Source organism: Musca autumnalis, unplaced genomic scaffold (assembly GCF_047663935.1).
Source record: "Musca autumnalis isolate F117 unplaced genomic scaffold, ASM4766393v1 scaffold_4, whole genome shotgun sequence".
NCBI lineage: Eukaryota > Metazoa > Arthropoda > Insecta > Diptera > Muscidae > Musca > Musca autumnalis.
In genome coordinates this window covers 151,510,551-151,634,431 of record NW_027411977.1, presented here as the reverse complement: position 1 = coordinate 151,634,431, position 123,881 = coordinate 151,510,551, and the positions used below count along the sequence as shown (strand labels likewise).

The 123,881-nt window shown below is 34.1% G+C and overlaps 1 protein-coding gene and 1 pseudogene across 9 annotated transcripts; one reads left to right on the top strand and one right to left on the bottom strand.

Moving 5' to 3' along the window:
• Nucleotides 1-10,610: 10,610 nt before the first annotated feature.
• LOC141402585 (peptidoglycan-recognition protein LC-like) lies at nt 10,611-89,147 on the top strand. Of its 9 annotated transcripts, none has more exons than XM_073984186.1 (5): nt 10,611-10,876; nt 57,765-59,084; nt 68,899-69,054; nt 76,679-76,860; nt 76,922-77,443. In XM_073984186.1, exons 2-5 carry the CDS (start codon nt 57,854-57,856, stop codon nt 77,306-77,308), a joined length of 1,956 nt encoding a protein of 651 aa, XP_073840287.1. In that variant the 5' UTR covers nt 10,611-10,876; nt 57,765-57,853; the 3' UTR covers nt 77,309-77,443. The 9 variants fall into 9 exon arrangements, with proteins under 9 accessions (XP_073840287.1, XP_073840284.1, XP_073840290.1 ...); XM_073984183.1 differs by lacking the exons at nt 76,679-76,860; nt 76,922-77,443 and adding exons at nt 88,100-88,251; nt 88,315-89,147 and having other exon boundaries at nt 10,626-10,876; nt 68,899-69,117; XM_073984189.1 differs by lacking the exons at nt 76,679-76,860; nt 76,922-77,443 and adding exons at nt 88,100-88,251; nt 88,315-89,147 and having other exon boundaries at nt 10,718-10,876.
• A 30,684-nt stretch (nt 89,148-119,831) lies between these two features.
• Nucleotides 119,832-120,492, bottom strand: LOC141403118 (uncharacterized; annotated as a pseudogene).
• Nucleotides 120,493-123,881: the final 3,389 nt, after the last annotated feature.

Below are 123,881 nucleotides of genomic sequence, written 5' to 3'. Positions count from 1 at the left end.
CGCGAGACGGTTGGTTAATACGCGAAGTTAACTATTCAACGCTTGATCGACTAGTGAACGCAGAGGTTCTTGCAATCGCAGAGGATTGCAGCGATCGCATAGGATCTTAGTCGATTATACTACTACAATTACATTTTCCAATGAGAGAAAACTGAACAATCACCGCTCGTTGGCATCTGCGCTCTACGGTGTCCGCAGAGGGAACGTGCAGAGGAGATGCCTGATGATGTCAATCAGCATCCGTGACCGACTGAGCTCGGGAAGTTGAGTTGGAACGTATCAAACCTAAACATTCCGCCTCCCATGCTAGACCAATTGTCTAGCATTTTATTACAAAATTGGAATATATTCGATTCAAATGTTAGGAAAGAACGTAAAGTCAGATTCCTAAGTGAGCTATGTATGTACAAAATACCGATATCAGTTTTCAAAACGGGGTGCGAGCGATGCAAGTTATAAGGTTTACCAATTTTTTTTTTTTACGTAAATGGTGATTTATAAAATGACCGATATCAATTTTCAATCTCAAGTGCTACAAGCTGGAGGAACTGAACCCGTAAGGAGATGTCCAAAAATAGATTTTTGAGCCAACAAAGAATCTAAAACAATTTTAGGCGGTTCAGCTTCAAGAATTTTAGGGTATAGATCAGCACCAAGTAGCAAGTCTATTGGGCTGTCATCGAAAGTATCTGCTAGTTCTAGAGTAGGGACCCGAGATTCCAAGTTGGACATGGGTGGAGGTGAGAACAGTTTCCCCTTGACATTAGGCAAGACTAATGCGTTAGTTTCCAAAAGTTTTGAAGTATTTTTTGGGGACGACAACTTCAAAGAACAAGCTTCTCTTGGTGTACGTGATTTAGTTTTATTCGAACACAACGAGTCCGATCTGGCAGGGTGAGTAGGAAGGCCAATCTTTTTCTTAAGCTTCATAGTTACAATAGAACATTGGGAAGATGGGTCTATGATAGCTCGAGTTGTATACGATTTGCCATTATGGACAATATTTACTCTCGCGGTTCCAAGTAGTGCTTTATTGCCTATAGTGGGTATAGGAACCGAGTTGAGTTTGCTTTTGTCAGAAGATTCTCGGCTTTTGACCTTTGTAAAAGCCGGAGTTGGACCTTGATGCGACAAAGACGAACTAAATACTCGACTTTTAACCTTCGTAAAAGCCGGAGAGGAGTTTGGGTGCGACAAAGTAGAATTAAGTTCTCGACTTTTGACATCAGTAAAAGCCGGAGAGGTCTTCGAATATGATGAAGCAACAACTTTTCTAATTGGTGGCCGGTGAAGAAGGCTGTGATGCCTTTGTTTGCAGGAATTGCAACTATGTTTGCTGCTACAGTTTTTAACAGCATGACCACGAGATAAGCAATTTATACAACAGTTATGCTTTTTTACGATCAAGAATTTGTCCTCAAATGATAGTTTAGTAAACTCAGGGCAGAGACGCAGAACATGTCTCTGATTAGGACAAATGGGGCAATTGTTTGTCAACAAATTTGTGGATCGAGGGTGTGATACATCGTAAGATTTATGTACCGACAACAATTTATTGGAGGATTTAGAGGAAATCACATTTTTAGGTGACACCAATTTTGTGGACTGACTTCCATAAATGCTTTGGACACACATCAGTGTTTGTATCCTCTCTGTGAGGAAAGCATCTAAGTCTTTCCAAGAAGGCAAAGACGACTTGTTTTTGATACTTTGCTCCCACAGAGTCAATGTCAATTTAGGTAACCGCTGCAAACAAATATAAACAACTATTGGATCCCAATGATCCGTGATGACTTCATAGACCGTCATTGCAGCAAGACAACTATTAATCCCACGCTGGATGGTTTTCAAACCCGAAACTGTTTCACGAGGTGAAGGGGGAATATCAAACAAGGTTTTGATATAGTTATTCACCACGATGCGCTTATTGTCATACGCATCCGACAAAGCTTTCCACGCTAAAGGGAAACTACAATCGGTGAGTGGAAATCTAGAAACGATTTCGCGTGCCTCACCTGTGGTTTTCTGCACTAAGTAGTACAGACGTTCAATATTCGAGAGCTGCGAATTATGGACAAATATGGTGGTGAATAAATCCCTAAAGGTGCGCCAAGATATAAAGTCACCAGCAAAAACATCAATGTCGATTGGTGGCAATGGTATGCGGTGGGTATCGACAGGTGATGTGGAGTTAGCAACAGGGTCACTATAGCTAGTTGGGATGGGGAAAGTTTCTGGTGGAGCAAAAACGCTGGGAAGCAAACCTGAAGAGGTTGTTTTTGCAGAAACGTTCAACAATTCATTATTTAGAGGTGGTGAGATTGGTGGAACTATACAAGGTGGAGATTTGAGTCGATCATTTTCAAAAGAGTCACTACGACAAGTTGTGGAGGAGGAAGTTTCTGGCAGAGCAAGAACGATGGGAGAATCAGACTGCACAGGAACCGATAAGACAGATTCGTCCAATGATAAATTGGAAGGAGTTCCTACTTCAGGAACCATCAACAAAGCACTAGGTGGAGAACTCTTGTGCGAACTAGAAGTGAGAGGAGGTAGTAAGACTGGTGGAACTATAGCAGGTGTAGGAATTTCAGTGCCTGAAGACTTTAGGCGTTTAAGATGTTTGTCAATTTTAGACAAACAGCGGATATAGGCCATGTAGGATGTACCATATTTTTCCTCAACGACATCAAAACCATCAGCCTGTGCAGTCTCGGATGTCGTGAGGTAGTTTTTGCACTCATCATAAGCGCATTTGACTTTGTGCCACAATTTTTGAAATTCTGAATTGCGAATTTCGAGAGTGAAGACATTATATGTGGACTCATCAATCCGTTCAAAGGATGCTACACATTTCAAAAATATCTCCGAAGCTCTAACAAAACGAGTGTGTGGGGTGACTGACATTTCGAAGTTTAAATGCACAAATCAGCGAAAATCTACAATTTAATTTGCAACAAACTACGAGGAATGGTAAAAAGAGGAAATTCAGTTGACACAAATTACTATAGCACAAAGGAAATAAGAAATTTCCACAAAAACTTCCAAAATTGTACAATTGTACCGTCGAGATATCGCAGGGCGATAACAATTTTAAATTAAAGTAGGGTGAAATGGGAGATAAGTTCAAGAACCTTTCTCAGGACGAACAAAAACTACTTTAATTAAGCCAAAAAATGCTAAAAAATCTCAATTATACAAAAGTGTATATGGTGCTACCCAGTGTAGGGTGTATGAAAAGTGCGATTTTCCAATGCTGGGGTGTACTTGTCCAAATTCCAACGAATAATAAACTTTTTGTCTGAAAAAGAAATGTTTGCCCAAGAAAATCAACGCAGATAAAATAATTTGCAAGAAATATATCTTATTTGGTTGATACGTTGGTGCAAGATATGCCAAAAGTAGGGTGTATTTTTCCAAAAATACCAAATTCCCTACGGAGAGTCAAACAATTTTCCAAAATTTGTAAGTAAAAACTCCAAAAACAATACAAAAATGTCAAAAAATAAATATTTTTCACGTATGTTCTCTGCTAGAAATATGAGGAAAAAATGTCGAGTGTAGGGTGAATTTGTCAAAAAATTCCAAAAACCCTACTGCCAATTAATTAAATTTCAAAAAATAATCGAAAAATAATTTTCAAAATTAATTATTAAAAAAAAAACAATTTGTACTATTTTACCCCACTGTGCTAACCACACAAGCGACGCTAGCAGAGAAATGGCTGTGTGTGAACAGCGAAACTCCCACTGAACAACAGACGTTGCAAACGACCAAGCAAGTGAGTGCAGAGGATCAGCAGAGTTTTTTAAGGGACGCTTAAAAAGGCGGGAAAGTTGTTGGTAGAATTACCATGTAATTTCTCAAATTAATAGAATTACCTATTAGACAAAGGTAGGAGAATAGAACAAACGAGTGTGTTTGGTTGGCGATGGACGATCTGTACAACAAATAAACCAAAGGAATGAGAATTTGGATGGAGTGTTGTTATTGCAAATTTGCCAATGCAAATTTTCAAAGGGTTTTAAAATAAAACGAGAAGGAATAACAACGCCAAATATTTTTTTGGTGGGAGATGATCGTAATAACAAAGTAAACCAAACGACAATATGTGACTGTAGGCAATGTGTGTTGTTATTGTAAATTTGCCAATGCAAATTCTCAACAAAAGGGCTTCGATAGAAAAGGCCTTGGGGAATAACAACAACAATAACAAACTTTCAAATGATCAACAAATAAGAAGGATCAATGTGTGTAATAATTTAACAACTCGAGAGCATGAGTTATTGGAAGTTAACGATGTTGTTATTGCAAATATTATAAAATATATTTGCAAGTTCTCAGTTAAAATGAGAATAGCCACAATTAATATTTTACGAAGCAACAACACCGAATGCTCCGTACGATCAACGCGACATTGGGTGATCAGTACAAGGACAAAGTATTTGCAAATTTAGCAACAACTAAGATGTTTTGTAGTGGGAAAAGCAAGTATTAACACAAGAAGTGCTAATATGAGTCGACCAATATGAACTTTTTAATTTTTTAACAACAATAAAGGACGATTGGAAGTATTGAGAGTTCGTTGTTATGATGAGACCAAATTGTAAGGAGCAAATCAAACAAAAATAACAACGCCAAATGATTTGTACGATCAACGCGACGTCGGATGATCAGTACAACAACGATTTAGACAAAATTTGTGTGGACTGTATGAAGGGGGAATGAAGGCAACGAATTTAATGCACTGGCGTAGGGCGATTGAAATTCGACCAATGATTTGAGTTTACGTACCTGGTGTTAGTATGGTGATTTGTAGATGTAATAATATCAATTATATGTGACGTGAGATGATCCAATGATTTCTCCGTGCAAAGCAACAACAAAAGCTTCAATTCTCTTTCAAGAGAGGGGGAACAACAACAATACTGGCTTCTATCTGGCTCGATGCGACCAATGTTTAGGTGAGGGAGGGGAAATCCATAGGCTTCGATAACTCAGTAAAGTAATGATGAGCAGTGGGGGTAAAAAGAACAAGAAAATAAAACACAAGCAGTATCAGTTTAAATATTAAATAATATGCTGGTTTATTGATGTATTTCTTTTCTATTCAACAACAAAGATTACCTTGTAATCTGGGGTGGCGACAGAGGCCGGTTAGTATTAACGCGAGACGGTTGGTTAATACGCGAAGTTAACTATTCAACGGTTGATCGACTAGTGAACGCAGAGGTTCTTGCAATCCAATGTCCGGCAAAAAGGGGCACACGTGCCCTTGATGAGAATAACAACAGAACAACCACCTCTCAGTCTTCGTTCAGAAGTCAAAGAAGAAGGTTCTGTTGTCGGTTGTTTCAATGATTTTTAATTTTAGCAATGCATTAACGCACACGCTGTTTGTGGAGAGAGCGAGAGAGAGTCGTATGCGTGAGGCCGCAAACAATGCATTTGTATTGGTGCCGATACCTGTTGCAATCGCAGAGGATTGCAGCGATCGCAGAGGATCTTAGTCGATTATACTACTACAATTACATTTTCCAATGAGAGAAAACTGAACAATCACCGCTCGTTGGCATCTGCGCTCTACGGTGTCCGCAGAGGGAACGTGCAGAGGAGATGCCTGATGATGTCAATCAGCATCCGTGACCGACTGAGCTCGGGAAGTTGAGTTGGAACGTATCAAACCTAAACAATCCCAAATCATTTAATTTGTATATAACCACATTTGTATACAACCACAATTCGCAAGTTATGAAAGGGTGAACTCTGGCTTCAGCTATATTAAATTTTCAAAAATATTGCCCATATACACTTTGATACGACACGCAATGCATCTCATATATTGATGAAATTCGGAAAATGGAAAGAAATTAATATATATTAAAATGAATATATATTAACTACATTGTTACAATTATATTTACGGTTATTTCGGATTTTTATGCATAAATATATGAGAGATAAAGTCGTCGTCTTCCTCCTGTTCAGTATTTCTGGTGTAGCGTAGGTACGGTGGTCTACCCTTAAGGAAGTAAGTAGATCACATTTTTCCTGCCGCAGAGCCAACTTTGCCCTATAAGTAGAAAATAATTTAACTTGAGGATAATTATAAATTACTTGCTTCGTTTTGATCATATGGGAGTAGTGTTTTCCAAGTGATTATTACGTCAAGCTATTCTGATACTGAAAACCATCACATGTATTGATTAAGATATGCCATATGAAAAGATTGGCCTTATAAGGTTACTGCTCCCTTTGTGCCCACACCTCTTATTTCTTTCATTGCATCGTGTTAGGGTTACTTCTAGTTTTGGTTAATTCCATTACCACTATAAGCAGACGCGTACCAATAATAAATGAAAAATCCAATTCTCTCTTATGTCTACCCATGTTATATTTTCCTAATTCTGTAACTCTTGAAAGGACAACCTCTTCCGACTTTGAATATATCCCCGGAATTAGTGATTAACAAACAGGATATTAAGCACTATTTATGTCACCTCGCGGTACCTTCCTCTTACGCTTTCCTTATTTCGACAGGGTGAATTACAATGATAACGATTTGTAAGAAACATAAATGCAGTTTTGACTCAAAAATACTCAGTTTGATATTTTGGTCCTATGATTCCTCTTCCTTTCCCATTGATTAACCGCCTTTTTTCGTGTCATATTAGATTATTTTCAGCATAATGTTTAATAAGTTTAAGGGCCCTCAAACTAATATTGATTCAAATAGAAATTATTCGATATTTTCATATCAATGGGATAACTGCTCCCCCAGACCCCACCTCGCTTGTTTTGTAAGAGAGGACGTGCACTAACTTCGCACTTATTTTGGCAAAAATTGGAGAGTGTATCTATTACCATTCTAAAGATATTCGCACAGAAAATCGAAATTTTTAAGAGGTACCTTAGCCTATCATGCTACATCTCAGCTTCGCTGCGGAATTTCAATAATTATTACAGCCTGTGTTACTTTCAGGCGATGCTGTAATATACTCTCAAAATTGCAGGAAAATCCATTTTTCATTCCATTTTTTTTTTGAGTTATTAAACCAACCAAACAAACGTACAAACCTTTTTCTTTCATATATATACTAGCTTAACCCGGTTTGTTCGCTACCCCGAATAAGATAAAAAATAAAGGAATAACTACGAGTATAATTATCTTAACTTTAAATGCAACCATTTTTAATACTTTAATGAACAAATAAAGGAGATAAGAAAGCGTTCTCTACTCTTTCAGTGCTGTGTATGGTGCATGAAATCGGCATTTGGCATACTTATTTCTAGACCAAATTCCGTCACACATTCCAAATTTCATGGAAATTGGACATACATTGTGTGTTTGGTGCATAAAATACACGAAATCGGCCGAAAATATATATGGGAGCTATATCCAAATCTGATTCGATTTCAATATTGTTTGGCAAATTTATTGATATAGGTTGAGATTTTTTTTTAATTTCAATTTTAAAGAGAAAACCGCTTATTATATATGATTATCACGCACTTTCATTTTGCGTAATATTTAAATCAATGTGGTTTTGATGCACATTACATATTTCCTGAGTATTTCTGCCATGTAAAACTTCTCTACAAGTGGTGTCTTAAGACACGCCGTTCGGACTCAATCAATCAAAAACCAAGGGATTGACATTTAAGTATATACATTAGGGTCATGACTTTTTTACAACCTCATATCCCTGTATCATAGCGTGATGAGTTTTGCCATAAGATTACATAAAATCTTAATAATAAGGTGATTCGGTGAAAAAACCTCACGCACAAAATGATTTTAAAATTTGAATTTATCAAAATTATGGACAATTTTTTGAAGTCACTGAAAACAGATATATAATTGAAAATAAACTTTAGAGCCACATGAGATAATTAAAATGACATAAAATGTATTTCTCACTATTTTTCATCAATTTTGAGAATCGTAAAAATGTCGTAAACGCTTTTATTCAAAAATATAAATTTTTAACAAAAAACAAAAAATTTAAAATTTTTTTAAAGTGACTTTTTCGCGACTTTTTTAATATTTGAATGAAATAAACGTTATTATAGTTATTAGTAGGCTTATACTTATTCATTCGTGCAACAAAAAATAATTTTTTGAAAAAAAAAATTTTTTTTCATTTCATATATTTTTTCAAAAAATTATTTTTTTAAAATCGATTTGTGCGTGAACTTTTTTTATATTTCAATGGAATAAACGATAGCATAGTGATTAATAGGCAAAAGTTCATTCATCCCTGCTACAGGAAATCATTTTTAAGCAAAAATGTCAAAAAGTCATAACCCTAATATACATATATATATAAATATAAATAAGGCCCAATTCCAGGAAAACTGTACGTTTTAGAGAAAAAAAGTTATTAGGAGGGTTGGCGTTTTTTTACAAGGGGTAAGGCCTTGGTAAACATCGCCAATTTTTTCCCACTAATAAATTAAAGTTGTTTTAATAAAATATTAAAACAACGACTATGGGATTGAAAAACAAAATAGAAGTCGTTATCCCAAATAAAAAACGCCAACCCTCCTAATTGTGACACCGGGCATCGTCGAAATGTTGTTTATTGCTGTAGTATGCAATACCAACAAATTAGTTATGTGTTTTTTCGTTGAGAATCGACGAACGAATAGCAGTGGGAAAGATTTGGTTTTATTTGGAAGTGAAGTTGCTCGAGTTTAGGTAGTGCCAAAGAAATTGTCGATCAGAGTGTTTCTTTGCGCACGTATCTATTTGAGCGAGCAATTGACACTTGGGTATAAAAAGTTTCTTGTGGAAAAACAAGAGAACTAATGAAGATCTGTGGCGAGATCTGAAACTATAGTCTTCCCTGCCTTACCCCTTGGTAAACATCGCCAATTTTTCCCACTAATAAATTAAAGTTGTTTTAATAAAATATTAAAACAACGTCTATGGGATTAAGCCTGACTATTTTGAAAAACAAAACAAGAAAAACAGTTATTTTATAAAAAATGCTTAGAAAGACTCAAAAATATCAATTTCAAATGAAAAATTAAGTTATCTAATTTGATTAAATAAAACCGAACTCGAGGGCATCAATTGATGATCAATTTAGAAATGTCGAACTAAATAACCAAAAATTAAAAATTTAAGTTTTCAAATTGACCATTCATTAAAATATTAATATATCTCAGAAGGTTGCAGAGATTGGCAGAAAGTTGTTACACATTTCATGTTGATGTTAACTTATTGTACTAAGTTGTATTTATATTTATAACCCACTTATCAAATCCCCATCCAAAACTTTTAATATGCTTGTTTTTTCGTATTTTTTACATACAAATGAACTGTTTTGTACGATATAGGGGGGGGGGAGCTGCCCCTCCCTAGCTATTCCTGGCTACGCCCATGGCCTTAGTTAATTCCTTTGACACTATAACTAAATACATACAATATTTAAGATTGGAGTCGCTTCCCCCATATGTCTACAGATGTTATATTTCCCTAAAAATGTCTAATAGGGCAACCTGTGACAACTTTGAATGATTTCACTGAAGTAGTGATCAACAAAGACGATATGAAGTATTTGTGTCACCTCGCGGGTTATTAGTGAGGGTTATTACTACCCCTAAACATGTTCTGTCTTGTTTGAAGATTTGCAAACCAATAATAAAGTGCTATTATTAGATTTTTTGTTGGATTGTATTGGGGTTACTTCTCTTCGTTTGTCTACCCGATTTTTACTGGTGACTCATTAGATTACTATTTGCATTACTTCTAAATTAGAATTTGAAGTTCTAATTATTGCTCTAATGTACTTGCATGCGTATGAATGCGGTAATTTTCATAAGCGTAGTGTGTTTAGCTACAATCAGAAAGTGTGTTTAGCTACAATCAGAAAGAAATTCGCAGCATGTTCAAATGACATTTGTTGAATTTCAAATTTCATAAAATGAGTGCTTATTTCGGGTGACATGCCTTTGGTTAAATATTGAGTTGGTAATGAGTTGATTTGTAAGTAGTTACGGCTACCTAAAAGTATTATATAAATCTGTTTTTGGGTAATTGGAGTTTTTTCTGGGTATATTTGAATTTGCAAGTGTTAGTTATACGCCCTGTCGGCAGACATATTGCGATAATTAATTATACCTCCTAACGTAAAAAGCGCTGACACAATGTTGTATCTAAGTTCGATACAATTAATATAATATTTTATCCCGATTGCATATTTATGTATTTCTCAATTAACAAATTATCCAAAATATGGATCAATAAAACGGATTATTTGATTGTTGAATTATAATAACATGTTATGTCGAATATCTAATGAATTAATAATTCGTACAACTCTGTATTTTTCTCTACAGTACCATTTCGGTATCTCTTTTTCACTAAGTTGGATTCTCTTAAATTTTAATCGTTAATATTCATAAAATTTTAATATACATCCATATGTTATACATATATAGCTTGCTTGTTGTGGTATGAGTATTAAAAAAAACGTGTAAGAGAGGTGCTATTCATGTGTGTTAAATAAACCGCAAGGTAGAGAGAAAACGACAAGTGCATTTCAAAAGCTCGGATTTTCCAAACATCTGCTTAAAAACGAGTTTACGGCTTTATATTTATCATCGTTTTTGTTTTTGTTTCTTTTTTGCTGTGGCGTTGTAAACTGTCCAATAAGTGCTGATCGCCGTAGCATTTGAGGTTATAAAAATGAGAGTTGAATTCTAGTTTTTCTATTCGTTTCTTAATGATGGGTGGTGATAAAGCAAACAATGGAAGATGTGACTTGAGTTAAACGCTACTGCAGACCGGTTCACTTTGACGAAATTAACACTTTGAATTTGGAATTCGAAATCTTATTTAAATGATTTCTGGCCGGAGTAAATGTAGGCAAGTGAAAGAAGTCAATGGCATAGACAAAATAAAAATTATGACATAAAAGATAAAGCAACTGTTATTAATGAGCCATCGCAAAACATGATCACGTGTGCAAGAAAATTATTTCCTTGGGTGAACTAAAATCGTAGTCAAAAAATTATTAAGACAAAATTTAAACCATCGATATTCACAACTTCGCTATAGTTATACATATTTTCCATTTCATTTAAAGCCAAATGAAACATACCATAAATATAGCAAAAATACTAAAACTAGCCAATGATGTATGCGGGAGCCATAATGAAACAATTTTATCTATTTGTAAATCATTTATTTATCTTTCGAATTGAGATACAATTTTTTCACCTTTTTATTTTAGCTAAGCAGATCATGTTGTTGTTATCTAGACGAAAATCAATTTTTGAAAACTTCAGTTTTTACATACGTCATTGGACACATGCATTTGTGCGAATAAGTGTGAAAACTTTTTAATTCCAAGTCGATCATTAGTTTGACTACAAAAATGTTATCTGCAATAGTTGTCATTTCCTACATTATTTGCATGGCACAACAATCAAGGTAGATGAATAGACGAATTGCTACCACAAAATTCCTTTTGTTGTAACCAGGGTTTCGGAGTCGAGGTATTTTTGGCTCGACTCCGACTCCAGACGAGTTTTTTTCACGACTCCGGCTCCGACTCCGGCTCGACTCCGAGAGTGAATTCCTATACCACTAAAAATTAATAAAATGTGCACAAATTTTTTAACTTTTTCATATATGTTGGCCTATACGAGGGCGGTTCGGAAACTTCATAGCCTATCAATGAAAGAGAATAGTTAGTTTTTCAAAAATATTTTTATTTTTCAATATAATCTCCTGAAACTTCAATACACTTAGTCCAACGCTTTTCTAGCAATTCTATCCCTTGATTAAAATAGTTTTCCTCAAGGTCTTCAAAATAGTGGTTTACAACTGTAATTGCATCTTCATTTGAGGTAAAACGCTTGCCAGCAAGGAATTTTTTTAGATTTGGGAACAAGTAAAAGTCACTAGGAGCTAAATCAGGAGAATAAGGTGGGTGGTCAAGCAACTCGTACTTTAATTCGTTGTTAAAACACCCTTGTGCGCTGGTGCGTTGTCTTGATGAAAAATTATTTTTTTGTGTTGTAAGCCGAATTTGTACATTTAATTGATCCAAAAGGTTGCAATAGTACTCTGAATTTATTGTTTTACCCTTTTGCAGATAGTCAACCAATAAAATACCTTTGAAGTCCCAAAAAACCGTTGCCATAACCTTACCAGCCGATTGAATTGTTTTTGTCTTCTTTGGGGCACTTCCTCCAGCTTCAGTCCATTGTTTGGATTGTTCTTTTGTCTCTGGAGTATAGTCCATGTCTCATCAACAGTTATGAAACGACGCTTAAAATCCATTTTATTTCGCTCAAAACGATCCAAACAAGCTTAAGAAATGTTCATTCTTATGCGTTTTTGATCGACTGTTAACAAATGCGGCACCCATCTTGCAGAAAGCTTTTTCATCTGTAGTTCTTCATGCAAAATTAAGTGGACTCGATCATTTGAGATGCCCATGATATTAGCAATTTCACGCACTTTTATTCGTCGATCATTTAATACCATATCATGCACTTTGGCTACAATTTCTGTTGTTGTTGCTGTTTTTGGACGTCCACTACGTGGTTCATCTTCAATGCTTGTACGACCACGTTTAAATTAAGCAACCCAATTTTTTACTGTTGCATATGAAGGAGCACTTTCACCTAACACATTCTCCATATCATTATGAATTTCTTGTCCCGATAAACCTTTTTTATGTAAATATTTAATGGCAGCACGCATTTCTAATTTTTCCATTGTAAAAAAATTGCGGATGCGTCTTTTTTGAACACCTGTTTCTATATGAAGGAGTTGCCAGATCGAAACAAAATTTAACATGTGTTCATAACAGAGATGGAAGTTTCCAAAACACTTAACTTTTTCTGTTTATACAGCGCTTTTTGTGCTAGGCTAAGAAGTTTCCGAACTGCCCTCGTATATGCTAATGTGTTAGTTTTTCCTTACATATTCATTAGAAGGGGCATTCGTTCGAATACATTCGAACATATCAATACTGTTTCTCCGTATCTTACATTGAAAAATAGCAAAGTTAGAAAGTTTGTCGGTTTTCCTTTTTTTGCACGAGTATATTCTGGACGGAATTCTTCCGCGTGAGAAAATCTTCAAGCCTTCAAAATATGTGAAATGATGGGACAATACAAATCGTAAGGACTGCATGCAATAAAAACTATAAGCAATTCACGACCAAGTTTCAAAATTTTAGTGTGTTTAGCCTTAAAAGGAGACCCCCAGTTGTAAAGCTTAATAAAAGCCATTTTTCATGACTTTTTTTCGAGAAAACTACATAACTTTTTGGCAGATTTTTTTCTTCATCTGAATGAGAAAAATATTACGAAGTTTTGAGGTCGTCTACGAAACCTGGTTTTTATTAAAGGATTTTGCGATGCCAACTCTATCTCGAAAACTAATAAACCAATTAACATATATGTTTGTGGCCGATTTCGAGAAAAGTTTATATGCTGCATACAAAATAAAATAAATTGTTACCATCCAACGCTCATACTGAGGCTATATTGTTCCGATCGACTTAAAAATTTGACCACATATTCTATGCTACTTATACTTTCTACTTTTTTATGAAAATTATAACTAGGGATCACCCCTTAAACTAAAATTCAGCGCTCACATTTTGAACTTTGGTGTGGAGTGGATAATTTTATTGAAATATTTGAGATATATTCATGACTCAGAAATTTCAGCTATGGGATCCTTTGGGGTTCTCAATTGGGGCTTTCATTCCCAAAAGGAATATTCCTCCCCCAGATCTTAACTTCCATTTTGTGTCACAGGGTATTCAGTAAGATTTCCCATAGAGACCACACTGTCTTTAATAGAAGGCGATGATGACTTATCATAAAAAACAAGATGAGAATACCAATAGACCTTTGTAAGAAGACCAGTAAGACTTCTGACGAAAGAAGTTAAAGGTCCAATCTTAATTCGATTGTCATAGAACTTTACTTTTGTTTGCAAAAATGTAACAAATCAATTGGATCAACAAAATAGGGATGAATTGACTACACTTCAGAGGATAGTAAATATCCTGTGAATTGTCCTTTAACTTAGTATAATATATAATTTGCATATATATTTTGTTATACCTTTCTTTTAAAATAAATAATGATTTTTAAAAATATGTTCTTGTTCCAAAATTAATGTTATATTTCTAAAGCGTTGAAAAATTTTGCCCGGAGTCGGAGTCGAGTTATTTTTTTCGACTCAGACTCCGACTCCGACTCCAGCAAAATTGCTCGACTCCGACTCGTAGACTCCGACTCCAAAACCCTGGTTGTAACATAAAATATCAAAATTTGGTGTGTAAATATACATATTTCATTAACCTCAGTTGTGTTGTTTTAAATTTCAAAACAATAAGTCAAAAAGTATCAGTTGGCTCTGCCGACAGATATACATATACCCTCAGCCTGTGGCATAATTAAAAGAAGAAAATCCTGTATGGGTTGTTTTTACAGAATTACTGTTGTAATGAATGATGCGAATACTCAACCTCTTCTTAAACCTAAATGTTTTAACTTTTGTGGAAATAGCTGCCAAATCGGGGAATCCTTTAAAGAGTCATTTTAGTTGGTGGCCGAAGAGTTTTTACATCTCTAGGGTAATTATCTCAGGAAGTATGGCCTTAGGCCCGAAAAAATGTACTGCACATTTTTTAAAAATTGTATATTTTGTGTGGAAAGCATTGACTTGCCCACCAAAAATTTGTGCAGTTGTTAACAGGTACTCCCTGTAAAAAATTGCAAACCATCTTCGAGCAGCTTAAACTACTTAAACTACTCTTTTGCGAAAAATTTTGAACCTTTGTCAGGGAAGTACACGAAGATGTTTTCCAATAAAACCTTTCTTTGAACTTGATGTTTGAAAGAAATTTTACGATGTGAAAAGTTTCAGCCAAATCGGATACTCAATTCATTAGTTGTTTTAGTGTTCATTAGTCATTTGAGTTGAGCCGGCATGTTATTTAGAGTATTTGAGCCATTCTCTCGGGAAATATGTAATTGCCCAATAAAAAGGGGCCACGAGCCGATCCGACAAGAGTCCCAAAACTGCACTTGTGCCAAAAATTTTGAATATTTGTGTGGGAGGTATTCAGAAGAGTTGTCGCATCTAGTCCATAGTCAAAGCTGATATATGCTGGGGAAAATATTACGGCGTGCAACGTTTGGACACAATCGGTTACTCCCTTCGAGAGTTATCGTGCGCACCATTTTATTTTAATATTTAATTTTGAAAATTTGAAAGGATGTACCCGAAAACGTGGACCGATATGGCCATCTTCGAACTAGACCAAAGTTTGGACAACAAAATTCAACAAACAAATTTTGGACCAAATCAGTTGATCCTTTCGAGAGTTATCGTGCGCTTGAGCCATCCGGACAGACAAACAAAGGGACAGACGTGGATAAATCGACTCCAAATTTTCTGAAACGGATTTCGTCCAAACATACTTGAAGTCTAAAGCCATTATTTGGATGAGACACATTTTCATCGTATCAAAGTTTATATACCCTCTAAAAGCTGAGAGTATAAAAAGGTGAGTAAAGTGTGGGAATTAAAATTTAAGTGCTTTCGGGAAAGGAAATGAAAACTATAGTTTTGGATCTTGTAAAATATTATCATCAGTTCTCATATTTTTTCTATTTAAACGCGTTTTGAAAGTTACGTCGGAGGTGATCTAAATGGCGGGCCAATATTCCCCCTTTTGATATTTTTTGTGAAATGGTTTGCGTAAGAATCCTTGTAATCTATCCTTCTTAAACATATATCGTCTTCGGCAAATCTATTGGCAATATTCTGAGGGACTTTTTTGTGGAGAATGTTAACCCCCCGTAAAGCAATTGCTTTCCTCCATGTTACTGAGTACTACGCGCTTTAATCAAACAAATTTGCTTGTTTTCTACTCCGGCGATGAATTGTCCCGCAATAAATAATTTTTCGGTATAAAAACATCAAATATTCTCCCTTAAATTTTCTTACAAGTGCTGAACACTTTTTAATCCTTTATTTATTCCGCTGGGGAACATAGGACTTTTACACGAAAAATATTTTTTGTTAATTTTCAAAATTTGTGTTTTGCTTTTCTATTTCTTGCCGGACCGTTCTTCGCCACGTGCATCTTGCTCACACAGAGCCATTCTAGCTAAACTGTAATGTGGCCTATTTCCATTATCTTCTTGTTACTTGCGGATTATGGGTTCCTCGCTTGTCATTATTCACAGATCAGAATTTGTGATTCGGTTTGGCCAAAATATACGACATATTATACGGAGGTATCTGCTCACGAATGCCTGTAGTCTATGGATCACATTTGTCGTAGTTTTCCAAGTTTCGTTACCATAAAGTAGGGTGGATGAAGATTCGTAATTTCGTCTTCAGTGAAATTTGTGTTCATCTCCATTATTTATTTAGTCAACCGAAAGCTGCGCATGCTTTACTGAGTCGGTTATTTACATCATCATCGATTTCTCCATCTTCTGACATTACGCTACCAAGGTAGCAAAAGGCCGATACGTATTCTATCTCTTAGTTTTCTATATGTATGTATATGGTAAATAACAAAAATGTTTTGCAATCGATGAATCCGAGTTTCACCAATTCAGAATTCGCGAACTGTTAACATATTCTATAAAGTATGACTACAATTCTTTAAAATGAAGTGTTTTAGGAGGGATCCCATAATGTCGACCATTAAAATTAATTTTCGTGGAAGCTGTGTTGGCATCAATGTAGAAAAATGGGTAAAAATGGGTTGAAGCCAACAAGTTTTTTTATGTTCCCATGCGATTTGTGGCTTAACCTTACATTTTATAGACCTATTTCCAAAGAATGAATCACAGAATACCCCATGGGCAATAAGATTGCAGTGTATGATTTTTCGATATATCCACTGCATCCACCTAAAATTGATGCTGACATTTTGAAGCCGGAATTTCGAGGTTTTTTGAATTTTTTAATAATCCGGACGCGCAAGAAGATAATATTCCAAACTCATAACACGATTATAGAACTCGTGATTTTACGTCGTTTGGTGCATATCTCATGAGTGTGCTCCTTACAGCATCCTAGTAATTGGAGTCGAAAGGCCAAAATTTCATGCGTGAATTTTCATACAAAACCTATTTTTTGCGTGTAAAATTTACAACTGTCATTCAATTTCCTTTGAAACCCGCGTGAATTTAGTTTTTTTACGCGACGGTTCTAATGAAGCCTTCCGCGATCGAATTCATCTACTAAAACCGCGGATAAAGATACCTTGAAAATCGGAAAATCAGCAAAAATATATTTTGACAAATCCGCGTACTAAACCGCGATTTTCTTTAAAAATTTTTTACATAAATGGAATCCTTTACTCGAGATTATAATATTTGCGAAAACACCTGTCATAAAAAAATAGAGATACGCGGGTAATATGGGTATTTCGCCAAAAATTGAATGTGGAGGCACATCCGCGGTTTTTGAAGAATCTATTTGAAATAGGTGTATATTGACGTATTTTTGATCGGCGCTGATAAAACCGGATGCGCATCAATATCGTATGCACATTGCGCGACTTTTACCAACTTTAAGATTTTTTTGCAGTGCATGATGCAACTGGCGGCACACAATGGCCGCTGAGTGAAACATCGAAATATGCATAAATATTGAAAGAGATTGATTCGCTTTATCCAAAATCGGATGCGCATCAACCGTCGTTAACTAATTCGCGAATTACAGGCTTTTTAATTTTCATATCTTTTAAATGACAGTAATTTCAATATTACTCTTAATTTCCTATCCATATAAGTTATCACAGTAAGCAGTTAAGCTTTCACGATGGTAAACCATATATTTTGATAAAATTTTAGCAGAATACTTTAATTTATGTATTAGATTTTAGCGAAATAGTTGGATAACTCTCAAATATTTTTTCTAATTTTTCGAAACAAACCAAAAAATATATTTGTAACAATATTTTCCAACAATGAGTTGTTTCTCTTTTGTTGTTGTTATAATATGCAATTTATAAAGCCAATGTTTATAATTTTGATTTCACATTTTTTTACGCGTTGTCTAGTTTCTGTACGTATTTTTAATTTAGTTTTTAGAGGTTTATACGGACTCTGAGTTAGTATAATTTAAATTTATTGCCAGATTTTTTTTAATTTTTTTGATTTTCCGCGAAAATAAAAACACATTTTGGAAATTTTGGTGCATCTACGGATGGATATCAAATGCTGTTACTGATATATGCTTACATTTTCTCAATACAAAAAATAAGAAATTTTAAAATATTTTTTCTTTATAAGAGGATAAAAACCGCTATAACTTTTGCGCGCATCGGCCAATTTCGTGAACGCGAGCAGATTTGAAACCAGATTTTTTTCCTTTAACTCTATACCAAAAAAAACGTAGATGTGCTCGCGAAATCGGCCAATTTCGTGAACGCGAGCAGATTTGAAACCAGATTTTTTTCCTTTAACTCTATACCAAAAAAAACGTAGATGTGCTCGCGAAATTTTTTTAAAAATTTTTTAAAATGGAATTGCAAAGGAATTTTGTTATTTGCCATATGCATATTTGTGGTGTTGTTTAACCGCATTGCTTTTTTATGTTTATTTCTAAACCCCTTTTTGGCCAATTTGACAAGCTCGGGATAGTAAGCAGATGTCATCTGCGAAGTCAAGGTCCTCTAGTTGCCTATGAAAATTCCAAACAATTCATCTTTTCCTGGTTTCGAGTTGTAGCATAATTTGATTCAACGTGATGGCGAATAGGAGCGGGGATAGCGGACACCCCTGTTTAATTCCTGTATTTGTTTCAAATAAATCACTGGTTGTGCCGTTGTGGCGCACATGTAGTTTAGTGTTTCTTTTCTTCAATGCCGACCAAACTGCACTTCGCTGTTGAACATAACAACAACAACATTGTTCCACAACATCCCATACGGGACAAGGGAGACTTCTCTGATATCAATGAGTGCACCCCGATTCATAGTTAGCTCAATGATATGGGACCTACTGTTTATCGCCGAGTTCGAAGGGCGTGTCTTAGACACCACTTGTTGAGAAGTTTTTCAAGGCTGGAATACTCAGGAAATGTCGCCAACATTACTGAGGGGTATTTTGCCACCGTTGAAAAATGTTTCGATGTCGCCTGGCCGGGGAATCGAACCCCCGACCTTCTGCGTGCAAGGCGGGTGTGCATACCATTGCACCACGCTGTTGAACATACTAACTCCATATTTTTAATGAATGTCAAGTAAACTTGAACTTGAACTTAAAAAAAAATTTGATAGAATTTATGTTGTACCTTTTTTGTAAGTTGGTGGTGGGGGAAGGTAAAGTATTCTAAAAATTACAAAACGTATCAAAACGTGGACCACTACCGATCATTTCCTCAGGAATGTTTTAATTTTAATTTAATAGCTGTGCGAATGCATACTGTATAAAAATCTATCGAATACGTATACGTACAGGGTCCCTCAAAAGAAAGTAAGCACGTAATATTTATTCCAAAAAATATTTACATGGCTTTTCCAAATATGGTGGTGCTTTGAGGAGTCAGGATTTTTTATATAATCAATTTTGCTTTAAATAACTTACACATGGATTTCTTACAGATTTTAAATACATCCAGCAAAATGTTCGATGCCAAAGATGACATTCAATCATGGGTGCAAGTGATCTAGCATGTCATCTTTTTAGCATCTTCGTCGATGAATTTTATATGAGCGTGGACCCTAAAAGATGACGTTCTTTTCTGGATCCTAAGCATGTCATTTTAACCAATGCGTTGACATGTCATTTCCACCAATGCTTTGGCATGTCATTTCCACCAATGATTTGACATGTCATTTTCACCAATGCTTTCACACGTCATTTTCACCCATGCTTTGACATGTCATTTTAACCAATGCTTTTGCATGTCATTTTCAACAACCCCTTGGCATGAAATTTTCATGTCTTGTTTGGAAAATGGAAATGCTGTATTGAAATATGGTTTTCATGAAAAACAAAACTCTTTATTAATTCAAACGAATTCATGAAATAACTACAATTAATTTATCAGTTTAGTTTTTCAAAAGTTTACATCCAAAATTGCAATGTAATCACCACCGCTGCAACGCAAAAGATTACTTCCTCCGTTCTCCGCAACTGATATTCTTTCATCTTACAAAAGGTTTTTTCAATTATCTTCCCATCACCAGTTCAGATTTCGACATGGACTCCAAATGCACTCCTTTAAGTATTTTTTTCGTAAATTACTTTTATTTTATAATTTTGTTATTTTATAACAACATTTTGGTAATTTATACTCTTCTGTTTAGTGACGGAAATATGTAGGGATCTACAACCCGGCTTGCTTTAGGGATCTCTAAGAACAAAATGTAACGAACGGAGAGGAGAGACTTTTTATGGAAAATACCATTTATGCTTAATTAATTTATTTTTAATTGTTTCTTTCCAAAAGTAGTTTCTTCTTTATTTTCAGATTCTTGTTCCTTTTCGTTTCGGACTTTTTTTTTCAAATTCCAAGAAGCGAGATTTGATTGATTTCATTCTATGTCAGATTTAGATCAGACAAGGGAACTTTTAAAATAGCAATGTGTGCAGTCCGATTCTATTTTTAGCTCGATGGTTGGGACTTCATATAATACCAATTGTTTAGAAGTTTTAGTTGTTTGATATGCAGGAAATGTAAGACAACATCACGACGACAGTTCTAACAACTTTGGTCTGTTCCCGAAACTGCAAGAATCTACTTATTTTTACTACGATAACAATTTTTCCTTTATATTATCGGAAAAAATAGTAAAAATTAGTAGATTTTTGCAGTACTGGAACATACCAAAATGAAAATAAACAGGTGTGTAAATAAAAACACAAACATCATCTCTATTGGATCGATGGAATGGGTACAAATGCTGATGAAAAGATCGGATCTTTCACGACTTCCTTTGAACCAATGCAAAAGATGACATGAAATCACGTCATCGAAAAGAACCCCTTCCGTCAAATTTTGCTGGGCATAATCATATCAATAGAATCCGGAAATTGGCCTTATCGCTGAGATGAGATACCCGAAGAAGATAGAACGAAGAGCAATCAAACACATACAATATTTTTACATTCAAATAATGTGTTTTAAAAGTACTTTTTGGTAGTTGTGACTACTTACAAAGTCACAACATTGAATAACTACTTATTCTATAACCACTAGAATAACTAGTTATTCTATGGCCACTAGAAGTTAAAAAATAAGCTAAAAAACATATGCAATATTTTAGAACAGAAAAAAACGTATGAACATTAAGTTTAAACGCTTACATGTATATGTACCACCAACTGTGTTGTATATGTTAACAAAAAACTGGCGCCCGACGCTGAGGGTTGAACACACAACCCTCGGATTTGTAGTCGGGCTACACGCTCTGTGCCACCGTACGCATTACTTAGTAAGGAGTGAAAAAGTAGTTATTTTTGTTTACCGTACCGCATTCTCAAATGTAGAAAAAACATTTCCAGAATATGTCTTCCATGAAAAGCTTCTCGTACTATGTTCGGACTCAAAGAGACAAATGAGTTCACATTTTATTGAGCTTAAATAAACGTATGGTGAACTCTTTGATACGCTGTTGGAAATAGTTATATTTTCTGTGTATAATTTTATATAGCTGGTCAATACTTTAATCTGTGGATTAACTTAAATTGTTTCATTTGATTTCGACAAACACTGTTCAAGTTGTCACAAAACGTTACATATTATGTAAATAGCTTTTTGTTGTAGTACGACGTTTAACATCTCATCAAAAATACAAATGTTCAATTTTATTTTAATACAAGCACATACATACATATGCGTACGTGTTTAAAAGTTTGTGGTCGGTAATATACTGATTGTTTATTCGAGTATCTATGGAAACTGGAAATCAACTGATTTATATTTTTATATCTGTGTGAGAGATGTAGATTTAATGAATGACGATTATTAAAATTAAAAACACTAAACATCGAAAAGAAAACGCCAATTCCTAGAAAACTATAATGATAATGTTTGCAGTACGCGTTGGAATTGACAAAGCAAATTAATTGCAAAGTTTTTTTGCCAAATGTGCTGCCAACAAGAAAGAAACCTACATTAAATCCCAAATTCCATCCAAATTGGGCCGAAAACGTCGACTTCTAAATATAAACGGAATGGCAAACTTAATATACCCGCCATAGTATGGGTATAGAAAAGTAAAGATTATGGTTTTTGTTATTATTCAAATTACTCTCTGTTGCAGAGAATCATACAAAACGAACTGACAACATTGCAAAATTTGCTGATCGCTACCACGATTTCATCCCGGCGAAAGGAATGTTCACTTGGCTTTTTCACGCCACACTGTTATAAAGAGTATTATGTATTTGTTCATTGGTATGTAACATGCATACTAAAACGAGACAGACCCACTTTCTCAGTCGATTTATGCATGTCCTTCCGTTTGTCTGTCCATGTATTTTTGTTCGCAACGTATGGTTTATAATCTCATTCGGCTAAAAGGTGGGAAAAATAATTTGTTAGCCATAGGAAGAACGCCACAGATTTTGGTGAAAATCGGTTCAGATTTGAATATAGCTCCCACATAATTTTTGTTCGGATTTGTGATTTTTGATGCACCGAACACCCAAAGCCTATCATATTGTCGACCCCTTCCGACTTTGATTGTCTATGAATTTGAAAACATTAGGTTAGGGATTTTGACAAATATAACCACTAGGGTAACGATTTTTTTACAACCAAGAATATGGATTTTGCCTCGTCTTTAACTCTATTTTATAGTAGCTGCTGGAATAAAATAAAAATTTACTTCTGAAAATTTTCGACCGATCATTTTTCAGAACCTTCGACGGCAATCGTCCAAAAACTGTCATCGTGCCAGAAAACAAAGTAAGCCAAGTGTGAACGGATAATGTATGATCGCCATGCTATGTACCGCGAGATAGAGGCATCCTGGGGCATTTCTTCCACCAACTATCATGAACACCAGCATGAACACCTGGGCGCAGAAATGGGGTTTTATCCAGCACAATTTGACAATCGCTCAAAAAAAGGTTTTTGTCGATTGGTGCAAAGATATTGTGGATAAATGCGATCGCGGTGCTCCAAACGACGTTTATAAGATTGTCACAGACGACGAATATTAGATTTATGCGTATGAGCACGAAACAAAACACCAATTGACCGTGGGGGTTTTCCAAGTTAAGCCAAATCCATCAAAAGTTGTTCATGGAAGAAGCACTTCGAAGCAAATGGTAGCTGTTTCTTCGGCTAAACTGACCATATGTCTGCTGTACGGCTTGAGGAACGTAGGACGATAAATTGTGAGTGGAACACTACAATTTGTTTGCATGAAGTCTCCTGTGAAATTCGAAAAACGAACAAGAGAAGACGAATCTATGTGCACCATAACAATGTGAGCTCTCACACGTCGATTCAAACCAGCGCCTTTTTGACAGGGCAATACTTGGAATGGATGGGTCATCCGCCATATAGCCCTGACTTGGAATCAAATAACTTCATTTGATTCCCGCCCATCAACAAAAAAGGCGTGGTCAACAATTTTCGTCACCAGAATATGCTGTTGAAGCGGCCAAAAACCATGTTTTGGAGGTGTCTCTATCGGAGTGGAAAAAGTGCTTCAACAATTGGTTTGAACGCATGAAGATTACTTAAGAAAACAATAAAAATATTTTGTATGGTAAATAATTCGAGTTGAGCTGTTATGACTTAAGAGGTTTATCGAAAAGTTAGAAATCCACCGCGTTTTCATTGTTAGGCCAGAAACTTTTCTAGTTCCCCTCGTACAATTAATTTTACAATTGTTTGGGTAAAGTCTGCGTATAATAACGATTTTATTAATTTTGAGTAGTTTTTGAATATGAGTTTTGCATACTGTATACACATTAGGTTTATGACTTTTCGACATTTTTCTCAAAAACGGTTTCCTGTAGCACGGATGAAGGAACTTTTGCCTATTAATCACTAAAATAATGTATATTCCATTGACATATAAAAAAAGTTCACTCACAAATTGATTTAAAAAAAAAAATATTTTTTTTGAAAAAATGTATGGAATGAAAAAAAGGAACTTAAGCCTACTTATAACTAATATGACGCTTATTCCATTCAAATATCGGAAAATTGCGAGACCGGGTATTGCCAAAAGTGTGGTTTATTTCTGTAATAAGCAATACCAACAAATAAGTTATGTGTTTTTCGTTGAGACTCAACTAACGCATAGCAGTGGGAAAGATTTGGTTTTATTTGCTGTTCGGGTTTAGATAGTGCCAAAGAAATTCTCGATCAGAGTGTTTCATTGGACACGTATCTACTTGAGCAAGCAATTCACACTTGGTTGTAAAGAAGTTTCTTGTTGAAAAACAAGAAACAAGGGAACTAATGAGGATCTGTGGCGAGATCCGAAACTATAGTCTTCCCTGCCTCACCCCTTGGTAAATATCGCAATTTTTGCCACTAATAACTTATAGTTGTTTTATTAAAATATTAAAACAACGACTATGGGATGAAGCCCGACTATATTGAAAAGCAAAATTTGATTTTTTGTTAAAAAATTATATCTTTGAAAAAGCGTTTACGACATTTATTTGATTCTTAGAATTAAAGAAAATTGGTAAGAAACAAATGTTATGTCAGTTTGGTTATCGCATGTGGTTCTAAAGTTTATTTTTTCAATTATATAAGCAATTATATAAGCAGTGACTTAAAAAGATTGCCCATAATTCTGATAAATTCAGAGGTGAGGTTTTTTCATAGAATCACCTTATAATTAAAATTTTATGTAATTTTATATAGAAAGTCATCACGCTATAATACAGGGATATGAGGTTGTAAAAAAGTCATAACCATAATACATATAGCAGTGGTTTGTACGGGTCATTTTTTTTTTAAATTTAAATGGAATAAAATGTATTTTAGTCATTAATAGGCAAAAGGCCATTCATTCGTGTAACATGGAATGAATGTTAGTTTATGCTTTAGTAGGCAGAAGTTCATTCATTTTCATTTTTTAGAAAAAATGTAAAAAAGTCATAACCCTAGTAACCATGTTTATTTGATCATTACCTCGGTGTGTATGGACACTCCTATTATTTTAAACACAGGTGTAAGTACGTATATGTATTAGGTTTATGCCTTTTTTACATCCTCATGTCCCTGTATCATAGCGTGATGACATTCTACATAAAAGCGTGTGCGTTCAAAAAAAAAAGGTGTAGCTCGGTTAATTTCTTTCTCAAATTTTATTATTATGACAGTTTTTTATTTTTAATGGTATACACATCCGCCTTGCATACTTAAGGTCGTGGGTTCGATTCCCCGGCCAGGCAACATCAAAACACTTTTTAAAGGTGGCAAAATACCCCTCGGTAATGTTGGCGACATTTTCTGAGTATTTCAGCCATGTAAAACTTCTCTACAAAAGTGGTGTCTTAGACACGCCGTTCGGACTCGGCGATAAACTGTAGGTCCCATATCATTGAGCTAATATGAATCGAGGTGCACTCATTGATATGAGAGAAGTTTGGAACAATTATATAATTGTTCCACAAACATCCCATAAGGGACAAGGAAGACTTCTCTCATGTCAATTAGTGCACCCCGATTCAGCTCAATAATATTTTAATTTTGCTTTGTTTTTATACCCTACACCACTATGTGGAAAGGGTATTATAAGTTTGTTTTGGTAAAAATTCATGTAACACCGCGAAATATTCGCCGGAGACCCCCAATGTGGTATACCAATCTTCATATCTCGGCGAGATAAAGCGATTTTAAGATGTGTGTCCGTCCGTCCTTCCGTCCGTCCGTCCGTGTGTCCGTCTGTCCATTATAAATTGTAATCAAACTCCAGGCCGCAATTAGGGACCGATCGTCACGAAACTTGGCATGGAGGTCCGTTTCACATCAGAATAGATCGCTATTTAAATTGGTGATGATCGTGAAATATTTAGCGGCTGAAATGGACCAAAAACATAATTTTTATCCGATTTTGTAGCTGCTCTGTAGGTCGCAGTAATAGTCCGATCGCCTCGAAATTTTAAGTAAGGTAAGAGTATATGACAAAGATAAAGCTTGCAATTTGAGATAGTGATCAGACAATATTTAGACGGTTAAATGGACCTCAACTTTTGTGTGAAAATTGTGAAAATGTTTAATATACAGCTTATATCTTTTTTCCTGGAAGAGACATTCCGGGCAAGTAAGCTATACTTCGAAGAGGAACGCTTGACCTTTCCATTGATGCCAATTACGTTGATTTACGTGCTCAGATAACAGAGTTACAGCCTAATATATCCAGTTTTTTGCTTGAAGTGTAATCAAAAACACACTAGAGTTCGCAATTATAGCTCAATAGTCACGAAATTTTGCACGAGGTAAGGGTTTCGGTCGAAGAAGATGCCTACGATTTTGGATGATGATCCGATATTATTTAGCGGGTGAAATGGACCATTACTTTTACTTAAAAAATATTCAAATTTTATTTTTGGTCTATATTTTAATTCCTGGAGGGCATATACCGGCAAAGTAGCCTACATATGGAAAAATAAATACTGATATTTCCCCTGATGCAAATCGCAATAATGTGCCTGCTAGATAACGGGCCTACTGCCTAATATATATAATGGGTTTTGTGTAGAGAACCACAATTTCCTCCCATACTACAAATTGTCTCAATCATGACAGAGAATGTTTCAGTTCAGTTGTCCAATTAAATTTTTATACAAATATTGCAGCATAGGATCGCTTCGCCCCCTATTTTATACCCTTAGCCTTAAGGTTAATATACGACCAAAGATGTGCCCATCGAAAAAATGGTTTTAGACCTCAAGTATGTTTGGACGAAATTCGTTTCAAACAATTTGGAGTCGATTTAGCCCTGTCCGTTCATCTGTCTCTCTTACTGTCTAGCTGGCTGGTGCGCACGATAGCTCCCGAACGGATCTACCGATTCGAACCAAATTTCGCACCTCGTATTTTTTTTGCCCAAACTTAGTTGATTTTCCTTCGGGCACCTCCCCCACAAAAGTTAAAAAATTTTCTGAAAAACTGTGTGAACGATAACTGTCGAAGTGCAAAATCGATTTGGTCCAAACTTTCCATATATTATTATTCCTTCCAGATATAGATCGGTTAAGACTATATCGGTTCAAACCTTCGAGTACCTCCCACAAAAAATTTGGAAATGTGAAATTTAAGAGTCCTATCGAATCGTTTTGATTTTTTTAGCAGATTGTCCATGCGGCCCCTTTACGATGGTACAATTGCAATGGCAAGTCCATACCTCCAGAGATTATGGCAGAAAAGGTCCAAGAAACCCTGAAAAACAAGCAAGAAACCTAACTAAAATGGCAAATCCGCAAGATAACTCTCAAGGGGATTTTCTGATTGGTCCAAACTTTGCACATCCTATTATTTCATTAAGTAATGTATCAGCTTGGAATATGGACTATATCGGTCCCTTCCTTCGAGTACCTCCTACACAAAAATTGGGAAAAGTACAGTTTGAGGACCAGTCTCGGATCTATTTGAATTGCTTAAAGTAGGTTCTTTTCACGGTACCTATTGCAACGTTACAATTTTTCCGGAGTAAGTCCATACTTCCTGAGATAATGGTCCAAAATTTCTAAAAATAATTCTCAAACTTTTTCAAAAATCAGAAGATAGCTTACTACAATTAGTTTGGTATAGCCTTACATTACGATACCTACAAAATACAAAATATATAGATTTTTGTATACAGCATAATTATTGTGTTTGTTTCTTTTTTGGTCAGATGCTGAAGGTACATGCATATATCACCGTTAGCGGAGCTGAGTTATACTATCTTACTTAGTGTGTAATTGAATATGAATAATTTTGGGATTTATAAATTTGTTTGCATGCAAATTATTTGAATTTCTATTCATTATTAGTTATTTCTATCTATATAAAATATGTATATAACCACAATGAACTATTTTCAAAATATGTGAGGACGATAGATCTTTAATAAACCCCACTATCAATGTGAAATTTCCAATTTTGGCATATTGTTTAGAAATGAAATATAATTTATATAATTGTTCCACAAATATCACAATAGGGACAAGGGAGGCTTATCTTATACCAATGGATTCATGTTATGTAATTGATATGTGACGTATTTTTTATCGCCGAAACCAAAAGGCGTGTCCTAAGTTGCCACTTGTAGGGAAGTTTTTCATGGCTGAAATACTCAGGAAGTATCGGCAGCATTACAAAGGGGTATTATGCCACCGTTGAAAATTTGATGTGGTCAGGCATGGGAATCATACCCGGACATTCAGCGTGCAAAGTGGTTGCACATAGCTAATTCCTAGAGGTTGTGGTGTAGGGTATCACATGGTCGGCCCCGTCCGACTATAGCCTTTGCTTACTTGTTTTTTTTTTTTTGTTTTTTTACTTAGTCAAAATATTTAATTTTGAGGAAAATGTAAGAGCACGAAAACAAAATTGCATTATATATCATTCATTAACTGGACAAATTTATTCGGGTAAGCACTTGCAGGATGTTTGCCAACATTTGATTGGCGTGTCATCCACTTATGTTCGGGACAATTGACCCAGTCTCGTAAATTATTTTTCAAACCGATACATTCGTAATTTTAGAAAATATTACTTTCTTAAAAATAGGGCATAGAGGATTTACCCCACCCTCTCAATAAACTATGTAGCCTATTTTGACCAGAGGCCATCCCTGTACATTCTCTGAACATTTCAGGAAAATCGATTCAGTAGTTTTGTGGACTGTACTGAAGTAAATATGAACAATTACTAACTACTTAGCTCTTCATCTATATTAAGTCTAATTCCTTGGAGCAGAATAACATTTTAACTGATGATAATCACTTTACACTGAAAATTTTTTGCGAGGGTGTTTTCTACCCACGGTGAGTGCGGTTCTACGGGGGCTATATGAAGACTTATATCCACAAATTTCTCGTGGAAGGTTTTATACCACCAATGAAGACTAAGCACCAAATTTCCATTTTCTTGGAATATTGAGGCCACAACCTTCAAAAGTTGTACACCCCCAACGTGGACTAAATACCCAATCTTAGCCATTTCGGTGGGATATTGAGGCTAAAATATTGAAAATACGTAAAACCGAGAGGTACCGTTTTTTGAAGGCTATATGAAGATTTGACCTATACCCACAAATTTCAGGTGGAAAGTTTTATACCAATAATTTCAGCCATTTATATAGGATATTGAGGCCGCAACCTCAAAATATCGAAAATCGGGAGGTACCGTTCAATAAAATATGTAACCTATTTTCACCGGTGGCCATCCCTGTAAATTCCCTGAAATTTTCAGGAAATCGGTTCAGCGGTTTTGTAGACATAACATATTAAAAAGTGGGAATAACGGTGGGCGTGGTCAATTTTCCTTTCCGTAAAAACCTGAGAGAAAATATTGTTTATTTTGAGTATATTTTCAATGAACAACTAAATGATTATGGGATACATTTTGATGATAATAAAAAGAAATAAATATAGGAATTAGAGTTGAGTTTATTTCAGAATTTCTAGAGGATGACATGATATATAAATGTTGTTAATGTTTGGGGATGACTAGAATTTACACTTGTTCTAAGGATATAAACAAGGCCTATAGAATGTCGGCCATTCAGAGTTCTGTTAACAGCTTTTGACAACAAACATAATAGAGTTTATATTATTGTGATTTGAGTATCTTTGTATTTTAAATCACAATAATGTTTTTGACAACAAACATAACAATCAGGTGGGCTTAGTGTTCAACTGTATAAACTGTGGATATATAAATAACTTTAAAGTTGTAGTTACTAATGCCGCGGTCAATTTGACGTGTGTGTTTAAAACTTTGGAATGTAGATCATAAAACAATTGTATTTGGTTGCAGAAGTTTGCAGGCGTGACTGATATGGTTCATACCTTGAATCGGGTCCTCCATAGCAGAATTATATATATAATAATAATACACACACACCCACTGTACAACTCTGATATACAATTGTTTATTGTTTTCGATGACATACAATAAAGGTAAATAAAATAGTCGTTAAACTTGTTTATCTTTAAGTAAGATGTTTGCATGAATTTCAACTAACAACTAACAATTTTACAATAACAAGATTGTTGTAGAAAATATTTCATGATTATGGTTGTTCAACAAATTTAAAGAAACATTGATCGTATTAACTAAGATCTCACTCTAGATGTTAATGTGGTATGTTCTATTCGACATACAAATCGTAACCATAAATGCGCAAAGACGCGACTCCAAAGATGTAAAGCTAGAATACACGCTCTTGCAAAATGTCAAGCTTCTACGTTTAATAATAGCGATCCTATTGAAGAAATGCCAAAAGACGCGACTCCATACTGTAAATTTTGATAAAAAACAAAAAAAGCGTAACCTAAGATATATAATTGCAAATTATCCAGCAGTAGTGATCAATGTAGTCATGGCTTTTGCAGCTATAATAATGCCAGGTGGAGGGTTTGTTCCGCTGATTGCGGAAATGTATAATTTCCATGGAGGGGGATCCGATTATTTGACAAGAAAGTCCAGATTCAAAAACCGGGTTAGACCCGGTTCTAATACAAAGTGGGTATCGTATAAAAGCTTATGGAAATACCTATCACATGGTGTGGTTATTCGCTTCTTACACGGCTTATTTCTCCATATAGCAATTTCTTTGAGTTAGCAATTTCTAGTTTTTCTACGAATTCTACTTTATCTTGTGTCAAACTTGCATGTTAATATCTCTAAAACCCAAGGAGATGCATCTTACTGTTTAAGAGTTTGGCATAAATAACAAAAAAATTAATATGCCTCAAAAAATGTCATTTAACCCGAATAAGTTTTTTTGCACACATGGTGTAATAATACAAGGTGTAAGTACATATCTACATTAGACAATTTCCTTGCGGCAATTGTCAGTTTGTCGGCGTGAGAGGTTGTTGAGAGGCAAAGGGTTACCATATGCCTCACCTTTCTCTCCATCAAACTGACAATTGCTGCAGGGAAAATTTCCTAATGTAGATATGGACTAAGTGGCAATCATTTGGGCTTTTACTTTTTTTATAAACTAAAATGTCAGTATTTATTAGGATCTACGCCGCATAATAAATATATGAAGTGTAGAATGCATCATATTATGTATAGAGGTAATTCGAAGACAATTAAGATTAAATGTTAAATCTTACCATTTCTTTTCTTTACACTGTTTTTAATTATTTTTTTAACTATTTTTGAACGACCCTTGTGTTAAAATTTTTTGTCTGTTCCAGAACTGCAAGAATCTAATAATTTTTACTATTTTTTCGATAACATAAAGGAAAAAATGTTATCGTAGTAAAAAATTGTAGCTTCTTGCAAGTGCTGGAACAGAGCAATTGTAAAATTGTTAGTTGTTGTAATTTATGCAAACACCTTAATTCTTACACCATGCTCTCCACCAAAATTCAGCTTTGCGAATTATTGCAATGTATTTCCCTTTACACGAATGTCACGGCGAAAATACAAGTTTTGTAAAATTTCTAAATCTGTTTCTGTTCCAGAACCTGCAAGAAGCTACTAATTTTTACTACGATAACATTTTTTCCTTTATGTTATCGAAAAAAATAGTAGATTCTTGCAGCACTGGAACAGACCAAATGTGTCTAATTGAAGATGATGTCTGAATACCGACCTATGCCCTGATCTGGACATCTGATTCCTGATTAAAAAATGTTCTTACATTTCTAATGAAAACAAAAAAACAAAACATTAAGTCAAAGGGTCAACAGAGGATTTTCTGACATTCGTAACACATGAGTCTGGCGAGAACCACCATTTTTTATCGAACAATTTGGGAGTTTTTGCAACAAAAATTGGTTTGTTCATACATTATTTTACAAAATGAATACCCTTTTATGAATTTTTGTTGCATTTCACCCCACCATGTATTCAAAATTGCACACAAAGAGTTCGCAAAAGTAGGAGGTGGGTGTTAAATCAGTGAAGGTACCACAACCTAAAGAAATGTCGTGTTAATAGGATTGCACTTTTATTTCAAACAATTATACACATAATTGGACAAAGAAAACACATTACTTAGCTTTTCTACTCTTTTTGTTGGGTGAACTGGTTTAAGATTGGTATAAGATTCTATATATTGGGCTTCGGAGTCGAGCCATTTTTGGTCAGACTCCGACTCCAACTCGGTAGTCGACTGAGAAAATAAATTCCACCACTCAATATGTATTAAATATTTACTAAGCAGTTAGGTTTACCTCGCTGTTATCTAGCCAGTGGTAATACAAAATCCAAAAAAAGTCATTCTAGTTTGAAACATTAAGATACGTTACATCGGGAGGTATACCAAAACATGGACCTATATTTTTCGTTTTCTGTCCGTTGGGAATCCGGAATACAAAGTAACACCTACTTCAGGTGTAAGAAAACCCCTTCACATTAAAATCCAACGGTATCACTATAAGGTTTTCCGAATTTGATTCTACTGTTACGGTGGGTGTACATTCTTAAATATATTTTGGACCGGGAGATACAAAAACGTTTACAATCTACATAATAATTGAATGCTATCTGTCCGCTGGCTGGAAAATTTAAAAAATATTGAAATTACCCATAATAAGATGATTATACTAAGAAGCAAACAGATATAATCTTAGTAAGTATTAGTATTTTGTTTTCAAGTATTCTGGCATATGTGGATGTCTGTCCTATATTGGATTTGACTGAGTGTACGTAGCCCATTCCACACACTGCCATAGGATGCAGCTGTGCTGGCAACTTCTATTAATTGTTATGAAAGTTACTAGTTTTACGTTCGATTCTAGGGAGCGTTTTAGTGTGAAGTATATTAAGTCAGGATATTACAACCACTTATGAGGCAAGTAAACCAATTTTTATACCCTCAGTCTTTAGGCTAGAAAGGGTATATGGGCAATATTTTTGAAAATTTAACATACACTAGCGGTCATCTGAATAGGTTTGAATTTTTTTTCTTTTTATATGTTAAGGTATCTTCTGATGTGTTCGTATTGCAGATCCATACTATTTACTTTTTGAGAGTCCTATACTATGCCAACATTCCCAAGAAAAAACTTGACGGTGTTGCCATATTTTCGGAAAATAGCCCAATTATAATAAAAAATGTACAAAAAAGTGACCAATTTTAGCGATCATCAGAATAGGTTTGAATCAAATAAAATTGAAAAATTGTACTACCCATGCAAATACTGCGCAATTTTTTGATTTAGTTTAGTAAAATGGAACATTCTGATAAATGCTACAGCAAATTTGACCCGCTTTATTAGGAACGTGGGTTCAATTCTCAACATGGAAAAGTTACCAAGGACTTTCATATAAAATCAAGAAATATTCCAATAAAAACGTTTTATAAACCTGCTTTAAATTACTTTTTGATTTCGTTAGATCTTTTCTGAGCTTCGAAAATTGTCTGAAAGCAAATACCAAGTGTTAACCATATTATTAGGATGGATAAATTAGGAAGGACATTGAAAATTGTTGGTATTTTAGCTCAGGTTTAATTTTTAACTATCCTTGCAGTACAAATTTAAGTATTATCATGCTCACAAATCCACCATAGTTGACCACATGTACCATTAATGTGCGAAAATTGGTCTGGATGAATGTCTCTTCGACGACAATAAAGTAGAAAATTGTAAATCAAATTTAACTCAAAGGGACATGATATCACCGACTTTTATAGTGCTGTATAACCTCTGTAGTCCATTCTTTTGTACTTATTCGTGTTTGTTTTATGACTTGTGAAGAGAAAAAAAATTTTGACCTGACTATATAGGTATTACAGCACTATAAAAGTCGGCGATATCATGCCCCATTGACTTAAATTTGATTTACAATTTTCTACTTTATTGTCGTCGAAGAAACATTCTTCCAGACCAATTTTCGAACATTAATGATACATGTGGTCAACTATGGTGGATTTGTGAGCATGATAATACTTAAATTTGTACTGCAAGGATAGTTAAAAATTAAACCTTAGCTAAAATACCAACATTTTTCAATGTCCTTCCTAGTTTATCCATCCTAATAATATGGCTAACACTTGATATTTGCTTTTAGACAATTTTCGAAGCTCAGAGGAGATCTAACGAAATCAAAAAGTCATTTAAAGCAGGTTTAAAAAACGTTTTTGTTGGAATATTTCTTGATTTTATATGAAAGTTCTTGGTAACTTTTCCATGTTGAGAATTGAACCCACGTTCCTAATAAAGCGGGTCAAATTTGTTGTAGGATTTATCAAAATGTTCCATTTTACTAAACAAAACCAAAAAATTGCGCAATATTTGCATGGGTAGTACAATTTTTCAATTTTATTTGATTCAAACCTATTCTGATGATCGCTAAAATTGGTCACTTTTTTGTACATTTTTTATTATAATTGGGATATTTTCTGAAAATATGGCAGGACTCTCAAAAAGTAAATAGTATGGATCTGCAATACGCACACATCAGAAGATACCTTAACATATAAAAAGAAAAAAATTCAGATGACCGCTAGTGTAGTTGAAGCCACGTTTTAGCCTTTAATAACTCTCGAAATGTGGTTGAATATTATACAAATTAAATGCTTTCGGATAAAATGAAATGTTTTTAGACTTGGCAAAAAATATTGGCCTTAAAAGTTAATTTGCGTTGTAACTGTGGCTACATTTATGTTAAATGAAGAGTAAAAATGGATTGAAGCCAACGTGTCTTTTTTTGTTTTCTCCCGATTTGTGATTAAACCACACTTTCCACGATTTTCCCGTCAAAGTAAAAGTAGAAGGCAACTAAATAAGGATCATCTCACTAGTGTATAACTTCTCAAAGTTGATCTGCGTCTACCATTAAATGATGCTGACATTTTGAAGGCAGATTTTAAGTGTTTTTTGAAATTTTCTTCTAATTTCGTTCCGCAAACAGGTTTTTTAAAAAATCTTATATATGATTGTAGAACTCGCGATTCTGAGTTATTTGATATATATGTCGTGACTGTAGCCTTCACAGCTTCACAGAAATCTGCATCCAAATACGAAAATTTTGAGAGAACATTTTTCTAAAAATCATATTTTTCGGGCTTAGTTTTTACAATTGTCATTCGATTTACTCGTACTTGATTGCAAATTTTAGATTTTTACGTTGCGGATATAATAAATCTTTACTCGTGAAATTCCATCTACTAAAACGCGAGATAACAGAAATTCCAAGTTAGGAAAATCACCTAAAATTGTTTTGAAAATATCGCACATTTTATCGCGTATTCTGGGGGTCGTTTCCACTGCAATGAAAAAACTGGTGAAGCATATTCGTTTTTCCGGAAATTTTAATCCAAAAAGTAGTGTGTGATGCTACATCCACAATTCCTGATTGATTGCCTTGATATGGATATATATCCATGTAGACTTTCGTGGTGACACTGAAACCGGATGCGGAACAAAATTTATTGTACCTTGCGAAAATTAGAGATGTTTTATAGGGTTTTTAATGCTTAGATGCAGCCGATGCTACATCTAAGCGTCCAAGTTATATTTAGAAAAATATATACAAATTAAAAGATATGGTCTTGCTGTACATGAAAATCACATGCGGACAAAACGATTTTGATAATTACGCGATTTACACATATTTTAATAATGCATATAAGTTAAAGCGGGTTATTTGAACTCTATTTCCGTTTAAGAAGTCTAATGATTTATTTCATCAGTCCGATAACATTCCTCAATGGGAAACCTTCTATGTGAATGTAGATAAAGCAAAATCCGCCCATTTTCTTGGGAGTTTCAAGAAAAATAAAAGAAGTACTCCTATAGAATTTTTCCAATATTTTCAACTCTAGAATGCATGTGAAACCTATTATTCCAAACCAAAATTTTTTTGTAACACAAACATGTGCTTATTTTGGCTATAATATCCTCACTACTATCCCGCTTGATTCCCCGTGGAGTATTTATTTAAAACTGTTATTTTTTGTAATTTTTGAAGGGTACCTATATTTTCAAAAAAATTCGGATTACATTTAAGATTTTGTAAATTTGTTGTAAATTCCGCAAATGCTGAGTAACATTTTACAAATATTATACAATCTACCTAATGACGTCACTTCGTGATAACTTTTTTGTGACAATTGTGCTCAATAAAATAATTATTATAATAATTTTTCTTAGAAGCAGAAGTAAAACCGCGATAACATTTGTCCGCAACAACCAAAAATTTGCTCGCGACCGGATTTGTACTGGAGAATTTTTTCTTAACCTATGTACCAAAAATCGTTAATGTAGCGCGAAAAGAAAAAATTCAATTTTTGGAAATGGAATATGAAATAATTGGCAACGTTTCCCATATACACTTTGATACGACAAAAATGTGCCTCATCAAAATAACGGTTTTAGACCCCAAGAATGTTTGGACGAAATTCGTTTCAGAAAATTTGGAGTCGATTTAGCCATGTCCGTCTCTCGAACGGATCAACCGATTCCAACCAAATGGGTATCGTAAACTTCCAAACTGTCCAAACATATCGGTCCACTCCTTCGGGTACACATTTTTTCTGTAAAATGGTGCGTGGTCCAAACTTTGCACATCGTATTATTCCTTACAGATATATATATCGAGCTCGAATATGGACCATATCGGTCCACTCCTTCGTGCCCATCCCACACAAAATTCGGATAAAGTGAATTTTAAGAGCTCCTCTCGCATCGTCTTGATTCTTTTTTAGTAGGTTGTTCTAGCGGCCTCATTCACAACGGTACAATTTTTTCCGGAGTGAGTCAATACTTCCTGAGATAATGGTGTAAAAGCTCCAAAACCATGCCGGCACATATTAAAATGGTCATTTAATATTTCGAGTCCTTTATTAAGAAATTCGGTTACTAAAAATGTTTGGTATATATCAATGATTTGGTATAGCCCCACATTACGGTACCTACAGATTTTAAAGGAAACTCGTGATACAAAATCAATATATTTTATATACGGCATAATTGAGGCGCTCAGCGCCAAAACGCCCAACCCACATGACCAAAAAAAATCAAACAAGCTATAAATATCTAACCAAAACCTAAAACCTTTTGAAATAACTACTAAAAAATTCCATATTGCATTGAATGACAGTAGTTTATACTACCTTCTAAAATAATGCAATATGGATTTTTTTAGAATTTATTTCAAAAGATTCCAGTTAAATCTTTGTAGTCAGTTTAATTTTTTGGACATTTGTGTTTAGTTTGGTTTTGCTGTTTTTTTTTGGTCAGAGGGTATATCTCCGTCAGCACAGCTGACTGATACTTTCTTACTTGTTATAAAGGCACTTTCAGACTTTACCCTTATATAACTATAAGCGAATTATCTATTGACGTAAAATGTATCAAAACATCGTCAAATAAATCGAAATAGAATAAGATGAACTATTAGCTAAATTAAAACGTTACTCATTATAGCCCACTTTACGTTGCCAGGGAAACTGTAAATCTGATTAATCGATCATCAAAATAAAATGATTTCAACTTTTTAAATTTTTTTTGAGCCTAGTTTTCAACTTCTTGCAATATCAAAAATATAAAAAAATTAATAGTATCAATCGGTTGTCTCAAAAATTGTTAAGATCATTCAAAACAGTAACAATAAAATAGAGAGTCAACCATTCTCTAGAAATTACACATTTGTTAATATACATACAAATATATTTAAATATGTATGTTGTTTATACAATGTATACTGTTGGTGTATTATACATGTATAATACACCAACAGTGCTAATTGTAGATATTCTCTTTACTGTAGCAACTCACTTTCTGCCAGAAAGTTTCTGGAAACGAGCATTTTCATGGAGAGGGGCTTCTCATTTGAACTCACAACTGACCGCTGAGAGTTTAGTTGATCGGAAACTCTTGAACGTGTAGTTCGTTGACGGGTTACGGAAACCTGCGCTTGATACGACGTAAATACACAAACACACACAAGTCACAGTGCCAAACCAACACAAATCGGCCAAAAAAGAAGATCCATTCATGCAATAAGAAAAATAAAAGATAAACGAATGGATTGATTGTTAAGTGTAAATTACTAAATTTAAAATATTATTAAGTGCTAAAATTGAAATCGTATATGACATCGCAGACAAAAGCGCGACTAGCAGTAACAACAATAACAACAACAAAGAAAATAAATAAACCTCGATCAGAGTCAAGTGCAAAAGCAAAGCTTTGTGTGATGAGCATTCAAATTTAAAGCTTTTTCTGTGTCGCTGAGAAATAAAGCCACACACAACAAGAGAATTAAAAAAAAATATATATAATAAAGGCCACTCAATTTATGTGAATAAATAATTGTAGAATATTATTTCTAAAAAAATCATTTATGCAAATATTTATCGCAAAAATATTGTTTATCTACTCACTAACCTACACAAACAAAGAGGAATACATAATGAAATAAACGCGGCTAACAAATAAGCACACATCAAGGTGGATTCATCACGGAACGGGGTATGCCTCTATAAAACATATTACACACCGAATTTATTCGCTTTTAATGTTTGTTTAGATTGTTGGTGTATCAAAATTGTACAGGAGCATTTGATACCCTACATCAGCAGACTGTGTTTTCGAAACTCGGAAAATTGTTTTGGAACTCCTATCTCCTAAATTTGTCCCATTTGATCCATAAACCTTGTATAATTTATAATTTATAATTTTATGGCGATCGGTTAACGTTGTTTCTATAGTAATTTGTATGGAGCCAAAGGTGAATTTTCACAAAAATTCTCTAAAGGCCGCAATTATGGTCTAATCGACGAAAAACCTTTACCAGTTCTTTATTGTGGCTAAAAAACGAAACCTACAAAAATCCTACAAATATAGGGCCCAAAATCGGCGAAAAATTTATATTTGAGCAATATCAAAATCCGATCCGATTTTCACATTTTTTTTATGATTCTTCGATTGGACCATATTTGCCGAATTTATGGAATTTTCGTGAAAATGCACCTTTGGCCCCATTCAAATTAATATGGAAACAGAGATCGCTCGGGTGGCACGGGTCATAAAATAAATAAAATCGTCATAAAATTTCATATATCAGATTTTTGGATCAAATGGAAAAAATATAAGGGGTTTCAAAACAACATTTTTTTGTTTTTTGACTCGTCCTAATGTGGATACATTACTCCACTAAATTCTTCGTCGGAAAAAATTTTATTGGCTTATTTTGAAGAACAGGAAGTATATTTAAACTCATGTTTCTCGAAATGGCATTTTTGAAGTCGGTGCAAGCAATAGCTCGAAAAGGACTGGTCCGATCTTCATATATTTTCATATATATCGAAAATGTGACTTTGACAATTCACTATTCTTTTTAAAGTATTTTTTCCGATAACATAAAGGAAAAAATGTTATCGTAGTAAAAAATAGTAGCTTCTTGCAAGTTTTGGAACAAAGCATATATTATTCGGTTCTTAAAACGGCCACCAATATAAATTAAAATCAGCCCATTCATTTTCGAGCTACCGCCGGCACCGCAAAGCGCTTTTTCTAAAAAGATAGCCATTTACCACAAAACTTTTCAGTATTTTTCAACAACAAAAATTCCAAAAGTAGTTTAGGATGTGCACTTTCAGATGAACAAAACATTTATTGGCAGTCTCCTTGAAAAAATTCATGAAAAATTAGTTTCGACCTGCGTAACTAGGGATAACCCCTTAATGATTAACCAACGTTTCCCAGCAAAAATTCGGATCCGTCCATTATGTGACCCATTACAAAGTAAATATGAGTACTACGGTGGCACAGAGCATGTGTGTCCGACTACAAATCCCAGGGTTGTGTGATCAACTCTCACCGTCGGCACGCGGACTTTTTGTTGACAACATAAAGAACAGATGGTGGAGCACATGTTTAAACAACGTTAAACAACCCTTAATATCGGTACGCGTGGCAGAGTACATATGTAGTGTGTTCGGCTACTAATAAAATAAAATTAAAATTTGAAGTGTTTTGAAATTGAAAATAAATTCCACCTCAACTGTTTTATTTAAAAATAGAAATTGTTTATCTTATTTTTTTACTTCTAGTGGCCACAGAATAACTAGATATTGTAGTGGTCATCGAATAAATAGTAATGCTGTGCGAGATGCCTCTGTTAAAACAATGGGTTAGTAGGAGGTTTTGTAACTACTTAATGAACTAACTACGACTACCAAAAAGTGCTATAAAAACCCAATATTTAGTTGGAATTTTTTGCTGGGTTATTATACATTCAAATAACTTTATATACGCAGATGATGTAAAGAATTTCTTTCGTTTATTGAACCGAATTATCAAAATGTTTTATTAACTCGGATCTACATATATAATACTCGTATTATAAGTGACGCAATATTAATTTAATTGAACTTAACAAGCCTTAACATAAACATTTATCCTTCAATGTATTATATTCATTATTCCCGTAGTTTTTTCATGGAAAAGAAACTGGCAACCTTTTATGGTTGGCGTGGTCGGGTATTTTGGCTACATACCCAGCAAAATTTGAAGGAAGGGGTTCTTTTGGATGACGTGATTTCATGTCATCCTTTGCATTGGTTCAAAGGAAGTCGTGAAAGATCCGATCTTTTCATTAGGATTTGAACCAATGCAAAGGAAGTCGTGAAAGATCCGATCTTTTCATCAGCATTTGTACGCATTCCATCGATCCAATAGAGATTATGTTTGTGTTTTTATTTACACACCTGTTTATTTTCATTTTGGTATGTTCCAGTACTGCAAAAATCTACTAATTTTTACTATTTTTTCCGATAACATAAAGGAAAAATTGTTATCGTAGTAAAAATTAGTAGATTCTTGCAGGTTCTGGAACAGACCAAAGTTGTTAGAACTGTCGTCGTGATGTTGTCTTACATTTCCTGCATATCAGACAACTAAAACTTCTAAACATTGACATGTCAATGCATTGGTTAAAATGACATGCTTAGGTTCCAAAAAAGAACGTCATCTGTTGGGGGTCACGCTGATATAAAATTCATGAGTGAAAATGACAAAAAGATGACATGCCAGATCACTTGCACCCATGATTCAACTCATGATTTTTCATCGAAGATTTTACTGGGTAGGGTCGGATACACAACTCCATTGTCCCCCAAAATTAATGCTCAAAGCGATATGGTTATATTTTTTGCATATATAGCGTTTAAAAACGGGACGTGGGGAAGGTTCCCCACGTCACCCGAAACTCATGAAAATATACATTTGCAGGGCAAATCTTGAATATTTGTTGCAAATTTCATGAAAAACAGTTCAGTAGTTTTGGAGATATAACATGTGTTAAAAAGAGGGCGCGTTATTTTTCGCAAATTTATTTTCAAGACGATACGTCCAAAATTTTTCGAACTATAGCGTTTTGAAACTCAGTAAGGAAAGGATCCACGTCTTCAGTATAATTTAGCAAAGTTTTTTCTAGACTAAACTCAGTCCAATTTTATCAGAATGTCTGTCCAATTTTGTGTTTGGTGTTGCGAATAGATGAACTCAGATCGAAAATATGAATGTGAGCTATATTACCAGAATAATTAATGTTTGTAATTCGACCAAAAAAAAAAAATATATGTTCTCCAATTTTCATGCGTATCGGACAATAACTGCGAAGTTATTAGTTTGTTTGTTTACAAAAATACATGGACAAGCAGACGTACAGACATGCGTAAATCGATTCAGATAGTGATTCTATGTATATTCCTAAGAGGAACAATGGGTGTATCTCTATTCCTTTTGTATGTTACAAACTAATGCACAAAAATATAATACACCTTACCATATTATGGTGTTAGGTATATTAGGGCATACCGAAATCCATAAAGGTACATTTTCTATTTTGCCCATGGCACCACTTTGAACATTGTCTGCAAATTTCATGAAATTCAGTACGTAAGGTCAGAGACACAATCATCATTGTCTCGGAAATTAATTTTCAAACCTATGCATTCGCCAATTTTTCAAATATAGCGTTTTTAAAAAATATGGGGGTGGTACAGTTGTTTTGTAGATATAACATATTAAAAAAGTGGGCGTAAAAACCAAAGTTGGACTATTACGAACATTTAAAAAAGACATTTAATTTTTATTTACCATACCATTATATTTTTATATGGTTATGGCTGATTGAAATCATATATGTATATATGATTTCAACCAGCGATGTTCCTCAATTTGAACAGGGTTCTTTCTCGAACCCAAACCATGAATTGTTCAAAATTTCGTGTCAATGGAACAATAGTTAGGATTGATTATAAAAAATTGTAATATGGGTCCATACACATTACAATAAAAATAGCTTCCGTGGTACAAGTTATCATTATTTGATCGACGTACATACATACATCGTATTTAGCCGTTTACGACCAACAAAAAAAAAACATTAAAAAATAATTTTTTGCTTCACCCTAGTGTGTTTACTCAAATTTGATAAGTCATACACTTATAATAAAGGGTGTAAATATATTAAACTGAAGACAATAACAAAACAATAACAAAAATAACCGCTTTATATACAAAACCGGGTTTGGAAGTTTAAAAGTTTCTCTCATCAAAGCTTAACGAGAATATTTAAACTTTAACGCAAATAATTTGACCAGAGCTGAGCAAAATCGAGAGAGAGACAAATTTAAGAGAGAATTAAAATTTAATTTTTCTTGGTGTTTCATTACTTATTTCAAACTTTTTTAAACATTAATGTTGCCTAAAATCGTCCACAATGCAAATTATTAAAAAATATAAATACAAAATTGCATAAACATTCAATTGTTTATGGTTCACAAAAAACTAAGAGTACGTTTTCACAATTTACCTGTGGGCTAGCACACAGGCGTGCTCACCCCTGAATTTGACTATTATTTTCACACTTTGAATGAAAATTGAGAAACGAGGAGCAGATACCACTGTACATGTTTAATGTTATCATTACGAAGACGTCATGTACGACGTACATTCTTACAAATAAGAAGTATAATTTCTTTGTTTATATTTTGTTGGGAAAACAATCAATCGGATATTTATTTAGGGGTTGTAAGTTGTTACTTATGTGTGTTGATATGTTAGATATATAGGTTTAAATTTATCCCAGGTATACAGTAAATTTTATTGCAATTAATTTATAACTGCCGAAACTACGTTCTAGCGGTTTTTACTTAAACAAAAGGGAACATTTCACCCTTTTTCTTATTATTTATTTATGTAATAATTTAATACAGTATTTATGTCCAAAAATTAAAATTCATCGAAAAATCTTGATGATCTAGATTTCTTTTACATTTTATAAAAGCCTGTCGTGCTTTATATGAAAGCTACAATCTGTTATCTCTAAATTTGTAAGTAAGAAGCAATAATTTATTTTTTAATTTAGGACATACATATTTCCAACAAATTTCCCGTTGTTGAATATTTTTCTATTACCCGGAAAAAGAAAATCGGAAAACCCCACAATTCTATTCACATCTCTTCCCTAGCTCTTTAATAACTATCGCCAATAAACGTAATTTTTTGTATTCATTTATAATTATAGCAAATTGTGCAATTACATAAGGTCATTTTGATGTCAAATCAATAGATAAGAACATACATAATTAAGAAATCGATACGAATGTCACACACACAGATCTACATACATAGACATGCATTATGTCAATTATCAACTTAGACATCGTTACAAAACAAATTGCCTAGGACATTATGGTCTGTGGAGTCACGCCATTGCTGGTCAGACTACAAATCTGACACCAACCCTATTTTCTTACTACTCCAATTCCCCCGTCGAGATCTTTCAATTCAAATTATACCTTCAAACATTCACGATTTTCGGCATTTTCGGACTTCTAGCCACATTTATATAATATAACACATAGTTGTTCCACAAACATCCCAGCACGGACTAGGGAAAGTTCTCTCATATCAATGAGTACACCCCGATTCATATTAGCTCAATGATATGGGACCTACTGTTTATCGCTGAGTCCGAACGACGTGTCTTTAAGACACCACTTGTAGAGAAGTTTTACATGGCTGAAATACCCAAGAAATGAGGGATATTTTGCTACCGTTGAAAATTTGATGTTGCCTGGCCTGTAGAGTTTCTGGTCGGGAATTCCCGACCCGTGATTTCCCGGGAATTCTCGATTTTTTTCGGACGGGATTTCCTGGGAATACGGGTATTTTTATATTTTTCATATATAAGCCTTATATTATTTGACTTATAGTTATTTAATGTTGAAAATATAGTGGAATAGCGATTATTCATGTCCCGATAATTCATAATTCCCGATTATTTGTAACAAACTTAAAGTCCAAAGTAAAAATCGCAATAATTCGTGTAAAGTACATACATTATGGTCCTCTTAATAATTATTGTTTTTTTCTGGAATTCGAAGTCTTTGTATTACCTCACATAATTCTATGGAGCCATTTCCTTGTTGTTCTAGTCCATATTTTTTTTTATTAATGACATTCTTGAAGTATATTAATTTGCTAATAGCCCGTTTCCACGGTACGTCGTTCGTTCTCTATTCGTTGTTCGACCCATAACTACGAATAAATTACTTATTTCCCCACACAAAACTCTATGAACGAACGACGATTTTTCTACGTTGTTCGATTAGAAATACTCTCTGAACGACGAATAAGTATGTCCCATCCCTAACAAATGAGAGAATTTATCGAAAAAATTAATTATGACATGTCTAAATTCAAAATTGAAAAATCTGTTGAAAACACAAAAATTTTTAGAAAAAAAGAAAAATATGAATGAAAATTAATGAACTAAACATTTTATATAGATGCAAAAGGGAGATGGTTGTGTTTCCTTTTTAATTCCACACACATTTCTTGTCCATTAGTTCCAAATTGCGTAAAAAATCAGAAACAAAATGGAAACAAATAACTGAAAGTCTGTATACACAAACATTGTATTGACATGTCTCTCTCTCTTTAATTTTGAAAATAGAAACATATAAAAATATATTGAAAATACAAAATTATTCAGAATTTATGAAAAAAATGAATGAAATGTGTATAGTTAAATATAGAAGATATATTTGAAGGAAAGTCTATTGCTTTTCCTATTTATTTAATGTATATTTTATGTGTTTTCGGTTCAAATTTTCGTGAAAACAAGGAAACAAAACTGAAGGAAATTTTGTTTATGTTTCTGTTAATTACGAATGGTGTCGTGGAAACGGGTTAATTCGTGTACGTCGTTCGACAGGCGAACAACGTAATTGAAACGCTCGTGTGAACATGACATAAGATATAAACTCTGTGATCGATTCGTATTGTTGTTTTCTCCAAAATTATTGTATGTTATATTAAAAACTGTATAATGTGTAAGTGGCAAACCATATATATTAGGAATGGAAGTCAGTAATAACATAAGTACGCCACCGTGGTGCAATTGTGAATCTTTTTACATAAAATGTCAACCCTGAAAAAATCCTTTATCAACGGGTTTATTCTACGATCGACACGCCCTTCGAACCATAAAAAGAACCCCCCATATCATTGACCTAAAAAATAGAGTCGCACAGCAATCTTTGATATGAAGGATGCCTTTGCGAAACAGCAATTTATGTAATCTCCGCAAATTAGTCAGGAAGAATTGGCGTATCGTCGTTAATATTGTTCCATATTGTTCCAAAGAGATAACTAATGATATAACAATACATATAAGGAGCATTTATTTCCTTTATGTTTGCTCTCTGTCACGTCTATGCCCCACAAACTCTATTTCTCATAGTCCCGGGAATTCCCGGGTTCCCGGGAATGAAAAAAAGTCGGGAATTCCCAAACTCTACTGGCCTGGTAATCGGATCCGGGCATTCAGCATGCAAGGCGGGTGTGCATACCATTGTACCACGGTGGCACCCAGCCACATTATCAGACCAAAATTGCTGAAATTTGCTTTTTAGTCTTCGCTAGGGGTGCAACACTTGCCTACAGAGGCTTGTAGGTATATAACCACAGAACAGCACCGCCAGATTTTCGGCATTTAAAGTAAACATTTCTTCAAAGTATTGTCGGTATAAATCCACATTTTAATACTGACCGATTTTAGGTAGTTTGAAGGATTTTTCCACATTATCGAACCGAAACAGTTAAAATTTGATATATAGTCTTTGCTAGGAGTGTAAAATGTTCCTGTAGAGAAATATCGGTAAAGGCCTACGATTTAATTTTATAATATAGCAGGATTTTATCTAATTGTGTTTAATTAATATTGGCAAATATAATTTGCTGGAGAGCACGAAAACTCTCGAACGGATCAACCGACTTGGTTCAAAATGTGGGTCTGGTAATATTTTGTCCAATCTTACGAGTACAAGTGTAGTTAGGGACTTTTGTCGGATCGGCATGATTTTTTTGCAGCAGGTTCGGTTCATTGCCCCTGTCACGACGGTGCATTTTTTTAGGGGCAATTTAATACTTCCTGACATAATGTCCCAAAAGATCTGAATAACCCTGCTGACATCGACTCGAATGACTTAAGAACACCAAAATATATAAATTGAGCATCCGATTTAGATTTTTCGTGGACAAGTCCATGCTTCCGACATTTTTATACCCTCCACCATACTATGGGGTCATTCCGTTTGTAACTACTCGAAATAATCATTTTAGACCCCACAAACTATATATATTCTTGATCAGCGTACAATTCTACATCGATATAGACATTTCCGTCTGTCTGTCCGAACGGATTGAAGTAGGTTGATGAAATTTTGTTAAAATCTATTGTATGTACGTAGAACATTTGGTATTGAAAACGAGCTATGTAGTTCCACGTTTTGGTATAGCCTCCATACAAAATGACACGTGACGCGTCGACTTTTTTAAGGTATTTTAAGATATTTGTCCCATTTGACGACCAAATCAATTGTAATTTGGTATTTTGGGTTTCCAGAAGCTAAAGAACATTTCTACCAAAAATTGTTTATATAGGTCCACGTTTTGGTATAGCTCCCATATAACGCCTCATGTATAGTACGCGTCACTTTAAGATATTTTGAATGTATTAGTCCAATTTGACCACCGAATCGGTATCGGTATCTCCCGATTTTTGTCATTTCGAATATTTAAGCTATACTAAAAAATGGCTGAAATTTGGTATTTACTCCTCCTTTTGGCTACAAAATTTTCCCTCAGTAATTTGTCCGTATCGGTCCATATTTTGATGTACACCCCATATAAAGGTACATTCCTATTTTCGGTATTTTGGAGGTTTTAGCTTCATTATCACGTCGAAGTGGCAGAAATTTGGTATTTAGTTTTTTTTCAGTGCTACAAAAATTTGCCCCAGCAATTTGTCGGTATCGGTCCACTTTTTGATGTACCCCCCATAGAACGGTGCCACCCGATTTTCGGTATTTTGGAGGTTTTAGCCTCATTATCACCCGAAATGACTGAAACTTGGTATTTAGTCATGTGTGGCACTACAAAACTTTTTGCCAGAAATTTGTCGGTATCGGTCCTCGTTTTGATCGGTATTTCAGTATTTTGAAGGTTTAATTATCGGTATTTTGAGGGGTTTGGCCTCGATGCTCCACTGGAATTGGAGTATAAAACTTTCCACCAGAAATTTGTCGGTATAGGTGTTTATATAGTCCCCTAGAACGGAACTCACGAAAACATTATAAAAGGTACAAACCATTCCTTGCAACAAATCAGGCAGCATACGTCCACGTTTTGCCAAAGGGTCCATGTAAGAGTACCACCCAATTTAAAATTTTTGAAGATTTTCCTATCGAATTGTTTGTTAATTGGAATTTTGTGCTCCCAGAAAATAGGAAACTTAAACGCAAAACTATCCTTTCACAAACATGTAGTTTTAATCCAACCTGAACCATGGACCGGTATTGCCCAATTGTATGTATGTATATCGATGGGTTTTTGCTGTAATTTGATATTGTGTTTAGTCAGAGGATAGAAAGAACAACGATGAGCTCTTTTAATGAGTGTTGCTACATTTTCCTTCTGAAGTGGATGTAACTTGGTATTTTGGGATCTCAATGGGTAGAAAACCGCCACACAGAAAATTATCTGTATAAAGTGATTATCATCAGTTACTTAAGGTATAGAAAGAGCTTAATAGTTACTAATTGTTCATATTTGCTTAAATACAGTGGTGGAGGGTATAAAAAGTTCGGCCCGGCCGAACTTAACGCCGTTCGTACTTGTTTTATCTAGGCTTTTGTGTTAAATAACCGGAGCCCCCATGAAAATTATACATTTCCGTAATAAACGCAAGAATGAACAAAAATTCAAAAAAATCTGAGATTTTTCGTTGGAGTCGTTCCAATTGCGCTTACGTTTACACAGTTGGCACAGGTGGCTTAAATGGGATAATCTGGCGCGAAATGACTATTGAACACTCTCAGATTATATTAGATTTTTTTTAAAGACTTCATAGGAACACATTTTTTTTTTTGAGGGACAGAGCCCGACCGGCTACTTTAGCCGGTCCGCCTGTGTATATGAATACTAAGGTTATGACTTTTTGATATTTTTTCTCAAAAATGATTTCCAGTAGCTGGAATAAATTAACTTTTGCCTATTAATATGGTTCATTTTATTTAAGGAATTAAAAAGGTTCCGCACAAACCTCTTTCAAATTATATATTTGTGAAAAATACTATGGAATGAAAAATGACAAATAACTTCTATTCCATTTAAATATTGAAAAAGTTACTTTCAATTGATATATGAACTAAAGCTATATATGATACAAAATGATATATGTATGTATACATACCATGGCACAATTACCAAGGTAGTGGTGTCACACCAGCTGTTCGAATATGAAATGTCAAATCCCTTTATAAAAAAAAATATTTTTGTTGTAATTTCCCCAACAACATAAAGACATAACATATTCAAAATTTTACGATGCCACTACCTGGGTAATTGTGCCATGATACATACATATACAGTTTGTCAAGTAATTGTTTTCGGACCAAGAAAATGAACATTTTGTGGTATTAATTAACGAAAAATGAAAGATAATTGTGATAAAATTGTCGGTTTTTTTGCAAAAATTCTTACTTAAGTCAAGATACGATGAATAAATAAAAAATTAAACAAAGTAATCTAACAAAAAATAACGAAAACCAATAACTACATGTAATGCAAGTTGTCAAATAAATGTTTTCGAAATATAATGGGGATTCCAAAATACCGCATGTTTTTGGTAAATACTTGAAAATCATGACATTTTATGAATTTTATTCTTAACAAGGATTAACTACTAACAAGTATCAACAATATTAGGAATAGGGTAGGGTTACCATATGGACCAAGGGATTACCAGGTCATATTACATGTAAACAGGGTCCTATAGGTTTTAAACCGGGAATATCTGAAAACTAAGACGTTTTATGAGTTTTCTAGTTCACGAGGATTGACTTCGATAAAAACAATAAATATTACCTACTGCATAATTATATTAGTAGGGTTGCCAGATCGGCTTAAAAGGTACCAGATTATATAAACAGCAAACGAGACCACCTGGGTCTAGAGTTGGGTAATCTAGTTCCTAGTTCCTTGTACTAGTTCCAAAACGTATGAGTAACATCATGAAATGTAACGTGGGATATTAAGTATACGCAGTTTGTTCAAAGAAAAAATGTGGGCCATTGGAACTGCTAAGTGAACTAGATAGTTCCATATAGTTCCTTTGGCACAACTCTACCTGGGTCTCAAAACAGGGCACCGACGTTTGTTGTTTCACTTAAAATTAATTAAAAGACAACGGCATCTCACGAAACAATTGGAAATATTGCAGTAGGAGACCAATATTGCTTAGAAATGTATGTGGTACAGATTTGGACAATTTTCCGAAATGTATTCTACGACCTATTGGAGACATTTCGCGTACTCTGCAGTACTACTGTAGCATATTTTCAGTGTTACCACGGAAGTCAGAAAAACTTAGAGAATTCCTCTGAACTGGCTATAAACGGTTAAAATCAGATGTCTGTTACTAAATCAGTATAGACTGACAGTAGTATTTTTTGTTTGTTTTAGAAAATTCCTTTATCCCTTAATTCAATTTAAGTTAAATAAAAAAATTTTAAGACCTGGTTATGGATCCAGCTAGTTGTTTACTGTTTATATAACCTGGTTCCTTTTTTGGTAGATGGCAACCTTCCTGATCTAATTATTCTGTAGGTAATATTTATTCTAATCAATGGCCATCCATCCTGGTGAACTAAAAAACTCATAAAACGTCTTAATTTTCAGATATTCCCTGTTTTAGACATATAGGACCCTGTTTACATGTAATATGACACGGTACCCCCTTGGTCCATATGTTGACCATCCTATTAGGGATATTCTATGACTAATATTGTTGATACTTGTTACTAGTTACTCTTTGTTATAAATAAAATGCGTAAAATGTCATAATTTTCAAGTATTTACCGAAAAAATGGGGTATTTTGGAATCTCGAAAACATTTATTTTATAACTTGCATTACATGTAGTTATTGGTATAATTTTTTATTTATACATCCTATCTTGTCTTTAATATGTCCACCAACTATTATTTTTACAAAAAATTGACATTTTTATCACAATTATCAGTCATATTTCATAAATTAATACAGAAAAATTTTAGTTTCTTTGGTTCGAAAACAATTACTTTACAAACTGTATGTACCGATATGATGATAACACTGTGCAACATTTTTAAGGTGATATTGTGCAAACAATTCGAATTGAGGATTTTTTGAAAGTACAGACCCAAACGACAAAAACCCCTAGTTGGGTTTTGTTGTGTCAGATCCAGCTCGGATTTTATGGCCCCATTTAAACATGGTTAAATATTGAGTTTTTAAAAAAATCGGAGCTATATCTCTGAAACCAATGAGAATCTTCTTCTGACCTCTGAAGCAAATTTGTAGATAAGGACAAGTATAAAATATTTGGAGAAATAATGAACTCAAAAAACTACATTTATTGCCTCAAATTTCAAAATATATGCAAAAATGCCACAATTTTAATACATTTCGCTCCGTATCTCCAAAACCGTTAATTTTTTTGAATATTTTCTTTTGGAAAAACATTCCCTGGAATGTAATACACAACTCCTCAGGACATGTCATTGTTGTAAAATGCCTCTATCCCGTTGTTTTTAGTACATTTTTCAACGACGATTTAATAAAAATGTCAATAATGTAGTGAAATCCGAAATGCGAGAATAAACTGTTGGTGTGAACTGAAACAACATGAAGTAAGCATTTCAGAGTTCGAAATGTTCTAAAGAATTATTGAGAGCTGGATTTGGAAGATTTTTGCAAAAGGTTACTTGGTACAGCTCCCAATAGTTTAGCCGATACTGACCAGAATTTCAGCAATTATGTAAAATTTTCTATATTTTATAGATTTTGATGTCCTAGATAGAGTTTTTCTTATGTGTTTTTTTTTCAAAAGATAAGTTCTACTAGTTTATATTGCAATAGCAAGACCAAATTCCTATTCGTTTCTGAGATAAAGGCCTGATAAATGCAAAAAAGTGTAGATTTAGCCCGGCTTAGATGAGGCCATAAAATCCGAACTGGATCTGACAGGACAAAACCCTACTAGGGTTTTTGTAGTCTAAATATGTACTTTCAAAAAATGCGTACTAGAAGTTGTTTGCATTTTCAGTGTTTCATAGTGTAATTAGTGAGAAACAAACGGTTATAACATTTTTGTTTTGTCGTGTGGCCTTAAAGTTTGTATTCAGTGACATATCTGCTTAAAGTGACTTCGAACAATTTACAAAAGTTCTGAAAAATAAATACTTTAAAAGCTTTTTTAAGGAATCACATTATATGATTACAATTAAGATTTTATCTAATCTTAGGTAAAAGCTTATCAAAATATGATACTGGGATATGAGGTTGTAAAAAAGTCATAACCCCAATGCATACTTCCGTTATATGTGCATATAAATGATGTGTATTTTAGAACAGTTATACCTCAAGAATTGCTCATCCTAGGAAAAAATCACAGGGACCAAACTTGTAAAGAATTTTCCAACTACAAAATTTACTCTAATTACTATTTGACTACCGTTACATTAGACCTTAGTTCTATCGGAGCTATATGAAAATCCGATACGATTTTCACAATTTTTGTAGGATTCGTTTTTTACTAATAACAATTAACTGGTAAAAAATGTTCATCGATTGGACCATAAATGTGGGTTTTAACGAATTTTCGTCAAATGCACCTATGGCCCCATACAAATTACGATGGAAACAAAGATCGCACGAATTAATTTTAACCGATCGTCATAAAATTTCATATATAAGGTTTCTGGGTCAAATGCAAAAAATAAATTAGGGGGTAGGAGTTACAATCAAAATAATTTTTGCTTTTTTGGGTAGGTCTAGTGCATATGTTAAATGTGATCAGTGACATCGGATTTTTGCATTTTTTTATTTCTTATCCGATTGGACTCAAATTTTGGATCTATGCGTTATAACGGTCAATTTTCCGATATACGGGGTCATATCAAAAACATGCAAAAAATATGCAAAAATATGCAGAGAATATGCAAAAAATATGCAGAATATGCAAACAGTTTTTAGTTGAAAATCGTCATAAAAGTCGTCAGAAACACTTTGTGTTTTCATCGTTCGAGCATGGTCATTTATTTATTTGGTATGCCACACGACAACAACTGAGTATTATAAATGAGAGTTCGGGTTCTTGATTTTACAAAACGTATAAGGAACAAGATATTGTTTATATAGATATAATATAGGATAGATTTGGTAAACATAATCAATAGGTTGAAAAAGAATAGAGACAATAGATTGAGTTTAATATAAAAATAGTGAAAACGATATTCAGAAATATTTGATTGATCTGATGGTGCAAACCACAGTAAAAAGCCAAATGCGGCAAAACTCATAACAAAGCAAGCAGAAGAAGATGGAAATTTCTCCAGAAATATTCAAAACAAACTAACAAATGAACAACTGTCGAAATTCCTAGAAAAAGGTCTACCAGACGTAATTACAAGTGAGATTTACTTGTTGATCAAGAGATTAAACATTAACTCCGAATCTCTCGAAAAATATCCTGCAACTTGGCCACAGAACATACGAGGGCGGTTCGGAAACTTCTTAGCCTATCAATGAAAGAGAATAGTTAGTTTTTCAAAAATATTTTTATTTTTCAATATAATCTCCTGAAACGTCAATACACTTAGTCCAACGCTTTTCTAGCAATTATATCCCTTGATTAAAATAGTTTTCCTCAAGGTCTTTAAAATAGTGGTTTACAACTGTAATTGCATCTTCATTTGAGGATTTGGGAACAAGTAAAAGTCACTGGGAGCTAAATCAGGAGAATAAGGTGGGTGGTCAAGCAACTCGTACTTTAATTCGTTGATTTTAGCCACTGTAAAACACTCTTGTGCGTTGTCTTGATGAAAAATTTTTTTTTGTGTTGTAAGCCAGGACGTTTTTCTCGAATTTGTACATTTAATTGATCCAAAAGGTTGCAATAGTACTCTGAATTTATTGTTTTACCCTTTTGCAGATAGTCAATCAATAAAATACCTTTGAAGTCCCAAAAACCCGTTGCCATAACCTTACCAGCCGATTGAATTGTTTTTGCCTTCTTTGGGGCACTTCCTCCAGCTTCAGTCCATTGTTTGGATTGTTCTTTTGTCTCTGGAGTATAGTGGTGGATCCATGTCTCATCAACAGTTATGAAACGACGCTTAAAATCCATTTTATTTCGCTTAAAACAATCCAAACAAGCTTGAGAAATGTTCATCTAGCGTTTTTGATCGACTGTTAACAAATGCGGCACCCATCTTGCAGAAAGCTTTTCCATCTGTAGTTCTTCATGCATAATTAAATGGACTCGATCATTTGAGATGCCCATTATATTAGCAATTTCACGCACTTTTATTCGTCGATCATTTAATACCATATCATGCGCTTTGGCTACAATTTCTGTTGTTGTTGCTGTTTTTGGACGTCCACTACGTGGTTCACCTTCAATGCTTGAACGACCACGTTTAAATTCAGCAACCCAATTTTTTACTTTCACCTAACACATTCACCATATCCTTATGAATTTCTTCTCCCGATAAACCTTTTTTATGTAAATATATATTTCCATTGTAAAAAAATTGCGGATGCGTCTTTTTTGAACACCTATTTCTATATGAAGGAGTTGCCAGATCGAAACAAAATTTAAAATGTGTTCATAACAGAGATGGAAGTTTCCAAAACACTTAACTTTTTCCTGTTTATATCGCGCTTTTTGTGCTAGGCTAAGAATTTTTCGAACTGCCTGTCGTTTATTAGTTACGGAATCGCCCTAGTGATCGGCTTCTGCCCGAATAGCGATGTTCGGCAGGGCTCTAGTTCGAGCACCTGTCGGCGTAGTGTCCTTCAAACAGATATTTATTCAGAAAAGGAGCATAATTGTTGTGACAGTCTGGCGGCCCTTAAGGCACTTAAACCATGGACCATAAACTTTCGAGCTATCCTTGACAGCCGAAATGTTCTCTATGATGTACCTAAGATCGTAAAACTTTACTCGTAAACTACCAGGAGGGGCAAAGGATGGTAAACAACTTGAAAGTTGTGAACGACATAGCAGAGCAAGCAGTCGAGTTCATTACCAAGTAGTTATCTGTACCCAGATGGCTTAAAAACCATTTGGGTAAATAAGAATAAAATGTAAAAGACATTTGTTTATTAATTTTCTCGTTTGGAGTTAAGCTTGATGATCGAAAATTTTTTGCAAGTGAAAAAGGAAAGCCAAGGACTCGAACCCACACAGTCACCAAATTACGTGACCTGGTTTCGCTGTTAGTTGAACAGCTCTTCAGACGTATCGGCTGTGGGATAGCTTCTCTGTCCTAGAACTTTTGGTTTTTCAAATGCAAATGTGTTTTTATACATTCACGGATATTTGGCCGTTGAATTGTATTTCTTCATGACAAACGCTTTTTTGCGTTGCCTTTGAAGTCATGAATTTGGCTTTGAACGCTAACACGCCGTGACAACATTTTTTCCCCTATGTTTTCAAGGACGCGGCTTCAACTCACAGCCGGGCTCAGCCTGTTTTTTATTTTTTGAAATTTTGCCTATTAGGGCGAAGATCATTTTTAATGATTTTTTATTAATTTTCTCGTTTAGAGTTAAGCTTGATGATCGAAAATTTTTTGCAAGTGAAAAAGGAAACCAAAGATTCGAACCCACACAGTCACCAAATTACGTGACCTGGCTTCGCTGTTAGTTGAGCAGCTCTTCATTCCCAAAAAGTTTATAATATAGGAGAAAAATGGGGTTTTTCACAATAGACTCAATTTTCGCCCTAAGGCGTTTTTCAGACATTGGCTTTATTATCTCGAATTCAGTAGCATGGTTTAATAATAAAAAAATGGTATTACCATGGTTTAATAAGAAAGGTTAGCTAAAGCTTTCTGTCAATTTAATTTTTTTCTTTCGACTGTTCCTAAAACGTCAAAACAATATACACAATCTGTGTATGTGTGTGTGCTGTAATCTACCTCTTTACTTATACCATGGGTATTACAATATATGTATGTACATATGACCATATTGCTATACCCTACACCAAAACTGTTTGCATATTTTTTGCATATGCTGCATATTTGGAATATTTTTGCATATTTTGCTTATTTTGTGCATATGCAAAATATGCAACAAAAATACAAAATATGGCACTATTATTGAATTCAGTTTTCTTTGAAAAGAATTTTGGACCAATCAGAATCTTCGTATATTTATTATTTAAAAATATGCAAATATGGAAAATCCGATGTCTAGTGATCAGGGATTACCAAACTGCTTTGGTCTTTCAGGCACTCATTATAAGCACTTGTCTTGAACAGGTCAAAATTGATGTATAACTGTTCAGTAGATTTAAAAATACTTTCAGTAACTCCCAGGTAGATATTGTACTGTTATTTCATGGGATCGTTTAACAATATGCTATGGATGTATTTGATTACAAGAGTTCTGTTCTATAATACCAAATACCTACATTGTTAACATCTGCAGCTCCTTTTTCGAACAATGCTTAATTACAATTTGTCTGTCCATTGTTGAATTTTTCTTTCTTAATCGAATAAACGATCACTGTCATTGTGTTGCTTATTTTTCTTATCATTTCTCAGAATTCTGTTATAAAAACAAAACGAAAGGCGAAGCAAATGGCAATGGCCTGCAAAGTGTGGAGAAATGTTTGTTATTTTTAACAACTTCCAGGAGATGTTGTAATCTATAATAAATATTTTTGACGTTTCTCCTGCAAATTTTAAGTATGAACTCAAGTATGTTCATACAAAGACATAAATATAAGTTGTGTTCCAGAACTAAAAAAGTTTTTAAAATTTTTACCAGTTGCAGTGTGCAACATTTTACGTTTCTTTACATCAAAACACAGCTCATTTTGTATGGGAGTTGTTTAACATATGTCCCAAACATATCATATGTTTGGGTCCTGCAAACAAATATATGTTTGGGAGCAAACAAATTATATGTTTGGGTGCAAACAAATTATATGTTTGGGTGTCCTAAGACACCACTTGTAGGCTGAAATACTCAGGAAAAATTTGATGTTGCCTGGCCTGGGAATCGGCATCTGGAATTAAATGATTATAAATGTAATAAATAGGTACATCCACATTTCAGACATATGTATGTTTGGAATGCGGATGTATGTATGTATATGAAACATGTATTGATGTAATTGCCAATGTAAATGCGATTTATTCCTTGTCCAATAAAATATTTCCCTTCACTTTTGGATTCAGTTATAAAATGTCCAATTATAAAATGTAATGGACATTTAATTTACTAAAAAGCACCATTTCTTTAAGAAAACACAAAACACTGATTTATTCACTCACATTACGGTCCTTACTCAGCGATTTTATTTAGACAACTGACAACTGAAAGCAACATAATTAATTTTTGTCTTTTCCTCTTCGCTTGCTACGTTGGTTAACAACAACAAAGCACGAAACACACGTGTTTGGCCAAAGCTTCTGCGTCTCATATTACACCATACACACAGCTCTTTGTTATAAAATAGCATTCCGCATCCGCGAGAGCCCTGTTATAAAAAATGTGTTCTAACATAAAAAATATGTTGGTACCCAAACATATAAAATTGAGATATGTTACAAAATGTTGCAAACATACATTTGTTTGGACACAAACAAATTATGTTTGGATCCAAACATATATTTCTTTGCAACCAGTCCCAAACAAATATTTGTTTGAACCCAAACATATTTCTAACATATATTTTTCTGCGTGGAGATATGTAATTGGCGCTGGAATCTAACATAATGTAATGTTAACATATTACCCATGCTCATATTACATTCCTAATACTTCTATTTGTAATTTTCACCCTTAATGGTGATTTCAAAATAACATATAACTATATCGATCAATTATTCAAAGAGTGTCACATCTTAAAAAAATGTAGTTTAGAGAAAAATGTGTTTTTACGTTGCCGATTGAAATTTGACTTCCCAACTTAAAAATATTATTACAAAAACTTTAATATAACTATGTACTTGGACGTCTTTTGTGAGCTCCAATAACAGCAGTTTCTGAACTTTTTATTTACAGATCGTTGTCACAAAATGAAATTATGATGATAGGTGGTAGAGAAATCTGGAATATACTTTGTGTAAAACGAGAGTTTCGCGCAGTTGAAAATGCATTTAAATCAACCCCAAAAGGAACAACACCAACAAGAACAGACAATCCAAATATCAAATGATACTTTTTCAGAGACGCCTGATAACATTATATCTTTGGCTTCAGACGAATGTGGCCGTGAGATAAAAACATTGCTGCTCACATCAGATAATGAGAAATTTGCGGGTTCTTCGTCATCATCCACAGACTCTGGTGTCAATATAAGTGATACTGAAACAACATCGCCTCCGTCGCCCTTGCCGCAATCACAACAGCTACACAAACAAACACCGACATCCATCACAATCTCAGATATTGCATCAACAGCCGTAACATCCAGTCCACTTAGAAATCAACTCCAACAAAATTATAACAACAATTCACCCAGTTTCACATCTACTGATAACAAAACAAATAACAACAGCATTCAAAGTCGGTACATCGTCGACGGCAACAAGCGAGAGGCAAATACTTCCGATAGCGAGTTTAAAAGCGATTCAAAGCAATTCAAAACTAACAGTAGCAATGACAACACTTCACAGGCGAACATTCGAAATGCCATTAATATTGAAAATGTGATAAATAATAGTCATACAGCGTCGGCGAAAGAGAAAGTGGCGTCTGAAGTGTCAGCCACGGCGGCTGGAGCGAAACTATTTAACCAACCACGTGCGCCATCGCCCTCAACGTCATCAGTTGTGTCGTCATCGGATGCATCAGAGAACCCGCCTTTTCATATCCACCACTATCATCACAATGGATCACCGGTAGTTTCAGTACGTAGCATTAACTCGAGTATCATCTACACCAGTGATAGTGATTCGGAAGACAATGGCAACCTCGAAGGGGAGCATAAAAATTATGTGATAAAAAAATTGGGTACTCAGGTAACATACCCGCCAAATCATCCTAATATTCCAGTCATCAATAACGGTCTAAAAGTGGTGGACCAAAAAATCACACCCAATGGTATGGGTCCACCGCCTGCATCTCCTCTGAAGGTGATACAGGAAATGTGTGACAATGTGGATGTGTTCCATCCCCATAGGCAGGTAGCAACCACTTCCTCAATTCGGCCGCAGGTTGCTATTAGCAGCTCCACAGATGTCACTATCGGCGACAAGCATTTCTATGAGGGTCCAGTGACAATACAACAGTTTCTCATCGATAGTCGTAACAAGTGGAACGAAGGCAACGGCACTGAGAATGTTGTATTTACAGATGAAAATGGTGATAGTCGGACAAATGGTAAGTTCCAATGTGGTGTCCTTATAAATAACTCAACTGAAGTACATAACAACAAATTTGAAGTGTTGCATACTCTAAAATACGATTTTTTGTTTCCGAGGTTATTCTCGTTACTAAATATTATACGACATATTGTTGAAAGACTCATTATTTACGTATACATATCGCTCATTTACGCAAAGAGTGGCATAACTCAAAAAATGCGTTTTTGGAGTTAGCTTTTTTTCTACGACTTCTACTTTATCTTTTGTCAAATTGTGTCGTGCTGATATCTCTAAAACTCGACGAGTTACAGCTCATTTACTACTAGTTTCGCATAATTCAACACAAAAGTTTATTGAGATTATGAAGCACTAAAACACTTGAAATCTTGCTGGATCTTGAACAGAAATTTAGCACTGATATCTGGCTAATCTTTTTAAATTGGGAAGTCAAATCGCGCCAACTCGCGTTTTTCTCGAAAACACTATGCAACACTGAAAATGCAAACAACTTCTAGTAAGGATTTTTTGAAAGTACATATTTAGACTATAAAAACCCTGGTTAGGGTTTGTCCTGTCAGATCCGGGCTAAAACTACACTTTTTTTTTCCATATATCAGGCCTTTATCTCAGAAACGAAAAGGAATTTGGCCTTGCTGTCTTTAGCAATATTGTAGCCCCTAGTAGAACTTATCTGAGACATTTTACAACAATGGCATGTTCTGAAGAGTTGTGTATCACATTCTAGAGAACATTTTTTTAAAAGGAAAAATTAACAGTTTTGGAGATATTAAGGAAATATTTGGAGATATGGTGCTAAATGTATACAAATTAGGGAATTTTTAGATATATTTTGAAATTTGAGACAATAAATGTAGTCTTTTGAGTTCATTATTTCTCCAAATATTTTATTCTTGTCCTTATCTAAAAATTTGCTTCAGAGGTCAGAAGAAGATTCGCATTGGTTTCAGAGATATAGCCCCGAATTTCTTTAAAAACGCAATATTTAACCATATTTAGATGGGGCCATAAAATCCGAGCTGGATCTGACACAACAAAACTCAACTAGGGGTTTTTGTCGTTTGGGTCTGTACTTTCCAAAAATCCTCAGTTCGAATTGTTTGCACAATATCACCTTAAAAATGTTGCACAGTGAAATCGATTTTTTTTAGATGTGTCACTCTTTGAGTAAATGAGCGATATGTGCATACATTATACAAAAGTTCAAAATGTTTTGCTATAATGGTACCACGTGCACCATTTTCGAAGTGAGTAACCGATTTGGTTCATATTTTGATCATCGTAATATTTCTACTAGACACAGATCAGGTTCAAATACGGGCTAACGATCCACTCCTTTGGGCACCTCCCACACAACATTTCGGAAAAGTGCAGTTTAATACATCCTCTCGAATCGTTTTGATTTTTCTTGCAACAGACGGTGCTTGAGGACTCTATCCCGATGGTGCAAGTTTTTTTGAGGGACAAGTCCATACTTCCTGAGAAAGCTGTAAAAAAGTACTACGGATACCATGTGTAGTGGCTGGTGCTCACGGCAACAACTGAGTTGGTCCAAACTTTGCATATCGTAATAATTCTTCGAATATTAGTTGAAATTCGAAGATGGGACTTATTGGTCCATTCCTTCCGGTACCTCTCCCATAAAAGTTCGAAAATATTCGCTACAATGCACATTGGTCGCAGATGCGAGTTCTTTGGCAAGAAGTCAATTTTTTAACATTCGATGTTTTGTTGTTTTCTTCGCAATATGGAAGTAAACACTCCAAAACAACAAAAACAAATATTGTTTATTCTAAATTTTTATTTACCGTTAGACGAAAAGTTGTCAAAGTTGAGATTTCTTTACTGTGTTGAGAGAGTTAGTGTGCAATTTTGTGTGATAAATTCTGGGTTATAAAATCACAATAAGAAAAAGTTATAGGGTAAAACTCAAATATGGAGAAGAAAGACGAAAGTAAGTAGGTTAATTTTCCAAAAAGACCTGACGAGAAATTCTGTCTAAGAACAAAGTTATCAACACATCTCTGGAACCCTCTTAAATTATTACCTTTTTTTCTATTTTAAAATTGATCGGGGTCGAAAGAATTTTGATCGCTAATGGTTGATGTTAAAAAAATCAAAATTACACTGATGTTTCTACTTAAAGAAAAAAACTCATTTCAAGTTGCAATTCGCAGCGATAAATGAAGCATATTTTTTTTATCTTACATCAAATTCCGAAATATTTGAATTTTGGCATAGTACAGGACTTTATAGTATGGACCTGTAATCCAAACACAGTAGGAGAGTCTTAAGGAAAAAAATCCAAACCTATTGATATGAGCGGGCAGAGCGGAGTCTACTATAGATATTCATATATTTCATACCACAAAGACGGGCCAGCGATGCACACCGCCGCGCCTTCTACATTTATTTTTTTAATAATTACTGTCGACATACATACATACATACGTTACGAGACGTTTGTACAACGTGAACAATAATGATAACGAAATATAAACAAATAGAAAAATTGATAATAAAATCTGATTCTTTTTGAACATGCTATAATAACAGCATTACTATCACATTTAAATTTCAATTCAAAACCTGACCGGAATCATTTTTAACCTAATTTACATCTACGTCAGCATTCTTCTCCACTCTTCTCTACCTTCGCAATTCATGGTTTAGATCACTTAAGGGGATTTTTTCTATTCTTTTATTCACTTTCGTTCGTATTTATTAAATGTTTTTATATAAATATCATTATCCAAAAAAAGCACCCCAGCACCGAGTGGCAATGACTTCAATTATCAATTTGTTATTACCAACCCTAGTCTGGTTAGTAGCTTCGGCAAACTTGTACATTCCGGATGCGTCTATTCCGAATTCAATTTTCCATGCGAAACTATACGCGTTAAAAAAATTAACATGGAACTTTGTGAGAAGTGTAAAAACCCGTTCAAAACACATGAGCGAATTCGGCGGCACATCATCTGCGGCGGGGAATGTGCGAGAAAATTTCATAGTCTATGTGTTGATTTAAATGCGGATCAATTAAAGCTCATTATTTCATCCGAAAATATTAAATGGCTGTGCGATGAGTGTGTGCGTAGTAGGAGTGCTGCTTCTCAATCTGAGTCACTTGAAGATTGCAATTGGCGGTTGATGAAAAATATGCTCAAACTATATGAATATCACGAAAGTGTGCTCTCGCACATGCAGAGCCGTCTATGCCATTTAGAAAATTTGACGGGTCTTTATAAGAAATGTAAGTACATACCCAGCAAAAAGTTTGCATCCAAAACAACAATCAGTAAAACTGATGATTTCTATAAAAATTATCTCTTGACTTTTGCTTGAGTTTACTCAATAATTTGTACAAACTTTTACTGGATGTTGTGCGTTTACTCTACAGTACAATGCAAAAGAAGTTAGTCATCTACAAGAAGTAAACGAACAACACTATTTCAGAAAAAATATAACATCACTTTGTTTGATATGTTTAATTCTCATTTTTCATACAAAGTCAGTCATTTTAACGAACTATATTTACATATATCCTCAGCATTTAGGCCATTGCCGAACAAGAATTGTAGTTGCCCTGTAGGAAATGTCAATAGTGAATCTATACTGACTTACTACTGACATTGTCAACAGTACTACTGACAAACTGTAGACAACTAATGTAATTTCCTATAGACATTTTGTATGAACGTGTCATTCGAAAGTCAGTACTGACAATGGAACTAGTATGTCAATAGTAAGTCAGTAGTTCCTCAGGAACCATGTGTTGACATTGGAGGTAGTGAGTCAATATAGACATTGGAGGTAGTGAGCCAGTATAGACAATGTAAGTAGTGAGTCAGTATAGACGTTGGAGGTAGTGGGTCAAAAGTACCAGATTTTCAATACTAAATGTTTTAGCTTATTTTGGAACTTTTCATAGATAAAACAGCTATATAGTACGTTTAGAGGTAGTTTACACTATCTATCAATGTCATATGACACGAAATAAAAACATTCCATATCTACCCACGGAGGCAATGTGGAGACGTAATTTTATTATATTTTTGCTGGGGTGGACGCACAGAATAAATGGCGTAAGGAAAATCTCCAATATTCCACATATTAGTGAATATTTAACGATGGAAAATTTCATGTCATATGACATTTACATATAGTGTAAACTACCGCTTAATAAGAATATGAAGCTACACAATTGTTTAAATACTATATTTCATTAAAGAATAAAACAAATAATAATGAAAATGCTAAAAATGTACAAATTGCGTATTACAGTATTTTTATCTTTTTAAATGGCTAAGCCAAAGATTCCACATAAGTAAAAATTAGTAAATAAGACAATGTTTTCAAGGCCGCTTAAACATTTTAACATATCATTAATAAAAAACGTTTTCGTTTTATTTTCTTGGCCAAGTCGCACCAATGACTTGTCTGCTTAAAATAGTTCTTCTTCTGTTGCACTTAACGTTTTATCAGGCGATTCGCTGAATGTTGATATAACATCTAGGAATTGGAAAGAATAAACATGTATAAATAAACATAAATAAAAAATTGTCCTTAAATTTCCTTGCCTATTACAGCTGTATAACATTGGCAAAATCTCACAATCGATTTTTGCCAAATAATTCTTCAACATTGTAATTCATTATTATGTTTAGTTGCATTCAGCATTTCCAGCGAGACGGGACAATATATACATCAGGCTCCACAATTTTCTCTAAAGGTTCCACATAATGTCTAATTGTCGAAATTTCACCACAAATGTTGTTAGTCGCCTCAGAATTCGTGCTTTGCTATAGAATTGTTATTGAAATTATATGCTTGTTATTGAAATTATATGCTTTAAGTTTTCACGATATTTTATTGATTTTTACAAAAACACTTTTTTCACCAACCACACATTTTATTTTACGCCAAACAATTAAGAAAATTAAAAAAAAGATGCTTCGTTGGGATGTCATCTGTCAATATACACAATGCTTCTTCTTATTAAGGTCAAGGTATCAATAGTTGACAACCTGGTGACAAAGTGTTGACTTTGTCACCATATTAGTAGACAAAGTGGCGACATGTCAACACATGACCCCACACTTCCTACAGGGTGGTTACAAAGTTTTTAGGCAATTCACACACACACGACCCGAACGCAAAGAATGAGCGTGCAAGAGAGAGCAAATGTTTTGATTTCTTTTTGTTTTGTAGCTTGTGTGCATACAAACTTACTAACACATTGCCATAATTAGCCAATGTTGTGAAGGCACTCACATTTTAGGCTTCCCTCTTCTTAACCGTCACTGCTTTAGGCTAACGAGGTTATTTATATCAGGGACGACCACCATATGTTTCTATTGTATACTTTACGGGGTGTCGTTGTGTGGGTGCATGCTTTTTTAATTGGTTGAATTGTGTGTGTGGAGAGAGAAACGTTCACTGAGCGCACACTTGCGCCCAATTCATATTATCTCAATGATATGAGACCTACAGTTTATCGCCGAGTCCAAACGGCGTGTCCTAGAGTCACCACTTGTAGAGAAGTTTTACATGTCAGAAATACTCAGGAAATGTTGCCAACATTACTTAGGGGTATTTTTCCACCGTTTAAAAATGTTGATGTTTGCCTGGCCGTGGAATCGAACCAACGATGTTCAGCATGCGAGGCGGCTGTGCATACCATTTTATACCCTGCACCATAAAATATTCATAACTAAAATGGGATGACTTGTTTCCTTTGCTGTTCACAGCTTTAGGTGCAACATTTTTTAGACCACGGACAACCCAAATTTGGCAACTTTATATAGAGCCTATATCAAAGTATGGACTTATGTTGAAATTTTTTGTGGAAAAGTTAGGGAACCTAAAATGTAAAATTATGGGTAGTTCCTTCAAACAATGTAGCTAAAACCCTCAAAATAACGGAAGTCGGGATATACCTCAAATGTCAAATTTCTGGTAGTTCCGTCAAAAAATGTTGGCAAAACCCTCAAAATACCGAAAATCGGGATGTACCGCTATATTGACAACTTTTGGTAGAGAAGTGATGTGCGCAATAGAAACTTCAAACGTGAAATTACAAGAAGAAATACGCTTAAATGGGACCTATACCAACAAGTGGAACTATATTGAAAAAATGGTGTGGGAATCTCAAATATCAAATTACGGGTAGTTCCGTCAAACAGTGTAGATAAAACCCTGAAAATTCCAAAATCAGAAGGAACCATTATATGGAGGCTATACCAAAAAATAGACATATGTTGACGATTTTTGGTGGAGAACTGTCAAATTACAGCTAGTTCGGTTACAATTTGAAACTAAAATCCTCAAAATACCGAAAATCGGGAGGCGCCATAATATGAAGGGTATACCAAAACCTGGACCTATGTTGACGATTTTTGGTGCAAAAATTTCGTGATTGAGAACCTCAAACGTCAAATTACAGCTAGTTCTCTTAAAAACTGTAGATAAAATCCTTAAAATACCGAAAATCGGGAGGTACCGTTATATGGGGACTATATCAAAACATGGATCTATGACCATAATGTTTGGAATATAATGTTATTGGTCACTATCTATCTTAGATTAAATTCAAAGTCGGGTTCACTACTTAGGGTATCTTCCCCACAAAAGTTCAAAAATATTGATTAAAATAGTGCGCACGATAACTCTGGAAGAGAGGACCCGATTTGGTTCCATCTTTGGAATATAAGCTTTTTTTGGTCACTCGGAACTCTAAATGTCAAATTATAGAAAATTCGGGGCGAAAATGTGCCTAAAAGCGGCAAAATGCCTGCAATTGGTCGGTACTGTTATCTGGGGCTATACCAAAACGTTGGCCGATATAGCCATCAGTGAACTTGACCTGCCTGCAAACAAAAGATATATCTTCCTAAAAATTTCAGAGTTCTATCTCCATTTTTGTGGATGCTAGAGTGATTACAACAGACGGACGGACATGCATAGATCGAGTCAGAATTTTACCCTGATCAGCAATGTACATATAAACTTTATAATACCGCAAATGATTATTTCAATGCGTTACAAACGGGAAAAGAAACTTGATATACCCTCCATACTACGGTGTAGTGTATAAAAAAGGAAAAAATATTTTCCAATGAGATCCTTCTATCATATCAATGATTTTAACCTCCAATTTATCACCTAATCCCAATGCGTTTCGAACGTACACCATTGTACAGAAGCTGCACATGGAAATGTAAACCAAGATTACGTTGAAGACTACCATTGCACCACGTTGGCGCGCAAGGGGTGATATTAAGACTCTTTTCCCGAGAATTTTACCATGATTGTTTTTGAAATCCTGTGTAAAAAATCTGTACATCCAGGGGTGTGGGATTTCTGGTGCAGCATTTTGCCAAAGGAATTTCCTAAAATTTTACGATCAGCTCAATAACATGATAGTTTCTTTCGAAAAAAGCAACAAAATTGTTAATCTTAAAAAAGCTTATTTGTATAAGATTATACACATACTACATATCGTCACCTGAAATGCTCAAAGACGTAACTCAAAAAAATAAAAATTAGTTTTTTTGATTGAATCTGATACACAGAGGTAAAATAAATGCTCCTGCAAAATTTCAAGCTTCTAAGCTCAAAAATAATGATCCTATTCAAGAAATTGTATTTATGACGATTTGAATACAATTTCGTTTAAACTACTACCAAACTTCTGTTTTTTTAAAAATATTTTATTGATTTTTGTTTTCAAGCAAACACATATTTTCGACAACAACAGGTTTTTGTTAGTAATTCGAACGAATTTGAATTCGAATCGTCTCACAGTGCGAAATATGAGCACTTTAGCGGAACTTTACTAATAACTTTTAAAGTAAAGGGCGTAGATTCCTAAAATTTTGCAAAAATGTTTCTTATATTAGTGGATATTGTGGGGCTCAAATTGGGCCACATAGGCCCGCGGTTTCCCGTAGCGTTCATGTAACGGCGTAGCGTTCGTTTTTACGTTTTACATTTATTTTTCAATCGATTTTGCTGCAAATTGGTGTATTGAGTTTTCAGCAGATAGAAAATTTATGTACAAAATATTTTCAATATAGGTTCGCGTTTTGGTATAGACCCCATTGAACGGTACCGGTCGATGGGACATATTTTAAATGTTACAGATACATTTTCCAACGTATTTGGTTGTATTTTGGCATGTTATGTTCTTCGTAGATAGAAAACCTCTGTGCGAAATATTAACATCGTAGGTACGCGTTTTTGGTATAGCCCCATATGACGGGTTCCCTCATATTAGGTATTTTAAATGTTGAAGACAAAAATTGCACCAGATTTTGATGCAAATGTAAACTTTAAGATGTTAGCGAATAAAAATCCTCCTCACATAAAAGCTGTCAACATAGGTCCACTTCTGGGTGAAGCCCCACAACCCTGCACATCCATTAAAGTGTAAAATGTCAATAACTGTTTGTTTTTGTTTGTGCCTATAATATTTATCGGTCTATATAGCAGGTTTGTGCCATTAATTTTATTAATAATGTCTCTCAGATCAAGTTCAGGTTGGAACTGCATTACTATATTTAACGTATATTGATATTTGCACCACAGCCTACAAAAATGTTGCACTATATATAAATAACCAACATTTACAGGTCAAAACTATTAAAAATCGCGAGAGGATTCTTAATTTAACAGAAATCATCATTTGTTAATATTAGTGAGTCCATTTCTTCTAAACACAGTCAACAACGGCGTTCATCGCCGCGTTACCTTCCACTTTAGAAAATGCAGTTAAATGAAGTTTCCGAAGTCATTTTATAAAACTTGAATTTCTCCGAAGACCGCACGTTACCGCAGCTGTTTTATGGCTTTGCGAACAGAGGAGACCCCAATCTTTCAGATCATATATATCTTAAAACGTGAATGTACGGGAATAACTTTTGAAATATCCACGGAAAATAAAAAAAAATTATTTTGAAAACTTCAAAAAAGCACTTCTTTCCGATTAAAATTGCACAAAAATAATAAGAGTTTTTGTATTTTTTTAAGAGTAAAATATTATAATAGTTTTGTAAAATATTAAGAAAAATAAATCATGGCATTCTGATTTACCATTTGTCCGCAGCACGCTATTTTTTTAATGAATCCAAATTATATTTTTTAGAAAAAAAGTATGAAACAAAAGTGCAACTTTAAGTGCATTTTTAAGTAATTTCGCGGAGTAAATCGCCAAACTGAGTATGGGTCATTTGCTGTGGAGTACTTAGCTAACGAATTCAATTAAAATTAAATTAATTTTATATACTTTCAAAATTCCTTAAAGTTCCGCTAAACTTCCCATATTTCGCACTGTGCGTCTTAGAGAAACAGGCCATTAATAATCCTATTCAAAAAATTTTATTTTTTTTAAGATTGATATTTTATAAATCAGTTTTGATTTTATAAGATTTTTTGCATCTCCCATAAACTTATGGTTTTTTGAGTTACGTTTTTAAGCATTGCAGGTGACGATATGTAGGTGTGTTCTTGTCTATTTTTTTAAATGTTATTAAAATTTGTAGAAAATTCGAGGAACCATTCTTGAATAAAGTATCAGGCACACGTTGTTTATATTTAATGAGTTTATGGAACATCATTTCTACATTCGGTTTACACTATAAATTAATTATTTTTGTTATTTGTTTTTGCAATTCGACTAATAGCTCTGGATTATTTCATTAACACCTTTTTGGCTCTCTATGTACAATAAGCCAATAAACAAATAATTGAAATTTGAATACACAATTCGACAATGCTTTAATAAATCTCATTTTTATATTTCTATTTCACAGCCAAAGATATAAACGAACCACCGACAGCTAATTTGAATGGTGCACAACCGCCACTATTCATACGGAAAAAGTTCATGATCGCTGGTGCCTGTGCAGTCATAACACTCATCATACTGGCCATTGTCTTGGGGATCGAAGTGTCTGCGGAGAACAAAAGTAAGATTGTACCCGGAAATAGCGAAGAATCGAGAAAGAATATTCCAATCAATTCAACCATAGGTATTCGTTTAATCTCTAACAAAAAGAAAAACACCTACCCGTACATTATATTTCACATTATTCAAGTTCATGACTAAATTACAAATCTCCACCTACTACAGGCATACTCATCTAAGAATGTACATACATACATGAGTATTTAAGTATGTATGTTTGTTCATATATTTTATATCTGTATTGAGAAAATTTTCGTACTTAACTACGCCATTACATATGTGGAGAGGGTATTATAAGTTGGTTTTAGCTCCAAAGTTTGTAACATCGAAATAATGGTCTCACTTTTATATATCCAAAATTAATGCATCGATTCGCTTTTTGACTGTGGTAGTCTCAGGATAGTTCGTCTGAGGATAGTTCGATATTTGGCGGCCGAATTCGACAAAAACGATTTGTCGGGGAGACAGGCAAATTCGTAGTATTTTGCGAATGTCTCCGCTTCTGTTTCAAATGAAATCTTACCTTTACTTCATTTATGATGGAATAGGTTGCTTAGTTCGGAGTTGTCAGAAATATTGGATAATGCCGTATGTTCCCAAACATGCAAGAATCCAAAAGTTTTACAATTTGTACCATTTCTCAGCCTTTAGGTGGCTGGAGAGGACAATAACATTCGAACGGATTAACCGATTTGGTCCAAAATTTGGTTCTCGTAACATATTGTCCAAATTTTGATTAAGTTTGAAGACGGGTCCACTCCTTAGGATATCTTCCCCCCAAAAGTTCAAAAATATTAGTTAAAATGGTGCCCACAATAACTGTGGAAGAAAGAACCCGATTTGGTTCAATCTTTGTACATCGTAATAAGCTTCGAATATGAACTATAACGGCCCACTCAAAAGTTTCAACATTTTTCGCCTATGTGCATTTGAGGGACATGCTCTATGATTAGCTCATGTTACGAAAGTACAATTTTTATCGGGAGTAAGTCCATACTGACTAAGATAATTACACTGAAAAACCTACGGCCACCAACTAAACTTGCATTAAACCGAAAGTGAATTATATCGATCCACTTGTCCAAAAATTTAGGCTCAAGAAAAGGTTCAGACGTGTTCGTGAATAAATTTTAAACTTTATTTTGGATAGCTCTCGCAGTAAAGTACAACAGTAATTAAAAAAAAACAACCTATACTGAATTTGCTTCTTTTCATTGTGTCGCAGGCTAAGGGTATACCTCTGTCGGCAAAGCCGACTGCTACTCGTTACTTGTTCCCTTTGATTTAAAAAGTTTTTCGTACAGAAACATACACATCATGCATGTTTAAGATATAACAAATTCTCTCAGAGGGTTGACAGGATAAGTCTGCGTTTTGATATAGCAACCATAACACGATTTTGGGAATTTGGAAGGTTTTAGCTACAATTTCCAACCAAACTAGATGAAATTTTATATTTAGTCTTCGTTGGAGGTATAAATTATTTTGGCACTTAATTATCGGTACATGTCCAAGTTTTGGGATAGACTCCTTATTGCGATGCCATCCGATTTAACCCACATAAAGCCACTGATCGTTTACGTAAAACTCGAATATTTTCGCAAATTTTTGTGAGTTTATCTGTCATTCCATGCTTATAAAGCTTCATTTTGGCCTATGCATTTCCACGCAATTGGCCTAAAACGCAAGCAATTGAATAAATCGACTTTTTGTAATTTTCGACTTTTGATAAAAATTTGATTTGATGAAAAAAAAACATTGGCGCCAATGTATGAAAGAAAAACTAAATCTAAAGCAGTAAAGAACTTCTTCAATTTTAAGTAAAATAAATAAGAAATAGTTAAATGATTAATAAAATAATCAATAAATATAGCTGAATCGCATTATTTGCAGTATTTTGCTACAAATATCACATAAACATTGAACATCTGACCATTAACAGGCGATTGAAAATCAGTGATCGACCTTGCTAAATGTTGCTGGGAAAAATTCTTCTAGCAACCTTTAGCAAGTTCTCAGCAAACAACTGTCAAAATTGCTCTCTCATTTTGGTCTCATTTACTGAACTTTTGTGAAAAGACAACATTTCGTAATAATTATTACAAATTATCACGTAAAAAGACACACCTATAAATAAAAATCAAATGTCGTTCTTTGGTAATGGCATCAGTTGAGCCCGGCTGGACCGATTTTGTTAATTTTTTTATTGAAATTTTTGTCATAACCCAACTTGAGTTTTTATGCATTCTTTTACGCCTACTTTTTCAATATTCAATTTTAATATTTTCTACAAAAACTACTAAACTGATGTTTCTACAATTGCCAGGGAATGTACAGGGATGGCCCCGGTGAAAATAGGCTACATATTTTGTTGAATTTCGGAATGGGCGGGGGAATTCCCCTATACCCGATTTTCGGGTATCGGTTTGGAAATTAATTTACGGGACAATTGTGGTCCTTACCTTCTTATTTGGGACCCGAAGATTGAACCACGACGACCGCTTTTTAAAATATGTTACATCTACAATGGTGCCAGGTGAAAATAGGATATTTTCATATTTTCTTGAATTTCGAAAGGAGTGGGTTACTTCCCTTTGCAATTAAAAAAGACGCCATATCTTTATGAATAAAAATCAAATGCCGTCATAACCCAACTTAGGTTTTGATGGAAAGAAAATTTTACCACGACCACTTTTTCCAGAGGGGCGGGGTACCTTCCCTATGCGATATTTAAAAAACACTATATTTGCAAAAATTGCGAATGTATCGGTTTTAAAATTTACGAATTAAGCTAAAATCTAGGTACTTATTTGGGGGCCACGCCAGCGTTTTTTTAATATGTTATATCTCCAATACTACTGAACGAATTTCCATTAAACTTGCATCAAAAGCTCAAGGTTTGCCGTTGCTATGTATATTTTACGAATTTCGGAGGAGGTGGGGTACCTTCCCTACCCCTTTATTTTAAACGATATATGTATAAGCCAAACTTAAGATTATATCGGTTTCAGCATAAATTTAGGAGGCAATGGGGTTGTGCGTACACTTGGTACATATTGGGAGACAAAATGCCGGACCATGCCCACTTTTTTAAATAGGTTATATCTTGAAAACTGATGACCACGCCCACTCTTTTCAATACTTTATTTTTTCAAAACTACTGAACCTAATTTCGTGCAATAATCGCTATATTTGAGAAACTTATGAGTGCATTGGCTTGCAAATTAATTTTCGTGACAACGAGAAACACTATATATTTACAAATTTCCTTAAATGGTGAGGTTCAACGGTCCATCAGCCATGAAAAACTAAAACTTATAAGTCTCAATAAGCGGGAGAATTCGACTTAACCATTTTTTTAACTTTTATAATTTGATCGTTTTAGGATAAAGACAGGGGACATGGACGATAATAAATCCTAAACGACAAAGTCCGTAAGAGAAAAGAACAGTTACAGACAAAATCTGTTGATAAATTTAAAATCCTCCTCGGTTTGACAATGGACGGAAGAAGTGAGGAAGAAAAAAAGTTGTCATTAAAACTCATTACGACGGGTCAGCAACGCGGACCGGGGTCTGCTAGTATGTGATAAAAATTTTATCATAAATATTACATTCATATAAATTCAGGAATTTATTAGGAATGTAGTAAAGGCCTCGACACATAAGAAGCATGGCATTCTTGCTTAAGCCATATCTGGTAAATGACTAAAGACCAAGTTCGACCTAATTCAAATGTGATTCTGAAATCTTTCTATTAGGTCGAACTTGGTCTTTAGTCTTTTACCAGATATGACTTCAGAAAGAATGCCATGCTTCTTATGTGTCGAGGCCATAAGAGTATTTCTCAATTAAAAACCAACAATTCTCGGCGCTAAGTAGGTTAAGATATATGTAAGGTCTTAACCATATTTTTCAACAGAATTAGGTGTAATTTGACTTTTAAGGTCTACAGTGGCAGAAAACTTATCCAGAAAAAATTTCGACAAAGGTCATTATCTTGGAATAGCACCCACATAACGACTCCCCCGAATAGAGTTTTTTGAAGTTTTTAGTTAAATTTTCCTACCTAATTTGTTTAGTCCAGGGCACAGTGGATCCACCCATTGGCCAAAAATAAAAAAATGAATGTCAAATTTTTGGTACAACATCTGGCAACTCTGACAGCTATGACATTAGTTTTTGTTTCATTCGAACGCGATCTTCTTAAGAATTGCTTCAAAAGTCGGAACATTTGACTAATATTTTTTGTTGTGAGTACTCCTTACTAAACACGAACATCGAACAAGAAACGGACCAAAATAGTCACATACAAAAACTACTATGAGGGTTAACCCAATATACTCTCTTTGCTAATCAGATGTTTATCTGACTGTATTATTTGTTATGGATGATGTTATTGAAAAACATCCTCTTCCCGAATTGAGAAAACTGATTGACTGCCCAAAAAACGTTGTGAAATATTTTAAACACTCGGAGCTGAACAACAAATTATCGAAAATGTTAAAACAAGATATAAGAACACGTTGGAATTCAACATGTATACTTGAGAGCATATACCAAGTCCAGAGTCAGATTAACAGTCTGTTTCTGTATGTCGAAAGAAGAATATGTGCCCTACCTTTGCTTTTGCTTCAAAACAAAACAAATTGAAAAACACACAAGAGTTTGGTCGTGTTTCATTCGCACACATTCTTCTTTCGACATACAGAAACTGGCTGTAAGAGTATTTTGCTACAAAAGCATGAGTTGGATCGTATATATGACTTAAAGTTTTCATTGCTAGAACTTCTATTGGGTTTTCATAAAATATTCTCGGAAAAGTACCCTACTGTGCACATTTTTGCCCTTTGGTCTAAAAAACTTTTGAAAGTCTGCTCAATTGAAAGATTTGAAAGCTAAAACTAAACAATCATTGCTTAAACGCTTTGTACCAACAATGACACATCTTATATAGGCGTTTTTATTTACGCCGTTTAACAGCTCATTTAGACTATCCATAAATCCTCATCTGGATTTAATAAATCCAGTACAAATCTCATTGCATTTAGATATACCTTTTCGAGGATTTAAATTTCAATCAGCTGATTTTTGTTTATAGCACAATTACCAAGGTAGATGCATCAGCCCATCCGATCGAATTTGAAACGTCAGAAGAAGTTGTTGTAAATTGAAATCGTCTGAAAAAAAAATACTTACGGCAAATTACAAATTGATTGTTTAATAATGCTAACTAATGAGCAAATAAAGAATTATTTTATCGTTTAAACATAGTATAGGACTCTTAGAAAGTAAATAGTATGGATCTGCAATACGAACACATCAGAAGATACCTTAATATATAAAAAGAAACAAATTCAAACCTATTCAGATGATCGCTAGTGTATATTCGCCCGATTATATTGATATCGGTTCAGATTTGTATATATATTCTCGTCCGATTTTAGGTATTTGATGCACCAAACGCGCTATATATGTCTGATTTCAATAAAATTTGGAATGTTTGCCGGGATTTGGCCTAGTGTGTCAAGTGTGCCAAATTATATCGAAATCAGATTTGAATATAGCTCTCATATATTATTTAGGCAGATTTGAGGTATTTGATGCACGAAGCACGCTATATTTGTCCGATTTTGATGAAATTTGGACTATGTGACGGAATTTGATCTACAAATAAATGTGAAAAATTATATCGAAATCTATTCTGATTTGGATTTAGCTCCCATACATATTCACAGTGGTGTAGGGTATTATATAGTCGGCCCCGCCCGACTCTGATCCTTTCCTTACTGGTTTTGTAATTTCGTGCGTGAGTGTGCGTGTTCGTGCCTTCTCGAAAAACGCCGTGTTTGTGCGTGAATGTGCATAAAAATGTTGGTCCGTGTTCGTGCATGTTCGTGCCTAATTTTGTAGGCACGCGCCCATCTCTAACTTGGAGTCAAGACGAATGAATAAGGTAGTGTTCTCGGCGAATTTGAATTTGTTATAACAAATATTTCCTTTTTGTTTTTGGTCGAATTAATATATGAATAACACTCTTAAAGTAACTTTAAACGGAAGGTGCTTACACCTGGAAAGTTTTTGCGGATTCTGAAACTACTATGTTCATAGATGAGGAAAATCAAAAAAACAAAAAAATCGCCGGAGCGCTTTTAAAAAAAAACAATGTAATGACTGCAATTTCCCAACTTAAACTTATATATCTACACCATTTTCACATGTAATCGAAGAGTTTCAGTTGTAATTTGATTATTTCATTTGAAATTCGAAACATTTCACTTGTAATTTGAGAATTCCAAGTGAATTTCGAATTATTTCATTTGTAATTTAAGAATTTCATTTGAAATTCGAATTAATTCATTTGTAATTTGAATTGTTTCATTTGTAATACGAATTATTTCATATGAAATTCGAATTTTTCTATTTTTAATTTGAATTTTTCTATTTGTAAATCGAAGCTTTTCATTTGGAGTTTCAAATGAAAAAAATCATATTACAAATGGAAAAATTCGAATTACAAATGAAATAATTCGAATTACAAATGAAACAATTCAAATTACAAATGAAATAATTCAAATTTCAAATGAAATTCTCAAATTACAAATTAAATAATTCGAAATTCAATTGGAATTCTCAAATTACAAGTGAAATGTTTCGAATTACAACTGAAATTATTCGAATTACATGTGAAAACGGTGTAGAAAATGGTACAACCTAGGAAAAATTACGAAAGCCAATCTTGTATAGAATTTTCGCAGTTAAAAGATTCTCTCCAGTCCCATTTCGATAAGACTTACCGTTTTCAAGCAAATCGTGAAAACCTAACAATAAAGCTAAAAATGTGACCTGAACATCTATATATCTCAAAAATGGTAAAACTTACGAACAAATCATAACGGTCAATCCTCTAGAGAATTTTCACAACTACAACATTTGCTTTAGCCCCATTTCGATAGGACTTTTTTTTGCGGTTTGCAAGCAAAATCGCGAAAACATAAAATGTGAATTTTGATCGCGATTCATTTCAAAATTCCTCCAGCGATTTTTTCTTGTTTTTTGATTTTTCTCACCTATAAACATTGCTGTTTCAAAATCCGCAAAAACGTTCCATTTAAAGTTGCTTCAAGAGCACCTCGATAATTGTTTTGACTTTTCATGTTGTGCCGTTGTGTTCACCATAGTTTTAATGCTCTCATCTTATATTCCGAGTTGGTCAATTGAAAAGTTACAATTATAAAATCGAAAATATACATTTTGCCTTGAACGTATTTGGTTGTCCAAGTTCGAGTTTACACAGTTTCGCGTGTGGTACATCGTCTTAAAGATTATTATTATATCAAAAAAAAAAAAAAGTTTAATAATATTCGAATATATGCAAATGTGATCAAATACATATAAGAAGGAAAGTAATTACCGTAGAGATGAAATGAATCCTAAGGATTAAGTTGAATGGAATATATGGACATACTAGCAATTTGTCAAAATTTTTACAAAATTGAATTTAATGAACATCGTAAAGGAACTGTTTTCACGTATCAATATCTGAAGTGCTAGTATGTCCGAGTCAAACAAATATGTACGTATGTATATATAGCCAGCCATATACTCACATGCATTGTTTTGTAGATATAGTTTCTGGCGTCTTTGGTGGAACGTATGAAGATGAAGGCTGTGTCGAAGGAAAGTTGTGTATAGTAGATCGAGATATATGGAGAGCTCATCCGCAAAAACAAAAATTGCTTCCCCAGAACTTACCTATTCAGCGAGTAACAATTGCCCACACAGCTTCTGAACCATGTGACTCACTGGTATGTAATCGATTATATTCAACTGGGGCATAATCAGTAATTGGATTTTGGACATTTTTAGGTGACATGCAGCGAACGAGTCCGAGTTATTCAAGAATACCACATGAATTCTTTCAATTGGGATGATATTGGCTATAATTTTCTCGTTAGCAGTGACGGTCGTGTTTATGTTGGACGTGGATGGGACGATGTTGGGGCCGTAGTCAAAGGATTCAATGTGAACAGTGTGGGCATTGCATTTATTGGCACTTTTATGAGAACTAAGCCCACCGAAGCTCAGCTAAATGCATGTCGTCTTCTGTTGGAAGAAGGTGTACGTCTGAAGAAATTAAAACCAGATTATATTCTGAACGGAGCTCGGCAATTGAGTGCTACGGAAAGTCCAGGCGATGCCTTATACAAAATTATTCAAACATGGCCACACTGGACCACAAAAATATTTATTTAATATTTTTCCGATTCAATAATAGTAATAATGTTTACATAGCATCTCTATTATTTTAAAAATATCACATTTTGTGTACCTCGATATCCACATTGTTAACATACGTATTAAATATATCAATAAATATTTTTAAGATTATTGTTTTTTTGTTTTGTTTTCTTTCGACTGAGTGTATAACTTGTGCAACTCAAGGGTCAAATCAAGAAATGCTTTAGTTCATTGCTAATTGAATTGCCGAATAATGACAGTCTTTTTGATCAGCTTTGTATCCGAGTTGTTGGCCGCAAGCATTCAATTTATGTCTTTGTCTCTTATATTCCGCCAAAATCTTTTCTTCCGATTTCGTTACGAATTCGGATCGATATGTCGGAAACAAATTTCCCTTCGCACAACAACCACCTTTTGTATATATCTAACAAGCAACATTTTAGTTTGTTGTCAAAAAACAAAATAGTTGGTTATAAAATTCGCATATACATGTTTTAAATATTTTAAATATAAATGCAACATATAATTGGTTTGTCTTTTTACGTACTGAACTTTACTGAACATTTTTTCTTCAGTAAAGTTTTGACAATTGTATAATTGAAATGTTGCTAAACATTACTGAAGAAACAATGTTCAGTAAAGTTCAGTACGTAAAAGGACAAACCTAATAATAGACTCAACATATTCGTACACAAAGTTTACATTGTTCTATTATAACTACAAAATGATAACAACAGTAAAAATCATTAGATATCTTTGAAATTATAATCTTCCAATAAAAAACATAACAAAGAAAATTTATCAATAAAAAATTGGCGTCAGAAAAAAATTTTTTCCTTCGATAATCATACGAAATTATTCCAAAAACGTTCAGAAATCTTTACGAAAGTTCGGAAGGAACCTCAGATTTTCATACGATATTATTCCGAACTCGTTCAGAAGTCTGTACGAAAATTCGGAGAAAAAAATTCTAATTCCGAATTTCCCAAGGATTTTCTTCCGATTTCGTTGCGAATTCTGACCGAAATCGATCCGACATTTCGTTCCGAAATTATGTCAACCACTCCATACAACTTTCGTTAAGATATCGTTACGATTTCGGATCAGATATCGGACGTAACTTCCGAAATTTGTTCCGATTTCGTTACGATATCGGTACGATTGGTTTGCTGGGTACCTACCCAGATTCAATTGTTATGTATGCTAGTAATGTGAACTTATGAGATAAATTTTATTGATTCTATGTTAAGTCTGGATGTAATACAAATTAACTTTTTTTCCTTGGGTTCCACTGTGGTGCAATGGTATGCACAAAGCCTTGCACGCTGAAGGTCGTGCGTTCGATTCCCCGGCCAGGTAACATAAAAAACTTTTCAACGGTGGAACAATACCCCTCAGTAATGTTGGCGACATTTCCTGAGTATTTTAGCTATGTAAAACTTCTCCGCAAGTGCATAGTGGTACCACTTGTATGGAAAAGAGTGCCAAAAATAGTTCTAATCGAGTTAACGCCTCGAAATTTTAAACATAGTTCTATAACGAGCCCAAAAGGGAGAAAAACAAATTTAATGGATGTAGGTCCACATTTGGGTGTAGCCCCATATAAAGGTACCCCCGATTTTTTATATTTTGACGATTTTAGCCAAATTTTCCAGTCGATTTGACTGTAATTTTGCATTTTGTGTTCTGAGGGAACAACATACCACCTTGCAAGAAATGTTCAATATAGGTCCACGCTCCCATATAAAAGTACCTCCCTATATTCGGTATTCTGACAATTTCAGCCAGATTTTCTAACCGAGTTGGCTGTAATTTTGTATTTTGAGTTCGGATGGAAGATCATACGTCCGTGCAAAAAATGTTCAATATAGGTCCAAGTTTAGGTATAGCTCCCATATAAACGTACCTCCCGATTTTCGGTATTTTGATGATTTTAGCCACATTTTCCAACCGATTTGGCTGTAAATTTGCATTTTAAGTTCTGAGGGAACACCAACCACCTTGCAAAAAATGTTCAATATATGTCCACGTTTCGGTATAGCTAATACATAAACGTACCTCCCGATTTTCGGAATTTTGGCGATTTTACAGGCGTGTTATAAGGGGAATAACTTACAGGATGGCAGATGGTGGCAGCTGGATTTCTTTTTATCGTAAACCAGAGACTTTACTCTGTATTTAAAAAAAATATGGACTTGCCCTAACGGGGCCAACATTAGTAAAACTCAACATGAATTTATAGCAATGATATTAAAATCAGCACAAAAAGTTATTTACAAAGAATTTATTTTTAAGGAACTTAGAAAACGAATTTTGAATTTGTTTTTTCGTAAGAATATTGTCAATGCCATCAACTATAAGTTTCATTTTGGAAATTGTACATTTAACTCTTAATTTTTTTATAATTTCACTCATAAGCTACGAATGCTTTTTCGTTTTTAAGGTACCACATACAAATCACAATTTCATCGACTTAACTTGGCACATTACCGCTATAAATTGGCAAAAATAGTACTGGATAATAAAAATTTAATGTGTTTAGAGAATATTTATTTCAATCGCAATCAAATTTGTCGACATAAATTTTTCGATTTTTGTCCACGGGCGGAACCACAGTGAAGTGGTGTCTTAAGACACGCCGTTCGGACTCGGCGATAAAAAGTAGGTACCATATCATTGAGCTAATATGAATCGCGGTACAATCATTGATATGATAGAAGTCTCCCTTGTCCCTTCTAGGATGTTTGTGGAACAATTATATATATAACTTTTTTCCTAATTCTTTGAACAGATTCCTTGATCTCATTTATATTAGTAAAAATGTATGCTTCTCAATAGAAAATGGCACGCAACCTATGAGTAATGTTGATGCGAATTATATAGCTTTAAATATTAACGTTGAATTTTATAATTTCAAAACTCTGATTTTAGGGACATCACTTTTGATTTTAATAGTTGTGATTTTTCTCTTTTATATTCAAAAATAAGAATTACAGTAGAGAATTTTCATTTTTAAACAAATATTTATATAAACAATATATTTTGAGCTTTGAATCGAAAATTAAAAATAACCCGAAGGCTTTCTGGTCCTTCCCTAAGCAATAAAAGTCGTCAAGTGATTATCCTATGACGGTAAATTTTCTACTTTAAAAAAAATGTGATTTCTTTTCTGAGTTTTTTCAAATCTAATTTTTCTCATCCTGATACGATAGATGACGATTTGCGTTTAATTAATGTTCAATCTCTTGCCAACTTGGGTTTTTTTAAATTATGTGAGACAGATATTTTATATGGTTTAAAAATGTTGAGAGATTCAACTAAGTCTGATAATGATGGTATATTATCTTATTTTCTTTAACAATGCTCTGAATCGATTTGCTTTCCTCTAATGCTCATTTTCAATTTATCTCTTTCCAAAGGTTTATTTTTGGATAGATGGAAAATTTCGGCAGTCACTCCAGTACATAAATCAGGTCGCAAAAATTATATTTCAAACTATAGACCTATTTCCAAATTGAGTAGCATTTCTAAGTTTTGAACGATTAATTTTTAATTACTGCTCAGCATAATTTTATAGAAACCGATCAACAGTTTCAAATTTAATGATTTTTACAAATCACATGTTTTGAGGACGGAAATCAAGTTGATGCTATTTATTTCGATCTTTGTAAAACCTTTGATAGAGTTTCACACAATGTGCATCTGGCTAAATTACATAAAATCGGTATACGCTCTTCCCTTTTATTTTGGATTAAATCTTACGTTACGGACAGGAAATGTTTTATGAATATAGAAAATTGTAAATCTGATTATTATTTCGATACTTCCAGTTACCTTGCAAATGCTTAGCTAACTTTGTAATACAGTATAGTATCGATATTCTGGACACCACATGTTTCGGCGATGTCCGGATTACCGAGAAGTCACAAAAACACATATTTTGTAAGTTACTAGATAATAACCTGACATCTAAGGTAAACGAATTCATATTAAGCAAATATCACGGGTTGCGACCATTTTGAGCAGCTTTCCTCGATACCAAATTTACTTTTTTAATTTTACTCCTCCAGCGTAATTTAGGTGACATTTCCAATACACAGATAGTCCAAAACTTCTCTACAATTGGTGTATATTTTTTCATAGTATTTTTTTCAAGGATATACATTTTGTACCCCATGTACACATATTGATTTTCAGTGTCCATGGATCCTCTTACAAGAGCCTCTTATAATTTGAGATATAACTTCAGATGCACTCATCTTATTATGGTGAATATATGTTAGCCATTTGTATAAATATCAGCAACTGACTTCACCGCTTCGTCAAACCAAAAAAAAGGTATTTATTGTTGTCTTATTAGGATGAAGGTCATTATTTATGAAAGTTTTTAATAAATTGAATTAATCGAGCTAACATGACCTAAGGAGTTTTTGTATTGAAAAAGTGAATTCTAGCGAAGTCCCACACCCAACCATGCTACGATATGCTACGATGGTTTCGATGGTGGTTTAATTCAGCTCATCAGGCATATTGGATGTGAATGGCTAGAAGACAAAGGCTGAGTTTGATATCTTTTATTTGTAAAAAAATTATTGCAAATATGAAGTATTTTTGAAGTCTTTTTCTTATCAAGCCAACCTAATGTCCTGTCTAGAATCATTTCCCAATACATTCACAAGTACAAATCGAAGGCGGTTTTCCTTCATGCATTCCATTTCGCAAGTTTGATGTGATAGATTGACAGTAGCTTAGAACGCTAAGAATTCGACAACATTGTCGGCTTGTTGGAGAGGACCCAGGATCAAACGTATTGTTTTGTATAAATGTTAAAGCCTTCGTATAAGACAATGGAATTTAAATCTATTAGCGGTATAATTACAAGAATACAATTCAACAATTCGTAGTTGCCGGTGATTTTGTATATCAAAGAATGAAAATAAAAGGATTCCATACGTTTTTTAAATAATTTATTGAACTCAAGAAGTGCGATTATCCAACTCAGTTTTTGCGTTACCGAAAAAATCGGTAAACTTAAATTGCTTATAATTTCAGTGATTAACGATAGTTTTCAGTAAGTTATCAACCAAAAACATGGGTCGTTAACTTCTGCCTATAGCAAGAGTGTTGTCAAATTTTATTTAAACTTTTCATTCATCATTTTGCTTTTTAATGTTATCGATTTTTGTCGGCAACTCCAGAAATGACTTAAAGAATCTAAAAAATTTGAATCCTGAAACTAAGCTATTAATCCATCCCAAGGCTTTAAATGTTTTAAAAATTTCTAAGTAAAATATCATTGGAATACATTACACAGTTCCAAGGGACTTTCTCACTACTCGGATGCCTAATAAACAAATTCATTTAGTGGAAAGGAACACCCAACATCCCTTTTTAAGGGAACTAGGCTACTCAACACTAGGCTTAACATAGTGTTGCTTATCATAGTCAGCCGTCGATGGTTGAAGGGTAGAAAATCATTCTACAGATTCAAATAGTTAAGTCCATACTGACTGTATAACTGAGTTAAAAGTGGCTAGCCAGAAAGACGAGATGTGGACAGAAAATTTTTAAAAACTAAATTTTTTATACACCAATTGCTTTTGCTATGAACGAAAACGGTAATGAAATAAATAAGAATCTAATGCTCAAGATAGGAAAAAACATTGATGTCCGGATTATCGAGGTACGAAAAATATGAGATGTCCGGATTACCGAGTCTACAATGTTAAGAATTCTAGTGTCCGGATTACCGCGTTGTCCGGATTAACGAGTGTCCGGATTATCGAGACTATACAGTAATTTGAAGCAAAACTCTATTTAAAAAATACTTTTTAAGAATGTGGGCTGACAACGGCAGCCAACATATGGTTATTCGACATCTAGAAAGTTTCATGAAATTTTCAAGACATCCAAAATCTGAGATGTTACCATTTGACGTTTTTATTATCACTGGAAGATAGCCGTGGACGTCCCACGCATTTTAAGATGCAATATGCAATACCCATTGCATGTCTTGATGACGTAATTATGGTTTAAAGTTCTCAAAACACGCAATTTCTACAAAGTCCGACATGGGTCTTCTATATTCTCCCACATATATTCACGATGAATATAGCAAAATCTGCTTAGATCGATCACACAACTTCTTCTTAACAAAATCATGTTTAAAAACATCAAAAAATATTTCTGGTTGCCAAGGATAAGGAAAATCTTAATAAAAATCGTAAAATAGAGTCCTGAACTACATCACAAAAACAAGAGCTAATTGACAAAAATCAAGTGTTTGGTTTGTGGCATTGAGTTTCTTTGTGTCCCCAAAAATATGCCGTTGTAATCGAAAACCTGAGTACTACATGCTATCAAAGCATTAAGTTGCACAGTGGATCCAGTCATTGGCCAGAAATAAAACACTTAATGTCAAATTTTTGGTATAACGTCTGGTAACTCTGACAGCTACGACATCACACTTTTTAAAAATATATCATGGTGTAATAATATAAGGTGTTTGCATGAATTACAACAACTAACAATTTTACAATAACAACATAATTTTCATGGTGTAATAATAGGCGTGTCTTCTTACTTACTAAATGTTGCTGAAACAATTTTTTCAACAACTTTTCCTTTATACAATTCGACGCCTCCAAACAATAGTGTGCTAAGTCGACTTAGCATATTTTCAAGTTCCTTACATTTTTATATTGAACGTCCTTTAACTTAAATTCTGTCAAATTTTGGTAATGATCGGACAATCCGAACAGAAGTTATGAACAAATATTTACTTTACATAGTACTGAAGGTCAAAGAAATTTCCAAACTTTTAGAGCTTGTCCTGCAAAACTCGCTTTTCAGAATTAGTAAACTATTATTTGGAGGTGTCGAACGTCCTTTAACTTAAATTCTGTCTAATTTTGGTAATGATCGGTCAATCCGAACAGAAGTTATAAATAAATATTGACTTAGCATAGTACTGAAGTTCAAAAAAATTTACAAACTTTGAGAGCTTCTCCTGCAAAACTCACTTTTTAGACATAGCATACTATTATTTGGAGGTGTCGAATTGTCAAAATTTGAAACATTAGTAATAATTATTACAAATTATCGAGTACGCAGACAGGCATAATATAAGGTGTAAGTGATAATCATACGGCTTTGAATTTTTTTTATAAACTGATTTGTCAGAATATTTTAGGATCTGCCCCGAATATTCCAAAATTTAATAAATAGATGTTCAATCTGTGCTATTCAGGGCCGCACAATAAATATATGAAGTGTAGAATGTATCACATTATGTATAGAGTAATTTCGATGCCAATTATAATTAAATTTGTAATCTTTTTATTTATTTCTTGTAAATTTGTCTGAACTATTTTGGAAAGACCCCAGTATTCAAACGTTGCCATTGACATTTACCTCCTGTTTTTGTAATTTATTTTTGTTCGTTCGTCTATATTCGTAATAATTTAAGCATCCATAGCTCAGCCCACAAATGACATACAGACTTAATTTTTCGTAGATGAGTTCCGTATATGGTTAAGAATTCTTCATTTAAAAATGAGCGCTCTCCATTTGCGCTAAGGTGAGTAAATCGATCTACAAAATTTGTAAATTCGTGTGAGAAGAATAAAAGTTTTTACAAAAACTGGGGGTTAGTTTCCATAAAATTATGTTGTTATTGTAAAATTGTTAGTTGTTGTAATTCATGCAAACACCTTATATAAGGTTTGTCCTTGTACTTTCTCAGTAAATGTTACTCAGTAACTTCTTTTTAGAGAGTAAAGCATTTTATACTCTTTCAAAGGAAAAAATTAAAAAAGTAAAAAGACAACATTCAGTAAAAATGTTCAATTTGATTAATATTTACGATTATGATATTTGAATATTTTAAACTTTTGACAACTGCCTAAAGCTACAAAATGTTACTGAACAAAATTCCTTCAGTAAAAATTATAAGTTCTCAGTAATAAAAATTTCAAAACAAGTTGCTCAATTCATTCTCTTTTACTGAACATTTGTGTAAAAAAACAACATTCAGTAATAATTTGTAATAATTATTACAAATTATCGAGTACGCAGACACACTTATTAGGTTTGTCCTTTTACGTACTGAACTTTACTGAACATTGTTTCTTCAGTAATGTTTAGCAACATTTCAATTATACAATTGTCAAAACTTTACTGAAGAAGAAATGTTCAGTAAAGTTCAGTACGTAAAAAGACAAACCAATTATTACACCATGATAATTTTATGGGAACTGAATGTCAATGGCAATGTTTGAATACTAGGGTCTTTCCAAAATAGTTCAGACAAATTTACATGAAATAAATAAAAGAGACTAAAAATTTAATTATATGTAATTGGCATCTATACATAATGTGATACATTCTACACTTCATATATTTATTGTGCGGCCATGAATAGAACAGATTGAACATTTATTTATTAAATTTTGGAATATTCGGGTTAGATCCTAATATATTCTGACAATTCAGTTTATAAAAAAGTCTAAAGCCGCATGATTGTCACTTACACCTTATATTATTACACCATGAAATATATTAGTTTTTATTTCATTCCAACACGTTCTTCTTAAGAATAGCTCCAAAAGTCGGAACATTTGACTAATATTTTTTGCAGTGAGTACAACTTACATTTTACGTGCAAGTAAGAGTATTCAAAATATCGCGAAAATTATACGTATTGCTAAATATTTTAGTGGATTTTGAAGGAGGAGGTAATAGCTTCCAGGTAGCTGTATATTTTCTTAGTGTCTTTTGTAATGTCAATTCGATCATGTACTTAAATTTGACCTAAGATTTTAGTCATGATGCCCACCAGTGCGCATCTCGGGAATAATTTTCCAAAGTAGGTCATGGGTTTAAGATTATGCAGTAATAATATCAGCGGCCATCTAGTGCCAGACTATAAATGGTGGGTCGCTGACTGAACCTGCCGTAGAATATGGTTTCTATAGATATATTAGGGTATAACTCTGTTATCTGACCAAGTACATTAACATAATTGGCATCAATGGAAAGGTCAAGAGTTCTTCTTCCAAATATGACTTACGTGGGTGGTACGAGTCTTCTAGGTAGAACGCTATACGATCAATATTGAAAATTTTATCAATTTTCAGACAAAAATTTTCGTCTATTTAACTAGCTAAAATGGTTGCTTTTTATGTGGTTTTGGAGATTGTTTTGTTTCCCATGCATATTTTTTGCATCCTATGATAATCGGGACTTTTTTTCATGACATTTTGTATTAAAAGCATAAAACAATTCTTACCGTAAACCCCCTCTAGATGGGAAAATACTACGCTCATAGACTCTTAAAACAATCTTCGCAGCAGCACAAATCTGTAACCAGTGTATTAGCTTGCTATTTGCACTGGAACTATTATCGGCCACATTCTCCATACAAGTGGATCCACTGTGAGTCGGTCGGTTCGAGAATTATCGTGCGCACCAACCAACATGACGCAGTCCGTCTGTAGCTAAATCAGCCAAAAATTGTCGAAAAGTTTTTGTTCTTAAGAAAGTCAAATTTAACAGATGATATCAGACCATATTCTTCTCTTTGTGTCTTAAGCATCACTTAAGACGTGGAGTATATCTACCTGATTCACAAGTACATTAGTGTTTTGACTTTTTGACGTTTTTTTCAAAAATGATTTTCTGTAGCGAAAAGGAATAAACTTTTGCCTATTGATGTCAAAAATGACGTCCATTCCATTTAGTTATTAAAAAAGTCACGCACAAGCTACATTGAAAAATTGAAAAATAACTAAAATAACTTTTATTCCATATAAATATTGAAAAAGGTCACGCACAAACCACTTTCAATTGATATAATATATGGAATAAAGTTATATACGATATAAAATGATATATATGTAATGATATGGCGATAAAATTGGTGAGAAACAAAAGCTTATGCCATTTTGGTTACGTCTAGAGTTGGGCAATCTCGTTCAATTGAACGTTCAAAGACGAATGAGTAACATCATAAAAACCAACGTGTACAATTAAGTATACGCAGTTTTGTCAAAGAATTTACCGGTGTCCATTGAACGAGATAGTGATCCGGATCGTTCAATTGAACGAGATTGCCCAACTCTAGTTACGTCGTGTGACCTTAAAGCATGTTTTGAGTTATATATCGTCACCATAAATGCCCGAAGACGTAACCCACAAAACCAAAACTTTACAGGAGAAGCAAAAAACGTTATAAAAATAAAAACTGTTTTACGGAATATTAATCTTCTGATGGCAAGTATATGGGATATTATCGATCATATATGAAGGGGAATAAGTAGTGAAACCAAAACCGCTGAATTGCTTAGTTTTGAGATCCTGCATTACAACAAAATCTGCAACGTTATCCCATTTTCCGAAATGCCATTTCTTGAATAGGATCGTTGTTTTTCAACGTAGAAGATTGAAATTTTGCCAGAGCATGCATTTTAGCTTTATGTATCAGATTACGTCAAAAAACGAATTTCGATTTTCATGTCGGTTACGTCTTCGGGCATTTATGGTGACGATATGTACTTAAAGTGACTCCAATTTTTTTCAAAACAGCTCATATATAAAAATTTCAAAAGCTTTTTTTATCGAATCACCTAACAATAAAGTTTTTATTTAATCTTAGATAAAAGCTCATCAAAATATGATACAGGGATATGAGGTTGTAAAAAAGTCATAACCTTAACGTACATACAACAATATACTAACTATAGCCTAGGTTTACATGTTTTTTGTTTGCAATTGCATACATAACCGTTACTTTTGTAATTTTTCCAGCTCAAGATAATATTGGCGGTGGAAATGTTCTACGTATAGTACCTCGTGATGGTTGGTTGGCTCAACCCCCGCTTAATCCATGGGTGCCACTTGACCTGCCCGTTGACAGGGTCATTATAATACCCACATTAACTACAAATTGCGAAACTCAGGTATGTGTGATGTTGCTCTTTTTTGTTATTGACCGTTTAACAAAAATCAATTTGAATTTTTAGGCGGCCTGTACATTCACCGTGCGCAATACTCAGACTTTTAATATTGAGTCTCAACAACAAGATGATATTATTTACAATTTCCTTATTGGCGGAGATGGCAACGTATATGAGGGACGTGGATGGGATAATCGCGGTTCCGTCATCAAGGGTTATAATGATGATAGCATAAGTCTGGCCTACATAGGATCCTTTAAGAAACAAAAGCCATCGGGAAAGCAGCTAAATGTTACCAGATTGTTGCTAAAAGAAGGTGTACGTCTGGAAAAACTTTCTGAAGATTATAGAATAGTCGCGGCAAATAAATTGGATCCAACGTCGACTGCAACTTCGGCGGATGCGCTATATGAAAGCTTCAAAGACTGGCCACATTGGTCAGACCACTGATCAGAATAATTTTATTTTTTAGTTTAATACAATTTTAATGTAATCGGAATGATGATAAATGCAAGTAGATTTCAAACCAGATTATTGGAATGATGTTAGTAGTCGTGACTTTCTATCATCTGAATTATTTTTTAATTATGTTTTTAAATAGTAAGGTACCTGTAAAAGTAAATTCATTTTTTTGTATATATGTATGTGCAATGTAGTTCTAGTGCTGTCCTTTAGTTACCTAGCTGATAATTTATATTCCTCCCCATATGAATGATGTATTTGTATATATTACTAATTACTAATCATGTAATTCCCACAGTGTCTTGAAGTTATTTTATTTTGAAAATTTATTGGCGGAGGCATAACAAACAAATTCTGATAATATTTTACCATTGTAATTTACTAGTCCCTTTTTTGATCACAAATAAAATTGAATAAAAACGTCTGCAATAGATAAATAATTCTGGTACTCGTATGCACATGCCTAAGTACTTATTTTGTATAGAAAAGGTAATATAATAATTAATCTAAGGATTAAGTGCTATTTTTATACCCTCCACCATAGTATGGAGGGTATATTAAGTTTGTTTTTCCGTTTGTAACGCATTGAAATACTCATTTGCGACCCTACCTATATATATAAAAAAGGATGATGTTAGTTACTACGCTTATAACTCAGGAATGGCTGAACAGATTTTGACAATTCGCACCAATTCGGAATGGTCTCATGGCAGAAAAGGATAAAACCTAAAAATACCGCGAAAATTTGCGAAAAATTTGCAAAAATATTTTTTCAAGAAAGTAAATTTTTCCACAAATTTCTTTTATCTTTTTTTTATTCACAATCAAATCGATTTTCATTTATTTTAGTTTTGAGTTTGTAAAGATTAGTGGTGGTTTCGGTCAGATTCCGATTGCAAAGATGAAGATGGTAACGCCAAACGTGGTTTCCACAGTTTTGAGAAAAAAGGTACAAATCCACAAAATTGGTTGGTTATTTGAAAAATCAAGAGCTGTGATGTAATTTCATTGGGAGTGAGGTTGTGGCATCTATGTATACTTTTAAAATGTAAGTAAAAACATCTTCGAAAGATCAACTTCCGATTTATGCGGTATAAAATTTAAGCTGTACCAGATATATATTGATACTATTCAGATCCTAACATGATACTAAAAAATGATATCCCCCCTGAAAAGGAGTATGAATTCAATCAGTTTAGTTCCCGCAGAGCTGGAAGGCAATTACAAATGGCCAAATACATACATATGTAAACTAGGGTTATAACTTTTTTGCAATTTTTGCAAATATCAAAAATACCACCGCATAGCCGTGTAGAGCATAAAAAACTACTATGAAATATGGTGTCATTCTTTTTCTATCGCTAAAAAAAATCTGCACCAAATGCATTGAAGTTCAGTAATGCATTATTTAATTTTATTTGTTATAATGACATTTACGCTTTTCGTAATAACTTATTAATAGTTTTGATCATATTTAAAATCAATATCAAACCATTCTGGACCAATTTGTTATCAAATCGCGATATTTCAGAGCATTTAATGCACCTTTGACAATATTGACATTTTTTGTTTTTCTTTATAGCCTCGCGAATTTTATGTTTATATTTATTGTACCTATCGGACAAGAGAATATGTGGTCATTAGCAACGAATTCGCGAAAGTTACAGGCTTTTTAATGACTTTGCCTGTGAGAATCGTATTTGTTTTCTATAAATATTTATTTAAGCAAAGCAAATTTAAATTTTTAAATAGAAAAAATACCAAAGAGCCTTTAGAAATAGCAGTCGGTGCGGAAACTTTTTTCACCGAATCGAACTGAAACACGCATTTTCGTTATCAGGCACATGGTACTATCGTGGTATTTTTTTGGTTATAGCCCTAATGTACACTGGTACTGTTGGTACACTGTGTGTATGTACATCGAAAAAGGATGATATTCAAAATTGGAGATTTCTTGGTCGAATTATCTGACAAATATTCTTTATCAGGCGACATAAGTAGGTAAATACTTATTAAATGTTAATTAGTGTGTGATATTAATTTGACTACGTAATTTGCGAAATTAAGTATAGGGTGACAAAAGTCACGTGTTAGTGTGACAAGACTTCAAGCATCCGAAACACTCAAAGAACGGCAACTAATAGAATAGCTCTGTTAACAAGGATCAGTGTACCAAGTACTGGATTGTACATTCTCAGTCAAACTTCAATTACCGCATTTGTCCGTGTTACCAGAGCCATTGCATCTAATTCCGAACTTGGAATGCAAGTAGAATTCGGGAGATCACTTTAAACAAAGAAGTTAGAAAGAAAAGTTAGAAAGAAAGGTGGTTACTTGATAACGATCAAATCCCTCTGCTCAAAATAGGTTTATTTATTAAAACTCAGATTTAAATGAGGCCCACCAACACCCCAAAAAATTAAAAATTTTCAAGGTCATTAATGTATGCTACTTACATGATATGTTTGTTTACATATGTGTTGTCATATGTAAATTGTGTTGTCACATATACACAAAGTGACGACACATACGTAAAAAGTAAAGTGTAAAGTAGCCATTAGTAATGAAGCATTAAAATTTTCCATCATTTTTATCACAATAATAAATTATCAAATTATAAGAAGTTATGAAATGACTTAAATTGGAGAAGGCATTGCAAAAGATGATTGACGCAAATTTAACTTAAACAACATCAATTTAGTTCTTCATCTTCTTTCGATTATAGACACTTTTTGGTTCAAAAACTTTAAATGGCACAATCTATGACAACGCCTTTCGAATTTAACCAATTCGCTCATTCGCCATTGAAATTCAAATATTCGGCATTAATCCCTACGATTCCTTCCTTCGTATTCAATTGCCTGAGTGAAATATAACGTTCAGTGGTGAAAACGAGGGTTTCAGAAAACCATCGATTATGAAACGAATAGGAGCGTTATGATATTACTTTGCTTCAACTTTGTTGCAGAATATTTTCTCGCGGCAATTTGCCTAATTATCTCGCGGCAATTGTCAGTTTATAATATAGAGACAACAATTGATCTCTACAAGGTGATAGCAATAATAGTATTATAGGTTTGAACCAAATTCATCAAGTTCAGTACCTAACAGACTGCGAGACGAAGTTCGCCGGGTCCCCTAGTAAAGTATATATATTCTTGATCAGGGTAAAATTCTGAGTCGATCTGTGCACGTCCGTCCGTCCGTCCGTCTGTGGTAATCACACTAGCATCCACAAAAATTGAGATAGGACGCTGAAATTTTGGGAAAATGCGTCTTTTGTTTGCAGGCAGGTCAAGTTCGATGATGGGCTATATCGGTCCACGTTTTGGTATAGCCCCCATATAACGGTACCCCCCGATTTACGGTATTTTGACGTTTACAGACCGATTTAGCTATAATTTGACATTTAGGGTTCTTAAGTGTCAATAAACTTATACTACAAAACTTGTGGACATAGGTCCACGTTTTGGTCAGGGTAAAATTCTGAGTCGATCTGTGCACGTCCGTCCGTCCGTCTGTGGTATTCACTCTAGCATCCACAAAAATTGAGATAGGACGCTGAAATTTTGGGAAAATGCGTCTTTTGTTTGCAGGCAGGTCAAGTTCGATGATGGACTATATCGGTCCACGTTTTGGTATAGCCCCCATATTACGGTACCCCCCGATTTACGGTATTTTGACGTTTTTAGCTACATTTTCAGATCGATTTAGCTATAATTTGACATTTAGGGTTCTTAAGTGTCAATAAACTTATACTACAAAACTTGTGGACATAGGTCCACGTTTTGGTATAGCCCCCATTTAACGGTACCCCCGATTTACGGTATTTTGACGTTTTTAGTTACTATTTCAGACCGATATAGCTATAATCTGACATTTAGGCTTCTTAAGTGTCGATAAACTTATGTAACAAAACTTGTGGACATAGGTCTACGTTTTGGTATAGCCTCCATATAACGGTACCCCCCGATTTACGGTATTTTTAAGTTTTTAGTTACATTTTCAGACCGATTTAGCTATAATTTGACATTTAGGGTTCTTAGGTGTCAATAAACATATATGGTAACATGGGGCGCCTTCGCCACTTCGCCAGTGCCGATTTTCTCGCAAACATCAAGTGCTAGAAAAAATCCGTTAAAGGCAAAATTGTGAGTTTAATGAAGATCTATCATCTCCCAAAATTTGGCAGTTGAGTCATAGGTATAATAGCGGATGCACGCTGTTTTGTGTTTTCGGGGTATTGGGAAATATAATTGTGGTAGGTATGTTTTGAGATATCTTCTTTGCATTTTGTGATAACAAAAAAATATTTTGTACCGTTAGAAGACAACTACAGAAGAACATAAATCCCAATAATTCGCATGAAAAAAGCAATTACTAATGTCAATATATTAATATTATGAAGTATGTAAGGGGTGGGGCGCCTACGCCATGATAGAGGTGTGGTGTATTAAAGTTAGAAATTTGTAATTATTATTATTATTTATTGCTTTTACGCCAAGTCGTGGGCGCATAGTGCCAAATTTGTAACGTTTAACTTAAATTCTTTATACCATAGATATACCACATTATAATGTGAAGTTAAAATCAAATATTATCCTAAACGTATCTTGTTTTAGTAATATTATGATTTTTGTACCTAAATTCAAGGTAACTAGTTCAATTAAGTACTAGAATCTGGTTCTTTTTGTGAATTTTAGAATCATTTTTGATTATTCAATAGAAAACATGTTCCTTTTTTGCATAATGTTGTTATTTAAGGAAGAAGTATGGTAAATTACATTTTTAGAGTCCGTTGGAGAATGTTCCATATCGATGGCGAAGCTGCCCCATGGGTGGGGAGGCTTCGCCACTTTTTAGACATTTTGTAAATTCTCAAAAATAATATTTTAAAAATAAAATTATAACCATTTATATATCAAAACTTAAAGTCAAGATATGCTTATATTTTTACCAAAAATAATATTTGGAAAAACTTTAACGGTGTCGATATGAGACCATTTTGAACAAAAACGTGGCGAAGGCGCCCCATGTTACCATATAATAAAACTTGTGGACATAGGTCCACGTTTTGGTATAGCCCCCATATAACGGTACCCCCCGATTTACGGTATTTTGACGTTTTTAGCTACATTTTCAGACCGATTTAGCTATAATTTGACATTTAGGTTTCTTAAGTGTCAATAAAATTACATAACAAAACTTGTGGACATAGGTCCACGTTTTGGTATAGCCCCCATATAACGGTACCCCCCGATTTACGGGATTTTGAAGTTTTTAGTTACATTTTCAGACCGATTTAGCTATAATTTGAAATGTAGGGTTCTTCAGTGTCAATAAACTTATATAATGAAACTTGTGGACATATATCCACGTTTTGGTATAGCCCCCACATAACGGTACCCCCCGATTTACGGTATTTTAAAGTTTTTAGTTACATTTTCAGACCGATTTAGCTATAATTTGACATTTAGGGTTCTTAAGTGTCAATAAACTTATAAAACAAAACCTGTGGACATAGGTCCACGTTTTGGTATAGCCCCCATATAACGGTACCCTCCGATTTACGGTATTTTGACGTTTTTAGCTACATTTTCAGACCGATTTAGCTATAATTTAACATTTAGGGTTCTTAAGTGTAAATAAACTTATATAACAAAACTTTTAGACATAGGCCCACGTTTTGGTATAGGGCCCATATAAAGGTACCGCCCGATTTCAGGTAATTTGACGTTTTAAGTCACATTTCTAGACCGAATTAGCTATAATTTGATATTTAGGGTTCTTAGTGACCAAAAAACTTATATTCGAAAAAATTATGAACTTAGGTCCATGTTTTGGTATAGCCCCATACAACGGTACCTTCCGATTTTCGGTATTTTGAGAACTTTACCTACAAGTTTTAACCGAATTAGCTGTAATTTGAACATTTGACATTTGTAGTTCTTAGTGGTCACCACAACTCTCCACCAAAAATTGTCAACAACTTTCAACATAGCCCCAATGTAACGATATCTTCCGATTTTCGGTACTATGAGCATTTTACTTAAAATGTTTAACCGAAAGTAGTAGTCAACATTGGTCCATGTTTTTTTCCATAGGCACCATAAAAAAGGGCCTCCCGAATGAAGCCTTTTATGTACATTATCTGTACATTATCCAACTTTAAGTGCGTACGTTAACACTTAAAGTTGGGGGCAGGAATGAAAACTAATTATTCCATTTTAGTTCAGAATATTTTATGGTGGAGGGTATGAAAAGTTCGGCCCGGCCGAACTTAACGCTTTTTTACTTGTTTTAAATTTATGGAAGAAGAATTTTATTCTGATCAGCAATGTCGCATAAGATCCAGGCACATTTACGCTCGGTATTGTTTTTTGTCTTTGACTGTCATAGGCTGAGGGTATATTTCCATTTCAATTTCGATGCAAAACCAACAAATTTTGGTAAATAATGTTAGTTAACTTTTGTAATTTACTAGTAGTCCCATCTGGGATGTTTGTGGAACAATTATATTTACTAGATCCTTTGCCCACAAATAAAATTAAATAAAAACGGCTACAATAGATACATACACTGATGTGACAAATAATAGAGCCACATTCGTACAGCACATTAAAATTTTGTAAAAAAAAGGAAGCGAGATAGACCCATAGTTTCTTTTAGTGATATGCATAGAATTACTTTCCGAGTCGATTTATGAATGTCCGTCCGTCTGTCCACGTATTTTTGTAATCAGAGTACAGGTAGCATTTATTTCGATTTCAAAATTGGTGAAGATTTTTTTTTTTTGCCAAAGGACGAACGCTGTTTATTTTGGAAAACATAGGTTCATATTTGGGTATAGCTCCCATATATATTATCGCCCGATTTTAGGTATTTGGTGCACCAATCACGCCACGCATGTCTACACCATTTTCACATGTAATTCGAATAATTTCAGTTGTAATTCGAAGAATTTCAGTTGTAATTTGATTATTTCATTTGAAATTCGAAACATTTCACTTGTAATTTGAGAATTCCAATTGAATTTCGAATTATTTCATTTGTAATTTGAGAATTCCAATTGAAATTCGAATTATTTCATTTGTAATTTGAGAATTCCAATTGAAATTCGAATTATTTCATTTGTAATTCGAAATTTTCCATTTGTAATTCGAATTATTACATTTGAAATTCGAATTATTACATTTGTAATTTGAAGTTTTTCATTTGATATTCGAATTATTACATTTGAAAATCAAAGCATCTGAAATATTTTTAAATTAAAGGTGGTGGCAACGATGATCCATTTTTAAGTTTTTTTTAAGGTTGTGGATCATCCCAGATGGTTGAGAGGGTGTTGGAAGCGTACACTTAAAACGTCGACACAATGATGTGGAAAAGTATTATAAATAATAATAATTTAAATATGCGATAAAAATTTAATCAAAAATGTTAGAATCATATAAAGTCAGGGATTTGTTATTTTCCCAATCAAAAACCAAGGGATTGGCATGTAAGGATACACCTATATTACCCTCCAAAGTTTTTGGAACTTTTAAAAGAAGACCCGATTGCAGGAAAACTACATATACGTTTTAGAGAAAAAAGTTAATTATTACAAAATGCTTAAAAAGTCTCAAAAATATAATTTTCATAAAAAATTGTAAGTTAAGATGAATACGATCCTTTATTGATTTAAGCGTTATGGTTGGATTATCTTCACCTTAGTATAAAGAAATGAGAGTATTTTTGTTTTTATTACAAATAAAATAATTCGATTTTCAAATGGAAAAATTCAAATTACAAATGTAATAATTCGAATTTCAAATGTAATAATACGAATTTCAAATGAAAAAATTCAAATTACAAATGGAATAATTCGAATTACAAATGGAAAAATTCGAATTACAAATGAAATAATTCGAATTTCAATTGGAATTCTCAAATTACAAATGAAATAATTCGAATTTCAATTGGAATTCTCAAATTACAAATGAAATAATTCGAAATTCAATTGGAATTCTCAAATTACAAGTGAAATGTTTCGAATTTCAAATGAAATAATCAAATTACAACTGAAATTCTTCGAATTACATGTGAAAATGGTGTAGTTTTGATGAAATTTGGAATGTGTAACCGAATTCAGTCTACAAAAAAGGTTTGATATTTTCGTCCGATTTAAGGGGTAACCCCCACTTCTGAGTTATGGCGCAATCAAATTTCGTTAGGTTTTTTGTCATGTAGGTACGTATAGTTTGTCAAGAAAAAATACATTTCGCTATAACTCAGAAGTTTGACCTACGGCATAACTGTCCTTCCAGGTTCGTAATATTATCTTCATCGACTTTCATCGCCAAAAAGAATTGTTCGCCCCCAGCCTTTGATCTCCATATTTGCGCGTACTGACATTTTTCCGTAAAAACGGTTTAAGAAAACGGTTTTTTGTTCTAGAACTGCAACTAACAAAGTTTTCAGAAGCGAATTAATTTAATTTGATTGACAACTCTATAAGCCTCTTAACGGTATACATATAAGTTTAATCGGTTACTTAAAATCGGTTCAAAAATCCGTTTTAATGTCGGAATATCCGGTTCAAAAATTAAGATTACCGGAACTATCCTCCAAGAAAATTTGTTATTAACGTGTTCATCATTACAAGAGCTATTTGTGGTAAATATTTCAGAAGCACCCCAGATGTCTACATAAGCAATAACCAATTGTTATGTCTACATACCAACAACACGAAAAGCAAAACTTAGTTTATTTCTGAACCAAAACCGATTAAATGTCAAAAAGGACAATGAAAACGGGACAAAATCAAAGAGAACCGTTCCTAAAATCTTCTGAGCAACATTTTTGTAGAATATTTGGATGCTGAAAAATCAAATCTTGTGGTACTTTCACTATGGTTCAAGAAATAAAGGACGAAAAGGACATGAAAGGCATTGAGTTAGAAGAATGAAATGTTCTACAAAAACATTTGCCAATCGATTTGACTGAAGACATGTCACCTCAAAATGAAGCTACAACAACGCCAAACAGAGATATGGAGCTATTTTACCAGGTATTATTGGGAAAAAATCAAAAACTTCATCACGCGATATCCCAGAAACTTGACCTATGGCGAAAATTTCCTTTTGGGTTCTTAGTATACTCATCAAGGACTGTCATATCCAAAAGAAATTTTCCACACCCCAAAAATGCTGCTGCACAGTGTAATCTACCAAAATGTTTTGTAGTTTTCATGAAAAAAATCATGAAAAATTCCCTGTGTTGTGCTTTACGAGTGGGGGTCACCCCTTAATGTATTTCATGCACCGATCACGCTATGTATCTCCAATTTTGTGACGGAATTGGGACTAAACATATGGCAACGAAACGTAAATTTAATCGGTTCGGGGTAAATATAGCTCCCAATATATATGGGGCCGATTTCATGAATATAATGTTCAATATCGGACCATAGTCCATAAGTCTACTTCATTATTTTCCCCAAATCAAGATAGTTTATGCGTTTATTTTAAATTAAATAAAGCATATGTACATTAGGGTTATGAACTTTTAACTTTTTTTTTCAAAAATGATTTTTTGTAGCGAGAATGAATGAACTTTTGCCTATGAACGCCAGAAATAACGTTCATTCCATTTAATTATTAAAAAAGTTCATGCACAAATCACTTTGAAATCTTTTTTTTTTTTTTTTTTTGAAAAAAATTCTATGCAATGAAAACAAAATCTCAAAAATATTATTTCCTGTTGCACGAATGAATGGCAATTTGCCTATTAATAACTAAAATAACTACGATTCCATTTAAATATTGAAAAAGGTCGCACACAAACCACTTTCACTTGATATGATATATGGAATAAAGTTTTTTTCGAATCACCTTATAATTAAGATTTTATCTAATATGAGGTAAAAGCTCATCAAAATATGATAAAGGGATACGAGGTTATAAAAAAATTTAATGTACATACAAATTTTTTTTTTAAAAAATTAAAATGTAAATTTTATAAACAAAATAATCATCAGAAGGCCTGTAGAGATCGCATTTGGTGCGGGAACTTTTTCCGCCTTTTAATTTTTTTTAAGAAATAACCCATTATTTCTCATTTTACTGGTAATGCAGAAGGTATCTTGTTTACATAACTCTGTAATAATACTACCATAAGATGTTATTCAAGCTTGGGTGCAAATGATTTGGCATGCCATCTTTTTAGCAAATTCAGCCATACACGAGTGTAAGCCCCAAAAGATCCAAATCATTTTCAAAACCTAACCACGGCATCTTCACTAACCCCATGGGATGGCGTCTTTACCAGCCCTTAGAATAAACAATTAACCAATTCTCTAAAATACTAGTATAAATCAACAGAAATTTGTTCATATGATAAAGAAATGAATCGATGTTTCGCGAATTGTGCTTAGCATTCATTCATGGAATTGGTTCAAATGTTGAAGAAAAGATGTTCACGAATTGTATTTATCATTTATACATACATATCGCTCATTTACTCAAAGAGTGACATAACTCAAAAAATGCCTTTTCTATTTTTTCTACGACTTCTACTTTATCTTGTGTCAAATTTTCAAGTTGATATCTCTAAAACTCAACGAGTTACAGCTTAGTTACTAGGAATTTGGCATAAATCATCTAGAAAGTTTTTTGAGGTTATAAAGCACTAAAGCACTTCAAACCATGCTTGAACTTATGCAGAAATTTAGCACTGATATCTGGCTAGATCTTTACAAAAGATGGTCCAAGTAGTTTTTTTAGTTTTAATATAATAATCTTTTTAAGTTGGGAAGTCAAATTTCAACGCGTTTTTCTCGGAATTAGATTTTTCGAGATGTGTCACTCTTTGAGTAAATGAGCGATATATACCCACAACATCCCCGAACAGACAAGGGAGACTTCTCTCATATTCATGAGTACACGCCGCACCGATTGTTAATTTCTATATGGGATTCGATAGTAATTATATTGAAAGGAAATCAAAAAATAGGTCAAAATATTGGAAGGTGTGGGCTCGGCGTGTTCCTAAAGAGGACAATTCTTTCCCATTTTTGTAAAATACGCCATTTTTGCACATTCTTGGAGAAAGAAATACATATATCTCGGAAACTTTTATTATTATTTCTCGTTGGAGTTGAGAGCTTAATGACCGAAGATTTTTTGCAAGTGAAAAAAGAAAGCCGACAATTCGAATCCACACAACCACCAAATGATGTGACTAGTTTCGCTGTTAGTTTGCAGCTCATCAAAATAAAAAAAGATATTATGTTCATTGTTTTTTAGATAGGTACGATTGTTTCGTTTAAGAACCGAAGAATAAACTACAGTAGTGTTTACACGAAGTGAGCTATTTTATTTTTCAAGTACTAAATTTTATTGAATTTTTTAATTTTTACGGTTTGTTTATTGGTGTTTGACCATTTTTAATATCAAGAAAGATATAAAAACATAAAAACTGAGCTGATTGTGTTCTCTGTCAAACAAAAATTATGAAAATATCTCTATCCGTTCTAAAGTTACTGAATGTTGAGCAGGACAAAGCGATTTTGAAGCACTGTGCACCGGTTGGCTCAATGATATATGATCTACTATTTACCGCCAAGTCCAAACGGCGTGTCTTACGGCACCACTTGTAGAGAAGCTGTTCATGGCTGAAATCTTCTTCTTATTTTCCGGTTAACTCCATGGCTGAAATACTCAGGAAATTGAAGCCACCGCCGAAAATGTTGATGTTCTGGTCAGGAATTGAACCGCAGACCTTCTGAGTGCAAGGGGGTTGTGCTTGTACCATGGTGGCTCCCATTTTATTTATTTTATTTATCATTCATAGAATTCGTGTTACTGCTTAAGAAAAGATTGGATGTTTTACGACTTCATTTGAACCAATGAAAAGATCAAATGAAATCATGGCATCATATGGAACCACTTCCATAAAACTATGCTGTAGTTATTTTTTAGTTTTGAGATTTTAATTAATAGAGCTACATGACCTATCGATATTACATTGAAAAAATGATATCTAGCGAATTCCCACACACCAATCCCTTTGCCACGATCGTTTCGTTAACTGGTTAGGTTCACATTATCAGGCATATTAGATGTTGGCAGATTGAATTAACTTTTTTTACCAAAGGCGAGCCAATTTATTTATTTATTTATTTTATCTTTTATATCGAAAGATTTTGTTTGTTTGGTTTAGAACGCTAAGGCGTCAGCAATCATTCAGGTAACTGAATGAGCCCAGCTGATGGTACAATGCGCTGCCAAAAAAATTGCTGTAATTTAAAACAAACAAGTAAGAACGGCGTTAAGTTCGGCCGGGCCGAATTTGTTATACCCTCCACCACAAGTTGTATTGAAGTGAAATGGAATAATTAGTTTCCTTTCGTGTATGAAGAAGAGTTAATACTAAATTTCAGCAATTTCGGTAAAACAATGTGAGGCACCATTCTATGGGGGCTATTTCAAAACGTCGATCTATACCGACAAATTTCTGACGGAAAGTTTTTAGGCTCAAAGAAGACTAAATACAAAATTTCCTATATTTCGGTAAGAGAATGTGGCTAAAACTTAAAAAATACCGAAAATCAAGAAGTACGCTTCTATGGGGATTTAGAAAGACGTGGACCTATACAGATAATACTCTTCCGGAATATTTTATAACTCTTGGAAGACGAAATAACGAATTTCAGCCATTTCGGTTGGATATTGACGTCACAATTTTCAGTATTACGAAAATCGGGAAGTACCTTTCTATGGGGGCTATATCGAAACGTGGACCTATACCAACGAATTTTAGTCAGAAATGGAGCAATATGAAAGCGTGGACCTGTACAGACATATTTCTGGCGAACAGTTTTATATCACATTGAAGACTAAATACCAAATTTCAGCCATTTTGGTGGAATATTGAGGCCACAACGTTCAAAATAACGAAAATCGGGAGGTACCGTTCTATGGGGGCTATATGAAAGCTTAGACCGATACCGACAAAGTTCTGGGGGAAAGTTTTATACCACCAACATAGACTAAGTACCAAATTTCAGCCATTTTGGTAGGATAATGAAGCTAAAACCTTAAAAATACCTAAAATCGGGAGGTACCGTTCTATGGGGTCTATATGAAGGTGTGGACCGATACCGACAAAATGCTGGGGCAAAGTTTTATACCCCTAAAGAAGACTACGTACCAAATTTCAGCCATTTTGGTAGGATAATGAAGCTAAAACCTTCAAAATACCGAAAATCGGGAGGTACCGTTCTATGGGGGCTATATGAAGATGTGGACCGATACCGACAAAATTCTGGGGGAAAGTTTTATACCCCAAAAGAAGACTACTAACCAAATTTCAGCCATTTTGGTAGGATAATGAAGCTAAAAACTTAAAAATAACGAAAATCGGGAGGTACCGTTCTATGGGGGCTATATGAAGGTGTGGACCGATACAGACAAAATTCTGGGGGAAAGTTTTATACCCCAAAAGAAAACTACGTACCAAATTTCAGCCATTTTGGTAGGATAATGAAGGTAAAACCCTAAAAATACCGAAAATCGGGAGGTACCGTTCTATGGGGGCTATATCAAAACGTGGACCGATATATCCCATTTTCAATACCAACTATCCTGCAAGTAATAAAAGCATTTGTACCAAATTTGGACTCTCTATCTTTAAAATTGCGAGCTGTATCTTGATTTCAACAGACAGACAGACGGACGGACGGACGGACAGACGGACATGGTCAAATCGACATAGAATTTTATGCTGATCAATAATATATATACTTTATAGGGTCTCCGACGAATATTTCGATGTGTTACAAACGGAATGACAAATTTAATTATACCCTCCATATGGTGGAGGGTATAAAAATTAGAGAACAATATTATAAATGAAAGAAATTAGATAAGGTTATTGTCTAGATGGCCCGTTTTGTGTTACCCGAGTATTTACCCAAATGTTGGGTAAAAACTCTTTAACTGCCGAACCACTTGACGTAGGCTAAGGAAATTTGGCTCAAATCTTACTTATATCAAGAGAGTATCTAGTATTGAAAGAGAGAGTATCTAGTATTGAAAATACATATATCCGTACCTCCCGATTTAAGGTATTTTTTACCAGTAAGTTCAGCGAGTTTTTACAGTGAGTTCTCAAAATGTAGAAAATATCCTTGCAAAAATTTGTCAATATAGGTCCACGTTTTCTAATAGCCCCCATATAGGGCTACCCCGATTTCGAGTATTTAATCAAATGTTGGGTAAAAACTCTTTAACTGCCGAATAACTTGACGTAGGCTGACGAAATTTGGCTCAATTCTTATTTATCAAAAGAATATCTAGTATTGAAAATGGGGACTCTGGGTCCATGTTTTAATATAGCCCCCATGTATCCGTACCTTCTGGGTCACCTGGTATTTGCATCATGCTCGAAATATTAAATTACGTTAAACTAGGTTTGGAAGAAATTTTTGAAAAAGTTCTATGGCAAAAGACAACCCAACATACTAAAATTACTTGAGATAATATTAAAAAAAAAAATTTAAAAGTGCATGTGTAGTAACTAGAAAATGATCTAAACGCTATCCTATGGAAAATATTTAATATGCACGATTATTGCAGGCTTATCTGTGTACATGGTAGAACAATAAAAGGTAACAGCAATACACAGCTGACTGTACTGGGTTGTAACCGTTCGGACTCGGCAATAAAAAGTAGGTTCCATATCATTGAGCCAATATGAATCGGCGTGCACTCATTGATATGAGAGAAGTCTCCCTTGTCCCTTCAGGGATGTTGTGGGAACATATGTATGTACCAGCGACCCCAAACATTTTTGTAAGAATTCTACTTTCTGCGAGTTGTTTACAAATACATTTGACACTAACATTACAAACAAAAACAATTTTCTAAGTGGTTGTTGTTGAGTTGTATTTGTTGTATTATTTACTTTACCTTACCCAGTTGTTCGGGTAACTAGGGAATAACTAGCAATTTTGCTGGTTACTGATAAACACAACTAGTTTCCACCCAATCTACTCGCAATGCTATAGACGGGTCTATTGTCCCCTCACTGGATTACCAGTAACCACCCAATTCGATAGTCGTGTGGAGGCAATTGTCTCTTCATTGCATTACCAGTAACCAGTTAATTCGATAGTCTTGGGAAAGCCACTTGTCCCTTCATAGTATTACCAGTAATCAGTTAATTCGGTAGTCAGAAATGATAGCCAAAATCACTAGTAAATTGTAATCAGTATACCAGTTTAAACAATAAAATTATAACAGTTAATCTTTATATTTTGTATATGCGCTAACCACGCTTTATTTAATTACATGACGTGACATGACATTTTGAAGGACCATTAATGTTCATCTATAAATTATTTGATAATGAAACTTGTACGTGAATTCTTGATACTGGAGCTTATGTTCATTTGGCCCTGTGAATGTGCATCTCAAATGCACTTCAGATAATTCAGAAGTATCTGAAATAAAATGTATAAAATTTAATGATATAATGAAAACATGTATTGTCAAGAAAAAGTATCTATACCTACCAAATATTCTTCTGAAAATATTCATTATTTTTAAATTTAGCTCAATAACGCTTTTGTTGCATCTTATTTAACAATGAGTTTTTGCACATCAAACGCATCAAAAAATGTTTTTTTTTTAAAAAAAGACATTTTTAAAAAATGACAAAACATTTATTCTATTTTGTTCTCAAAAAGAGAAATTATGTTGAAAAAAGTTTTCAAGAGAGCAACATTGTATATTCCGGTATCCATCAGTAGTATGTAAAATCGTCAATATATTACACGCCGCAAAACCTGTAACTAGAGAGTGTAACTAGGCAGTGACAAAAGCAAGCTATAGGCCATTTTGGGCGCCATTTTTGGGTGTAAAGTAACCAGGATCAATGAGTAACTAGTTACATAACTATGTCAAAGTAGACAATTGCTATTTATGGAACAACTGGGTATATTTGTCCTACCATGATCTGTGTAGAAGAAGAATATGTTTTTATATATTTTTTTGTTATTTCATATAATTACTCAAATATTTTGGGAACCTATTGCTCTGTTCCAGAACCTGCGAGAAACTACTAATTTTTACTACGATAACATTTTTTCCTTTATGTTACCGAAAAATATAGTAAAAATTAGTAGATTATTGCAGTACTGAAACAGACCATATGTGTTATGTTTGTGTTTTTAAACAAACACAATCTCAAAATATGTATGTATTTATGTGCACAGGCCTGGGGGTCAATTCTCTTTCTATGAAAACGTAAAATGGAAAGGTTTTTTCACGTTTTCACACCATCACAGCTCTTGACATGTTTTCATGTGAAAGAACAATAGGAAAATAGAACATTTTTTTCACAATTTCAAAAAGAAAAGTACTCTGTTTCTATGTTACTGTGAATAAAAATTCAAAAACTCTATCATATGAAAATATTTTTTCGTAAATATTTTTTGAGTGAAAAACGAAATCTATGACTATGACAAATGGAATCTGAAGGTTATCCGCGGCCAGGTCCACGTTGCTGGCCCTTGAAACAGTTTTATGTTGCCTTTTCTTAAGTAAATTATATTTTTCTTGCGTCGAAATAGTCGCAAACTGCAAGTGACTATATGAAATGTTGGCGGTATGTTAACTGATGACTTGAGGCATGCATTTATTTCATCTGCTGGAATAGTATAACTGGCAGTGTTTGTCTGAAATCTAAACGTGAATTGCTCTTAAATCCTTTAAGAATCGTTCTAAAGCTTCTTGGGAATTTTTATGTGCCATCGTACATGCGTTCCAGATGATAACTTCTATTTAATATTGCATGTGTGCAATTCAATCAAAAGAATGTCCAGTGGCATCTTAGGGGTCGAATGTGTCGTCCTTGCATCTTCTTATTATGTATACCTGATGAAGCTATAGCTATCGATATGTTGCTTTCTAATCTAAAGACTTGCCTTTCAATAAGACCAAAGCTTCATTAGGCATAACATCTGGCATTTCCATTGATTTGTAACATATTTCAGAAATTGGGAGTGGTCGGGTCTTACGGCTAAAATATGTACACAGTGTTGGGGAAACGGACACGTTCGTAAGTTTATATAGCCTATTACCACCAGGGGCCTTCCCTGTACATCATCTGAAAATTACATGAAAATCGGTTCAGAACTTTTTGGAGATATAACGTATTTAAAAAATGGGCGTGCTAAAAGGTTTTTAAAATAAGGAGGGCATGGGGCAGGTACCTCGTCCCCACCGAAATTCAAAAATATATATAGCCTATTTTTACAACGAGTGTTCATGGTGGGCCATCGCTGTACATTCTCTGAAATTTTAAAGAAAATCGGCTCAGTTAAGCAAAGACAGAGTTTTAATAAAATAGGGCAAAGGGGAGGTACCCCGCCCCCTCAGAAATTCAACAAAATATTTAGCCTATTTTCAACAGGGATCATCCCTATCCATTCCCTGAAATTTCCAAGAAAATCGGTTTAGTAGTTTTAGATATATAAGAGATTTAAAAAGTGGGCTTAGTCTGGTCCCAAATGAGTACATAGGGTCGGAGACACAACCACCATTGTCCCCAAATTATTTTTCTCTCCGATACGTTCTTCAGTTTCGTTAAAATATCGTTTTCAAAAAAATAGGGCATGGGGGAGGTTCCCAGCCCCCTCCGAGATTCAACAAAATATATAACCTATTTTCACCATGGGTCCTTCCGGTAGGTTCTCTGAAATTTTCAAGAAAATCGGTTAAACGGTTTTTGATATATAAGCTGTTTAAAAAAGTGGGCGTGGTTGGGTCTTTAGGCCCCAAATCAGTACCTAGGCTCGGAGACACAGCAACCATTGTCTCCCAAATTGATTTTCTCTCCGATACTTTCTTCAGTTTTGTTAAATTATCGTTTTCAAGGAATTAGGGCATGGGAGATGTTCCCCGCCCCACCGTAATTCAACAAAATATATAATCTTTTTTCACCACGGGTCCTCCCAGTAGATTCTCTGACATTTTCAAGAAAATCAGTTACGCAGTTTTTGATATATAAGCTATTTAAAAAAGTGGGCGTGGTCGGGTCTTTAGACCCCACATCAGTACCTAGGGTCGGAGACACAACAACCATTGTATCGCAAATTAATTTTCTTTTCGATGCGTTCATCAATTTTGTTAAAATAGCTCTTTTAAAAAAATAGGGCATGGGGGAGGTTCCCGCCCCACCGAAATTCAACAAAATATATACCCTATTCCACCACGGGTCCTCTCAGTAGATTCTCTGAAATTTTTAAGAAAATCGGTTAAGCAGTTTTTGATATATCAGCTATTTAAAAAAGTGGGCGTTGTCGGGTCTATAGGCCCCAAATTAGTACCTAGGATCGTAGACACAACAACCATTGTCTCGCAAATTAATTTTCTCTCCGGTACGTTCGTCAGTTTTGCTAAAATAGCATTTTTAAAAAATAGGGCATAGGGGAAGTACCCCGCCCCCTCCGAAATGCAAAAAAATATACAGCCTATTTTCACCACCGGTGTTCCCTGTACATTCTCTGAAATTTTCAAGAAAATCGGTTCAGCCGTTTTTGAGTCTATACGGAACATACAAACATACTATCATACACACATTGTCTTTTATATATAAGAACTAGCTGACCCGGTCCGCGTTGCTGGCCCGTTGTTTGGGTTCTCCGTGTAAACTTTAGTTATCTATCCAGCATTGATACAGCCATAATTAGGCATCCCTCTAGAAACTTCATAATATAAATCAATGTTTTGATTTAAATTCCATAAATTCCATGTAATTGTACCCCCCAAATTTAAGATATAAAATCTCTTTTATTATACCCTTCACCATAAATTGACAGTTTAAAGCACTATGTGACCCACATATAATGATCGGTGCACGTCAATTAACATTGCTATATATTGGATTGTTGGTCTCGGTTGGGGTCGTAATTATTACGGCAGAGAATTGTCAGTATAGGTCCACGTTTTGATATAGCTCCCAAAGAACGGCTGCTTTTCGCTATTTTTGAGGATTTAACATCATTATCACGCCGAAATGGCTAAAATTTGGTTTTAATGTAATTTAAAGAGGAGAGCATAAATATTCTATCGACCGAAAATCACGCCTTTTTATTTGCGCTCGGTATGCAACTGTTATAGGTTCACGTTTTGATATAGCTCCCATAGAGCAGTACCTCCCGATTTTCGATAGTTTGGAGATATAGTCACTTTTGGGGGTCGTAAACAGTCTTGCAGAGAATTTTCAGTATACGTCCTCGTTTTGATATAGCTCCCATAGAACGGTGGCGCCTGATTTTCGCTATTTTTGGTGGATTTAACCTCTGGATAGTGACATCTTAAGTTATCGGGATTTTACTGTATTCCAAAATGTAGAGTTGATCGCGCTATCCCACTTATTATATATTATATAGTATATTATCTGAAATAATAAATGTTTGAACATTTTGTGATGACCGCGATATTTCACTTCCGCGAAGGCCATTCAGGGTAAAGACGGTAATTACAGTAGTATTGCAAACAATCTGTAAACAAAACGTTCAAAATATCATGGACTTTAAAAAAAATTGAAGGAGAACCTCCGGTCACTACACTTAGCCATATTAAAAAAGCTCACGACCGCGCTATCCCACTTGTTCAAGTTAGTGTTCATATCATTTTTGTGTCACGCTTACTAAAATTATGTACAGTGGCGGCCATATAATTAAGAACGACATCGTATTGTATAATATTTGCCTTGCTACATTCCAAATATTTGAATATTTATATGAAACAAAATTTGTAAATAAAGTACACGGTAAGCACTTCCAAATAAAGCCAAAACATGTTTAAATTCCCCCTCGTTTATACGAAAGAAACCACGATTTATTAAAATAGTTATAAATCGACCTGGCCACATAATTAAGAACGATATAAGTAAAGGTTACCTAAAGGTCATTTTCATGCACAATATGTGAATATATCGTTATGTATTTTAGAAATGGGTTACTTTGATCCTTTTCTGGTATCAAATGCCCTTCAATGGTACATATTATTGAGTCTAAGTTTGATAATTAGGGCATACCTAACGTTTTCCAAAATTTGCCCATAATTTGCTGAATTTATTTTATTTTTGGGATTTAAAACGAGAGTTTTGGCTTCCTCTCATTCCCTCTATGACGCTCTGAACGATACCCTGTGATTGCCGTTCCATAATAGGCGCTTATTTACCCTTAAATTGGTTTTTACCCCACTTCTTTGAGTGCTTTACGAGGGAATTGTCTGGGAAAAAGTTTCGTAAGAGCCATTTCCACCTTATAAAGCAGTAGGATTTTTGTCTGTAGGAAATAGGCAGTAAATGAAACAATAATATAACGTCTATACAAAAGTTGGAAGAATTCCACACCGAATATAACATTTATTAACATAATGTTTTGAATGCTCGAATTCCACAATAATTTTGTGTCTGTACATCAGACATTCGTTTATATAAAAATTTTATTTTCATCCATAAAAATGATTGATTTGACTGGTTTTGAATTAATATGATCTTCGTTGATTAAAAGGTCTTAAATACACACCACACCCACAAAGACATTGTGCAATGAAGGCTTTCAAAATAGTAAACCTTTCATTTTTGTTCGGTGTACCGTTAGGCCAATTTTTTCTACAAAACGAAATTATTATTTTATTTCCTGTCCACTACCTGCAGACAACAATCCTAGTGATTTATAAGGTGGAAATGGCTCATTCGAAATTATTTTCCAGACAATTCCCTCGTAAAGGACTCAAAGAAGAGGAGTAAAAACCAATTTAAGGGTAAATAAGCGCCGACTATGGAACGACAATCACATGGTATCGTTTAGAGCGTCATCGAGGGGATAAGAGGAAGCCAAATCTGTGGCTTTAGATCCCAAAAATAAAATAAATTCGTCAAATTATGGGCAAATTTTTGAAAACGTTATGTATGCCTTAATTATCAAACTTAGACTCAATAATATGTACCATTGAAGGACATTTGATACCAAAAATGAATCAAAGTGCTTACCGTGTACTTTATTTAAAAAATTTATTCCATATAAATATTCAAATATTTGGAACGTAGCAAGTCAATTACTTTTTAATACGTTGTCGTTCTTAATTATATGGCCGTCACTGTATATTAATTAAAATAATACATTTTTGAAAACTTTGTGATGACCGCGATCATTCAGGGAAAACAATCTGTAAACAATACGTTCAAAAATATCAAAGATTTCTGATTTTCTTAAAAACATTGTGGGAAGGACCATCGGTCACTATTCTTAGCAGAAAAAACAGCTTACTACCGATCTAATTAACTGAAATAATACATTTTTGATCATTTTGGGATGAACCCGATATTTCACTTCCGCAACGACCATTCAGGGTCAAGACAGTAATTACCATACATAGCAATGCAAACAATTTGTAAACAATATATTAAAACGTATCTTGAATTTCGCGGTTTTCTTAAACAATTTGTGGGGAGGACCACCGGTCACTACACTTAGCGGGATAAAAAAATAGATTACGACCTATTCTCAGACCTAAAAACTCAACATACAAAATTTCATAAGATTTCCCAATCGATTTTTCGGAATTTCTATATAGTGACATCTCATGTTATCGGGATTTTACTGTATTGCAAACTATGGCGATGACCACGTTATCCCACATATTGAAGCCAGTGTTATAGCGGTTTCGTAGTCACGCTTACTAAAATTAGGTATATTATCTGAAATAATAAATTTTTGAATAATTTGGGATGACCGCGATATTTCACTTCCGCGACGACAATTCAAAAAAATATATAGCCTATTTTCACCACCGGTGTTCCCAGTACATTATCTAAAATTTTCAAGAAAATCTATTCAGCCGTTTTTGAGTCTATTCGGAACATACAAACAAACAAACATACTAACATACACACATTGCCTTTTATATATTAGACTAGCTGACCCGGTCCGCGTTGCTGGCCCGTTGTTTGGGTTCTCCGTGTAAACTTTAGTTATCTATCCAGTATTGATACACCCATAATTAGGCATACCTCTAGAAACTTCATAATATAAATCAATGTTTTGACATAAATTCCATATAATGGTATCCCCCAAATTTAAGATATAAAATCTCTTTTATTATACCCTTCACCATAAATCGACAGTTTAAAGCACTTTGTGACCCACATATAATGGTCGGTGCACGTCAATAAACATTGCTATATATTGGATTGTTGGTCTCGGTTGGGGTCGTAATTGTTACTGCAAAGAATTGTTGGTATAGGTCCACGTTCTGATATAGCTCCCATAGAACGGTACCGGCTGATTTTCGCTATTTTTGAGGATTTAACATCATTATCACACCGAAATGGCTGAAATCTGGTTTTAATATATTTTAAAGAGGAGAGCATAAATATTCGTATCGACCGAAAGACACGCCTTTTTATTTGCGTTTTGATATAGCTCCCATAAAACAGTACCTCCCGATTTTCGACAGTTCAGAGATATAGCCACTGTTCAGTATACGTCCTCGTTTTGATATAGCTCCCATAGAACGGTGGCGCCTGATTTTCGCTATTTTTGGTGGATTTAACCTCATTTAGGCCGATCGAACGTAACGCTTTTGTTTCTTCGCGCTCTATATGCAATAGTGGTAAAATACCCCTGAGCGATGTATGGCAACATTTATATAATTCATAAAAAAATTACTTCTATAAATTGTAGTTGTTATTATCGAGATTTTGCTGTATTTAAAAAATGTATCTTTACCCAGCTATTCCAAGGACTGAAATCAATGCTCATGAAGTTTCACTTCACACATTTTGAGATTTTATCCGTAATTATAATATTTTCAAAAATCGAACACGTCGTGGTATTCTGATTCCAATGATGATATTGTATTGTATATCAATAACTTTGTCTGATTTCCAATGGATCTTTCTGGAACTTCGATCTTGTGACATCTCAAGTTATCCTGAATTTAATGTATTCCAAAATGTGGAGTTAATCGCCTGTCCCACTTATTGTTTAGTGTTCAGCATTTATAGCGTTTTTTAGGCACGCTTACAAAATTATGTATATTATCTGAAATAATAAATGTTTGCAAATTTTGTGATGACCGCGATATTTCACTTTTCGCGATATTTCACTTCCGCGAAGACCATTCAGGGTCAAGACAGTAATTACAGTAGTATTGCAAACAATCTGTAAACAATACGTTCAAAAATATCATGGACTTCAGATTAAAAAAAAAAAAAATTTTTTGAAGGAGAACCTCTGGTCACTACACTTAGCCGTATTAAAATAGCTCACGACCGCGCTATCCCACTTGTTCAAGCTAGTGTTTATATCATTTTTGTGTCAAGCTTACTAAAATTATGTATATTAATTGAATTAATACATTTTTGAAAACTTTGTGATGACCGCGATCTTTCAGGGAAAACAATCTGTAAACATTACGTTCAAAAATATCAAAGATTTAAGTTTTTTTTTAAAAACATTGTGGGGGAGGACCACCGGTCACTACTCCTAGCCGTATAAAAACAGCTTACGACAGTTCTAATTAATTGAAATAATACATTTTTGAAAATTTGGGATGACCGCGACGACCATTCAGGGTCGAGACTGTAATTACCATAGCATTGCAAACAATTTGTTAACAATATATTAAAACGTATCTTGAATTTCGCGGTTTTCTTAAAAAAATTGTGGGGAGGACCACCGGTCACTACACTTAGCGGGATAAAAAAATAGATTACGACCTATTCTCAGACCTAAAAACTCCACATACAAAATTTCATAAGATTTCCCAATCGATTTTTCGGAATTTCTATAAGTCATCGGGATTTTACTGTATTCCAAAATATGGCGTTGACCGCGTTATCCCACATATTGAAGCCAGTGTTTTAGCTGTTTTGTAGTCACGCTTACTAAAATTAGGTATATTATCTGAAATAATACATTTTTGAATAATTTGGGATGACCGCGGTAATTCACTTCCGCGACGACCATTCAAAAAAATATATAGCCTATTTTCACCACCGGTGTTCCCAGTACATTATCTGAAATTTTCAAGAAAATCTATTCAGCCGTTTTTGAGTCTATTCGGAACATACAAACATACTAACATACACACATTGCCTTTTATATATTAGATGTTACTTATTTATTTATTTATTTAATTTATTTATTTATTTATTTATTTAATGTAAATATAGCAAAATGAGAATAATAATATTCTTATGAATTAGTGCTAGTGGTACAGAGGACATTTCTTGGGGTACAATGTTTGGGAGCAAATTATATTAATAACAAACATTATAATCTAATATATAAAAGGCAATGTGTGTATGTTAGTATGTTTGTTTGTTTGTATGTTCCGAATAGACTCAAAAACGGCTGAATAGATTTTCTTGAAAATTTCAGATAATGTACTGGGAACACCGGTGGTGAAAATAGGCTTTATATTTTTTTGAATGGTCGTCGCGGAAGTGAAATATCGCGGTCATCCCAAATTATTCAAAAACGAAAAGACTAAACAACGGCTGAATAGATTTTCTGGAAAATTTCCGATAATGTACTGGGAACACCGGTGGTGAAAATAGGCTTTAAATTTTCTTGAATGGTCGTCGCGGAAGTGAAATATCGCAGTCATCCCAAAATTTTCAAAAATGTATTATTTCAATTAATTAGAACGGGCGCAAGCTGTTTTTATACGACTGAGAGTAGTGACCGGTGGTCCTCCCCTACAATGTTTTAAATAAAATCTGAAATCGCGGTCATCACAAAGTTTTCAAAAATGTATTATTTCAATTAATATACATAATTTTAGTAAGCGTGACACAAAAATGATATAAACACTAGCTTCAACAAGTGGGATAGCGCGGTTGTGAGCTATTTTAATACGGCTAAGTGTTGTGACCGGAGGTTCTCCTTCAATTTTTTTTTTTTTAAAATCTGAAGTCCATGATATTTTTGAACGTATTGTTTGCAATACTATTGTAATTACTGTCTTGACCCTGAAGTGTCTTCGCGGAAGTGAAATATCATGGTCATCACAAAATGTTCAATCATTTATTATTTCAGATAATATACATAATTTTGTAAGTGTGCCTAAAAAACGCTACAAACGCTGAACACTAAACAATAAGTGGGATAGCGCGATCAACTCCACTCCATTTTGGAATACAGTGAAATCCCGATAACTTGAGATGTCACTAGATCGAAATTCCAGAAAAATTATTGGACATCAGACAAAGTTATTGATATACAATACAATATCATCATTAGAATCAGAATACCTCGATAGTGTCCGATTTTTGAAAATATTACAATTACGGATAAAATCTCAAAATGTGGGAAGTGAAACTTCATGAGCGTTGATTTCAATCCTTGGAATAGCTATATAAAGATACATTTTTTAAATACAGCAAAATCTCGATAATAACTACTACACTTAATAGAAGTAATTTTTTTATGAATTATATAAATGGTGCCATACATATACCGAAGGAACATACATTTCGCTGAGGGGTATTTTACCACTATTGCATATAGAGCGCGAAGAAAAAAGGCGTTACGTTCGATCGGGCTGGATAAGGTTAAATCTACCAAAAATAGCGAAAATCAGGCGCCACCGTTCTATGGGACCTATATCAAAACGAGGACGTATACTAACATTCTCTGCAAGACTGTTTACGACCCCCAACAGTGGCTATATCTCCGAACTATCGAAAATCGGAAGGTACTGTTTTATGGGAGATATGTATATCAAAACGTGAACCTATAACTGTTGCATACCGAGCGCAAATAAAAGGCGTGTCTTTCGGTAGATCCGAATATTTATGCTCTCCTCTTTAAATTATATTAAAACCAGATTACAGCCATTTCGGTGTAATAATGATGTTAAATCCTAAAAAAATAGTGAAAATCAGCCGGTACCGTTCTATAGGAGCTATATCAAAACGTGGACCTATACTGACAATTCTCTGCAGTAATATTTACGACCCCAACCGAGACAAACAATCCAATATATAGCAATGTTAATTGACGTGCACCGACCATTATATGTGGGTCACAAAGCGCTTTAAACTGTCCATTTATGGTGAAGGGTATAATAAAAGAGATTTTATATCTTAAATTTGAGGGATACCATCACATGGAATTTATGTCAAAACATTGATTTATATTATGGAGTTTCTAGAGGGATGCCTAATTATGCCTGTATCAATACTGGACAGATAACTAAAGTTTACACGGAGAACCCAAACAACGGGCCAGCAACGCGGACCGGGCCAGCTAGTCTAATATATAAAAGCTAGTCTAATATATAAATGTGTGTATGTTAGTATGTTTGTATGTTCCGAATAGACTCAAAAACGGCTGAATAGATTTTCTTGAAAATTTCAGATAATGTACTGGGAACACCGGTGGTGAAAATAGGCTATATATTTTTTTGAATGGTCGTCGCGGAAGTGAAATATCGCGGTTATCCCAAATTATTCAAAAATGTATTATTTCAAATAATATACCTAATTTTAGCAAGCGTGACTACAAAACCGTTATAACACTGGCTTCAATATGTGGGATAACGCGGTCAACGCCATATTCTGGAATACTGTAAAATCCCGATAACTTGAGATAACTATATAGAAATTCCGAAAAATCGATTGGGAAATCTTATGAAATTTTGTATGTGGAGTTTTTAGGTCTGAGAATAGGCCGTAATCTATTTTTTTATCCCGCTAAGTGTAGTGACCGTTGGTCCTCCCCACAACTTTTTTAAGAAAACCGCGAAATTCAAGATACGTTTTAATATATTGTTTACAAATTGTTTGCAATGCTATGGTACTTACAGTCTTGACCCTGAATGGTCTTCGCGGAAGTGAAATATCGCGTTCATCACAAAATGTTCAAACATTTACTATTTCAGATAATATACATAATTTTGCGTGCCTAAAAAATGCTATAAACGCTGAACACTAAACAATAAGTGGGATAGCGCGATCAACTCCACATTTTGGAATACAGTAAAATCCAGATAACTTGAGATGTCACTATCCAGTCGTTAAATCCACCAAAAATAGCGAAAATCAGGCGCCATCCTTCTATGGGAGCTATATCAAAACGAGGACGTATACTGAAAATTCTCTGCAAGACTGTTTACGACCCCCAACAGTGGCTATATCTCTGAACTATTGAAAATCTGGAGGTACTGTTTTATGGGAGCTATATCAAAACGTGAACCTATAACTGTTACATACCGAGCGCAAATAAAAAGACGTGTCTTTCGGTCGATCCGAATATTTATGCTCCCCTCTTTAAAATATATTAAAACCAGATTTCAGCCATTTCGGTGTCGATAATGATGTTAAATCCTCAAAAATAGCGAAAATCAGCCACTACCGTTCTATGGGAGCTATATCAAAACGTGGACCTATACTAACAATTCTCTGCAGTAATAATTACGACCCCATCCGAGACCAACAATCCAATATATAGCAATGTTAATTGACGTGCACCGATCATTATATGTGGGTCACATAGTGCTTTAAACTGTCAATTTATGGTGATGGGTATAATAAAAGAGATTTTATATCTTAAATTTGGGGGGTACAATTACATGGAATTTATGTCAAAACATTGATTTATATTATGAAGTTTCTAGAGGGATGCCTAATTATGGCTGTATCAATGCTGGATAGATAACTAAAGTTTACACGGAGAACCCAAACAACGGGCCAGCAACGCGGACCGGGTCAGCTAGTTGAATAATAAAATTAAAAGTAATAATGAAGAATTAAGTTTGAACATCATTTCTACTGAGATATTTTTGTAAATAATGTTTAAATTGCAGGTTGTTGCTTATATTTTGAATGCAGGGTGGAAGACAATTCCAAAGACGGATAGTTGGTACGAAAAATTGTTTCTCAGATTTTGAGCTTTTAAATTTTAATTGAATAATTTTCCTGCCTCCCTCGGACTGAGCAAATTGTATGCGTTTTATTAGGTATGAGGGTTCCTTCTTTGTTAGAACATTGTGCAAAAATATTAGGCTCCTATATTTCAGGTAGTTGTCGAACGACATATTGAATATTTTATACGCAAATTCTGAAATCCGATCGCTACGTTTTTTATTAAATACATATCTTGCAATATTGTTGAACGTGACTTTCAGCTTGCATTGGTCGGCATAGTCGCAACTATAAAAAACTTCGCATCCGTACAAGAGTGTGGGTATGAGGTATGACTTTGCAAGTAACATCCTAATTTCAATGGGAGTGGTGGTATGGACTGTCCAAAGATTCCGTAGCATTCCATAAACTTTTCCGGTTGCCATACTGATGTGATTCGACCACGATAGTTTTTCATTGAAAACCACACCAAGATTAGAGGCGGAAGTTACATACTCAATTACAGAGCCATTAATTTTTAATACATCAGTATCAGTTGGAGTTTTGTTTCTCGCGATGTAAATACATTTTGATTTAGAGGGATTTATTTGTAATTTATTGTTTTCAGCCCAGGTTGACATATGTTTTAAATCATCATTAATTTTATTTAATGTTGTTTTCATATCCCTCGAGTTAGATCCTAAGTACAATTGTACATCATCAGCATAAATATGCAATTGACAGTGTTTCAACGCGTCTGGTAAATTATTAATGTAAATATAGAACAATAACGGACCCAAAACAGATCCCTGGGGCACGCCATTTCTTACGGGTAACTCCAGAGAATATTTATTGTTAAAAGAAACAGTTTGTGATCGATTTGTTAAATACGAGTTTATGAGGCGACAAGCAGATGCGGAGAAGCTGAATAGTTTTTCGAGTTTTTGTAGGAGAATCGAATGATTTACGGTGTCGAATGCCTTGCTGTGGTCCAAAAGTATAAGAAGTGAATCTTGTTTACTGTCCATGTTAAATCTGAGGTCTTCAGCGACGTTTATAAGAGCGGTGACGCAGCTTCTGTTTTTCCTGAATCCGGATTGATGTTCGGTTAACAAGTTATTTTTTGAAACGTACTCATTTATTTGTTTATAGATCAATTTTTCCATAACTTTGGATATTAGGGACAAAATTGATGTGGGACGGAAGTCATTGTTTGATTTTGGCAGTGGAATAATTTTGGCCTTTTTCCACGAATCGGGGAACACAGACTTAAGAAGAACAGTATTAAATATGTGTGTTATGTAAGGCAGTAAAGATGGCAAGATTATTCTTAAAAGCTTTGGATGTATACTGTCCATTCCCTCAGCATTAGATGAAATCTCTTTGAAACTTGAAAAGACTCCATCTTGTTGAATACATCTGAATGTAAATTCATTTTCAATTTGTACGGTGTTTAAGTTTGAATAGTAATGATCATAGTTGCAGACTGAGTAATCACCAACAAATTTTGAGTTTAACTGGTCAATATCAACGTCAACATTTGAATGAGACTTTGACTTGTTTCCAATGCCAATTTCACGTATTTTTGTCCATTTAGCTTTGCTGCCTATTGCTGTGGAAAATTTATTTTTGTAATAAGTAGATTTTGCTTTTTGAATGATACTTACGACTTCTCGTCTAAGAACTTTAAATTGTTCGTGAAGTTCTGACGTTTTGTATCTTTTCCATCTTTTGTAGCTGGCATCTCGTTCGGAAATGAGCTGTTTGATGTGGTTATTAAACCAGGGTTTCTCCTTATATTTGGGTGAAATGCTTTTTATGGGTACACATTCATTTAGAATGATATTACATTGTTCTTGAAGAAATTGTACTTGGTCATTCACATTTGTCATCGTATAGATCTCATTCCAATTAGTGTTTAATAAGTGATGGTTTAAAAGATTGTAATTAATTTTGCTAAAATCATGATACGAAATTATTTCTTTAATGGTGGGAACATCGATATCATAAACCATATAAAGAAGATCATGTTTTGAAAACACTGGAGCTGATAGTTGATCATACAAAAGTATTTTTTCCAGTTGATTTGAGAAAATAATATCGATGAGACTGTTCGAATTGGTATGGAAGTGAGTAGCAGATGTTGTGTTAATAGGGTATAAGCCCAGCATTCCAAACTCGTCGGATAGCGTTTTTTCGACTAGGATATTACTGTTGAAATCACCACATATAATTATATCATTGTACGATATTGAGATATTTTGTAAATTTGACAGCAAATCTGTAATATCAGAATGTTTATTGGGTCTGTAGACGCAACCAGCAAGACACTTTTGGCCCTTTTTAAGAATCAGCTCCAAGAATATGTATTCAATTGGGCTAACATTATTAGATGTTAGTATAACCCTACATTTAATGCCATTTTTCACGTAGTGATATACTCTGAAATTTTCAGGAATATCTGTTCAGCGGTTTTTGAGTCAATAAACTTCAAACAAACAAACATACAAACAAACGTACAAACATTTTTCTACTTTATATATATAGATATTACTAATAGATTTACATATATTTGACGTGTATATCGCGATTTTGTTATGGCGATAAATCTCGTTCAAAGTGTATCTCGATTACAAATGACGAAATAAATATTAAACTTTAATCTTGTAGTAATTAGAAACGCGTAACAGTAATATCTTGGAATAACGCTGAATTTTGTTGACAGCAATTAATATTACACGATTCTTATAGCTTTTGGAAAAGAGGAGGAGGGAAATGTTGGCGAAATTTCAGCCATTTAAAACTTATCTGCAAGTAGTTCGTAAGACACGCCATTCGGATACGGTTATAAATAGTTGATCCCATATCATTTAAGTAACATTCATCGAGTGCACTCATTGGTATGCGAGAAGTCCCTCTAGCCCCTTTGGGCATGTTTTTGGGAACATGTGTAAAAGAAGACCAATCAAAAATCGAAAAGGTCAGTAAACCTACCCTTGTAATTGTGGTAAATGATTCCAGAATGAGCAGGTGCGTTCATAACAACATGTTTGCCGTCTATAGAACCGATGCAATTAGAGAAGTTCCATGTTTCTTCAAACATTTTAGATACTGCTAACCATTCACTATTGTTGTATTTAAGTCAATTTATGGACAAAATATAGTTAATATAAATTAAGTGATATGCAACAATTTAAATGTAACTTTTAATTCTCATAAGGAATGTTGTCATAAAAGTAATGACAACCACTTGGAATTAAGCGTTTTAAGTCTTGCAGGTGTTGGAATCTCTTTTTTTGAAACTTTTAGCCTTTGTGTGCAAATCTGAGGAGGATCCACTGCTTCAAAATTTCCGGAAATTCTCTGTGGTAAAATCTGGTACTCGTCTTTGATATCAGTTTTAATAAAGATCATACCGCTAGGATCATAAGCCAATGCTCGCAGTTTATTGACTGTGGGATCTCCTGCCTTTTGCCAATACGAAATCATTAAAAAATTAACAAAAGAATTAATAAAAATGTTTATCTTACCTAGACGAATAGAAGAATACCGCTTGGTATGATCCAGATGATAAACTTTGAGAGGTGATGGAATAGTTCGTGCTGTTATTATTAAATCGACTAGGTGTGATGGTAAATTGATCTGTTTTTTATTGATTTTTCTTTGAATAAGTGAGTGAGTTGAATCACATTGCTTTGCGTGTGGCCGTCTACTAAATACATGTGTTCTATTGTAAAATTGTAAGCGTTGTTCATACTGTCTGCCATACTTTGTTATACTTAATTTTTGAAGCATTAAAGTTGCGCTTTTCTCTGGACCCATTTGGGTACCATTTAAATTAGCAGAATTTGTCCAGTCTCTAGCCATGCTCTCTGTTATTCCAAGGGTTGACAAGAACATTTTTTGACAAACTTGTATTACACCGACGTGATTTTTGAGAATATACACGTTTTCGGCTCACCGTCTCAATAAGACTTGTAACGTACATCCTTCTTTGCTCCCAAGACATTTGCCAAAAACGTTGGAATATGTCCGTTCGTTCTTTCTCTTGGAAGAAGGAACAATGTCGAGACGAGATGCGTTCACAAAATGATGATGTGCATCCCGGCTTCATTTGTCTTGCACTGCCTTACGAATAAACATTTCCTTTTGTCTGTTTATCATATTGTTCTCCATACATACATACGTTTTATTTTGTTTTCATCTCTTTTGTTGCTCTTGGGGGGTTTATTAACATCAGGGCTTATGTCTTCAAGATTCAACTTCAATTAGACACTTCAATCACTTTTTTATTAAAACTTTAGAAATTCGACAAAAAGGGGATATGTTGACCAAATGAAACGCAATTAGAACTAATGAATATCGATACAAATGAAACGAGAGCGGTATAACTGCTGCAAAAATCAAAGACTACTTTGTTCAGTACTGATGTTTACTTTTCAAATAAAGCGGGTTACGCCTTTTGTGTTTTATGAAAATTACAGTATGTTGTTACGTCTTTTGGCATTTCTTAAATAGGATCGTTAATTTTAAACGTAGACGCTTGAAATTTTGCCACAGCATGTATTTTAGCTTAATGTATCAGATTCCTTCAAAAAACGAATTTCGATTTTCATGTGGGTTACGTCTTCCGACATTTATGGTGACGATATGAACATATGTATGTCATAATTCCCGTGTATAATAATAACAAATGTAAAAAAAAAATATTTTATCATTGAAGCATCAAAATTAGAAGTTTTGATTGATAAATGGTATATTCCAGAACTCGATAACATAAAGGAAAAATTGCAGGTTCTGGAAAAGGCATAAAGTTTTGTTCCAGAACATGCAAGCTAATACTACAAGCACTATTTTTTTCTCGTTTTGTGCCAGAAACGCGTTCCCGTACTAAACTCGCACTTCTCTTTAAACAAAAATGGAGCGAAATAATATTTTCTGCTATACAAATTTGGCCGAATAGAAACTAGCAGGTTGTTTGCTGTCATCTGATTGCCTGATACGTTGATTTTGACATTTCTGCTAGAGTTTTTGCAAATTTTGTAATTTTTCCTTTCCGGCACTATTTGAACGAATTTATATAGGAAAGTATCTTTTGACATTTCGCTCATTTGCTAATTTTACCACGAAAAAAGTACGGGAACACAATGCAAAATTAAAATTGTAACAAAGCAATTAAATTTTTTACTTTGTTTACAAATTTTGATATTAACAATTTTTTTCCCGGCCCCCCCCCCGAAATGGTTTGGTCGAACAAAATTTGTTAAGCTACTGTAACTAGTTATTGTATTTTTTTCGCATAAAAATGTTTGTATATTTGAAGATTTCAAATTAAAACTTATATTTTCTTAAGTTTCTGAACAGAAAATGTACATCATTAACAAGTTTTGTAAGAAAATATTTTAAAAAGTTTTGTTTGTAAGCTGTTTTTGAGAGAAACTTCCAATAAAATCTGAATTACTTCTTACTTCTTCATACCACTATCAAAAGCTAATTCCTTAATGAATATACCCCATGTCTATTATTTATTCGAAATGTATAGAGCTCTCGAGGCTTAAAACTCATCCGGTTATAACAAAAATAACGAGTTCAGTATTATGGGAATGGAATGTGTATAAAAAAAATCTATTGAATAAAATGTATGAAGGGTCGGTCCTTCGTGGACTACGTATTGAAAGCCAATTAGAAATTTGTTTTACTGCCATCGCCAAAATTTTGTTATTCTCTTTTAGACAAATTTGCTGCTAAACAGTATGAGAAAATAATGAAGACAAATGAATTTTTGTGCGTCACTTGATTTTTACTTATCATTACCGAAGTATAATTGTAACCTCAGACTTTAGATTACGAGATTATATACACTAGGATTGTATAGATTTCATCAATATAATGATTTAAGACTTCACATATGTTTGGACGATATTCGTTTCAGCCAAGATGGAAGCACTTACCACCGTCCGTCCGTCTGTATCTCTGTTTGTCTGGCAGGTTGGAACTCATGATAACTCTCGGTCCAAGTTATGGATCTCGTAATGTTTTGTCTAAATTAAATTTAAGTCATATCGGTACCTCCGCCATAAAAGTTCAAAAATGTTCACTAAAATAGTCGAAGGGACTAACCGATTCCGTCTAAAATCGAACCTAATATGGTTCGCAAGATTACTTCCAAAAGTACATCAAGGTCCAAGAGAATATATTTGGACAACATCTTCAGGTCTCTTACAGCGTGTTTTTGTAAAAAGTTTTTGCCCATTCGTTCGTCGATTTCATGAACGAAGTCACAATTTGGTTTTCATAGCGGTTGACGTTTGTATTCGTGTGACAAACAAATGAGAGCTTTTTATTTTCGTATTTTTTTTGGTTTTCGTAACAAAATCAGACGAACGAATATGTCAAAAATACACGAATGGAAAAGGCCCATCGTGTTGAATGAAAATTAAATAATTTGAGTAATAAATGGCACAAAACACACGAAAACTGGAAGGAAATGCAATTTTATTTATTTCCATAGAAGCACACGCGTATATGTACACCCGTTTCTTCATATTATCACAATTATTTTTGGACAAATTTGATCAATTTTTTCTTCTGCATGTTACGTGCAGATGCCTATGCAAAATTCGCAAAATAAGTTTCATGGAAACCCTGAAATATAAAAGCTTTTATAAAATAGACGAAAGCTTTTAGATAAAAACGAATGGTTCGTAAAATTTTACAAGAACCAAATTTTGAACGTATACGTTTTAGTACGAACGGTTCGTGTGACAGGCAAGCATATTTACAAAAACACGCTGTTATACAAGTCTAACATAACTGCAGTTTAAAGACTGTTCGATGATTCTTTGGACATTTTGTAGTCTTGCTTACAGCGATATCCTACTTTTCGTGGACAAGTTTATGCTTCCTGACAAAGCTCTAAACACTACGGTGGCCAACTAAAAAGCTTATGGGCGCGGTAACTATCGAGAGGAGTGTCTCTCAAATAATTATTAGTGAATAATTATGTGGGGTTCAATAAGGATCGATTGTTATTTGTCAAAACTATATAGAACTAAGTCCATCAAAGTGTTTGTCATCGAGTCCAAAAACTTCTAACCGTACAATTAAGAAAACAAATTATAACGCTTCTTTTGTAACATAATATTAAAAGTAAAAATAATCCTGGTATCAGAATCTATCTCTTTCGGTAAATAACACTGTGCAACATTTTTAAGGTAATCTTGTGCAAATAACACTGTGCTACAGTGAAAATTTGC

What these genes read in the sequence shown, in the direction of transcription:
- LOC141402585 (XM_073984183.1), top strand. Translation starts at nt 57,854, where the DNA reads ATGCATTTAAATCAACCCCAAAAGGAACAACACCAACAAGAACAGACA. An exon ending in TCCAATCAATTCAACCATAG is followed by an intron (nt 69,118 to 88,099) that starts GTATTCGTTTAA and finishes TAATTTTTCCAG; the next exon opens with CTCAAGATAATATTGGCGGT. An exon ending in CTACAAATTGCGAAACTCAG is followed by an intron (nt 88,252 to 88,314) that starts GTATGTGTGATG and finishes TTGAATTTTTAG; the next exon opens with GCGGCCTGTACATTCACCGT.